We start from the raw sequence: 144,179 nt of genomic DNA, 5'->3' as shown, positions 1-144,179 counted from the left end.
GTGGGAATATCATGGGGGACGCTGGGGAAAATGGGGATCGATTGGAAGATCATGGGGACACTGGAGAATATGGGGAATGGTGGGAAGATCATGGGTGACACTGCTAAAAATGGGGAACGGTGGGAAGATCATGGGGGATGCTGGGGTAAATGGGAACTGTGGGAAAATCATGGGGGACGCTGGGAAAAATGGGGAATGATGGGAAGATCATGGGGGACGCTGGGAAAAATGGGGAATGATGGGAAGATCATGGGGGATGCTGGGGCAATGGGGAACAATGGGAAGATCATGGGGGACGCTGGAGAAAATGGGGAATGGTGGGAAGATCATGGGGGACGCTGGGGAAAATGAGGAACGGTGGGAAGATCTTGGGGGACGCTGGTAAAAATGGGGAACGGTGGGAAGATCATGGGGGACGCTGGGGAAAATGGGGAACGATGGGAAGATCATGGGGGATGCTGGGGAAAATGGGGAACGGTGGGATGATCTTGGGGGATGCTGGGGGAAATGGGGATCGATTGGAAGATCATGGGGGACGCTGGGGAAAATGGGGAACGATGGGAAGATCATGGGGTGTAGAGGGAGAGGGGGTGGAGCTTGGCCTTGCAAGAGTTTGAGTTTACCATTCAGCACAAAAAGGGTAGTGAAAACAGCAATGCTGATGGACTTTCACGTCAGGACTATCCCTCTGAGACTGAGTTCTTTAAGGGTGCCAGCAGTGCCCCACTCCCCGTTAGGGCCAGTGGGCCACAGGTCACCCATTAAGAAGGGGAGGTGTAGAGGGAGAGGGGTTTGGCCCGGTACTAAAGGGGTTGCACCCCATATGGCCACCCCCTGACCTGACCAGGGAGGCAACGGGTTAACTGAACTGCGGTCCAGGAATGTGGTTTACACCTTGTCATGTCATAAAACTGTATGTTCCCCTGTTCCCATGTTTCATTATAATCCTGTATTTTAAAGATGTTTTAAAGTGCATTTCTGTATCTCCAGTTCTGGAGGTCGCAGAGAGTTGATATTTGGCCAATGTGTGGAGTTACTGTAGGCATTAAGAACTGGCAAATTTCAACCCACTGAGCCCACCAGAATGGAACTTATTAATATGTGTAGATATTAAAGTATATATGTATGGTATTTTGGATCTGCTCTGAAAATGCAGACCATCTGCTATGCTAATAGGTCATGAAGGGCAGCCGGCTGATTGAGCCTAAGCACTGTGATCAAAAGTTAACTGCCCTGATTGTTTACACTAAGTACTAATCAACAGACCAAGTACTAATCAACAGACTCTGCCACTCTAATCGTTACCTGAGGGTGGAGAATCATCAAACTGGAGTGGTTTGTAAGTGTTATGTCTACACCTACAAACAATGCAGATACTTCATTTGGTAGACTGGTCGTCGCCCCTGATTTAATTATGGGGCTACCCATAGAGTCCCAGTGCACATGGACTAATTAGCTGGGGGGCATGGGTTAATCTGTGTCTCCACGTTAGGGATTGGATACAGATAATTGTTCACCAATAGTCTGTATTCAATGTTAAGAATAGGGTTACACAGGTATATGAACTGTGTCAACCCTACAGTTTTTAGTTGTTCTTCTGATTCCACCTGGAATGTCAGTGGATTGCTGGAGAATTGCCAGCTGATACTTCTCCATCCCCCAACCCTAAGTAAGTGTTACATTCTTGCCTGTTAATTGTACTATATTGCTGTGTTCACCTTTTATAAGGAATAAATATATTTTATTATATCTAAGCCTCGTTCAGTTCAACCCAGATATTTGGTGTTCATTATATCTCGTCATAAACTACCGTGACAGGGGAACGCTGGGGAAAATAGGGAATGATGGGAAAATCATGGGGACGCTGGGGAAAATGGGGATCGATTGGAAGATCATGGGGGATGCTGGGGAAAATGGGGAACGATGGGAAGATCATGGGGGACGCTGGGGAAAATGGGGAACGATGAGAAGATCATGGGGGACGCTGGGGAAAATGGGGAACGATGGGAAGATCATGGGGGACGCTGGGGAAAATGGGGAACGATGGGAAGATCATGGGGGACGCTTGGGAAAAAGGGGGACGATCGGAAGATAATGGGGATGCTGGAGAAAATGGGGAACGATGAGAAGATTATGGGGGACGCTGGGGAAAATGGGGAACGATGGGAAGATCATGGGAGACGCTGGGAAAAATGGGGAACGATGGGAAGATCATGGGGGATGCTGGGGAAAATGGGGAACGATGGGAAGATCAAGGGGAAGCTGGGGAAAATGGGGAATGCGGGGGAAGATCAAGGGGGACGCTGGAGAACGATGGGAAGATCATGGGGCATGCTGGGGAAAATAGGGAATGATGGGAAGATCATGGGGGATAATGGGAAAAATGGGGAATGGGGGAAGATCATTAGGGATGCTGGGAACAATGGAGAACGATGGGAAGATCATGGGGGACGCTAGGGACAATAGAGAACGATGGGAAGATCATGGGGGATGCTGGGGAAAATGGGGAACGATGGGAAGATCATGGGGATGCTGGGGGAAATGGGGAATAATGAGAAGATCATGGGGGATGTTGGGGAAAATGGGGAATGATGGGAAGATCATGGGGATGCTGGGGAAAATGGGGATCGATTGGAAGATCATGGGGGACGCTGTGGAAAATGAGGAACAATGAGAAGATCATGGGGGACGTTGGGGAAAATGGGGAATGATGGGAAGATCATGGGGACGCTGGGGAAAATGGGGAATGATGGGAAGATCATAGGGGACGCTAGGGAAAATGGGGAACGATGGGAAGATTATGGGGGACGCTTGGGAAAATGGGGAACGATGGGAAGATCATGGGGATGCTGGGGAAAATGGGGAACAATGGTAAGATTATGGGGGGATGCTGGGGAAAATGGGGAACAATGGGAAGATCATGGGAGACGCTGGGAAAATTAGGGAACGATGGGAAGATCAAGGGGGGCGCTGGAGAACGATGGGAAGATCATGGGGGACGGTGGGGAAAATGGGGAACGGTGGGAATATCATGGGGGATGCTGGGAAAAAGGGGAACAGTGGGAAGATCATGGGGGACGCTTGGGAAAATGGGGAACAATGGGAAGATCATGGGGATGCTGGGGGAAATGGGGAACGATGGGAAGATTATGGGGGACGCTGGGAAAATGGGGAATGATGGGAAGATCAAGGGAGACGCTGGGAAAATGGGGAATGATGGGAAGATCATGGGGGAAGCTGGGGAAAATGGGGAACGATGGGAAGATCAAGGGGAAGCTGGGGAAAATGGGGAATGCGGGGAAGATCAAGGGGGACGCTGGAGAACGATTGGGAAGATCATGGGGGATGCTGGGAAAAATAGGGAATGATGGGAAGATCATGGGGGATGCTGGGAAAAATGGGGAACAGGGGGAAGATCATGGGGATGCTGGGGAAAATGGGGAACGATGGGAAGATCAAGGGGAAGCTGGGGGAAATGGGGAATGCGGGGAAGATCAAGGGGGACGCTGGAGAATGATTGGGAAGATCATGGAGGATGCTGGGAAAAATAGGGAATGATGGGAAGATCATGGGGGATGCTGGGAAAAATGGGGAACAGGGGGAAGATCATGGGGATGCTGGGGAAAATGGGGAACGATGGGAAGATCAAGGGGAAGCTGGGGGAAATGGGGAATGCGGGGAAGATCAAGGGGGACGCTGGAGAATGATTGTGAAGATCATGGAGGATGCTGGGGAAAATAGGGATTGATGGGAAGATCATGGGGGGGTGCTGGTAAAAATGGGGAACGGGGGGAAGATCATTGGGGATGCTGGGGACAATGTAGAACGATGGGAAGATCATGAGGGACGCTAGAGACAATGGAGTACGATGGGAAGATCATGGGGGACGCTGGGGAAAATGGGGAACGATGGGAAGATCATGGGGGACGCTGGGGAAAATGGGGAACGATGGGAAGATCATGGGGATGCTGGGGAAAATGGGGAACGATGGGAAGATCATGGGGACGCTGGGGAAAATGGGGAACGATGGGAAGATCATGGTGGACGCTTGGGAAAATGGGGAACGATGGGAAGATCATGGGGATGCTGGGGGAAATGGGGAACGATGGCAAGATTATGGGGGGATGCTGGGGAAAATGGGGAACGATGGGAAGATCATGGGAGATGCTGGGAAAAATGGGGAACGATGGGAAGATCAAGGGGGGCGCTGGAGAACGATGGGAAGATCATGGGGGATGCTGGGGAAAATGGGAATGATGGGAAGATCATGGGGGATGCTGGGAAAATGGGGAACGGGGGGAAGATCATTAGGGATGCTGGGGACAATGGAGAACAATGGAAAGATCATGGGGGATGCTAGGGACAATGGAGAACGATGGGAAGATCATGGGGGACGGTGGGGAAAATGGGGAACGGTGGGAATATCATGGGGGATGCTGGGAAAAAGGGGAACGGTGGGAAGATCATGGGGGACGCTTGGGAAAATGGGGAACAATGGGAAGATCATGGGGATGCTGGGGGAAATGGGGAACGATGGGAAGATTATGGGGGACGCTGGGAAAATGGGGAATGATGGGAAGATCAAGGGAGACGCTGGGAAAAATGGGGAATGATGGGAAGATCATGGGGACGCTGGAGAAAATGGGGAACGATGGGAAGATCATGGTGGACGCTGGAGAAATGGGGAACGATGGGAAGATCATGGGAGACGCTGGGGTAAATGGGGAACAATGGGAAGATCATGGGGATGCTGGGGAAAATGGGGAACGATGGGAAGATCATGGGGATGCTGGGGAAAATGGGGAACGATGGGAAGATCATGGTGGACGCTGGAGAAAATGGAGAATGATGGGAAGATCATGGGGGACACTGGGGTAAATGGGAATAATGGGAAGATCATGGGGGACGCTGGGGAAAATGGGGAACGATGGAAAGATCATGGGTGATGCAGGGGAAAATGGGGAACGGTGGGAAGATCATGGGGGACGCAGGGGGAAATGGGGAACGGTGGGATGATCATGGGGGATGCTGGGGAAAATGGGGAATGATGGGAAGATCATGGGGGATGCTGGGAAAAATGGGGAACGGTGGGAAGATCATGGGGGATGCTGGGAAAAATGGGGAATGGTGGGAAGATCATGGGGGATGCTGGGAAAAATGGGGAAAGGTAGGAAGATAATGGGGGACACTGGGGAAAATGGGGATCAATTGGAAGATCATGAGGACGCTGGGGAAAATGGGAACGATGGGAAGATCATGGGGGACGCTGGGGAAAATGGGGAACGCTGGGAATGATGGGAAGATCATGGGGACTCTGGGGAAAATGGGGATCGATTGGAAGATCATAGGGGACGCTGGGGAAAATGGGGAACGATGGGAAGATCATGGGGGATGGTGGGTAAAATGGGGAATGTTGGGAATATCATGGGGGATGCTGGGAAAAAGGGGAATGGTGGGAAGATCATGGGGGATGCTGGGGAAAATGAGGAACGATGGGAATATCATGCGGACGCTGGGGAAAATGGGGAACGATGGGAAGATCATGGTGGACGCTGGGAAAATGGGGAACGATGGGAAGATCATGGTGGACGCTGGGGAAAATGGGGAATGATGGGAAGATCATGGGGGACGCTGGGGAAAATGGGAAACGATGGGAAGATCATGGGGATGCTGGGGAAAATGGGGAATGATGGGAAGATCATGGGGGACACTGGGGAAATGGGGAATGATGGGAAGATCATGGGGGACGGTGGGGAAAATGGGGAACGCTGGGAATATCATGGGGGATGCTGCGAAAAAGGGGAACGGTGGGAAGATCATGGGGACGCTGGGGAAAATGGGTAACGGTGGGAAGATCATGGGGGATGCTTGGGAAAATGGGGAACGATGGGAAGATCATGGGGATGCTTGGGAAAATGGGGAACGATGGGAAGATCATGGGGGACGCTGGGAAAAATGGAGAATGCGGGGAAGATCAAGGGGGACGCTGGAGAACGATGGGAAGATCATGGGGGATGCTGGGAAAAATGGGGAACGATGGGAAGATCATTAGGGATGCTGGGGACAATGGAGAACGATGGGAAGATCATGGGGAACGATGGGAAGATCATGGGGACGCTGGGGGAAATGGGGAACGATGGGAAGATCATGGTGGACGCTGGGGAAAATGGGGAACGGTGGTAAGATTATGTGGGACGCTGGTAAAAATGGGGAATGGTAGGAAGATCATGGGGGATGCTGGGGAAAATGGGGAACGATGGGAAGATCATGGGGATGCTGGGGAAAATGGGGTTAGATGGGAAGATCATGGGAGACGCTGGGAATGATGGGAAGATCATGGGGACACTGGGGAAAATGGGGATCGATTGGAAGATCATGGGGGACGCTGGGGAAAATGGGGAATGATGGGAAGAACATGGGGGACGGTGGGGAAAATGGGGAACGGTGGGAATATCATGGGGGATGCTGGGAAAAAGGGGATCGGTGGGAAGATCATGGGGACGCTGGGGAAAATGGGGAATGATGGGAAGATCATGGGATGCTGGGGTAAATGGGGAATGATGGGAAGATCATGGGGACGCTGGGGAAAATGGGGAACGATGGGAAGATCATGGGGGATGCTAGGGAAAATGGGGAACGATGGGAAGATCAAGGGGAAGCTGGGGAAAATGGGGAATGCGGGGAAGATCAAGGAGGATGCTGGAGAACGAGGGGAAGATCATGGAGGATGCTGGGGAAAATAGGGAATGATGGGAAGATGATGGGGACATTGGGGAAAATGGGGAACGATGGGAAGATCATGGTGGACGCTGGGGAAAATGGGGACTGATGGGAAGATTATGGGGGACGCTGGGAAAAATGAGGAACAATGGGAAGATCATGGGGATGCTGGGGAAAATGGGGAACGATGGGAAGATCATGGGGATGCTGGGGAAAATGGGGAACGATGGGAAGATCATTGGGGACGCTGGAGAAAATGGGGAACGATGGGAAGATCATGGGGGAACTGGGGTAAATGGGAATGATGGGAAGATCATGGGGGATGCAGGGGAAAATGGGGAACGATGGGAAGATCGTGTGGGACGCAAGGAAAAATGGGGAATGGTGGGATGATCATGGGGGACCCTGGTAAAAATGGGGAACGGTGGGAAGATCATGGGGGACGCTGGGGAAAATGGGGAACGGTGGGAAGATCATGGGGGACACTGGGAAAAATGGGGAACGGTGGGAAGGTCATGGGGGACGCTGGGAAAAATGGGGAATGGTGTGAAGATGATGGGGGATGCTGGGAAAAAGGGGAACGGTGGGAAGATCATGGGGACGCTGGGGAAAATGGGGAACGGTGGGAAGAACATGGGGGATGCTTGGGAAAATGGGGAACAATGGGAAGATCATGGGGGATGCTGGGGAAAATGGGGAACGATGGGAAGATCATGGGGATGCTGGGAAAAATGGGGAATGCGGGGAAGATCAAGGGGGAAGCTGGAGAAAGATGGGAAGATCATGGGGGATGCTGGGGAAAATAGGGAATGATGGGAAGATCATGGGGGACGCTGGGAAAAATGGGGAACGATGGGAAGATCATTAGGGATGCTGGGAAAAAGGGGAATGGTGGGAAGGTCATGGGGACGCTGGGGAAAATGGGGAGCGATGGGAAGATCATGGGGGACGCTTGGGAAAATGGGGAACGGTGGGAAGATCATGGGGGATGCTTGGGAAAATGGAGAACGGTGGGAAGATCATGGGGACGCTGGGGAAAATGGGGAATGGTGGGAAGATCATGGGGGATGCTTGGGAAAATGGAGAACGATGGTAAGATCATGGGGATGCTGGGGAAAATGGGGAACGATGGGAAGATCATGGGGGACGCTGGGAAAAATGGGGAATGCGAGGAAGATCAAGGGGACGCTGGAGAACGATGGGAAGATCATGGGGGATGCTGGGGAAAATAGGGAATGATGGGAAGATCATGGGGGACGCTGGGAAAAATGGGGAACGATGGGAAGATCATTAGGGATGCTGGGAAAAAGGGGAATGGTGGGAAGATCATGGGGACGCTGGTGAAAATGGGGAGCGATGGGAAGATCATGGGGGACGCTTGGGAAAATGGGGAACGGTGGGAAGATCATGGGGGATGCTGGGGAAAATGGAGAACGATGGGAAGATCATGGGGGACGCTGGGAAAAATGGGGAATGCGAGGAAGATCAAGGGGACACTGGAGAACGATGGGAAGATCATGGGGGATGCTGGGGAAAATGGGGAACGATGGGAATATCATGGGGGACGCTGGGAAAAATGGGGAACAATGGGAAGATCATGGGGGATGCTGGGAAAAAGGGGATCGGTTGGAAGATCAAGGGGACGCTGGGGAAAATGGGGAACGGTGGGAAGATCATGGGTGACGCTGGGGAAAATGGGGATCGATTGGAAGATCATGGGGACGCTGGGGAAAATGGGGAACGATGGGAAGATCATGGGGGACGCTGGGGAAAATGGGGAATGATGGGAAGATCATGGAAGACGCTGGGAACGATGGGAAGATCATGGTGGACAGTGGGGAAAATGGGGAATGGTGGGAATATCATGGGGGATGCTGGGAAAAAGGGGAACGGTGGGAAGATCATGGGGGACACTGGGGAAAATGGGGAACGATGGGAAGATCATGGGGGACGCTGGGGAAAATGGGGAATGCTGGGAAGATCATGGGGGATGCTGGGGAAAATGGGGAATGCTGGGAAGATCATGGGGGACACTGGGGAAAATGGGGACCGATGGGAAGATCATGGGGGATGCTGGGGAAAATGGGGAATGCTGGGAAGATCATGGGGGATGCTGGGGAAAATGGGGAACGATGGGAAGATCATGGGGGATGCTCTGGAAAATGGGGAACGAAGGGAAGATCATGGGGGACGCTGGGCAAATGGGGAACGATGGGAAAATCATGGGGGACACTGGAGAAAATGAGGAACGATGGGATGATCATGGGGACACTGGAGAATATGGGGAATGGTGGGAAGATCATGGGTTACACTGGTAAAAATGGGGAATGGTGGGAAGATCATGGGGGACGCTGGGGAAAATGGGGAACGGTGGGAAGTTCAATGGGGACGCTGGGGAAAATGGGGAACGATGGGAAGATCATGGGGGACGCTGGGAAAAATGGGGACCGGTGGGAAGGTCATGGGGGACGCTGGGAAAATGGGGAACGGTGGGAATCTCATGGGGGATGCTGGGGTAAATGGGAACTGTGGGAAAATCATGGGGGACGCTGGGGAAAATGGGGAACGATGGGAAGATCATGGGGGACGCTGGGGAAAATGGGGAATGATGGGAAGATCATGGGGGATGCTGGGGAAAATGGGGAACGATGGGAAGAACATGGGGGACGCTGGAGAAAATGGGGAATGGTGGGAAGATCATGGGGGAAGCTGGGGAAATGGGGATCGATTGGAAGATCATGGGGACGCTGGGGAAAATGGGGAACGATGGGAAGATCATGGGGGACGCTGGGGAAAATGGGGAATAATGGGAAGATCATGGGAGACGCTGGGAACGATGGGAAGATCATGGGGGAGGGTGGGGAAAATGGGGAACGGTGGGAATATCATGGGGGATGCTGGGAAAAAGGGGAACAGTGGGAAGATCATGGGGACGCTGGGGAAAATTGGGAACAATGGGAAGATCATGGGGGACGCTTGGGAAAATGGGGAACGGTGGGAAGATCATGGGGGACGCTTTGGAAAATTGGGAACGATGGGAAGATCATGGGGGATGCTGGGGAAAATGGGGAATGCAGGGAAGATCAAGGGGGATGCTGGGGAAAATGGGGAATGCAGGGAAGATCAAGGGGGATGCTGGGAAAAATGGGGAACGATGGGAAGATCAAGGGGAAGCTGGGGAAAATGGGGAATGCAGGGAAGATCAAGGGGGATGCTGGGAAAAATGGGGAACGATGGGAAGATCATTGGGAATGCTAGGGACAATGGAGAACGATGGGAAGATCATAGGGGACGCTAGGGACAATGGAGAACGATGGGAAGGTCATGGGGCCGCTGGGGAAAATGGGGAATGATGGGAAGATCATGGGGGATGCTTGGGAAAATGGGGAACGATGGGAAGATCATGGGGATGCTGGGGAAAATGGGGAACGATGGGAAGATCATGGGAGATGCTGGGAAAAATGGAGAACGATGGGAAGATCATGGGGGACGCTGGGAAAAATGGAGAACGATGGGAAGATCATGGGGGACGCTGGGGAAAATGGGGAAAGATCGGAAAATCATGGGGGATGTTGGGGAAAATGGGGAACGATGGGAATATCATGGAGGACCCTGGAGAAAATGGGGAATGCTGGGAATATCATGGGGGACGCTAGAGAAAATAGGGAACAATGGGAAGATCATGGGGGACGCTGGGGAAAATGGGGAACAATGGAAAGATCATGGGGGACGCTGGGGAAAATGGGGAATGCTGGGAAGATCATGGGGGACGCTGGGGAAAATGTTGAACGCTGGGAAGATCATGGGGACGCTGGGGAAAATGGGGAATGGTGGGAAGATCATGGGGGATGCTGGGGAAATTTGGGAACGATGGGAAGATCATGGGGGACGCTGGGGAAAATGGGGAAAGATGTGAAGATCATGGGGGATGCTGGGGAAAATGGGGAACGATGGGAAGATCATGGGGGATGCTGGAGAAAATGGGGAATGATGGGATGATCATGGGGACACTGGAGAATATGGGGAATGGTGGGAAGATCATGGGGGATGCTGGGGAAAATGGGGAACGATGGGAAGATCATGGGGGACGCTGGGGAAAATGGGGAACGATGGGAAGATCATGGGGGATGCTTGGGAAAATGGGGAACGATGGGAAGATCATGGGGATGCTGGGGAAAATGGGGAACGATGGGAAGATCATGGGAGACGCTGGGAAAAATGGGGAACGATGGGAAGATCATGGGGGATGCTGGGGAAAATGGGGAACGATGGGAAGATCAAGGGGAAGCTGGGGAAAATGGGGAATGCGGGGGAAGATCAAGGGGGACGCTGGAGAACGATGGGAAGATCATGGGGCATGCTGGGGAAAATAGGGAATGATGGGAAGATCATGGGGGATAATGGGAAAAATGGGGAATGGGGGAAGATCATTAGGGATGCTGGGAACAATGGAGAACGATGGGAAGATCATGGGGGACGCTAGGGACAATAGAGAACGATGGGAAGATCATGGGGGATGCTGGGGAAAATGGGGAACGATGGGAAGATCATGGGGATGCTGGGGAAAATGGGGAACGATGGGAAGATCATGGGGGACGCTGGGGAAAATGGGGAATGCTGGGAAGATCATGGGGGACGCTGGGGAAAATGTTGAACGCTGGGAAGATCATGGGGACGCTGGGGAAAATGGGGAATGGTGGGAAGATCATGGGGGATGCTGGGGAAAATGGGGAACGATGGGAAGATCATGGGGGACGCTGGGGAAAATGGGGAACGATGGGAAGATCATGGGGGACGCTGGGGAAAATGGGGAATGCTGGGAAGATCATGGGGGACGCTGGGGAAAATGTTGAACGCTGGGAAGATCATGGGGACGCTGGGGAAAATGGGGAATGCTGGGAAGATCATGGGGGACGCTGGGGAAAATGTTGAACGCTGGGAAGATCATGGGGACGCTGGGGAAAATGGGGAACGATGGGAAGATCATGGGGGACGCTGGGGAAAATGGGGAAAGATGTGAAGATCATGGGGGATGCTGGGGAAAATGGGGAACGATGGGAAGATCATGGGGGATGCTGGAGAAAATGGGGAACGATGGGATGATCATGGGGACACTGGAGAATATGGGGAATGGTGGGAAGATCATGGGGGATGCTGGGGAAAATGGGGAACGATGGGAAGATCATGGGGGACGCTGGGGAAAATGGGGAACGATGGGAAGATCATGGGGGATGCTTGGGAAAATGGGGAACGATGGGAAGATCATGGGGATGCTGGGGAAAATGGGGAACGATGGGAAGATCATGGGAGACGCTGGGAAAAATGGGGAACGATGGGAAGATCATGGGGGATGCTGGGGAAAATGGGGAACGATGGGAAGATCAAGGGGAAGCTGGGGAAAATGGGGAATGCGGGGGAAGATCAAGGGGGACGCTGGAGAACGATGGGAAGATCATGGGGCATGCTGGGGAAAATAGGGAATGATGGGAAGATCATGGGGGATAATGGGAAAAATGGGGAATGGGGGAAGATCATTAGGGATGCTGGGAACAATGGAGAACGATGGGAAGATCATGGGGGACGCTAGGGACAATAGAGAACGATGGGAAGATCATGGGGGATGCTGGGGAAAATGGGGAACGATGGGAAGATCATGGGGATGCTGGGGAAAATGGGGAACGATGGGAAGATCATGGGGGACGCTGGGGAAAATGGGGAATAATGAGAAGATCATGGGGGATGTTGGGGAAAATGGGGAATGATGGGAAGATCATGGGGATGCTGGGGAAAATGGGGATAGATTGGAAGATCATGGGGGACGCTGTGGAAAATGGGGAACAATGAGAAGATCATGGGGGACGTTGGGGAAAATGGGGAATGATGGGAAGATCATGGGGACGCTGGGGAAAATGGGGAATGATGGGAAGATCATAGGGGACGCTAGGGAAAATGGGGAACGATGGGAAGATTATGGGGGACGCTGGGGAAAATGGGGAACGATGGTAAGATTATGGGGGGATGCTGGGGAAAATGGGGAACAATGGGAAGATCATGGGAGACGCTGGGAAAATTGGGGAACGATGGGAAGATCAAGGGGGGCGCTGGAGAACGATGGGAAGATCATGGGGGATGGTGGGGAAAATGGGGAACGGTGGGAATATCATGGGGGATGCTGGGAAAAAGGGGAACAGTGGGAAGATCATGGGGGACGCTTGGGAAAATGGGGAACAATGGGAAGATCATGGGGATGCTGGGGGAAATGGGGAACGATGGGAAGATTATGGGGGACGCTGGGAAAATGGGGAATGATGGGAAGATCAAGGGAGACGCTGGGAAAATGGGAAATGATGGGAAGATCATGGGGGAAGCTGGGGAAAATGGGGAACGATGGGAAGATCAAGGGGAAGCTGGGGAAAATGGGGAATGCGGGGAAGATCAAGGGGGACGCTGGAGAACGATTGGGAAGATCATGGGGGATGCTGGGAAAAATAGGGAATGATGGGAAGATCATGGGGGATGCTGGGAAAAATGGGGAACAGGGGGAAGATCATGGGGATGCTGGGGAAAATGGGGAACGATGGGAAGATCAAGGGGAAGCTGGGGGAAATGGGGAATGCGGGGAAGATCAAGGGGGATGCTGGAGAATGATTGGGAAGATCATGGAGGATGCTGGGAAAAATAGGGAATGATGGGAAGATCATGGGGGATGCTGGGAAAAATGGGGAACAGGGGGAAGATCATGGGGATGCTGGGGAAAATGGGGAACGATGGGAAGATCAAGGGGAAGCTGGGGGAAATGGGGAATGCGGGGAAGATCAAGGGGGACGCTGGAGAATGATTGGGAAGATCATGGAGGATGCTGGGGAAAATAGGGATTGATGGGTAGATCATGGGGGGTGCTGGTAAAAATGGGGAACGGGGGGAAGATCATTGGGGATGCTGGGGACAATGTAGAACGATGGGAAGATCATGAGGGACGCTAGAGACAATGGAGTACGATGGGAAGATCATGGGGGACGCTGGGGAAAATGGGGAACGATGGGAAGATCATGGGGGACGCTGGGGAAAATGGGGAACGATGGGAAGATCATGGGGATGCTGGGGAAAATGGGGAACAATGGGAAGATCATGGGGACGCTGGGGAAAATGGGGAACGATGGGAAGATCATGGTGGACGCTTGGGAAAATGGGGAACGATGGGAAGATCATGGGGATGCTGGGGAAAATGGGGAACGATGGCAAGATTATGGGGGGATGCTGGGGAAAATGGGGAACGATGGGAAGATCATGGGAGACGCTGGGAAAAAAGGGGAACGATGGGAAGATCAAGGGGGGCGCTGGAGAACGATGGGAAGATCATGGGGGATGCTGGGGAAAATGGGAATGATGGGAAGATCATGGGGGATGCTGGGAAAATGGGGAACGGGGGGAAGATCATTAGGGATGCTAGGGACAATGGAGAACAATGGAAAGATCATGGGGGATGCTAGGGACAATGGAGAACGATGGGAAGATCATGGGGGACGGTGGGGAAAATGGGGAACGGTGGGAATATCATGGGGGATGCTGGGAAAAAGGGGAACGGTGGGAAGATCATGGGGGACGCTTGGGAAAATGGGGAACAATGGGAAGATCATGGGGATGCTGGGGGAAATGGGGAACGATGGGAAGATTATGGGGGACGCTGGGAAAATGGGGAATGATGGGAAGATCAAGGGAGACGCTGGGAAAAATGGGGAATGATGGGAAGATCATGGGGACGCTGGAGAAAATGGGGAACGATGGGAAGATCATGGTGGACGCTGGAGAAATGGAGAACGATGGGAAGATCATGGGAGACGCTGGGGTAAATGGGGAACAATGGGAAGATCATGGGGATGCTGGGGAAAATGGGGAACGATGGGAAGATCATGGGGACGCTGGGGAAAATGGGGAACGATGGGAAGATCATGGTGGACGCTGGAGAAAATGGAGAATGATGGGAAGATCATGGGGGACACTGGGGTAAATGGGAATAATGGTGAAGATCATGGGGGACGCTGGGGAAAATGGGGAACGATGGAAAGATCATGGGGGATGCAGGGGAAAATGGGGAACGGTGGGAAGATCATGGGGGACGCAGGGGGAAATGGGGAACGGTGGGATGATCATGGGGGATGCTGGGGAAAATGGGGAATGATGGGAAGATCATGGGGGATGCTGGGAAAAATGGGGAATGGTGGGAAGATCATGGGGGATGCTGGGAAAAATGGGGAACGGTGGGAATATAATGGGGGACACTGGGGAAAATGGGGATCAATTGGAAGATCATGAGGACGCTGGGGAAAATGGGAACGATGGGAAGATCATGGGGGACGCTGGGGAAAATGGGGAACGCTGGGAATGATGGGAAGATCATGGGGACTCTGGGGAAAATGGGGATCGATTGGAAGATCATAGGGGACGCTGGGGAAAATGGGGAACGATGGGAAGATCATGGGGGATGGTGGGTAAAATGGGGAATGTTGGGAATATCATGGGGGATGCTGGGAAAAAGGGGAATGGTGGGAAGATCATGGGGGATGCTGGGGAAAATGGGGAACGATGGGAATATCATGCGGACGCTGGGGAAATGGGGAACGATGGGAAGATCATGGTGGACGCTGGGAAAATGGGGAACGATGGGAAGATCATGGTGGACGCTGGGGAAAATGGGGAATGATGGGAAGATCATGGGGGACGCTGGGGAAAATGGGAAACGATGGGAAGATCATGGGGATGCTGGGGAAAATGGGGAATGATGGGAAGATCATGGGGGACACTGGGGAAATGGGGAATGATGGGAAGATCATGGGGGACGGTGGGGAAAATGGGGAACGCTGGGAATATCATGGGGGATGCTGCGAAAAAGGGGAACGGTGGGAAGATCATGGGGACGCTGGGGAAAATGGGTAACGGTGGGAAGATCATGGGGGATGCTTGGGAAAATGGGGAACGATGGGAAGATCATGGGGATGCTTGGGAAAATGGGGAACGATGGGAAGATCATGGGGGACGCTGGGAAAAATGGAGAATGCGGGGAAGATCAAGGGGGACGCTGGGGAAAATGTTGAACGCTGGGAAGATCATGGGGACGCTGGGGAAAATGGGGAATGGTGGGAAGATCATGGGGGATGCTGGGGGAAATGGGGAACGATGGGAAGATCATGGGGGACGCTGGGGAAAATGGGGAACGATGGGAAGATCATGGGGGACGCTGGGGAAAATGGGGAATGCTGGGAAGATCATGGGGGACGCTGGGGAAAATGTTGAACGCTGGGAAGATCATGGGGACGCTGGGGAAAATGGGGAATGCTGGGAAGATCATGGGGGACGCTGGGGAAAATGTTGAACGCTGGGAAGATCATGGGGACGCTGGGGAAAATGGGGAACGATGGGAAGATCATGGGGGACGCTGGGGAAAATGGGGAAAGATGTGAAGATCATGGGGGATGCTGGGGAAAATGGGGAACGATGGGAAGATCATGGGGGATGCTGGAGAAAATGGGGAACGATGGGATGATCATGGGGACACTGGAGAATATGGGGAATGGTGGGAAGATCATGGGGGATGCTGGGGAAAATGGGGAACGATGGGAAGATCATGGGGGACGCTGGGGAAAATGGGGAACGATGGGAAGATCATGGGGGATGCTTGGGAAAATGGGGAACGATGGGAAGATCATGGGGATGCTGGGGAAAATGGGGAACGATGGGAAGATCATGGGAGACGCTGGGAAAAATGGGGAACGATGGGAAGATCATGGGGGATGCTGGGGAAAATGGGGAACGATGGGAAGATCAAGGGGAAGCTGGGGAAAATGGGGAATGCGGGGGAAGATCAAGGGGGACGCTGGAGAACGATGGGAAGATCATGGGGCATGCTGGGGAAAATAGGGAATGATGGGAAGATCATGGGGGATAATGGGAAAAATGGGGAATGGGGGAAGATCATTAGGGATGCTGGGAACAATGGAGAACGATGGGAAGATCATGGGGGACGCTAGGGACAATAGAGAACGATGGGAAGATCATGGGGGATGCTGGGGAAAATGGGGAACGATGGGAAGATCATGGGGATGCTGGGGAAAATGGGGAACGATGGGAAGATCATGGGGGACGCTGGGGAAAATGGGGAATAATGAGAAGATCATGGGGGATGTTGGGGAAAATGGGGAATGATGGGAAGATCATGGGGATGCTGGGGAAAATGGGGATCGATTGGAAGATCATGGGGGACGCTGTGGAAAATGGGGAACAATGAGAAGATCATGGGGGACGTTGGGGAAAATGGGGAATGATGGGAAGATCATGGGGACGCTGGGGAAAATGGGGAATGATGGGAAGATCATAGGGGACGCTAGGGAAAATGGGGAATGATGGGAAGATTATGGGGGACGCTGGGGAAAATGGGGAACGATGGTAAGATTATGGGGGGATGCTGGGGAAAATGGGGAACAATGGGAAGATCATGGGAGACGCTGGGAAAATTGGGGAACGATGGGAAGATCAAGGGGGGCGCTGGAGAACGATGGGAAGATCATGGGGGATGGTGGGGAAAATGGGGAACGGTGGGAATATCATGGGGGATGCTGGGAAAAAGGGGAACAGTGGGAAGATCATGGGGGACGCTTGGGAAAATGGGGAACAATGGGAAGATCATGGGGATGCTGGGGGAAATGGGGAACGATGGGAAGATTATGGGGGACGCTGGGAAAATGGGGAATGATGGGAAGATCAAGGGAGACGCTGGGAAAATGGGAAATGATGGGAAGATCATGGGGGAAGCTGGGGAAAATGGGGAACGATGGGAAGATCAAGGGGAAGCTGGGGAAAATGGGGAATGCGGGGAAGATCAAGGGGGACGCTGGAGAACGATTGGGAAGATCATGGGGGATGCTGGGAAAAATAGGGAATGATGGGAAGATCATGGGGGATGCTGGGAAAAATGGGGAACAGGGGGAAGATCATGGGGATGCTGGGGAAAATGGGGAACGATGGGAAGATCAAGGGGAAGCTGGGGGAAATGGGGAATGCGGGGAAGATCAAGGGGGATGCTGGAGAATGATTGGGAAGATCATGGAGGATGCTGGGAAAAATAGGGAATGATGGGAAGATCATGGGGGATGCTGGGAAAAATGGGGAACAGGGGGAAGATCATGGGGATGCTGGGGAAAATGGGGAACGATGGGAAGATCAAGGGGAAGCTGGGGGAAATGGGGAATGCGGGGAAGATCAAGGGGGACGCTGGAGAATGATTGGGAAGATCATGGAGGATGCTGGGGAAAATAGGGATTGATGGGTAGATCATGGGGGGTGCTGGTAAAAATGGGGAACGGGGGGAAGATCATTGGGGATGCTGGGGACAATGTAGAACGATGGGAAGATCATGAGGGACGCTAGAGACAATGGAGTACGATGGGAAGATCATGGGGGACGCTGGGGAAAATGGGGAACGATGGGAAGATCATGGGGGACGCTGGGGAAAATGGGGAACGATGGGAAGATCATGGGGATGCTGGGGAAAATGGGGAACAATGGGAAGATCATGGGGACGCTGGGGAAAATGGGGAACGATGGGAAGATCATGGTGGGCGCTTGGGAAAATGGGGAACGATGGGAAGATCATGGGGATGCTGGGGAAAATGGGGAACGATGGCAAGATTATGGGGGGATGCTGGGGAAAATGGGGAACGATAGGAAGATCATGGGAGACGCTGGGAAAAATGGGGAACGATGGGAAGATCAAGGGGGGCGCTGGAGAACGATGGGAAGATCATGGGGGATGCTGGGGAAAATGGGAATGATGGGAAGATCATGGGGGATGCTGGGAAAATGGGGAACGGGGGGAAGATCATTAGGGATGCTAGGGACAATGGAGAACAATGGAAAGATCATGGGGGATGCTAGGGACAATGGAGAACGATGGGAAGATCATGGGGGACGGTGGGGAAAATGGGGAACGGTGGGAATATCATGGGGGATGCTGGGAAAAAGGGGAACGGTGGGAAGATCATGGGGGACGCTTGGGAAAATGGGGAACAATGGGAAGATCATGGGGATGCTGGGGGAAATGGGGAACGATGGGAAGATTATGGGGGACGCTGGGAAAATGGGGAATGATGGGAAGATCAAGGGAGACGCTGGGAAAAATGGGGAATGATGGGAAGATCATGGGGACGCTGGAGAAAATGGGGAACGATGGGAAGATCATGGTGGACGCTGGAGAAATGGAGAACGATGGGAAGATCATGGGAGACGCTGGGGTAAATGGGGAACAATGGGAAGATCATGGGGATGCTGGGGAAAATGGGGAACGATGGGAAGATCATGGGGACGCTGGGGAAAATGGGGAACGATGGGAAGATCATGGTGGACGCTGGAGAAAATGGAGAATGATGGGAAGATCATGGGGGACACTGGGGTAAATGGGAATAATGGTGAAGATCATGGGGGACGCTGGGGAAAATGGGGAACGATGGAAAGATCATGGGGGATGCAGGGGAAAATGGGGAACGGTGGGAAGATCATGGGGGACGCAGGGGGAAATGGGGAACGGTGGGATGATCATGGGGGATGCTGGGGAAAATGGGGAATGATGGGAAGATCATGGGGGATGCTGGGAAAAATGGGGAATGGTGGGAAGATCATGGGGGATGCTGGGAAAAATGGGGAACGGTGGGAATATAATGGGGGACACTGGGGAAAATGGGGATCAATTGGAAGATCATGAGGACGCTGGGGAAAATGGGAACGATGGGAAGATCATGGGGGACGCTGGGGAAAATGGGGAACGCTGGGAATGATGGGAAGATCATGGGGACTCTGGGGAAAATGGGGATCGATTGGAAGATCATAGGGGACGCTGGGGAAAATGGGGAACGATGGGAAGATCATGGGGGATGGTGGGTAAAATGGGGAATGTTGGGAATATCATGGGGGATGCTGGGAAAAAGGGGAATGGTGGGAAGATCATGGGGGATGCTGGGGAAAATGGGGAACGATGGGAATATCATGCGGACGCTGGGGAAATGGGGAACGATGGGAAGATCATGGTGGACGCTGGGAAAATGGGGAACGATGGGAAGATCATGGTGGACGCTGGGGAAAATGGGGAATGATGGGAAGATCATGGGGGACGCTGGGGAAAATGGGAAACGATGGGAAGATCATGGGGATGCTGGGGAAAATGGGGAATGATGGGAAGATCATGGGGGACACTGGGGAAATGGGGAATGATGGGAAGATCATGGGGGACGGTGGGGAAAATGGGAAACGCTGGGAATATCATGGGGGATGCTGCGAAAAAGGGGAACGGTGGGAAGATCATGGGGACGCTGGGGAAAATGGGTAACGGTGGGAAGATCATGGGGGATGCTTGGGAAAATGGGGAACGATGGGAAGATCATGGGGATGCTTGGGAAAATGGGGAACGATGGGAAGATCATGGGGGACGCTGGGAAAAATGGAGAATGCGGGGAAGATCAAGGGGGACGCTGGAGAACGATGGGAAGATCACGGGGGATGCTGGGGAAAATAGGGAATGATGGGAAGATCATGGGGGACGCTGGGAAAAATGGGGAATGCGGGGAAGATCAAGGGGGACGCTGGAGAACGATGGGAAGATCATTAGGGATGCTGGGGACAATGGAGAACGATGGGAAGATCATGGGGAACGATGGGAAGATCATGGGGACGCTGGGGGAAATGGGGAACGATGGGAAGATCATGGTGGACGCTGGGGAAAATGGGGAACGGTGGTAAGATTATGTGGGACGCTGGTAAAAATGGGGAATGGTAGGAAGATCATGGGGGATGCGGGGGAAAATGGGGAACGATGGGAAGATCATGGGGATGCTGGGGAAAATGGGGAATGATGGGAAGATCATGGGGACACTGGGGAAAATGGGGATCGATTGGAAGATCATGGGGGACGCTGGGGAAAATGGGGAATGATGGGAAGAACATGGGGGATGGTGGGGAAAATGGGGAACGGTGGGAATATCATGGGGGATGCTGGGAAAATGGGGAATGATGGGAAGATCATGGGGACGCTGGGGTAAATGGGGAATGATGGGAAGATCATGGGGACGCTGGGGAAAATGGGGAACGATGGGAAGATCATGGGGGATGCTAGGGAAAATGGGGAACGATGGGAAGATCAAGGGGAAGCTGGGGAAAATGGGGAATGCGGGGAAGATCAAGGAGGATGCTGGAGAACGAGGGGAAGATCATGGAGGATGCTGGGGAAAATAGGGAATGATGGGAAGATGATGGGGACATTGGGGAAAATGGGGAACGATGGGAAGATCATGGTGGACGCTGGGGAAAATGGGGACTGATGGGAAGATTATGGGGGACGCTGGGAAAAATGAGGAACAATGGGAAGATCATGGGGATGCTGGGGAAAATGGGGAACGATGGGAAGATCATGGGGATGCTGGGGAAAATGGGGAACGATGGGAAGATCATTGGGGACGCTGGAGAAAATGGGGAACGATGGGAAGATCATGGGGGAACTGGGGTAAATGTGAATGATGGGAAGATCATGGGGGATGCAGGGGAAAATGGGGAACGATGGGAAGATCGTGTGGGACGCAAGGGAAAATGGGGAATGGTGGGATGATCATGGGGGACCCTGGTAAAAATGGGGAACGGTGGGAAGATCATGGGGGACGCTGGGGAAAATGGGGAACGGTGGGAAGATCATGGGGGACACTGTTAAAAATGGGGAACGGTGGGAAGGTCATGGGGGACGCTGGGAAAAATGGGGAATGGTGTGAAGATGATGGGGGATGCTGGGAAAAAGGGGAACGGTGGGAAGATCATGGGGACGCTGGGGAAAATGGGGAACGGTGGGAAGAACATGGGGGATGCTTGGGAAAATGGGGAACAATGGGAAGATCATGGGGGATGCTGGGGAAAATGGGGAACGATGGGAAGATCATGGGGATGCTGGGAAAAATGGGGAATGCGGGGAAGATCAAGGGGGAAGCTGGAGAAAGATGGGAAGATCATGGGTGATGCTGGGGAAAATAGGGAATGATGGGAAGATCATGGGGGACGCTGGGAAAAATGGGGAACGATGGGAAGATCATTAGGGATGCTGGGAAAAAGGGGAATGGTGGGAAGATCATGGGGACGCTGGGGAAAATGGGGAGCGATGGGAAGATCATGGGGGACGCTTGGGAAAATGGGGAACGGTGGGAAGATCATGGGGGATGCTTGGGAAAATGGAGAACGATGGGAAGATCATGGGGATGCTGGGGAAAATGGGGAACGATGGGAAGATCATGGGGGACGCTGGGAAAAATGGGGAATGCGAGGAAGATCAAGGGGACGCTGGGGAAAATGGGGAATGGTGGGAAGATCATGGGGGATGCTTGGGAAAATGGAGAACGATGGGAAGATCATGGGGATGCTGGGGAAAATGGGGAACGATGGGAAGATCATGGGGGACGCTGGGAAAAATGGGGAATGCGAGGAAGATCAAGGGGACGCTGGAGAACGATGGGAAGATCATGGGGGATGCTGGGGAAAATGGGGAACGATGGGAATATCATGGGGGACGCTGGGAAAAATGGGGAACAATAGGAAGATCATGGGGACGCTGGGGAAAATGGGGCTAGATGGGAAGATCATGGGAGACGCTGGGAAAAATGGGGAATGATGGGAAGATCATGGGGGATGCTGGGAAAAAGGGGATCGGTTGGAAGATAAAGGGGACGCTGGGGAAAATGGGGAACGGTGGGAAGATCATGGGTGACGCTGGGGAAAATGGGGATCGATTGGAAGATCATGGGGACGCTGGGGAAAATGGGGAACGATGGGAAGATCATGGGGGACGCTGGGGAAAATGGGGAATGATGGGAAGATCATGGAAGATGCTGGGAACGATGGGAAGATCATGGTGGACAGTGGGGAAAATGGGGAATGGTGGGAATATCATGGGGGATGCTGGGAAAAAGGGGAACGGTGGGAAGATCATGGGGGACACTGGGGAAAATGGGGAACGATGGGAAGATCATGGGGGACGCTGGGGAAAATGGGGAATGCTGGGAAGATCATGGGGGACGCTGGGGAAAATGGGGAATGCTGGGAAGATCATGGGGGACACTGGGGAAAATGGGGACCGATGGGAAGATCATGGGGGATGCTGGGGAAAATGGGGAATGCTGGGAAGATCATGGGGGATGCTGGGGAAAATGGGGAACGATGGGAAGATCATGGGGGATGCTCTGGAAAATGGGGAACGATGGGAAGATCATGGGGGACGCTGGGCAAATGAGGAACGATGGGATGATCATGGGGACACTGGAGAATATGGGGAATGGTGGGAAGATCATGGGTTACACTGGTAAAAATGGGGAATGGTGGGAAGATCATGGGGGACGCTGGGGAAAATGGGGAACGGTGGGAAGTTCAATGGGGACGCTGGGGAAAATGGGGAACGATGGGAAGATCATGGGGGACGCTGGGAAAAATGGGGAACGGTGGGAAGGTCATGGGGGACGCTGGGAAAATGGGGAACGGTGGGAATCTCATGGGGGATGCTGGGGTAAATGGGAACTGTGGGAAAATCATGGGGGACGCTGGGGAAAATGGGGAACGATGGGAAGATCATGGGGGACGCTGGGGAAAATGGGGAATGATGGGAAGATCATGGGGGATGCTGGGGAAAATGGGGAACGATGGGAAGAACATGGGGGACGCTGGAGAAAATGGGGAATGGTGGGAAGATCATGGGGGAAGCTGGGGAAATGGGGATCGATTGGAAGATCATGGGGACGCTGGGGAAAATGGGGAACGATGGGAAGATCATGGGGGACGCTGGGGAAAATGGGGAATAATGGGAAGATCATGGGAGACGCTGGGAACGATGGGAAGATCATGGGGGAGGGTGGGGAAAATGGGGAACGGTGGGAATATCATGGGGGATGCTGGGAAAAAGGGGAACAGTGGGAAGATCATGGGGACGCTGGGGAAAATTGGGAACAATGGGAAGATCATGGGGGACGCTTGGGAAAATGGGGAACGGTGGGAAGATCATGGGGGACGCTTTGGAAAATTGGGAACGATGGGAAGATCATGGGGGATGCTGGGGAAAATGGGGAACGATGGGAAGATCATGGGGGATGCTGGAGAAAATGGGGAACGATGGGATGATCATGGGGACACTGGAGAATATGGGGAATGGTGGGAAGATCATGGGGGATGCTGGGGAAAATGGGGAACGATGGGAAGATCATGGGGGACGCTGGGGAAAATGGGGAACGATGGGAAGATCATGGGGGATGCTTGGGAAAATGGGGAACGATGGGAAGATCATGGGGATGCTGGGGAAAATGGGGAACGATGGGAAGATCATGGGAGACGCTGGGAAAAATGGAGAACGATGGGAAGATCATGGGGGACGCTGGGAAAAATGGAGAACGATGGGAAGATCATGGGGGACGCTGGGGAAAATGGGGAAAGATTGGAAAATCATGGGGGATGTTGGGGAAAATGGGGAACGATGGGAATATCATGGAGGACACTGGAGAAAATGGGGAATGCTGGGAATATCGTGGGGGATGCTAGAGAAAATAGGAAACAATGGGAAGATCATGGGGGACGCTGGGGAAAATGGGGAACAATGGAAAGATCATGGGGGACGCTGGGGAAAATGGGGAATGCTGGGAAGATCATGGGGGACGCTGGGGAAAATGTTGAACGCTGGGAAGATCATGGGGACGCTGGGGAAAATGGGGAATGGTGGGAAGATCATGGGGGATGCTGGGGAAAATGGGGAACGATGGGAAGATCATGGGGGACACTGGGGAAAATGGGGAAAGATGTGAAGATCATGGGGGATGCTGGGGAAAATGGGGAACGATGGGAAGATCATGGGGGATGCTGGAGAAAATGGGGAACGATGGGATGATCATGGGGACACTGGAGAATATGGGGAATGGTGGGAAGATCATGGGGGATGCTGGGGAAAATGGGGAACGATGGGAAGATCATGGGGGACGCTGGGGAAAATGGGGAACGATGGGAAGATCATGGGGGATGCTTGTGAAAATGGGGAACGATGGGAAGATCATGGGGATGCTGGGGAAAATGGGGAACGATGGGAAGATCATGGGAGACGCTGGGAAAAATGGAGAATGATGGGAAGATCATGGGGGACGCTGGGAAAAATGGAGAACGATGGGAAGATCATGGGGGACGCTGGGGAAAATGGGGAAAGATCGGAAAATCATGGGGGATGTTGGGGAAAATGGGGAACGATGGGAATATCATGGAGGACACTGGAGAAAATGGGGAATGCTGGGAATATCATGGGGGATGCTAGAGAAAATAGGGAACAATGGGAAGATCATGGGGGACGCTGGGGAAAATGGGGAACAATGGAAAGATCATGGGGGACGCTGGGGAAAATGGGGAATGCTGGGTAGATCATGGGGGACGCTGGGGAAAATGTTGAACGCTGGGAAGATCATGGGGACGCTGGGGAAAATGGGGAATGGTGGGAAGATCATGGGGGATGCTGGGGAAAATGGGGAACGATGGGAAGATCATGGGGGACGCTGGGGAAAATGGGGAAAGATGTGAAGATCATGGGGGATGCTGGGGAAAATGGGGAACGATGAGAAGATCATGGGGGATGCTGGAGAAAATGGGGAACGATGGGATGATCATGGGGACACTGGAGAATATGGGGAATGGTGGGAAGATCATGGGGGATGCTGGGGAAAATGGGGAACGATGGGAAGATCATGGGGGACGCTGGGGAAAATGGGGAACGATGGGAAGATCATGGGGGATGCTTGGGAAAATGGGGAACGATGGGAAGATCATGGGGATGCTGGGGAAAATGGGGAACGATGGGAAGATCATGGGAGATGCTGGGAAAAATGGAGAACGATGGGAAGATCATGGGGGACGCTGGGAAAAATGGAGAACGATGGGAAGATCATGGGGGACGCTGGGGAAAATGGGGAAAGATCGGAAAATCATGGGGGATGTTGGGGAAAATGGGGAACGATGGGAATATCATGGAGGACACTGGAGAAAATGGGGAATGCTGGGAAGATCATGGGGGACGCTAGAGAAAATAGGGAACAATGGGAAGATCATGGGGGACGCTGGGGAAAATGGGGAACAATGGAAAGATCATGGGGGACGCTGGGGAAAATGGGGAATGCTGGGAAGATCATGGGGGATGCTGGGGAAAATGTTGAACGCTGGGAAGATCATGGGGACGCTGGGGAAAATGGAGAATGGTGGGAAGATCATGGGGGATGCTGGGGAAAATGGGGAACGATGGGAAGATCATGGGGGACGCTGGGGAAAATGGGGAAAGTTGTGAAGATCATGGGGGATGCTGGGGAAAATGGGGAATGGTGGAAAGATCATGGGGTATGCTCTGGAAAATGGGGAACGATGGGAAGATCATGGGGGATGCTGGAGAAAATGGGGAACGATGGGATGATCATGGGGACACTGGAGAATATGGGGAATGGTGGGAAGATCATGGGGGACACTGGTAAAAATGGGGAATGGTGGGAAGATCATGGGGGACGCTGGGGAAAATGGGGAACGATGGGAAGATCATGGGGGACGCTTGGGAAAATGGGGAATGGTGGGAAGATCATGGGGGACGCTGGGGAAAATGGGGAACGATGGGAAGATCATGGGGACGCTGGGGAAAATGGGGAATGATGGGAAGGTCATGGGGGATGCTGGGGAAAATGGGGAACGATGGGAAGATCATGGGGGATGCTCTGGAAAATGGGGAACGATGGGAAGATCATGGGGGACACTGGAGAAAATGGGGAACGATGGGATGATCGTGGGGACACTGGAGAATATGGGGAATGGTGGGAAGATCATGGGGGACACTGGTAAAAATGGGGAACGGTGGGAAGATCATGGGGGACGCTGGGGAAAATGGGGAACGGTGGGAAGATCAATGGGGACGCTGGGAAAAATGGGGAACGGTGGGAAGGTCATGGGGGACGCTGGGAAAAATGGGGAATGGTGGGAATCTCATGGGGACGCTGGGGAAAATGGGGAAAGATCGGAAAATCATGGGGGATGTTGGGGAAAATGGGGAACGATGGGAATATCATGGAGGACACTGGAGAAAATGGGGAATGCTGGGAAGATCATGGGGGACGCTAGAGAAAATAGGGAACAATGGGAAGATCATGGGGGACGCTGGGGAAAATGGGGAACAATGGAAAGATCATGGGGGACGCTGGGGAAAATGGGGAATGGTGGGAAGATCATGGGGGATGCTGGGGAAAATGGGGAACGATGGGAAGATCATGGGGGACGCTGGGGAAAATGGGGAAAGATGTGAAGATCATGGGGGGATGCTGGGGAAAATGGGGAACGATGGAAAGATCATGGGGGATGCTCTGGAAAATGGGGAACGATGGGAAGATCATGGGGGATGCTGGAGAAAATGGGGAACGATGGGATGATCATGGGGACACTGGAGAATATGGGGAATGGTGGGAAGATCATGGGGACACTGGTAAAAATGGGGAATGGTGGGAAGAATATGGGGGACGCTGGGGAAAATGGGGAACGATGGGAAGATCATGGGGGACGCTTGGGAAAATGGGGAATGGTGGGAAGATCATGGGGGATGCTGGGGAAAATGGGAAACGATGGGAAGATCATGGGGGACGCTGGGGAAAATGGGGAACGGTGGGAAGATCATGGGGGATGCTGGGGAAAATGGGGAACGATGGGAAGATCATGGGGGACACTGGAGAAAATGGGGAACGATGGGATGATCGTGGGGACACTGGAGAATATGGGGAATGGTGGGAAGATCATGGGGGACACTGGTAAAAATGGGGAACGGTGGGAAGGTCATGGGGGACGCTGGGAAAAATGGGGAACGGTGGGAATCTCATGGGGGATGCTGGGGTAAATGGGAACTGTGGGAAAATCATGGGGGACGCTGGGGAAAATGGGGAACGATGGGAATATCATGGGGGACGCTGGGGAAAATGAGGAATGATGGGAAGATCATAGGGGATGCTGGTAAAAATGGGGAATGGTGGGAAGATCATGGGGGACGCTGGGGAAAATGGGGATCGATTGGAAGATCATGGGGATGCTGGGGAAAATGGGGAACGATGGGAAGATCATGGGGGACGCTGGGGAAAATAGGGAATGATGGGCAGATCATGGGAGACGCTGGGAACGATGGGAAGATCATGGTGGACGGTGGGGAAAATGGGGAATGGTGGGAATATCATGGGGGATGCTGGGAAAAAGGGGAACGGTGGGAAGATCATGGGGGACGCTGGGGAAAATGGGGAACGATGGGAAGATCATGGGGGACGCTGGGGAAAATGGGGAATGCTGGGAAGATCATGGGGGACGCTGGGGAAAATGGGGAATGCTGGGAAGATCATGGGGGACACTGGGGAAAATAGGGAACGCTGGGAACATCATGGGGACGCTGGGGAAAATGGGGAATGGTGGGAAGATCATAGGGGATGCTGGGGAAAATGGGGAATGATGGGAAGATCATGGGGGACGCTGTGGAAAATGGGGAATGATGGGAAGATCATGGGGGCTGCTGGGGAAAATGGGGAACGATGGGAAGATCATGGGGGATGCTCTGGAAAATGGGGAACGATGGGAAGATCATGGGGGAGGCTGGAGAAAATGGGAGCGATGGGATGATCATGGGGACACTGGAGAATATGGGGAATGGTGGGAAGATCATGGGGGACACTGGTAAAAATGGGGAACGGTGGGAAGATCATGGGGGACGCTGGGGAAAATGGGGAACGGTGGGAAGATCAATGGGGACGCTGGGAAAAATGGGGAACGGTGGGAAGGTCATGGGGGACGCTGGGAAAAATGGGGAACGGTGGGAATCTCATGGGGGATGCTGGGGTAAATGGAAACTGTGGGAAAATCATGGGGGACGCTGGGGAAAATGGGGAACGATGGGAAGATCATGGGGGACGCTGGGGAAAATGAGGAATGATGGGAAAATCATAGGGGATGCTGGGGAAAATGGGGAACGATGGGAAGATCATGGGGACGCTGGTAAAAATGGGGAATGGTGGGAAGATCATGGGGGACGCTGGGGAAAATGGGGATCGATTGGAAGATCATGGGGGACGCTGGGGAAAATAGGGAATGATGGGCAGATCATGGGAGACGCTGGGAACGATGGGAAGATCATGGTGGACGGTGGGGAAAATGGGGAATGGTGGGAATATCATGGGGGATGCTGGGAAAAAGGGGAACGGTGGGAAGATCATGGGGGACGCTGGGGAAAATGGGGAATGCTGGGAAGATCATGGGGGACGCTGGGGAAAATGGGGAATGCTGGGAAGATCATGGGGGACGCTGGGGAAAATGGGGAATGCTGGGAAGATCATGGGGGACACTGGGGAAAATGGGGAACGCTGGGAACATCATGGGGACGCTGGGGAAAATGGGGAATGGTGGGAAGATCATAGGGGATGCTGGGGAAAATGAGGAATGATGGGAAGATCATGGGGGACGCTGTGGAAAATGGGGAATGATGGGAAGATCATGGGGGCTGCTGGGGAAAATGGGGAACGATGGGAAGATCATGGGGGATGCTGGAGAAAATGGGAGCGATGGGATGATCATGGGGACACTGGAGAATATGGGGAATGGTGGGAAGATCATGGGGGCCACTGGGGAAAATGGGGAACGGTGGGAAGATCATGGGGACACTGGGGAAAATGGGGAATGGTGGGAAGATCATGGGGATGCTGGGGAAAATGGGCAACGATGGGAAGGTCATGGGGGACACTGGGAAAAATGGGGAATGCGAGGAAGATCAAGGGGACGCTGGAGAACGATGGGAAGATCATGGGGGATGCTGGGGAAAATGGGGAACAATGGGAAGATCATGGGGGACGCTGGGAAAAATGGGGAACAATGGGAAGATCATGGGGACGCTGGGGAAAATGGGGTTAGATGGGAAGATCATGGAAGACGCTGGGAAAAATGGGGAATGATGGGAAGATCATGGGGGATGCTGGGAAAAAGGGGATTGGTGGGAAGATCAAGGTGACGCTGGGGAAAATGGGGAACGGTGGGAAGATCATGGGTGACGCTGGGGAAAATGGGGATCGATTGGAAGATTATGGGGACGCTGGGGAAAATGGGGAACGATGGGAAGATCATGGGGGACGCTGGGAACGATGGGAAGATCATGGTGGACAGTGGGGAAAATGGGGAATGGTGGGAATATCATGGGGGATGCTGGGAAAAAGGGGAACGATGGGAAGATCATGGGGGACGCTGGGGAAAATGGGGAACCATGGGAAGATCATGGGGGACGCTGGGGAAAATGGGGAATGCTGGGAAGATCATGGGGGACGCTGGGGAAAATGGGGAACGCTGGGAAGATCATGGGGGACGCTGGGGAAAATGGGGACCGATGGGAAGATCATGGGGGATGCTGGGGAAAATGGGGAATGCTGGGAAGATCATGGGGGATGCTGGGGAAAATGGGGAATGATGGGAAGATCATGGGGGATGCTCTGGAAAATGGGGAACGATGGGAAGATCATGGGGGAAGCTGGGCAAATGGGGAACGATGGGAAAATCATGGGGGACACTGGAGAAAATGGGGAACGATGGGAATCTCATGGGGGATGCTGGGGTAAATGGGAACTGTGAGAAAATCATGGGGGACGCTGGGGAAAATGGGGAACGATGGGAAGATCATGGGGGACGCTGGGGAAAATGGGGAATCGATTGGAAGATCATGGGGACGCTGGGGAAAATGGGGAACGATGGGAAGATCATGGGGGACGCTGGGGAAAATGGGGAATAATGGGAAGATCATGGGAGACGCTGGGAACGATAGGAAGATCATGGGGGAGGGTGGGGAAAATGGGGAACGGTGGGAATATCATGGGGGATGCTGGGAAAAAGGGGAACGGTGGGAAGATCATGGGGACGCTGGGGAAAATTGGGAACAATGGGAAGATCATGGGGGACGCTTGGGAAAATGGGGAACGGTGGGAAGATCATGGGGGATGCTTGGGAAAATTGGGAACGATGGGAAGATCATGGGGGATGCTGGGGAAAATGAGGAACGATGGGAAGATCAAGGGGAAGCTGGGGAAAATGGGGAATGCAGGGAAGATCAAGGGGGATGCTGGGAAAAATTGGGAACGATGGGAAGATCATTGGGAATGCTAGGGACAATGGAGAACGATGGGAAGATCATGGGGGACGCTAGGGACAATGGAGAACGATGGGAAGGTCATGGGGACGCTGGGGAAAATGGGGAACGATGGGAAGATCATGGGGATGCTGGGGAAAATGGGGAACGATGGGAAGATCATGGGAGACGCTGGGAAAAATGGAGAACGATGGGAAGATCATGGGGGACGCTGGGAAAAATGGAGAACGATGGGAAGATCATGGGGGGCGCTGGAGAAAATGGGGAAAGATCGGAAAATCATGGGGGATGTTGGGGAAAATGGGGAATGATGGGATGATCATGGGGGACACTGGAGAAAATGGGGAATGCTGGGAAGATCATGGGGGACGCTGGAGAAAATGGGGAACAATGGGAAGATCATGGGTGACGCTGGGGAAAATGGGGAACGATGGAAAGATCATGGGGGACGCTGGGGAAAATGGGGAATGCTGGGAAGATCATGGGGGACGCTGGGGAAAATGGGGAATGCTGGGAAGATCATGGGGACGCTGGGGAAAATGGGGAATGGTGGGAAGATCATGGGGGACGCTGGGGGAAATGGGGAACGATGGGAAGATCATGGGGGATGCTGGGGAAAATGGAGAATGCTGGGAAGATCATGGGGGACGCTGGGGAAAATGGGGAACGATGGGAAGATCATGGGGGATGCTGGGGAAAATGGGGAACGATGGGAAGATCATGGGGGATTCTCTGGAAAATGAGGAATGATGGGAAGATCATGGGGGACGCTGGGCAAATGGGGAACGATGGGAAAATCATGGGGGACACTGGAGAAAATGGGGAACGATGGGATGATCATGGGAACCCTGGAGAATATGGGGAATGGTGGGAAGATCATGGGGGACGCTGGGGAAAATGGGGAACGGTGGGAAGATCATGGGGGACGCTGGGGAAAATGGGGAACGATGGGAAGATCATGGGGGACGCTGGGAAAAATGGGGAACGGTGGGAAGGTCATGGGGCACGCTGGGAAAAATGGGGAATGGTGGGAAGATCATGGGGAATGCTGGGGTAAATGGGAACTGTGGGAAGATCATGGGGGATGCTGGGGAAAATGGGGAATGATGGGAAGATCATGGGTGACGCTGGGGAAATGGGGAATGATGGGAAGATCATGGGGGACGCTGGGGAAAATGGGGAGCGATGGGAAGATCATGGGGGATGCTGGAGAAAATGGGGAACGGTGGGAAGATCATGGGGGACGCTGGTAAAAATGGGGAACGGTGGGAAGATCATGGGGGACGTTGGGGAAAATGGGGATTGATTGGAAGATCATGGGGATGCTGGGGAAAATGGGGAACGATGGGAAGATCATGGGAGACTCTGGGAACGATGGGAAGATCATGGGGGATGGTGGGGAAAATGGGGAACGGTGGGAATATCATGAGGGATGCTGGGAAAAAGGGGAACGGTGGGAAGATCATGGGGATACTGGGGTAAAATTGGGAACGATGGGAAGATCATGGGGGATGCTTGGGGAAATGGGGAACGGTGGGAAGATCATGGGGGACGCTTGGGAAAATTGGGAACGATGGGAAGATCATGGGGGATGCTGGGGAAAATGAGGAACGATGGGAAGATCAAGGGGAAGCTCGGGAAAATGGGGAATGCAGGGAAGATCAAGGGGGATGCCGGGAAAAATGGGGAATGATGGGAAGATCATGGGGGATGCTGGGAAAAATGGGGAACGATGGGAAGATCATTGGGAATGCTGGGGAAAATGGGGAACGATGGGAAGATCATGGGGGATGCTTGGGAAAATGGGGAACGATGGGAAGATCATGGGGGATGCTTGGGAAAATGGGGAACGATGGGAAGATCATGGGGATACTGGGGAAAATGGGGAACGATGGGAAGATCATGGGAGACGCTGGGAAAAATGGAGAACGGTGGGAAGATTATGGGGGATGCTGGGGACAATGGAGAACGATGGGAAGATCATGGGGACGCTGGGGAAAATGGGGAACGATGGGAAGATCATGGGGGACGCTGGGTAAAATGGAGAACGATGGGAAGATCATGGGGGACGCTGGGGAAAATGGGGTAAGATCATGGGGGATGTTGGGGAAAATGGGGTACGATGGGAATATCATGGGGGACACTGGAGAAAATGGGGAACGCTGGGAAGATCATGGGGGACGCTGGGAAAAATGGGGAACAGTGGGAAGATCATGGGGGACGCTGGGAAAAATGGGGAACAGTGGGAAGATCATGGGGGATGCTGGGGAAAATGGGGAATGATGGGAAGATCATGGGGGACGCTGGGGAAAATGGGGAAAGATCGGAAGATCATGGGGGATGTTGGGGAAAATGGGGAACGATGGGAATATCATGGGGGACACTGGAGAAAATGGGGAACGCTGGGAAGATCATGGGGGATGCTGGGGAAAATGGGGAATGGTGGGAAGATCATGGGGGACGCTGGGGAAAATGGGGGATGCTGGGGAAATGGGGAATGCTGGGAAGATCATGGGGGACGCTTGGGAAAATGGGGCACAATGGGAAGATCATGAGGGATGCTGGAGAAAATGGGGAACGATGGGAAGATCATGGGGGACACTGGAGAAAATGGGGAACGATGAGATGATCATGGGGGATGCTGGGGAAAATGGAGAACAATGGGAAGATCATGGGGGAAGCTGGGGAAAAGGGGGAATGCGGAGAAGATCAAGGGGGACGCTGGAGAATGATGGGAAGATCATGGGGGATGCTGGGGAAAATAGGGAATGATGGGAAGATCATTGGGGACGCTGGGAAAAATGGGGAACGATGGGAAGATCATGGGGGACGCTGGGGAAAATGGGGAACGATGGGAAGATCATGGGGGACGCTGGGGAAAATGGGGAACGATGGGAAGATCATGGGGGATGATGGGGAACGATGGGAAAATCATGGGGGATGCTGGGGAAAATTTCCATTTCCATACCTGACGGGCTGTGGGGGGCGTTCCTTGGGGCGTTTCTAGTGACGTCACAGAGCTATTTTACCCTCATTGGGTGAACCGCTCACGTTACCTGTCTGTCGCGTTGAGAAATCAGTTTAACTGATTTCTCACGCAACACACTCCAGCGCGCACACGCCCACATGCCGCATGGAAGCGAACACTGCCTTAAGGCAGTCTGTTCGTTCAGCGTGCTGACGCGTCCGCGCGGTCTGCCATACCATGTCCGAGGCCTTAGGAACTAAACCCAGAGGAGATATGCTCAGATGTATCTTCCACCAACCTCTCATGCTGGCACAGACTTTAAATTCCCTGCGAAATAAACCTCATGCTTACTGTATCTTCGAAGAGAGAAAACCCTCCCTAATGAAAGCATTCTTGCTTCCTGCTGCACAGCTTTAACCAAGGCTCCATCTTGCGTATGTAGCCATGCTGTAAAATGGCTAACAGTCATCTCTCCTACTGACAGTAAGGCCTGGTAAGTTGTGGGCATGCCAGTAGTAATCATGGATGTTTGCCCTCACACCCTGGTGAGGTGCCCTATGTATGGATGGGAGTGGTCACATGCTCTGAATCCATAATTAGTGATGTCAGAGTTGTGTCAGCCCCCAGAGGATACATAAGGCACAGCACTGATCAAAAGTTAGTTGTTGCTAAGCTGTTGGAAGGTTCGGGTTGCAATGTTATGCAAGGAGTAAAAGTAGTGGTGTAGTTAGACACTGAAAAGTGATGAGACTGTGACCAGGGACCTGGCACAGGAAGGACATCCCTGCGGGGATAGGGAATCCCCAAATCAAAGACAGAGATATACCTTTCAAAGGGAAGCAGCTGAATCATTATGTGTGGCTAGAAGATCACTGTGAGGGGCAGTTAGCCCACAACCGTCAATAAAGATGTTCCTGATTAAAGATACTCTCGTGTGTAAGTGTGGAGTCATTACACCGAGAGGGGCACCACGGAGGAGTTCCCACCAGGACCATCCCCAAGCAACAGAAGGGATCCTGATGAGGTGGAGGCGCTGAACTGGATATAGGTAGGTCTCAGCACACTACCTCAGCTGCCTGTCTGGGTTGGCAAATCCCCACACACCATCATGCGGGAGACTCAGGAGTCCTGTTGCCAACAGGTGCACCACCAGACATCACACTGTAATGGGGACTGGTTAGACCACAGGGGCCAATATGAGATTGGGTGGGTCAGGCCAGTCCAGAAAACCCGTTACACGTACATTCAGCGGCATCTTCACCTTTCCCATCCCTAGCTCTTCCTTTAGAACAACGCAACTTCCAGTGCGCTCCACCACGGTGCGAGCATTCATCTTTAAACTTGCATGTGCCGTCCCATGTGACTCGTTGAAGAGCCAACAAATGGTAACCCTTCTTCCCATCGGTACTCTGTTCAAAAATGGTACTCTGCCCTGAAAGGGCAATGGCCTTTGCGGTGTCAACAATGCAAATCACAGACCTATTTCTTTCACATTCCTTCCAATGTTCTTCATAACCGACATCTTCTGCCGAAACCACTCGTCATATTTCCACCAAGCAAAACCATCGTACACCTTATGCGCACCTAGATCATGTCCATATAATGAAAACGCACTGCTGGGGTCTCTCTCCCCAATCCCACGAACTAAAACCTAAAAACCCTACAACCAATTACCAAATGTATTTGACAACTGAAGTTATCCGTGGCTTCCACCCAAAAATCCCTCACCTATCCATCTTTTCCAACATCACCCTACCCAAAGGTACCAGCGACAATCTCCACATACGCTACAGAAGAGGAGGAGGAATCAGGAAACCCGACGGAGATGGCTGTGCGTGATGACATCATGCGTTCCTACTCCCTGGTAACGGTGAGACTAGAGTAGAGAAGGATGCGGGACAGCGCGAGAGACTGTCCGATCTGAAGTGTGACGATGTCAGAGATTTGCGTCTTCAGCACAACCAATGAGAGGGGAGAATGGAGCACTAAGGATGATTATTGATGACACAGCAATTCGATCGGAGGGATACGACGACGGTGAGGATTGAACGGCGCTGGATGATGACTACATGAATCGGGATCAATTGAGGGACAACTGGGGTTGGGTCTATTTATTGGGACTTTTGTGAATTATTGTATTATGTCATTTACTCTTGAAAAAGGACATGTAGCCTACCTCCAGATGGCCCTGCCTCGCGCTGCGACCAACGTCCTCCGCTCTACATGGTTGGCCCATCAAAGGCCTACCAACAATCTCTGGTGTGTCCCTGGTGGCTCTCCTATCTTGCCCAGTCCAACTCCCCGGAAGTGCCTGCAGAACATGAGCTGGCCTGTGGGGGCCTTCCACTCTCCTCACCATCCTCCTCGCTGCTCCTCACCCCCGGGCTGATGTCTGGGTTACCAGCCTCTCAGGGGGTCTCGATCTTCTAGCCCTCTTAAATCCCAACACTGGACCCTCCATCACCAAAACTGAGACCCCTGCTGCACTCACATTCCCAATACCTACCACCCTACCACTCATTCCCTTGGGGCCCATCTAAACCTGCAAACTGACCCCTTAACCCGGTCCCACCATCCTGAAGTCAGAAAGAAAAAGCTACCTTTAGCCAGGACATCTTATAAATGTCGGACTGTGGTGACCATACAGGCTCCCTGTGCTAATGGGGGGAGTTCCCCACTTCAGCGGTGATGTACAGTACCATCCTGAAGGGCCTGCTCCCTAACCCTACCTAACAACCTCCCGAACCCCCAGGTGAGATGTTCTCAGTATCACCTACCCCCCACATAGCGCTCCTAATGCTTACAGGAACTACCAGACTTAGGGCCTCATGCAGTAAGCGCCGAAAAGGCTTTTATCGCCATAGCTCGCCAAAATTGCCTTCCCGATTCAGTAAGCGCCGAAAAGTGGCCAAAATCGGCAATTTTTGTTCCCGATAAAAACTTATCGGCATGCGGGTGCCGATAAGCCACTTTTCGGCACTTTTTGAAATCGGCTGTATTTTAGTAGCCCCGATCAGCTTTTCGCTGCTGATCGGCACTCTAGAATCGAGATTTGAACGCCAATCCAGCCCGCCAACTAAAGTTGGCGGGCTGGTGGTGTATAAGCATCAGCAAGGTCAACACTTAGAAAAAAATCAGGCCTTTTTCCTGTCTGTGATTGATGCCGGGGTCTCCGGAACTGATACCCGCACTGGAGCCCCCCGGCATGCATCCGATGCAGGAAAACTGCATTTAAAGCCCACTTCATTAACTTAGCGGCTAACCGCTAAGGCAATGAAGGGGTTAACCAGCCGTGCCAAGTTTATTGTGGGTAGCGGGGGTGGGTGAAGGGGGTATTTGGCCCTTGTTGCTTGTTTAGGGCTTGCGGTGGGGTTGCGGGTGCACTTAACCCCTTCACGACCGTAGCGGTTAATACTGCTACGGTCATGAAGGGGTTAAGCCCTCCTGCTACCCACCCACAAGCCCTAAACAAACCACCGTTGGGGCCTAATACCCCCCTTCACCCACCCCCGCTACCCACAATAAAAAAAATACACACACAACAGCCCCACACTAAATAAATAAATAAAAAAAAATATATATATATATATATATATATATATATATTTATTTTTATTTATATATATATATATATATATATATTTATATATATATATATATATATATATATATATATATATATATATATATATATATATATATATATATGGAACAAACAGAAGGAAAAAAGCTGCGCCTTAAAGGAACATATATACTATGTATGTCTATGTAGAAATATCTAATGTATAACCTAAATAGTCTAAGCAATGTTGTAAAGGTACACTGGCGACACACTTTATTCGAGCTCGGCTAGTCCCACGAATTCGGGTATACCCGGGTGTATTGAGGTTTGTGACTGTTTTCTGCCCGAGTATATTGGGTTATTTTCTAGGCAGGGATTGAAGCATTTTATTCCCCCTGGCTGCAATACTGCACAGTATATATATATATATACTGCATTACAATTCATGAATTTATGCCATCTGGTAGACACGCGAAGCATTGCAGCCTATTAAATCCTAATCATTATCATTTAACAAATCAGCCGCCCATCAGCCAGGCATGAACCCAGGCTGGGAAGGCAAATGCAACGGGGCTTGTCAGAGGTGAGGAGCGGCGCATTCCAGGTATCTGCCAGGTACATACCGGGTATTTGCTCGAATAAAGTGTGTCGGTGCAGTATACAGACCTATAACCATAAGATAGGCCCATAACAAACATACAACAACAACACATGAAAAAAAGCAAATGAAAGGATAAACCAGTCCTCAAATAGTTCCAATGATGAATATGGGTGCTGGTATGTAGGGTCTCCGGCAGCTCTCAGTGTGGACCTACCACGTCCACAGGATATCTAAAAAGGAAAAAAGAGGAGAGAGCGCACGCCCATAGCGTATAAAAGTATATTTAATGAAGGGGAGGGGGGAGGGAGGGGTAAAAAACGCACTTACAAGAAGTACAATAAAATCAAGCATATGTGATAATAATCACCACCATCCGGTCTAACTGCAAGCTCTTGGGGCAGTCCCAGGCTCCGTTGGTGAAGGAGCAGCGTCTCAGCAGATTTCCAGGACTGATGTAAGTCATCCGGTCAAAATGCAGACTTTGGGGGCATTCCCAGGCTCCGTTGGCGAACGAGCAGCGTACCAGCAGTTTCCCAGGGCTGGTGTGCTGTGAATAGTCCCAGACAAAAAGTTCCGTATAGGTAGTGCCTGCAGCACTAGCGCTAGGATCAGTCCGTTCCTGCGCTGGATGTAGACTTCAATGTCAGTGCGTCTGACGTCACGACGCTCCCTGACGCGTTTCGTCAGTCTCGGCTAACTTTTTCAAAGGGATAACGTGAGGGGGGAGGTCCGGTATTATATACACACTCCAATGATGGTAATTGATGAAAAAACACCCCTACTCAGCTGCAATCATTATCCGTGCTACCAACACTATAGAAAACATAATTACATAAAATACAGATATTTACCCTGAAAGAATTGGAGGAGATGATAAAATAAAACTAAGATATACATTCAATATCCAATCATATTACTAAATATACATATACAGTTAACACACAGTTAAACATATATTAGATATAAAATAGTTATCAATAACCAATTATAAAACAACATTATAAAACAACATTATAAAACAACATTATAAAACAACATAATAAAACAACATAATTCTCTAGGGCTCAAACCCAAATTGAAAATACTAATCCTGTATGTGAATCAAACCCCATCAGTTGTAACCATGGGATACATTGCAATACATCAACATGGTGCAATGATAATACATATCTAGATCCCACCTGTAGATAGAGGGATGATCACACACAGGCCAGTGTGGAGTATATTACTTAAATATTGATGATGGAACAGGAGATCATATGACATTATATACATATACATATATGCAACCACAATCAATTAAATATTATATATTAAATATTGCACCCAGATGAGTGCATGAATCAAATACCAATTCCTATGTTCCCATTTGATTGGACTAAGGACAGAATGAAATTAGATATAAATTTATATATAAATTTAAATATAAATAAGGATGAAAAATTGAAATTTGAAATAAAAATGTGAATATAAATGTTCATACAAATGGAAGCCTAAACTCAAAAGGAGAATATATATATTTGTCAAAGGACTGTCTAAGTCCGAAACGCGTTGGTGTGTTTTGTATTACATATTCTTGATCCATTAAATAGCTTTATTTTATGGGAACGTACGCCTGTTGGTTTCATTGCTGTTTCAACAGCACTGGATATAGTGCTTCGTTTTTCTCTCCTTTTTTCTCTCTGAATAGTTATTTTGCACATTATTGTACTGTATGTGTTGGGGGGGGAGGGGTGATTGATGTATTTAATGTATAGGTCAGATTTATTTTTTTTACATACAGGGTTGGTTCCTTTTGTTCTGCGAGAGACCTCTGGAGACCACCTGCGGTATCCTCGGGCTTCTCACGGGTATCAGGCTGCGTGGTCCACGGGGGACACCTGCGGGGAAGAACCGGTGGCCACACATCTGTGGGGGCACCGCGGACCCGTAGGGACCACACGTGGGTCCCCAGACCCCCATAGGAACCACCCGAGGCCCCTCAGACACCTGTGGGTCTGACCCGGGGCCCCCAGACATCTGCGGCCTACCGTGGGGACCCAATTGTGGCCCACGGTGACCCGCGGAGACCACCTGTTGGGCCATGGTACCTGGCAGGACCCACCAACAGGCCTCCAGACCCTGTGTGAAACATGATGCTGGCAACCTGTAGGTCTGTGAGGTGACCCGTCAGGCCCACCGGGGACTCACATGGGCCTTGGGTATGAACCCTGTATGTAAAAGAATAAATCATGTATTTATGGGGGGGCACAGGGGGTGGGTTATGTATTTAATAAATAGAATGATGTTTATTGTGGGGCAGTGTATTGATTTTATTGTGGGTACTGGGGGTGGGGGGAGGGGGTGTTGGCCCGAAGGGTATGTGGGTAGGCCTCCCGGCTGGGTATTGGGTAAGGGTGGTTAGGCCTCACGGGGTGGGGGGTTAGTGGGGGAGGGTATGTAGGCCTCCCGAGTGGTGGGTGAGGGTGGGTTAACCCCTTAATGACTGTAGCGGTTAATAACCGCTATGGTGATTAAGGGGTTAGGGGACATTACATTTGATGTTTTTATTCTTGTTTCTGTTTTGCAGCATCGGAGGGGGCATGGACGGTGATGAAGATGAGGATGGCCTTCATCGTGGCAGCCAGACAAGGGTGAGTGCAATATGTATTTAATGTATTTATTGTTCTTTATGTATTTTAAATGGACCAATGCACTATTGTCCATTTGTGGATAATAGTAATTTTGCCCATTACTGTATTGTATGTGTTAGGGGGGGGTGTATTTATTGTAAAGTATTTGTGTTGTTGGATTTTTTTGGGGGGGGCACAGAATTGGTACTGCAGGCCTGCGGGGAACACCCGAGGGCCCCCACCGGCCTCTAGTATCATTTCTGTGCATCCCAAAAATGTGATATATGTGTAACGGGTATTCCCTGTGAATACAGACGCTTCCAATGCTGTGTAACCTGTGTGGCTCTCAGGAGCCTAAGCCTCCGCTCGGGGAGCCTGGGGTACATACATATAACACAATCTCGTGGTGCAACGCCTCCACCTGGGAGGGATCCCATCTGAGTGGGAGGAGGCCCTCACAGGAAACAATCACGGTAAGCAAATGGTTGTAAAACAGAACAGGCTTTACTGAATATCGTAGCATAATGTATACCAATCACATTCAAGGTTAGCACTGCATTAGGATATAACGTAATCCCCACACCCACCACCGTGTACCCCCACACCGTGTCCACAGTATAACCCCCCCTTGTCCCGTGGTCAGCGCTGCCACTATGGGAGAGTACTCGTGTGTGCACGTGCGTAACGTTACCTGCCCAGTGCGACGGCACCTGGGTGTTAAAGATTCTTCGCAAAGGATCAGATGACTTTAGGACGATGTCCGATTCCTCCGGTGAGAAGATCTGTGAGGGCGGTCCACCCTTGGTACGGTTCCGCTCTCTGTGCTGAGCAGGCTTGATCCCAAGCCTCTGGATTGAAGCGCAGCGTCCGCTGTGTCCCTAACTAGCACTTGATAGTAAGGGGCAGGGTCCCTAACCTGGGGCCTGACCCTGAAGCAACACAAACTACTAGATGGCTCAGGGCTAACTGGGGCCTAGGGGGCTGCTGGCCTAGTGCAGGGAGTCACTGACTCCTGCACCCTACCTCCTTCCCCTAGCCTCTCCTGGCACCGACTAACGTGCTTCTAAACCCCGTGAAATGTATCTATCCCTCTGCAGGGAGATTCTACAGCCCTATTGGCTCCCTGGCGTCACGTGGGGTCCCCTAAGGCTCATGGGACCTGTAGTCCCTGCTTAGAGCCCTCCTCTGATTGGCTCACGTTCGCGCGCTTGTCTTGCGCATGCGCCAACCTCCGTAGTGGCCACTATGTGCTGAAACCCATTGCGCATGCGCAACCACAATGAAGATGGCGGCGCCCTACCGCCCTGCTTCGGGAGCCGCCGGGCGTCCTCGCAACGCGACCGCGGCCCTAGCAACCGGCCGCACGCGTCCCCGGCAACCCCCACACATGATCCTATCCGCCCCCACTCCTGCGACCGGCCGACGGGTCCGCCATGGGGCTCGGCGGCACCCGCGATCGCCAGCAAGGTAGGGGGGGGGGGTGACAGGCAGAGGGGGACCTCGCTACATATGTAATGGGGGTATAGGGGTTGTTGGGGGCACAGGGGGTGTATGTTGTTTATTGCAATGTTTATTGGAGGCAATTGTCCCCAATAAACATGCTATTATGCCTTAACCCCTTCATTGCCTTAGCAGCTATCCGCTATGGTAATGAAGCAGCATTAATGTATTTTAATAATATTGTGCTGGAGCAGGGGGTCCCCTGAGCTGAACCGCATTGATTTGTGGGTCAAGGAGCCCCTGCTTCCCGAGTTACAGGCCCCGGTATGGGGCATTGGAGGCCAATGTCGCCGCCATCTTTATAGCGTCCAAGACGCGACGTGGGCTCTATAAAGATGGCGGCGACAGTGGCACCCGATGCCCCAAACCAGGGCCTGTAACTCGGGAAGCAGGGGGTCCCTGAGCCACAAATCAATGCGGTTCAGCTCAGGGGACCCCCTGCTCCCGCACACTATTATTAAATATTAGGCTGCTTAATTACCATAGCGGATAGCCGCTAAGGTAAGGAATGATTGTTTATTTATATGTAACAGGTATTCCCTGTGAATACAGACGCTACTACCTGCTGTGTATACCTGTGTGGCTCTCAGGAGCCTAAGCCTCCGCTCGGGGAGCCTGGGGTACATACATATAACAATCTCGTGGTGCAACGCCTCCACCTGCGATGGCTCCCGCCAGAGGGGGAGTGGTTCCTCGCAGGACAAATATATATCACTCCACACACCACATGTAAAATAACCAATGACTTTACTGATGCAATACTTATTCATATATCAACAGGTGTCCCTCTCTAGAGGAGACACTGACTACTGCGTCTTGCAGGACGCTCCCACCTACACCGGGTGATCCCACCCCTTGTCCAGTAACCCCACACACAATATGTCCCGCACTCTTAAAGGGAGAGGATATGTGTGACTGCGCAGCCACTAGTCCCGTATGAATATAATATATGTAGGATCGTTGGTGCACTTGGTGATGGTTACCTGCCGAGCACTCCAGTGCCCGGGCCTGCCAAGGAGCTTCACAAAGGATCCGAAGGCTGACGAATACAGGAACTACTGTCCGGGGCGATCCCACCCGGATGGCTGCTGCAGCGGCAGCGGAGGTCTGAGCCCAGACCTCTGGATGGACGCGCAGCGTCCGCTGTGTCCCTAACTGACTCTGTGTAGTAAGGGGCAGGGTCCCTAACCTGGGGCCTGTCCCTACAGCACTCAATACTACTGGTGACTCAGGAATATCTGGGGCCTAGGGGGCTGCTGGCCTAGTGCAGGGAGTCACTGACTCCTGCACCCTACCTCCTTACCCTAGGCTGCTCCTGACGCTGACTGGAGTGGTGCTCAGCGCGCGAAAAGTATCCAATCTCCCCTGCAGGGAGATCCTACAGCCCTATTGGCTACCTGTCGTCACCTGACTCTGCCCCTGTGCACCCTGGGGGCTGTATCTTCTTGGGAGCTATTCTCCCCTATGGCCGCTTCGCGCGCACTTCCTCTGCGCATGCACCAACCTCCGCAGTGGCCACCGGCTGCCGCGACCCATTGCGCATGCGCAACTACATGGACAATGGCGGCGCCCCTCGCGGGAGCCACCGGGGACCTCTAGAGCACCAAAGTGCTCCCCGCTCGGTCCCCACCCTCCAGGAACGCCGGCGGGGCTGCCGCTTGGCTCCGGCAGCCCCCACCATCAGCGGAGGTAACGGGGGTCGCGGAGCAAATGGGGGAACCTGGCTACATCTATGTGTGTTTTACTCATAGTGTAGATGTGCAGAGGGTCTCCGGAGCTGAACCGCTTTGGTTTTAGGTCCGGGGAACCCCTGCTTCCCAAGATACAGGCCCCTTTATGGGGTGCCGGTATCCCTCTGCTTTGTTTACATTCCGCGGTCACGTGATCGGGACATTTAAATGCAGAGGGATACCGGCACCTCATAAAGGGGTCTGTATCTCGGGAAGCAGGGGGTCCCCGGACCTGAAACCAATGCGGTTCAGCTCCGGAGACCCCCTGCACATGTACACTATGAGTAAAAGTTGTTTAGAAATATTTTTATTTTGCCGATGTTTGCGCAGAGAGAGCGGCGGATCTCTCTCTGCTGCAAACACATATCGGCAGAAACGGCCTATCGCCAGGTTATCGGGAGAAAGGCTCTTTTATCACCGGCTCATCTGCGTTTTGCTTTCGCAGAGATTCGGCAGGGATTCGACCCTTACTGAATACTGCGAGAACAAATCGCCAAAATCATGCCGATAGGGAACACTTGGCGAGAGCATTTTTTCGACGCTTACTGCATAGAGCCCTTACTCAGTAATGGGAAAACTGCCTGAAACCAGAAGGCTCATAACTGCTGGCTCCTAACCTCCAACTTCTAACACCGTGCTCTCTAAAATGGCTGACGTTGCAGCCATCTTTTAAACACCAAAAAAAAATCACCTAGCCAATCTCTGGGTGCCCCATTTAAGTTTGTAGAATAGGGGACGCTGAAATTCATTATATGGAGTTACTGACTAACCTTAATAAAATCTATCTCCCAACCCCCCATCCATCTCTCAGCCACCAATATATCTCTAAGCCTCCCCAATACATCTCTCCAACCCCCCCCCCCCCCCCCATCCACTGTATCCATCTCTCAGACCCCCAGACCTCAGACCCATCTCTCAGACCCCCTCCAATCTATCTCCCAGCCTCACTAATCGATCTCAAACTCCACCCCACCCCTTATTAATCTCTCTGTCCCACCAGCCACCCATCCATTTCAGCTACCCAACTCATCTGTTATTTCTGTACCCCTTGATCGCCTGTTATTTCTGCACCCCAAAAAAAGATGAATAATGCAAATAAATATTAAGTCTAAAAATAAATGACTGTTCCAGGGTCAGAATCAGTACTGAAGAATCATTAAACCATCTGCCTGCCAATACAACACACACACACACACACACACACACACACACACACACACACACACACACACACACACACACACACACACACTTTCCTGTGACACTGAGCTATTTCTTCTTTAGAACTTCAGAGAGAGAGAGAGTGTGAGGTGTGTGTGTGTGTGTGTGTGTGTGTGTGTGTGTGTGTGTGTGTGTGTGTGTGTGTGTGTGTGTGTGTGTGTGTGTGTGTGTGTGTGTGTGTGTGTGTGTGTGTGTGTGTGTGTGTGTGTGACGAATTCACGGAAGTATAATCACATTGAAGAAACGAAAGAGAAACTACATGCCATTGTTTATTGCAGCCTCACCCAGTGTGTCAAAGCTCAGAGACACCCTCACACTCAGCTCCCAGAGACACCCTCACACTCAGCTCCAAGAGACACCCTCACACTCTGCTCACAGAGACACCCTCACACTCAGCTCCCAGAGACACCCTCACACTCAGCTCCCAGAGACACCCTCACACTCTGCTCACAGAGACACCCTCACACTCAGCTCCCAGAGACACCCTCACACTCAGCTCCAAGAGACACCCTCACACTCTGCTCACAGAGACACCCTCACACTCAGCTCCCAGAGACACCCTCACACTCAGCTCCAAGAGACACCCTCACACTCAGCTCCCAGAGACACCCTCACACTCAGCTCCCAGAGACACCCTCACACTCAGCTCCCAGAGACACCCTCACACTCAGCTCCAAGAGACACCCTCACACTCAGCTCCAAGAGACACCCCACACCCAGCTCCAAGAGACACCCTCACACTCTGCTCACAGAGACACTCTCACACTCAGCTCCAAGAGACACCCTCACACTCAGCTCACAGAGACACCATCACACTCAGCTCCCAGAGACACCCTCACACTCAGCTCCCAGAGACACCTTCACATTCAGTTCCCACTCAGAGCCTCCCTGCACCTCACACTCGGCTCACACACACAGACTCCCTCTGTCTCACACTCACAGGTTCCCTCAGTCTCACACTCACAGGCTCCCTCTGACTCACACTCACAGGTTCCCTCAGTCTCACACTCACAGGTTCCCTCAGTCTCACACTCACAGGCTCCCTCTGACTTACACTCAAAGGCTACCTCTGACTCACACTCACATGCTCCCTCTGACTACACTCACAGGCTCCCCCTGACTCACACTCACAGGCTCCCCCTGACTCACACTCACAGGCTCCCCCTGACTCACACTCAGGCTGCCCTCAGTATGGGGGACAGCAGCACATACCAGTTCCCTGTGGCCCTGCAGTGGGATTTGGGGCCCGAGAGACTGAAACAGCTGAAGAACAAGCTGCTCCTGTACTTCCAGAGCAAGAACAAGTCTAATGGAGGGGAGTGTGTCATCAGAGACATGGACTGCAGCCTGGGGTCCATCCTCATACACTTCAACCAGGAGACAGGTACAGCGAGGGGAGGGGAGACTGGGGGGCACAGGGGAGGGGAGACTCGGGGGCACAGGGGAGGTGAGACTGGGGGGACAGGGGAGGGGAGTGTGTCATCAGAGACATGGACTGCAGCCTGGGGTCCATCCTCATACACTTCAACCAGGAGACAGGTACAGCGAGGGGGGCACAGGGGAGGGGAGACTGGGGGGCACAGGGGAGGGGAGACTGGGGGGCACAGGGGAGGGGAGTGTGTCATCAGAGACATGGACTGCAGCCTGGGGTCCATCCTCATACACTTCAACCAGGAGACAGGTACAGCGAGGGGGGCACAGGGGAGGGGAGACTGGGGGGCACAGGGGAGGGGAGACTGGGGGGCACAGGGGAGGGGAGTGTGTCATCAGAGACATGGACTGCAGCCTGGGGTCCATCCTCATACACTTCAACCAGGAGACAGGTACAGCGAGGGGGGCACAGGGGAGGGGAGACAGGGGGGCACAGGGGAGGGGAGTGTGTCATCAGAGACATGGACTGCAGCCTGGGATCCATCCTCATACACTTCAACCAGGAGACAGGTACAGCGAGGGGTGGGGGGGCACAGGGGAGAGGAGACTGGTGGGGGGGGGGGAGGGAGAGGAGACTGGGGGGCACAGGGGAGGGGAGACTGGGGGGCACAGGGAAGGGGAGACTGGGGGGGAGGGGAGTGTGTCATCAGAGACATGGACTGCAGCCTGGGATCCATCCTCATACACTTCAACCAGGAGACAGGTACAGCGAGGGGGGGGGGGGGCACAGGGGAGAGGAGACTGGGGGGCACAGGGGAGGGGAGACTGGGGGGCACAGGGGAGGGGAGTGTGTAATCAGAGACATGGACTGCAGCCTGGGATCCATCCTCATACACTTCAACCAGGAGACAGGTACAGCGAGGGGGGGGGGGCACAGGGGAGCGGAGACTGGGGGGGGCACAGGGGAGGGGAGACTGGGGGGCACAGGGGAGGGGAGACTGGGGGGCACAGGGGAGGGGAGTGTGTAATCAGAGACATGGACTGCAGCCTGGGATCCATCCTCATACACTTCAACCAGGAGACAGGTACAGCGAGGGGGGGGCACAGGGGAGCGGAGACTGGGGGGGGCACAGGGGAGGGGAGACTGGGGGGCACAGGGGAGGGGAGTGTGTCATCAGAGACATGGACTGCAGCCTGGGATCCATCCTCATACACTTCAACCAGGAGACAGGTACAGCGAGGGGGGGGCACAGGGGAGAGGAGACTGGGGGGGCACAGGTGAGGGTAGACTAGGGGGCACAGGGGAGGGGAGTGTGTAATCAGAGACATGGACTGCAGCCTGGGATCCATCCTCATACACTTCAACCAGGAGACAGGTACAGCGGGGGCGGGGGGGCACAGGGAGAGGAGACTGGGGGGCACAGGGGAGAGGAGACTGGGGGGCACAGGGGAGGGGAGACTGGGGGGCACAGGGGAGGGGAGACTGGGGGGGCACAGGGGAGGGGAGTGTGTAATCAGAGACATGGACTGCAGCCTGGGATCCATCCTCATACACTTCAACCAGGAGACAGGTACAGCGAGGGGGGGGGGCCACAGGGGAGAGGAGACTGGGGGGGGGGCACAGGGGAGGGGAGACTGGGGGGCACAGGGGAGGGGAGTGTGTCATCAGAGACATGGACTGCAGCCTGGGATCCATCCTCATACACTTCAACCAGGAGACAGGTACAGCGAGGGGGGGGGGGCACAGGGGAGAGGAGACTGGGGGGGGGGGCACAGGGGAGGGGAGACTGGGGGGCACAGGGGAGGGGAGTGTGTCATCAGAGACATGGACTGCAGCCTGGGATCCATCCTCATACACTTCAACCAGGAGACAGGTACAGCGAGGGGGGGGGGGGGCACAGGGGAGAGGAGACTGGGGGGGCACAGGGGAGGGGAGACTGGGGGGCACAGGGGAGGGGAGTGTGTAATCAGAGACATGGACTGCAGCCTGGGATCCATCCTCATACACTTCAACCAGGAGACAGGTACAGCGAGGGGGGGGGGCACACGGGAGGAGACTGGGGGGCACGGGGGAGGGGAGACTGGGGGGCACAGGGGAGGGGAGACTGGGGGGCACAGGGGAGGGGAGACTGGGGGGCACAGGGGAGGGGAGTGTGTAATCAGAGACATGGACTGCAGCCTGGGATCCATCCTCATACACTTCAACCAGGAGACAGGTACAGCGAGGGGGGGGGCACAGGGGAGGGGAGACTGGGGGGCACAGGGGAGGGGAGACTGGGGGGCACAGGGGAGGGGAGACTGGGGGCCACAGGGGAGGGGAGACTGGGGGGGGGGGGAGGGGAGTGTGTAATCAGAGACATGGACTGCAGCCTGGGATCCATCCTCATACACTTCAACCAGGAGACAGGTACAGCGAGGGGTGGGGGGGGGCACAGGGGAGGAGACTGGGGGGCACAGGGGAGGGGAGACTGGGGGGCACAGGGGAGGGGAGACTGGGGGGCACAGGGGAGGGGAGTGTGTAATCAGAGACATGGACTGCAGCCTGGGGTCCATCCTCATACACTTCAACCAGGAGACAGGTACAGCGAGGGGGGGGGGCACAGGGGAGAGGAGACTGGGGGGCACAGGGGAGGGGAGTCTGGGGGGCACAGGGGAGGGGAGTGTGTAATCAGAGACATGGACTGCAGCCTGGGATCCATCCTCATACACTTCAACCAGGAGACAGGTACAGCGAGGGGGAGGGGGTGGGGGGGGCACAGGGGAGAGGAGACTGGGGGGCACAGGGGAGGGGAGACTGGGGGGCACAGGGGAGGGGAGACTGGGGGCACAGGGGAGGGGAGTGTGTAATCAGAGACATGGACTGCAGCCTGGGATCCATCCTCATACACTTCAACCAGGAGACAGGTACAGCGAGGGGGGCACAGGGGAGGAGACTGGGGGGCACAGGGGAGGGGAGACTGAGGGGCACAGGGGAGGGGAGACTGGGGGGCACAGGGGAGGGGAGTGTGTCATCAGAGACATGGACTGCAGCCTGGGATCCATCCTCATACACTTCAACCAGGAGACAGGTACAGCGAGGGGGGGGGGGGCACAGGGGAGAGGAGACTGGAGGGCACAGGGGAGGGGAGACTGGGGGGCACAGGGGAGGGGAGACTGGGGGGCACAGGGGAGGGGAGTGTGTAATCAGAGACATGGACTGCAGCCTGGGATCCATCCTCATACACTTCAACCAAGAGACAGGTACAGCGGGGGCGGGGGGGGCACAGGGAGAGGAGACTGGGGGGCACAGGGGAGAGGAGACTGGGGGGCACAGGGGAGGGGAGACTGGGGGGCACAGGGGAGGGGAGTGTGTCATCAGAGACATGGACTGCAGCCTGGGATCCATCCTCATACACTTCAACCAGGAGACAGGTACAGCGAGGGGCTTGGGGGGAGGGGAGAGGAGACTGGTGGGGGGGAGGGGAGAGGAGACTGGTGGGGGGGGAGGGGAGAGGAGACTGGTGGGGGGGGAGAGGAGACTGGGGGGCACAGGGAAGGGGAGACTGGGGGGCACAGGGGAGGGGAGACTGGGGGGCACAGGGGAGGGGAGACTGGGGGGGCACAGGGGAGGGGAGACTGGGGGGGCACAGGGGAGGGGAGACTGGGGGGCACAGGTGAGGGGAGTGTGTAATCAGAGACATGGACTGCAGCCTGGGATCCATCCTCATACACTTCAACCAGGAGACAGGTACAGCGAGGGGGGCACAGGGGAGGGGAGACTGGGGGGCACGGGAGGGGAGACTGGGGGGGCACAGGGGAGGGGAGACTGGGGGGGCAAAGGGGAGGGGAGTGTGTAATCAGAGACATGGACTGCAGCCTGGGATCCATCCTCATACACTTCAACCAGGAGACAGGTACAGCGAGGGGGGCACAGGGGAGGGGAGACTGGGGGGCACAGGGGAGGGGAGACTGGGGGGCACAGGGGAGGGGAGTGTGTAATCAAAGACATGGACTGCAGCCTGGGATCCATCCTCATACACTTCAACCAGGAGACAGGTACAGCGAGGGGGGGGGGGGCACAGGGAGAGGAGACTGGGGGGCACAGGGGAGAGGAGACTGGGGGGCACAGGGGAGGGGAGACTGGGGGGCACAGGGGAGGGGAGTGTGTCATCAGAGACATGGACTGCAGCCTGGGATCCATCCTCATACACTTCAACCAGGAGACAGGTACAGCGAGGGGCTTGGGGGGAGGGGAGAGGAGACTGGTGGGGGGGAGGGGAGAGGAGACTGGTGGGGGGGGAGGGGAGAGGAGACTGGTGGGGGGGGAGAGGAGACTGGGGGGCACAGGGAAGGGGAGACTGGGGGGCACAGGGGAGGGGAGACTGGGGGGCACAGGGGAGGGGAGACTGGGGGGGCACAGGGGAGGGGAGACTGGGGGGGCACAGGGGAGGGGAGACTGGGGGGCACAGGTGAGGGGAGTGTGTAATCAGAGACATGGACTGCAGCCTGGGATCCATCCTCATACACTTCAACCAGGAGACAGGTACAGCGAGGGGGGCACAGGGGAGGGGAGACTGGGGGGGCACAGGGGAGGGGAGACTGGGGGGGCAAAGGGGAGGGGAGTGTGTAATCAGAGACATGGACTGCAGCCTGGGATCCATCCTCATACACTTCAACCAGGAGACAGGTACAGCGAGGGGGGCACAGGGGAGGGGAGACTGGGGGGCACAGGGGAGGGGAGACTGGGGGGCACAGGGGAGGGGAGTGTGTAATCAAAGACATGGACTGCAGCCTGGGATCCATCCTCATACACTTCAACCAGGAGACAGGTACAGCGGGGGCGGGGGGGCACAGGGGAGAGGAGACTGAGGTCACAGGAGGGATTGGGGGGGCACAGGGGAGAGGAGACTGGGGGGCACAGGGGAGAGGAGACTGGGGGGTCACAGAGGAGAGGAAACGGGGGGGCTTAGGGGAGAGAAGACGGGGGGGGGAGAAAGGGGATATAATATGAATAGGGGGCACGGAGTAAAGAAGTGTGCACAGAAACTAACACACACGTATTTCCTCCTCTTCTGCCTGGTTGGGATTTCCCCGGTCTCTCTGTATTGTGTCTGTATTCCCCGGGATTTCCCCGGTCTCCCTGTATTGTGTCTGTATTCCCCGGGATTTCCCCGGTCTCTCTGTATTGTGTCTGTATTCCCTGGGATTTCCTCGGTCTCCCTGTATTGTGTCTGTATTCCCCGGGATTTCCCCGGTCTCCCTGTATAGTGTCTGTATTCCCGGGGATTTCCTCGGTCTCCCTGTATTGTGTCTGTATTCCCCGGGATTTCCCCGGTCTCTCTGTATTGTGTCTGTATTCCCCGGGATTTCCCCGGTCTCCCTGTATTGTGTCTGTATTCCCCGGGATTTCCCCGGTCTCTCTGTATTGTGTCTGTATTCCCTGGGATTTCCTCGGTCTCCCTGTATTGTGTCTGTATTCCCCGGGATTTCCCCGGTCTCCCTGTATAGTGTCTGTATTCCCCGGGATTTCCTCGGTCTCCCTGTATTGTGTCTGTATTCCCCGGGATTTCCCCGGTGTCCCTGTATTGTGTCTGTATTCCCTGGGATTTCCCCGGTCTCCCTGTATAGTGTCTGTATTCCCCGGGATTTCCCCGGTCTCTCTGTATTGTGTCTGTATTCCCCGGGATTTCCCCGGTCTCCCTGTATTGTGTCTGTATTCCCCGGGATTTCCCCGGTCTCCCTGTATTGTGTCTGTATTCCCCGGGATTTCCTCGGTCTCCCTGTATTGTGTCTGTATTCCCCGGGATTTCCCCGGTCTCCCTGTATTGTGTCTGTATTCCCCGGGATTTCCTCGGTCTCCCTGTATTGTGTCTGTATTCCCCGGGATTTCCTCGGTCTCCCTGTATTGTGTCTGTATTCCCCGGGATTTCCCCGGTCTCTCTGTATTGTGTCTGTATTCCCTGGGATTTCCTCGGTCTCCCTGTATTGTGTCTGTATTCCCCGGGATTTCCCCGGTCTCCCTGTATTGTGTCTGTATTCCCCGGGATTTCCTCGGTCTCCCTGTATTGTGTCTGTATTCCCCGGGATTTCCCCGGTCTCTCTGTATTGTGTCTGTATTCCCCGGGATTTCCCCGGTCTCCCTGTATTGTGTCTGTATTCCCCGGGATTTCCCCGGTCTCCCTGTATTGTGTCTGTATTCCCCGGGATTTCCCCGGTCTCCCTGTATAGTGTCTGTATTCCCCGGGATTTCCCCGGTCTCTCTGTATTGTGCCTGTATTCCCCGGGATTTCCCCGGTCTCCCTGTATTGTGGCGGTATTCCCCGGGATTTCCCCGGTCTCTGTATTGTGTCTGTATTCCCCGGGATTTCCCTGGTCTCCCTGTATTGTGTCGGTATTCCCCGGGATTTCCCCGGTCTCTCTGTATAGTGTCTGTATTCCCGGGGATTTCCCCGGTCTCCCTGTATTGTGTCTGTATTCCCTGGGATTTCCCCGGTCTCCCTGTATTGTGTCTGTATTCCCTGGGATTTCCCCGGTCTCCCTGTATTGTGTCTGTATTCCCCGGGATTTCCCCGGTCTCCCTGTATAGTGTCTGTATTCCCCGGGATTTCCCCGGTCTCCCTGTATTGTGTCTGTATTCCCCGGGATTTCCCCGGTCTCTCTGTATAGTGTCTGTATTCCCCGGGATTTCCCCGGTCTCCCTGTATTGTGTCTGTATTCCCCGGGATTTCACTGGTCTCTCTGTATTGTGTCTGTATTCCCCGGGATTTCCCCGGTCTCTCTGTATTGTGTCTGTATTCCCCGGGATTTCCCCGGTCTCTCTGTATTGTGTCTGTATTCCCCGGGATTTCCCCGGTCTCCCTGTATTGTGTCTGTATTCCCCGGGATTTCCCCGGTCTCTCTGTATAGTGTCTGTATTCCCTGGGATTTCCCCGGTCTCCCTGTATAGTGTCTGTATTCCCCGGGATTTCCCCGGGATTTCCCCGGTCTCCGTATTGTGTCTGTATTCCCCGGGATTTCCCCGGTCTCCCTGTATTGTGTCTGTATTCCCCGGGATTTCCCCGGTCTCCCTGTATTGTGCCTGTATTCCCCGGGATTTCCCCGGTCTCCCTGTATTGTGGCGGTATTCCCCGGGATTTCCCCGGTCTCTGTATTGTGTCTGTATTCCCCGGGATTTCCCCGGTCTCCCTGTATTGTGTCGGTATTCCCCGGGATTTCCCCGGTCTCTCTGTATAGTGTCTGTATTCCCGGGGATTTCCCCGGTCTCCCTGTATTGTGTCTGTATTCCCCGGGATTTCCCCGGTCTCCCTGTATTGTGTCTGTATTCCCCGGGATTTCCTCGGTCTCCCTGTATTGTGTCTGTATTCCCCGGGATTTCCCCGGTCTCCCTGTATTGTGTCTGTATTCCCCGGGATTTCCCCGGTCTCCCTGTATTGTGTCTGTATTCCCCGGGATTTCCTCGGTCTCCCTGTATTGTGTCTGTATTCCCGGGGATTTCCCCGGTCTCCCTGTATTGTGTCTGTATTCCCTGGGATTTCCCCGGTCTCCCTGTATTGTGTCTGTATTCCCTGGGATTTCCCCGGTCTCCCTGTATTGTGTCTGTATTCCCCGGGATTTCCTCGGTCTCCCTGTATAGTGTCTGTATTCCCCGGGATTTCCCCGGTCTCTCTGTATTGTGTCTGTATTCCCCGGGATTTCCCCGGTCTCCGTATTGTGTCTGTATTCCCCGGGATTTCCCCGGTCTCCGTATTGTGTCTGTATTCCCCGGGATTTCCCCGGTCTCCGTATTGTGTCTGTAATCCCCGGGATTTCCCCGGTCTCTCTGTATTGTGTCTGTATTCCCGGGGATTTCCCCTCGGCTGCTCCTGAGCTGACACACGCAGGACACTTATTCTGTTATTATTCCCAGTAAGGGAGCGGGTTCTCCAGAAACAGACTCACCAGCTGAATGTATCACACGGAGAGATATTAAAGTTGGACGTCTCGATGCCAGGAGCAGAATATCCAGCGGGCAGCGCAGAGCCGAGTGACCAGAAGCCTCCAGCGGTACGTATAGAATAACACCGTATAATAATAATAATAATATAAGCGTGTTACAGTCGGGATTCTTCCTAACCTCGTGCTCGTGTTTTGTAGGACTCTCAGCTGACACAGAGCCTGCGGGATCCAGGTAACGATTCCTTTGTAAATGAAGGAGTAATGGAAACCTGTGCAGAACCAGGTCTGCCACCCGGCCATAGTAAAGGAATTAACTCTGTAAGGGGTTAAAATGTAACCGTTCCCAAAAAGAGGGGACCTGTGAGGGGAATGCAGGTGTGCGGGAGAGGGTGCGGAGGGGGGAACGCAGGTGTGCGGGAGAGGGTGCGGAGGGGGGAACGCAGGTGTGCGGGAGAGGGTGCGGAGGGGGGAGACACCTTGGGGAAGGAGTTTGGAAACTCCTCTGTCTTACAGCAGCTTCTTCTGCTTCCCTAACGCAGACCCTGCAGCCAGAGAGGGGACCTGTCCTGAAGGAGACCCTGTGACACAGGACGTCCCACCCTCAGTGCTGCTCATTGAGAATATACAGGACAGCTGCACCCCGGAGATGTTACATCTGCTGCTGGAGAACGTCAGTAACCTGTGTGAGGACCGAGACTTCCACGTGGAGATGATCACGGAGATCTGCTCGGCTGTGGTCACTTTCACACGTGACATTGGTGAGATACCGCGCTGCTAACTATCTATCCAGCCAATGCATTGATCCGACAGCGCTCTGCTACATGTAATAACGGCACATATACTCTGCTACGTGTAATACAGGCACATATACTCTGCTACGTGTAATACAGGCACGTATACTCTGCTACATGTCATAAAGGCACGTATACTCTGCTACGTGTAATAAAGGCACGTATACTCTGCTACGTGTAATAAAGGCACGTATACTCTGCTACATGTAATAAAGGCACGTATACTCTGCTACGTGTAACAAAGGCACGTATACTCTGCTACATGTAATAAAGGCACATATACTCTGCTACATGTTATACAGGCACGTATACTCTGCTACATGTAATAAAGGCACATATACTCTGCTACATGTTATACAGGCACGTATACTCTGCTACATGTAATAAAGGCACATATACTCTGCTACATGTCATAAAGGCACGTATACTCTGCTACATGTAATAAAGGCACATATACTCTGCTACATGTAATAAAGGCACATATACTCTGCTACATGTCATAAAGGCACGTATACTCTGCTACGTGTAATAAAGGCACGTATACTCTGCTACATGTAATAAAGGCACATATACTCTGCTACGTGTAATAAAGGCACATATACTCTGCTACGTGTAATACAGGCACATATACTCTGCTACATGTAATAAAGGCACATATACTCTGCTGCGTGTAATACAGGCACATATACTCTGCTATGTGTAATAAAGGCACGTATACTCTGCTACGTGTAATAAAGGCACATATACTCTGCTACGTGTAATACAGGCACATATACTCTGCTACGTGTAATAAAGGCACGTATACTCTGCTACGTGTAATAAAGGCACATATACTCTGCTACATGTAATAAAGGCACGTATACTCTGCTACGTGTAATAAAGGCACGTATACTCTGCTACATGTAACAAAGGCACGTATACTCTGCTACATGTAATAAAGGCACGTATACTCTGCTACATGTAACAAAGGCACGTATACTCTGCTACATGTAATAAAGGCACGTATACTCTGCTACATGTTATACAGGCACGTATACTCTGCTACATGTAATAAAGGCACGTATACTCTGCTACATGTTATACCGGCACGTATACTCTGCTACATGTAATAAAGGCACATATACTCTGCTACATGTAATAAAGGCATGTATACTCTGCTACATGTAATAAAGGCACGTATACTCTGCTACATGTCATAAAGGCACGTATACTCTGCTACATGTCATAAAGGCACGTATACTCTGCTACATGTCATAAAGGCACGTATACTCTGCTACATGTAATAAAGGCACGTATACTCTGCTACGTGTAATAAAGGCACGTATACTCTGCTACATGTAATAAAGGCACGTATACTCTGCTACGTGTAATAAAGGCACGTATACTCTGCTACGTGTAATAAAGGCACGTATACTCTGCTATGTGTAACAAAGGCACGTATACTCTGCTACATGTAATAAAGGCACATATGCTCTGCTACATGTAATAAAGGCACGTATACTCTGCTACATGTAATAAAGGCACATATACTCTGCTACATGTTATACAGGCACGTATACTCTGCTACATGTAATAAAGGCACGTATACTCTGCTACATGTAATAAAGGCACGTATACTCTGCTACATGTCATAAAGGCACGTATACTCTGCTACATGTAATAAAGGCACATATACTCTGCTACATGTAATAAAGGCACGTATACTCTGCTACATGTCATAAAGGCACGTATACTCTGCTACATGTAATAAAGGCACATATACTCTGCTACGTGTAATAAAGGCACGTATACTCTGCTACGTGTAATAAAGGCACGTATACTCTGCTACGTGTAATAAAGGCACGTATACTCTGCTACGTGTAATAAAGGCACGTATACTCTGCTACGTGTAATAAAGGCACGTATACTCTGCTACGTGTAATAAAGGCACGTATACTCTGCTACGTGTAATAAAGGCACGTATACTCTGCTACATGTCATAAAGGCACGTATACTCTGCTACATGTAATAAAGGCACATATACTCTGCTACGTGTAATAAAGGCACGTATACTATGCTACGTGTAATAAAGGCACATATACTCTGCTACATGTAATAAAGGCATGTATACTCTGCTACATGTAATAAAGGCACATATACTCTGCTACATGTAATAAAGGCATGTATACTCTGCTACATGTAATACAGGCACGTATACTCTGCTACATGTTATACAGGCACGTATACTCTGCTACATGTTATACAGGCACGTATACTCTGCTACATGTAATAAAGGCACGTATACTCTGCTACATGTAATAAAGGCACGTATACTCTGCTACGTGTAATAAAGGCACATATACTCTGCTACGTGTAATAAAGGCACGTATACTCTGCTACGTGTAATAAAGGCACATATACTCTGCTACATGTAATAAAGGCACGTATACTCTGCTACATGTAATAAAGGCACATATACTCTGCTACGTGTAATACAGGCACATATACTCTGCTACGTGTAATACAGGCACATATACTCTGCTACGTGTAATACAGGCACATATACTCTGCTACATGTAATAAAGGCACATATACTCTGCTACGTGTAATACAGGCACATATACTCTGCTACGTGTAATACAGGCACATATACTCTGCTACGTGTAATACAGGCACATATACTCTGCTACATGTAATAAAGGCACATATACTCTGCTACGTGTAATACAGGCACATATACTCTGCTACGTGTAATACAGGCACATATACTCTGCTACATGTAATAAAGGCACGTATACTCTGCTACATGTAATAAAGGCACATATACTCTGCTACGTGTAATAAAGGCACATATACTCTGCTACGTGTAATACAGGCACATATACTCTGCTACATGTAATAAAGGCACGTATACTCTGCTACATGTAATAAAGGCACATATACTCTGCTACGTGTAATAAAGGCACGTATACTCTGCTACATGTAATAAAGGCACGTATACTCTGCTACGTGTAACAAAGGCACATATACTCTGCTACATGTAATAATGGCACATATACTCTGCTACGTGTAATACAGGCACATATACTCTGCTACGTGTAATACAGGCACATATACTCTGCTACGTGTAATAAAGGCACGTATACTCTGCTACGTGTAATACAGGCACATATACTCTGCTACGTGTAATACAGGCACATATACTCTGCTACGTGTAATAAAGGCACATATACTCAGCTACATGTAATAAAGGCACGTATACTCTGCTACATGTAATAAAGGCACGTATACTCTGCTACGTGTAATAAAGGCACATATACTCTGCTACGTGTAATAAAGGCACGTATACTCTGCTACGTGTAATAAAGGCACATATACTCTGCTACGTGTAATAAAGGCACGTATACTCTGCTACGTGTAATAAAGGCACATATACTCTGCTACGTGTAATAAAGGCACGTATACGCTGCTACATGTAATAAAGGCACGTATACTCTGCTACATGTAATAAAGGCACGTATACTCTGCTACATGTAATAAAGGCACGTATACTCTGCTACATGTAATAAAGGCACGTATACTCTGCTACATGTAATAAAGGCACATATACTCTGCTACGTGTAATAAAGGCACGTATAATCTGCTACATGTATAAAGGCACGTATACTCTGCTACATGTAATAAAGGCACATATACTCTGCTACGTGTAATAAAGGCACGTATACTCTGCTACGTGTAATAAAGGCACGTATACTCTGCTACTTGTAATAAAGGCACGTATACTCTGCTACATGTAATAAAGGCACGTATACTCTGCTACGTGTAATAAAGGCACGTATACTCTGCTACATGTAATAAAGGCACGTATACTCTGCTACATGTAATAAAGGCACGTATACTCTGCTACATGTAATAAAGGCACATACACTCTGCTACATTTAATAAAGGCACGTATACTCTGCTACATGTAATAAAGGCACGTATACTCTGCTACATGTAATAAAGGCACATACACTCTGCTACATTTAATAAAGGCACGTATACTCTGCTACATGTAATAAAGGCACGTATACTCTGCTACATGTAATAAAAGCACGTATACTGTGCTACATGTAATAAAAGCACGTATACTGTGCTACATGTAATAAAGGCATGTATACTCTGCTACATGTAATAAAGGCACATATACTCTGCTACATGTAATAAAGGCACATATACTCTGCTACATGTAATAAAGGCACATATACTCTGCTACATGTAATAAAGGCACGTATACTCTGCTACATGTAATAAAGGCACGTATACTCTGCTACATGTAATAAAGGCACGTATACTCTGCTACATGTAATAAAGGCACATATACTCTGCTACATGTAATAATGGCACATATACTCTGCTACATGTAATAATGGCACATATACTCTGGTACATGTAATAAAGGCACGTATACTCTGCTACGTGTAATACAGGCACATATACTCTGCTACATGTAATAAAGGCACGTATACTCTGCTACATGTAATAAAGGCACGTATACTCTGCTACATGTAATAATGGCACGTATACTCTGCTACATGTAATAAAGGCACGTATACTCTGCTACATGTAATAATGGCACATATACTCTGCTACGTGTAATAAAGGCACGTATACTCTGCTACATGTAATAAAGGCACGTATACTCTGCTACGTGTAACAAAGGCACATATACTCTGCTACATGTAATAATGGCACATATACTCTGCTACGTGTAATACAGGCACATATACTCTGCTACGTGTAATACAGGCACATATACTCTGCTACGTGTAATAAAGGCACGTATACTCTGCTACGTGTAATACAGGCACATATACTCTGCTACGTGTAATACAGGCACATATACTCTGCTACGTGTAATAAAGGCACATATACTCTGCTACATGTAATAAAGGCACGTATACTCTGCTACATGTAATAAAGGCACGTATACTCTGCTACGTGTAATAAAGGCACATATACTCTGCTACGTGTAATAAAGGCACGTATACTCTGCTACGTGTAATAAAGGCACATATACTCTGCTACGTGTAATAAAGGCATGTCAAAGCTTAGAAATAAGATCAATGAGTCAAATACAGGGTTCAAAACGTAACACATGAGTTTATCTGTACCAAGGCACAATTTGGGAGACAAGAATTCAGAAAGAACTCAAGCCTCTGAAAACATATTGCTTAGTATCACATTTTTATACATTTCAAAATGAGTAATACACCCCTTAAGGGGGCTGGCTTACAGATAAGTGATGATATGATGACATGCAAAAATATATTAGTTGATACATATATATGCTTTACATTGCTATATTCTTATCGATAATTTACCATAATGTGGGCCTCTTAACCATGTGACATAAGGGAGTTACTCTGTTCAGCCCTGTATGTGTATTGTAGCTGTCAGATAAGAAAGAACTCAGATCAGCAGGAATGTCTAATCGCTTACGAATGCTATTTCAATTCTTGCCTGCCTTGTAGGAATTAAAAAGGGTTAGTTATATCTAGGAGCGATACTCTGCAGATTCAAACATTCACAGTTCATTCATTCACGAATGAGACAAATATACATTCATATAGTAAACACTCAGAAAATGGTGGTTTAGGCCAAAATGGAGGTGATGATAGCCACTCACATTATCTCAATCTTCACAGTCCTCTCTTTTTATTCTTGAAAACATAGTCTTTTAAGGATAATTCAGATAAAACTCAGAAGCGTTGCACTGGCCTGGAGGGCCCCAATTTGCATGGCTTTGATAGTTCTGGAAACTCACAGAGCTGCTGGCTATCATCTCAGCCAGGTTGGTCTTTCTGCCATCATCTTCATCTGTATTCCATTGAGGAGGACTGACTTTTCCTTCTGAGATTGCATCTTCCGTAGTGTCGTCTGTGATCAGTGGCATGGCCTGGGTAGAGGGTGTTACACACCTTTGCAGTATGGATTTACTGCACATGACACAGTCATACAAAACAATCAGAACTGCAAGCACACAGACAAATCCATCCATCAGTTTCGCTTCTAGAAAACCAACCAACATGGTAATTCCTAACAAAACACCTCTTATCTCCACCTTTCCTTAATCTCTCCTGTATCTCTGCGATCTTCTCTACCTCATGCTCAATCTTACCACTTTGATCTTTAAATAACATAACATTGCTCTTTAACTCGGGCACACACGCTAAAATATAGTCCAGTGCCATTCTATTCTGTAGGGCCATTAATCTAATCTGTACCTGTTCTTGATTAAGTAAATTAATGAATGTAGTTGTATGATTGAGAACATCATCCAGTACATCCGTAAGTACATTGAGCCTGTCATATAGCAACTCAACTCCTACATTTTAAATTCGGCATTAGTGTAAGGTATCCCTACTCAAGAGGTTAAATGTAATTCTCTCTTACGTCATTGGGGGCCACCAGAGTATGGCAGGGATTCATTGTATATATTCCCTTGTGACCCATTAACCTGTGTAGCATTGTGCGAGATTGTATGATTGTCTGCAAACTGATGTGACCATAAAACAATGAACATTACAAATATTTCAAAACTGATCATCCCTTATCATCATCTGGATGGTGTAGGCTGATCTTGCCTAGTGGGGCATACATCTTAAAAACACACTCTAAAGCATAAAAAAATAATAATATTGAGTCCTGTAAAAACAAATTGTTAATTTAAGTCCGGGCCTGCTACATGTAATAAAGGCACATACACTCTGCTACATTTAATAAAGGCACGTATACTCTGCTACATGTAATAAAGGCACGTATACTCTGCTACATGTAATAAAGGCACATACACTCTGCTACATTTAATAAAGGTACGTATACTCTGCTACATGTAATAAAGGCACGTATACTCTGCTACATGTAATAAAAGCACGTATACTGTGCTACATGTAATAAAGGCATGTATACTCTGCTACATGTAATAAAGGCACATATACTCTGCTACATGTAATAAAGGCACATATACTCTGCTACATGTAATAAAGGCACATATACTCTGCTACATGTAATAAAGGCACATATACTCTGCTACATGTAATAAAGGCACGTATACTCTGCTACATGTAATAAAGGCACGTATACTCTGCTACATGTAATAAAGGCACGTATACTCTGCTACATGTAATAAAGGCACATATACTCTGCTACATGTAATAATGGCACATATACTCTGCTACATGTAATAATGGCACATATACTCTGGTACATGTAATAAAGGCACGTATACTCTGCTACGTGTAATACAGGCACATATACTCTGCTACATGTAATAAAGGCACGTATACTCTGCTACATGTAATAAAGGCACGTATACTCTGCTACATGTAATAATGGCACGTATACTCTGCTACATGTAATAAAGGCACGTATACTCTGCTACATGTAATAATGGCACATATACTCTGGTACATGTAATAAAGGCACGTATACTCTGCTACGTGTAATACAGGCACATATACTCTGCTATGTGTAATAAAGGCACATATACTCTGCTACATGTAATAAAGGCACATATACTCTGTTACATGTAATAAAGGCACGTATACTCTGCTACATGTAATACAGACACACATACTCTGCTACATGTGCAATACAGACACATACTCTGCTACATGTGTAATACAGACACACATACTCTGCTACATGTGTAATACAGACACACATACTCTGCTACATGTGTAATACAGACACACATACTCTGCTACATGTGCAATACAGACACATACTCTGCTACATGTGTAATACAGACACACATACTCTGCTACATGTGTAATACAGACACACATACTCTGCTACATGTACAATACAGACACATACTCTGCTACATGTGTAATACAGACCCACATACTCTGCTACATGTGTAATACAGACACACATACTCTGCTACATGTGTAATACAGACACACATACTCTGCTACATGTGCAATACAGACACATACTCTGCTACATGTGTAATACAGACACACATACTCTGCTACATGTGCAATACAGACACACATACTCTGCTACATGTGCAATACAGACACACATACTCGGTGCTGGTATTAATGTGTTAGGAAGAGAGTAGGGGAACGCAAACCATAAGGAATAGAAAATGAAATATGCAAATCAATATGAGCATAAAATCCCTCGGGTTGTACAGCTGACGGAGAGAAGTACACAGGTGTACCCCGCAGTAAGTGAGACCTGTGTGTGTACTACGGGGTGCACTGAACTCAATACAATAGGAGAATAGTGATGGCTGAGGGTGGATTGATAGTAATAATAACTGACACGGCCATGTAATGCTCCGATGGCGTCTCTGTGGGAGCCGGTACTTCTCCCCCCTGGGCAGGCTCTAAACCCTGGCCCCTCGCGGTGGACGTTTTCCCCGTGGTATGGAGATAGGAGCCCCCCGTGACAAGGCGTCGATCGCTATGCAGCAGTGGTTTCCCTGCTCACCGTGTCCGGTATACAGGGCCGGCGTCCATACTTGAGGGGTCTGAGAGTGGCGCAGCTACAGGCTGCGTCTCCGTAAAGATTTCCTCCACTTCTATCCCATGTGCATCAGCCGGAGTAGCAATATGTGAGTGCTCTGGGCGGTGCCGCAGAGGGGTACAATGTAATATTAGGGCAGGCTAACCCCCCTTGTTCATTGGCGGAGAATAAAATCTTCATCTAATACAGGGTTTTTTACTTTTCAAATGAATCTCATAACGTGTTTCCTGATTTTGTCAACAAAGGATTTCGAAGCCGGGATGGGCAGTAAATTGAATAAATAAACAAATTTCTGCAATATCGCCATTTTAATTGCCGTCATTCTACCCTAGCAGGTTAGCATTAGCCCTTTCCATGAGTCTAACAGCGTACTGTACATTGTGTTGTATTTTATTGTATGTCTTTATTTCTATAGCGCCAAAAGTGTACTCAGCGCTTCACAAAGAATATAGTACAAGGAATTATAATTATACAATAAGTGCAGCAAAATCAGACAATAGGAAAGGAAATCCCTGCCCCGAAGAGCTTACAATCTAAGAGGTTTAATGGGAAACTTATATAGACAGCAGGTGAGGGAATAAGTGCTGTAGATGGCAGTGCTTGGTCACAATTGGTGGTAGGAGTGACTGAGTGTGGGACATTAGCCATAGATCGGCGAGTGCTTTACTATAATTCAACTCATACAATCTTTGTAAATTCCCCAGTCCCTATCTGCAAGACGGGGAGGAAAAGCCCCTTACCAGCCTATCACCCCAAAGTCTCAAGAGGTACCTCAAAGCAGGTGGCCCTTCAGGTCAGTCTCTGGTTCTGGATAGTCGTCTGGTCCCTTGGTGTCTTGCTGTCCTGTGTGCTCAAGACTCTCTGTGTTAGGTCAGACATGGAGGCTTTTCAAGCTGTCTGATTAGACAGGTGGAGACTGGTTAATTGAGTAGCTGCAATTAACCAGCTCCCTTCTGAATTCCTCAGACCATTAGAGGTAACTTTATTTAAAACAGAGATAAGTCCCTGTTACAGTGCCCATAGATACAATGTGGCAATTCCACGTGGTCAAATTTTCATCATCTAATAAAAGTAAAGATTTATCTGCACTCTGTGATAAGTGCATCATGTTGATTAGTTGCCTTACATTATCTGCTCCTTGTCTTCCCGACTGATCTGCGTGCACTAATCGGCACTTAAGGGGCTCCAGGCGCTTGACCTGAATTTTTGCAAACATTTTTATATCGGTATTTAGACGTGCAATCGATCTGTAGTTCATGCAATAACTACTATCATTTCCCTCCTTTGGTATTAATGTAATGTTTGCAGCCATCATTCAAAATGGTACAGAACCCCCCTCCCACACCCCATTAAATACCCGTCATAATAGAAAACATAATTCAGGAGATAAGAATTAGTCAAACACGCTTGGATCCCCACCTGGTCCCCCACCCCTACCATTTTTGAGAGATGCGATTGCACTCGCTATTTCGGTGATGGAGATGGATCCTCTAAAAGGTTTCTCCCCGCGACTGAAACCCTGGGCAAGCTAATATCTGTTATGGGCTTATTCTGTAAGCTCCGTTAGCGCTGCACCGTGTGATCTGCACGGAAAGCCCCATTGACTTGAATGGGGTTTTCCGTGCAGATAGCACGGCGCCGCGCTAACGGAGCTTGCAGAATACGCCCCTTAGTGTTGTAAAGGTCGGTGGGATACCAGGCTGCTCAAATGGAGTTGCGTATAACTCCGATTAACATTTCAGACATTCTTTTTCAATGTCTCCTTGGTGTGTATGTACCAAATCCTCAGATGTCTTCATTGTGGGGATGCGGTTTTTAGTTCTTTGTTGTTTAAATTGCCGGCCAATAGAGGTGAAGCTTTGCTCCCGGGTTCATAATACCTGTGTTTCGTCAGGAGTAGGGAGTGCTCGATTTGATCTAAATCTAATTCCAGGAGTTGTGTTTTAGTCCATACGTTCCCCACCATCCACTTTATGTTTGCGCTCCAGGTCCTTTGTTTTTCTAGATAATTTCTGTCTATATTTTTATGCCTCTTTATATTGTGTCTGGAGAGAGACCCTCGGTATCATTAAAGGAGATATATTCTTCCCACCAGTAACGTGTCTGAGTTTTATACTTAGGGGTTTTGGGAATAAAGCTATTCAGGGACCATGGAAACGGCGGCTTATCATGCACACCTATATGGAGTGATATAGATATCATAGCGTGGTCAGAGAGTAATCTTCCCAATATCACATGACTTAATATTCGCAATCTGGTTTGAGTCAACTATAAATTAGTCGATTCTTGAGTGTGTTATTTGATTAGGGGAATAATAAGTGTAATCCCCTATTATTATTATTATTATTATTAATCCGTGGATCTTGGAAACCTGTTAGCCCAGACATCGGCGAGCGCATTTTCGGAGGCAAGTTTAAGTAAGCTATGGTCCGCCCTTGTAAAACAGGCACCTGTCACGGTGACTTTATGGCAGGCTGTAATTTACACCAAAAATATATAAATATATATAACTGGGTTTGAACTGGGACGAGACTTAGATATGATAAAATATAATTTATTCCTTGATAAAGGTGAACACACGAGATATACAAATAACAGGCAAAATATAGACACTTACTTAAAGATGGAAATGATGAAACAGTCACATCTGGACTGGCAGTTCATACAGCAAATCTTCATCATCCCAAGACACGAAAAGACATGAAAAGACCTCTGGCATGAAGACATTGCATAGCGTTTCTCTCAGCAATCAAGATGGTATAGAAGAACATTTTAGTAAGGGGTGACTCTGACTTAAATACTATGTCAAACTCATCTCTTAACCCTAAATGCCGAAAAGGCTAGCAAAAGTCTTTGAAGTTGTTTGACTTCCATTGTTAAGTGTGAAGTTTCACACTTAAAAATTCAGTTCCTTTGGTCCCTTGGCCAAGCATAAAAAATTAGGCAATTTAGCCTTTGATCACCAGGCTATGTAAATTCTAGCAAGATGTCCTTCCTGCTCATTACCCTAACAGAGTGAGTTTGCAGTTTTCACAACAGACCAAAATTCCATATACCCTGTAAATAACTTCATAACTTCAGTTCAGTAGTACTTACTGGCCCGCGACACATATTAATACATTCCGTCACACCTGACGCTCCCAATGAGACTAAATATTACCATGTAGTACTAAAATTAAGAGAGATATTAATATCTGGCCCTTAGTATCTGTTAGATATCAAGTGTTTAGAACCATTAGTTGGGGCTTGGTCCCACGGATACACATATGTAACTCTTAGCATGTTCAGCCAAGGACATCTCATAATATTCTTATATTTAATAAGGTCACCCATTCTGATTTTCTCCTTGGGTAGCCGCACCCCTTGCCCCCATCAATAAATCCTTTGAAGCGGGGACCCCTGGGTAGGGGACATTTGTCACCTGGTTTTAGATTTCACACCTAATGCCCAGACCTCCTGAATCAGAGGCCTTTGTAAGTGTGAGTTATAATGCTCACAACCCACTCTAGCTTCCTGGAAACAGGACGCCTTTGATCAGGGCTGTTTCCTAGCAATATTCCCTTGGCCTGCAAATTAGGTATTAACATACTGTGCACCAAAACCCCCATGTGTATGTTTCACACCCAACTTCAATCAAGCCCTTTGAAGTCCAGAGTTTCTGAAAAGACACAATACAGTTGTGTTTTGTTAAACGGTAGCTTATTAACCCCTTAAGCCCCGGTGTGTGTGGTGTAGCCACTGGCCCAGAAACAATACATTATTTTTTTTTACAGGGGAATAAGCATTTGGATATTGACGCGAGGTAAAAACACATTACTGGACCTCAGCCCAGTTAACCCCTTGCTCCCCAGGTGAGAGTAGAGGGTGGCCAATTGGGGTGTAACCCCTTTAATCCCGGGCCAAATCCTCACGACCGTCACAGCACCATCGCCTGATTTTTGAGATAAGTGATTGCATTGAAGTCCCCTCCTAGGCTTAATAACCCCGGAGTTTTCTGCTTGATTCGTGAGGTGAGCTATTTAAAAATATTGGAGCTACCATTGGGTGCATAGATATTTATGAGGGTGATAGAATGGGATTCGATGGCGCCTCGGACGTTTACGTAGAGACCCGCTTTGTCAGTGAGTACTATTCTGTACTATTAAGTAACCAGATTAAAGATACATTTATAAGGATACCAACATGTATTGGTTGTGTACTCGGTCCCCAGCCAGACTCAGAACACACAGAATTCATGGCAGGGCTTCCATTTGTGTATATAATAATTACGTTGGTCAATAGACAGTAGCAGAGTTATTAAACGCTCTCTGAATAAACCCATCCAATGGGATGGATTAGTAACCAATAAACAATCCTAGAAACATTATGTACAACACGACCCCAAAACCCCCCAAAAAGAGACATATTGGTGACTGTTAGGCATTCAGAGCACTATAATTATCCACCCACATGGCGTGAGTATTATTCCTGAACTTGTCCATAGCAGCGTTGGCACAAAAGTCTTAGACAAAACCATTTACTATTGTCACCCTTCGGTTGGGACGTTCTTTCGCGAAGCTAGAAAATCCTTTACCTTCTTCTCGTAACACAGGAGTTTCTTTCCGTTGTGATGTACGTACGTTTTGGCGGATGCCATAGGGCCACCTTAACTCCTGCCTTCATCGGCAGTTCTTGCCATTTAAGCATCTCTCTTCTTTTCCGCGAGGTTTCAGCACTGAAGTCGGGAGATATCATAATCCTGTTTTGTTGGTAGGATACTGTAGTTGCGGTTTCTGCCGGGACACTGTCAGTGTGGCTCCTTTATCCTGGTAGCGCAGCAATTTAATCAGGAAATGTCTAGGTCTGTCATTGGCGTTTGGTCGGGGACCAGGTGATCTTTGATCTCTTACGAGTTGAAAACCTGAATTCTGGTGATCCTTTCCTAGAATCTCATTCAGCAGGACTGATTAACTCTTTTTTTTAGATCCTTCCGGCACCCCAATAATTCTTAGGTTTGACCTTTTATCCCGATTCTCATAATCCTCCAATTTATTTTGATCTTGGTCATCTCGCTTTCAGTAGAAAGGTATCTGTTATGTATTTCCTTCTGTTGCATTCCAGTTGCTGTGACTCTATTTCAGTTAGTTTTCCTTGCAGCCGGTCTAATTTAGCATCCACCGTGACCACTTACCGAGTGAGATCTTTGTGGTTGGTCCGCAGTTCCTCTTTCAGAATGGCTGAAAGTTGGAGCTTCCAATTGTGCGTGAGTTGTCTGACTCCTCTACTTCAGATTGGACCTGATTGGGGGTATCCCCTCAGCTGGCTTGTCCTTAATAGGTTTGGGTGTTTTGTCTATTTTAGTTTTACCCGTCTTGTCTTGCCAGGGGTGGTTATATGTAGGTTATATGAAGGTTGTATGAAAGGTCGGTAATATAAGGAGATGTAGCAGGGTGCTCCAGAAGGCTGTCACATATCAATCATTCCCCCCCTATGAGAAAAAGTCACTCAATTGCAGTCTTTTAGTTTATTGGTGTGTTGTCAGTACTGACCTCTGTCCCCCTTGTTCTGGGTCTCTGGGTGGCACTGAGACAAAATGGCCACCCGCTTCTCTCCCCGGCCGCCCCGCTACAGCCTCAAGTAGGTCTCTCGCCGCTCAAGCAAGGGGGGGTCCACGGGGATCTAAATAGTCCTTATTACGTTAGCTAATGTAACGATTGCTAGAGGTTGGTGTTCCTTTGTCAGGGAGCTTTAATTCCACACAGCCATCTTGGTTAGGCTCCAGACCACGAACTCCCATCCCCTTCCCCCCCCCCTGGTCATTTTGTGATGTGAATCTTATTTCTTTCCCCAGATATCTCGGGTCTCATTAGAACATTTAGCGGCAGCGTCAGGGTGAATCAGCTCAAACTGACCGCGCGGCCGCTGGGAGAAACGAAAAGTATCAGGGCCGAGAATCTACCCCCCAACACATGTGAGGATCACGTGATTATTTACTTTGAGAGCCCCAAGCACGGAGGTGGGGGAGTGCAGGAGGCAGCGCTGGTACCTGAAGAAGATGCAGCGATCGTTACTTTTACTGATCCAGGAGGTAACTATTACCCATGGGGGATAAAGCGGTAACATTGTTACACGTGTAAATGAAACGGTGCCTGATATATGTTTATTTGCTCTCGGGGTTCCAGGCCTCCACTCTGCATATTCTTTTTCCTACTTCATTTCTTGTTGACGCTACTTTTCTTGTTGGTAATGAAGGAGCCAGGTTATGAAGCGATAGGAGGAGTTATAGGAAGCGGTTATATGAAGTAATAGGAGGAATTATTGGGAGACGCTATATAGGTAATAGGAGGAGCTATAGGGAGCTGTTATGTGGGATAATAGGAGGAGTTATAGGGAGCGGGAGAGGTTATATAGGTAATAGGAGAAGTTATAGGGAGGGGTTATATGGGGTATTAGGAGGAGTTATTGGGAGCTGGGGTAATAGGAGGAGTTATAGGGAGGGGTTATATGAGGAAATAAGAGGAGTTATAGGGAGAGGTTATATGGAGTAACAGGAGGAGTTATAGGGAGCCGTTATATGGGGTTATAGGAAGCGGTTATTTGGGGTAATAGGAGGAGTTATAAGGAGAGGTTATATAGAGTAATAGGAGTAGTAATAGGGAGTCGTTATATGGGGTAATAGGAGGAGTTATTGGGAGCCATTATATGGGGTAATAGGAGGAGTTATTGGGAGCCATTATATGGGGTAACTGTAGGAGTTATAAGGAGGGATTATATGGGGTAATAGGAGGAGTTATAAGGAGGGATTATATTGTATTGTATGTCTTTATTTATATAGCGCCATTAATGTACATAGCGCTTCACAGCAGTAATACACGTGGTAATCGAATAAATAACAGATAATATAAATAACAGATCATGGGAATAAGTGCTTTAGACATAAACATAACATTAAGGAAGAGGCGTCCCTGCCCCGAGGAGCTTACAATCTAATTGTTAGGTAGGGAGAACGTACAGAGACAGTAGGAGGGCGTTCTGGTAAGTGAGTCTGCAGGGGGCCAAGCTTATGTATAATGTGTTCAGAATGTTCACAGTGTTTATATGGGGTAATAGGAGGAGTTATAGGGAGCGGGAGAGGTTATATAGGTAATAGGAGAAGTTATAGGGAGGGGTTATATGGGGTAATAGGAGGAGTTATTGTCACGGTAGACCAGGACTTTTAACACCATTTATATTTAAGGGATCTGTCACAGGGCAAAACACAGCAAGTGAAATAAAATGAGGTTTATTTTGGATAAATCCTCGGAAACACACAGAAATACAAAATACAAAAATATACACACTTACGGGGGTCTGGGGAATGTGATCTACCTTTCCTAGGTGCAGGGACCCACTTCAAATGGGTTTACTCTGTCCGCTTCTCTGCTCCAGGATATCAAATTGCTGCACACAGCAACCACAATGACGTACCTCCAGCAGGTCACAGTCCAACTCCACACTCCTTCCCAGAGGTGGACTTCTGGTGGCCCTCTTCCTCTGAGGGTAACTAATGCACTGTCCAGCAGCACCCCTTTATATACCCCTTGGTGGCTATTGAACAAAGGCAGCCAGCCAAGAGAAAACAGTGCCTGGGGTTCAGACCTGATAACTGATTAATTTAACTAACACCCCCACCTTTGTTCTGATCTATTTCTATGGAGAGCTTCAACTGAGTGAATGACTTAGTCGTTCTCCCTAGAAATAACAATAACAGTGGAATATCTCATTTACTTTCTTGCATGTTCATGCCATCACCACACAATACCAGGTATCTAATCTGGGAGGAACTGCTAACACAGGCATAAATACAGACATAAGGTAATTATGTAAAGACAGGACAGCTAGCCCAAATCACATCACACAACAATGTTGATTGGGGAAAGGATTGTTACAGGGAAGACAGAATACATGCTTTGAAATACATTCTTAGGCTAAGGCCCCGCTCCCAGAGTCAGCGCGCCCGCACTGCAGACAGGCGGTGCGCTGACATACACAGACCGCGATATGCGGTCTGTAGGGAGCGGGGGCCGGAGCGGGAGGTGGGCGGGAGTGGGAGGTTTGAGCGGGAGGGGGGGCGTGGCTTGAGCGGAGGGACCTGCTACACTCCCCCCCTCCCTCCACGGACTCGGGCTGGAGCTGCTGATTGAAGGTAAGCAACACACACACGCAGGCACACACACACGCAGGCACTCATACACACACACAGGCACTCATACACACACACAGACAGACAGAGGCAGGCACTCACGCACTCAGACACACACACAGACAGGCACTCAGACACACACACAGACAGGCACACAGACAGGCACGCACGCACTCAGACACACACACATACACAGACAGGCACGCACGCACTCAGACACACACACACACACAGGCACTCACGCTGCTGTCACTCCACACTCCTCCCCGCTCCCCGAAGCCTCTCCTCCTCCCGAAGCCTCCCCTCCCCATTGGCTCACAGCCACACCACGTGACGCGTCAACGCTAGGGAACACCATTTTCTTGTGTCCCATAGCGGCTGACGCGCCACAGCGTGTAGTGCGCTGTGCCGCCAGTGGGGACCGGGACCGGCTCGGGAGGATTCCCCTGCTGGTGGGGAACTCGCGTGTGGCCGCCCGCGCCAACGAGCGCAGCGGGACCGAAGCCTTACAGACATGGGTTACATGTACACATACCCTGTTCTTCCCCAGATATTCAAGACATTTGGCTGGATGAAATATTACTAGGACTGCCCAGTTACACGGTTTTATAGGGGTAAATAGCTGGGATTTCTCCCCACTAGGTCAGCCAGTGACCCCTACCGTCACAGTTATAGGGAGCTGTTATGTGGGATAATAGGAGGCGATATACAGTAGGGAGAGGTTATATGGGGTAATAGGAGGAGTTATTGGGAGCCATTATATGGGGTAATAGGAGGTGATATAGGGAGTCATTATATGGGGTTATAGGAAGCGGTTATATGGGGTAATAGGAGGAGTTATAAGAGGAGTTATGGGGAGCGGTTATATGGAGTAATAGGAGGAGTTATTGGGAGCCATTATATGGGGTAATAGGAGGAGTTATAGGGAGCGGGTATATGGAGTAATAGGAGGAGTTATTGGGAGCCATTATATGGGGTAGTAGGAGGAGTTATAAGGAGCAGTTATGTGGGATAATAGAAGGAGATATAGGGATAAGTTATATGGGGTTGTAGGGAGCAGTTATATGGGGTAATAGGAGAAGTTTTAGGGAGCGGTTATATGGGGCAAAAGGATGAATTATAGGGAGGAGTTATAGGGAATGGAGATATGTAGCAAATGGAGTTATTATATGGAGCAGTTAAATGGATCAGTAGGAGAAGGTACAGAGAGAGGTTATATGGATCAGTAGGAGAAGGTACAGAGAGAGGTTATATGGATCAGTAGGAGAAGTTACAGATAGAGGTTCTATGGATCAGTAGGAGAAGGTACAGAGAGAGGTTCTATGGATCAGTAGGATAAGGTACAGAGAAGTTATATGGATCAGTAGGAGAAGGTACAGAGAGAGGTTCTATGGATCAGTAGGAGAAGGTACAGAGAGAGGTTCTATGGATCAGTAGGAGAAGGTACGAGAGGCTATATGGATCAGTAGGAGAAGGTAGAGAGAGAGAGGTTCTATGGATCAGTAGGAGAAGGTACAGAGAGAGGTTCTATGGATCAGTAGGAGAAGGTACAGAGAGAGGTTATATGGATCAGTAGGAGAAGGTACAGAGAGAGGTTCTATGGATCAGTAGGAGAAGGTACAGAGAGAGGTTCTATGGATCAGTAGGAGAAGGTACAGAGAGAGGTTCTATGGATCAGTGTGAGTGCTTGTATGGTGCAATGGGAGTTAGGGAGTAGTTATATGGAATGATCAGTTACGTGTAAACTAACTATCTGCGTCTCTATTTCTTATAGTTATAAAGACTGTCTTGGAGAAGCAGCATGTGTTTGGGAAGAAGCCGATATCAGTCTATCCTTACTATGTCTCACTGGGTGTATCACTATATGGGAGGAGAGGACCTCGTATAACAATACCCAAACCGCTTGAGTTCCCTATGAGTCCGTACATATTGGAATTTATACTGAATGATGCACAGTTAAAACTCAACATAAACAAGAAGATGGCGGATTATAATTGTGAGATCACATGGCCAGAGCTAGACTGCCCAAACCCTGTTATTAAACTTTGCATTTCCAAGACCGTATCTAATCATCTCAGGACCATGGCAAGGATTGTCCGAACATGGAGCGATCAGGTTAGCACAGAGTTCTCATTTGTTATTTCAAAGTACAAAGCCACAGAGTACGATGTGAATAGATCGGTTTGGGAAGCCATCAAAGGAGAAGTCGGCAGCTCAACGTATGATGGAGTCTTGATTAAGCCAGATCTTGCTAAGGAGAAGGTTTTCCTTGCGGGATTTTCAAAGGATGTTAACAAGATAGAGCAGTCATTCAGGAAGCTGGTACAAGATATCACTAAGAAAATGGAAAGAGAAAATCAAAGCTCAACAACCCCTGTGCCTCTATCCCCCGCACTCTATGAAATATTGTGCAATAATGGTCTGGAGAAGAACGTCCTGATGGACTTCCCAGAACTGAAGATGTCCTATGATGTATCAGCAAAGAATGTTTTGCTCTGTGGGCTCAAAGAGGAAATGTACGGGGCCAAATGTGAGATACTAAATATGGAGCAAAAGCTGAATCACAAAACCATTCACCTTGATCATCACATCATCCAATTCCTGGGGTTTGCCGATAGCGAGGAGCTGTCATGTCTCCTCTTCATACGTCATAACATTAATGCAATGTTTCAGATTGAAGGTAACAGTGTTAGACTAACTGGTTACTCCGTGAAGGATCTGTCCGAGGCCGAAGAACAAATAAAATGTGAGATAGTTTGTAAGCGAATTAATGTTGAAGAAAAGAACATTATCCAAAAGACGGAGTGGATAAGCATCAAGACACATTTATGTGAAGTATTTAACCCAGAGAAGTGCACTGTTCTGATTGAGGAATTTCCCACAGGGGCTGAGAATCAGGTGGTTATAACTGGCCTTTCCTCTCCAGCACAAGATACCTACCAACAGCTTAATGACTTTCTGGAGAAGAACACTCCAATACAGAAGGACATTCCGGTGAAATCTGTGGCAGTCACAAAGTTTATTATGGAGGAAAGAAAAACACTTTGTGAGGAAATTAAAAATAACAGCGTCAAACTTGTAATTAAACAGAAAACCATTATTTCCCTGCAAGGTTCAAGACTGTACGTGCTGGAGGCCGCTGCCCGCATAGAAAGACTTTTATCCTCACTGCATTCTGATACTCTGCGCATTAATAAACCAGGAGCAAAAAAGTTCTGCATAAGCAATGAAGAAATGTATGTTAATACAGCAAAGAATAAATTCAACTGCTTGATATATTTGCAGAAAGACGGAGAAGATGTATTCACAGCTGGTGAAATGAGCTTGGGTGAACCTCGCTGCCAAATAAACCTTCCGGATGGAGTCGTCATTGCAGTTTATAAAGATGACCTGATCCGTCACTGTGTTGATGTCGTGGTTAATGCAGCCAATGAAGATTTGAAGCACATTGGGGGGCTTGCATTAGCTCTGTTACAGGCTGCAGGTCCCAGACTACAAACCGACTGTGATCGTATTGTTAGGGAACAAGGGACATTATCAGCTGGTGATTCAGTAATCACTCATGCTGGTAATCTGCCATGCAAGCAGGTTATACACACTGTTGGGCCCAGATGGGATTCCACTTCAAAGAGGAAGTGTGAGCGGCTGCTAGGGAAAGCGATAACTACAAGCTTGGAGCTCGCTGCAGAAAATGGTCACAGATCCATTGGAATTCCAGCGGTCAGTTCGGGAATTTTTGGATTCCCTGAGGACCTATGTGCGCTAATCATTGTAGAAACCATTAGGGAATATGTTGAAAACCAACATAACAGCAGCATTAAAGAAATCCATCTTGTGGGCACTGATGATAAAATAGTGAGTGCTTTCACTGAGGCTTTGAAAGATGAATTTGGAGATCAGATGTTTGAAGGATCCCCAAAAAGCAGCATGAAAGGAAGGGCTGACACAGAGAAGCCAGTGGGAATTGTAGAAACTAAAAGTAGAGCTGAAGGTCAGATGGTGACAACCAAGGAAGGTTTGATCATCAAATTAATCCAAGGAAATATTCAAGATGCTATAGTACGTATTATTCTATATCAAAACTATTCACGTGTTTTGTTGTATTGCCGCTTATTTGTCAAGTCTGTAAATCAGTCACTATGGCTAAAATTTCTACATGTTCCATTCATTGAGTGTGTATGAATTGACTTTTTTATGCTGCAGAAATTGTGTGACAAGGAGGTATCATCGTAACCAAAGGAGCAGTGCAGAAACCTTTACACGTTTCCCTGATCAGGCACTACTTAAAGAAGGAGATGGGAATCCATAGTAATATACCTCAAGTGTAAAAATAATGCATAGGCACCATGTCAATTCTACTCTGCTCAGAGAGGTGGGTGCAGGAAGCCGCCGCCCAGCTCATATGGTAGGGATGAATGCGAGACGATAATTAATGTAGGTAGAATGAAGGCAGGTGGCTCTTAAAACCAAGCCTGTGTATTCTGGCACATAAATGGCCACTTACAATATTACATAGATAAGGAAAGTAGTTCCTCGGGACTATCCCTTTGCTTCTGATCAGGGAGGTTATATCTATTTATCTCAACACATTCTCAATGTTTTTCATGCATTAAACGGGTGTAATATGTGAAATTAATCTAGGGGCCTCACTTCAAGAGCAGGGCCATGGGGAAAGAATTCTGAAGCATTTCCAAAGTTGCAGCAATCCGGGCTTAGATATTGTCTCATGAAAGTCCCGAGAGATCATAAGGTCGTTCAGTATTCATCCAAATGAGAGTATGATAAAGATGAAGAAATACAATGTTACTCTGATTTGTAAACAAAGACACATTTGTGAACCTCGGAGATGGGACTGAGCAGTAAAACAGACACTGGTGTAACACAATGTACTATAAATAAATATTTCTTTGTGCAGACGGATGTGATCGTGAACAGTGTGGGAAGAGACCTGCGCCTCGATAGCGGAGGAGCTTCTAAAGCGTTATCTGGGAAGGCCGGCCAGAAGCTACAGAAATGTCTGGATAAAGTGAGCCATAAAACCCAAGTGAAAGAAGGTTCTGTGTATGAAACGGAAGGCTGTGACCTCTCCTGCCGCAAGGTCATTCACGTTGTGACTCCACAGTGGGATAAAGGAAAAGGGTCTTCTGAAAAGGTAAGAAGCTGGGGGGGGGAGAAAACATAGTGACGGTTAAGTAATTTAACCGGCACATTCATCCCTGTTACAGACACACACTGAACCTCTCTAATCTCTTCATCCTGGTATTACTATTATTAAGTAATAATCCCCGAAGAACAGGGCGTTACTGGCCAGTAATGCCCTGGCTGGAAGAGTTGAAGGCCCGAGGCGAAGCAGAGGTAACCCAGCCCGGGCATTATTGGCCAATAATGCCCTGGCTGGAAGAGTTGGATTATTACTATTATAGGCTAAATGTAAGCTTTATTCATAAATAATAGACACTTCGTTTAGTTTTATAAGAAATGTTATTAAAATAAAATTGTAAATTCATTAAAGCACCTCTATATAAACTCACACTGCGGATATCTATATCTATAGAAATACAGGGAGGGAGGGGGAGGAGTCAGTGCCTGGCTGCAGGGAGGGAGGGGGAGGAGTCAGTGCCTGGCTGCAGGGAGGGGGAGGAGTCAGTGCCTGGCTGCAGGGAGGGAGGGGGAGGAGTCAGTGCCTGGCTGCAGGGAGGGAGGGGGAGGAGTCAGTGTCTGGCTGCAGGGAGGGAGGGGGAGGAGTCAGTGTCTGGCTGCAGGCAGGGGGAGGAGTCGGTGTCCGGCTGCAGGGAGGGGGAGGAGTCAGTGCCTGGCTGCAGGCAGGGTGGGGGAGGAGTCAGTGCCTGGCTGCAGGCAGGGAGGGGCAGGAGTCAGTGCCTGGCTGCAGGCAGGGAGGGGGAGGAGTCAGTGCCTGGCTGCAGGGAGGGGGAGGAGTCAGTGCCTGGCTGCAGGCAGGGTGGGGGAGGAGTCAGTACCTGGCTGCAGGCAGGGTGGGGGAGGAGTCAGTGCCTGGCTGCAGGCAGGGTGGGGGAGGAATCAGTGCCTGGCTGCAGGCAGGGTGGGGGAGGAGTCAGTGCCTTGCTGCTGCCTCCTATCCAATCAGCTCCTCTGTCTGAGAGCTGCTCTCACGCTGTGTGTATGAGAACTCAAAGCTGATTGGCTGAAAAACTTGGCAAGGTGCCAAAAATTCCGGCCCATTACTGAATGGTTAAAATTCCAGGCATTATTCAATCAGAGAGCGGAGATTTCAATAATGCCCGGAGTTTACCAGCTTTAGCCTATAATTAGGTATAATGTTAGTATACAATCCAAAGAAAAGGCTGTGCTATTTGAAAGTTGCTTAACAAGGACAAAGGTGGAAAAAATGGATGAAAAACAATAATATAGTTCAGTATGTAAAAATACAAAAAGGGGTCAAAAATGACAAATAAAATACTTGGAAATAGACTCACCTGTTAACGTGTCTCAGTGCCATGGTATTCCCTTTACTAATGTAGAGCTATATGCTATCTAAGGAGCCCAAACATCATCACATTTGTCTGTAGAATCCTCTGGAGAATATCTCTTGTGTCGTCTTCAGACAGTCCTCCATGGTGAGGGTCGGGGGCTGCTTCCAACACAATGGTACCCTGCATCTGGCAGCGACCATGCAGCGTAGGGTTAGGTACTTTTTCTATTCATACCCCGGATAATATTCCTGGTCAGCAAAGCTATCCAGGGGTCCCAGAGAATCCTATATGTCAGGGAATAAGTTAACCTTCCAGGCAGCTCCAGCAGATATGGGCCATGGAGTCCCGGAGGCGGCACCGTCTCCAACACCTAACTGAGGAGTCTGGGAAAATACAACCCAGCCGGACAGCACTCCTGTACCATCTAATTACTCTCTTGTACACATTTTCAAGGCATCTTATAGAGATCGAGCAGGGTGCAGTTATCTCACATCCTCCTCCCTTCTTCCACAGCAACAACCACACTCAGATCCCTGCCCCAAGCTTGAGCAAAATCTGAGATCTCCATCAACTAGAGTGTGTAAACGGCCGCCAGCATTGCCTAGGCAAAGCAGGGTTATCTCAACCTGGGCGGGTTGTCTCAGGAGGAGTTTTTCCAGTTTATGAGAATTGACATAATGTTTCACCTGAGCGAAACACTACGATGCCACATCAGGCTTATTATCAACTGACTAAACAAAGTCTCCCTATACCTGTGCACCAGTATCCCCGAGGCCAAGTGAAGTCACGATGATTGTGAAAATAAAGCATACTCTAGTTAAAGTGATTCATTAAAAGTGCTCAAATGACGATGTGTAGATCCAATAGAATAAAAATAGCAAATAATTATGAGGAAAAACTATACTGAGAGTGGATGCAATAGCGCGTTGGTCCCGCCTCCTTTTCACACGCTGCAAATGGTGACACAAAGGTGTCAGCTGCCGTTGGCGTGTTGTGTTCCCACCCCCATGACCCCCCCCCTGCTGGTTATCCAGACGGAGGATAGAAAACTATATCAGTTTATCCAGATGGAGGATAGAGAACTATATCAGGTTATCCAGAAGGAGGATAGAGAACTATATCAGGTTATCCAGACGGAGGATAGAGAACTATATCAGGTTATCCAGAAGGAGGATAGAGAACTATATCAGGTTATCCAGAAGGAGGATAGAGAACTATATCAGGTTATCCAGACGGAGGATAGAGAACTGTATCGGGTTATCCAGACGGAGGATAGAGAACTATATCAGGTTATCCAGACGGAGGATAGAGAACTATATCAGGTTAGCCAGACGGAGGATAGAGAACTATATCAGGTTAGCCAGAAGGAGGATTGAGAACAATATCAGGTTAGCCAGAAGGAGGATAGAGAACTATATCAGGTTATCCAGACAGAGGATAGAGAACTATATCAGGTTAGCCAGAAGGAGGATAGAGAACTATATCAGGTTATCCAGACGGAGGATAGAAAACTATATCAGGTTATCCAGACGGAGGATAGAGAACTATATCGGGTTATCCAGACGGAGGATAGAGAACTATATCAGGTTATCCAGAAGGAGGATAGAGAACTATATCAGGTTATCCAGAAGGAGGATTGAGAACTATATCAGGTTAGCCAGAAGGAGGATTGAGAACTAAATCAGGTTAGCCTGAAGGAGGATAGAGAACTATATCAGGTTATCCAGACGGAGGATAGAGAACTATATCAGGTTAGCCAGAAGGAGGATACAGAACTATATCAGGTTAGCCAGAAGGAGGATAGAGAACTATATCAGGTTATCCAGACGGAGGATAGAGAACTATATCAGGTTATCCAGACGGAGGATAGAGAACTATATCAGGTTAGCCAGAAGGAGGATAGAGAACTATGCCAGGTTATCCAGAAGGAGGATAGAGAACTATATCAGGTTAGCCAGAAGGAGGATAGAGAACTATGTCAGGTTATCCAGACGGAGGATAGAGAACTATATCAGGTTATCCAGAAGGAGAATAGAGAACTATATCGGGTTATCCAGAAGGAGGATAGAGAACTATATCGGGTTATCCAGACGGAGGATAGAGAACTATATCAGGTTATCCAGACGGAGGATAGAGAACTATATCAGGTTATCCAGACAGAGGATAGAGAACTATATCGGGTTATCCAGACGGAGGATAGAGAACTATATCAGGTTATCCAGAAGGAGAATAGAGAACTATATCGGGTTATCCATAAGGAGGATAGAGAATTATATCGGGTTATCCAGACGGAGGATAGAGAACTATATCAGGTTATCCAGAAGGAGGATAGAGAACTATATCAGGTTATCCAGACGGAGGATAGAGAACTATATCAGGTTATCCAGAAGGCGGCTAAGCAAATACTCAGACATCCAAAGGCCCAAGCAGGAGAGAAAATAGCTCACTCTGTAAAGAAGGAGACACAACCTTTATTTGGGTATTCAGTATAAGTAAAAGGAGGATTAGTGAGACTAAATACAGAAGGGAATACTCTTGTTGGGGGAGACAAAGGTATAGCAGACACCTAAATAATTATTGGTACTAAGTCTTCACAGTGAAGGTGAAAGAGAAGGACCACAGGTGGGTAACAGGAATATACATGTAAGCGGGATGGACACAAGTCCATTCCGCGGTGAGAAAGTCCTACTGAGAGTCTCAGAACTGAAAGTGGGCAAGTCGATGGGGTCAGGTGGGATACATCCATGGATATGAAGAGAGCTTATGGGCACCCTCTCTTCCATTTCCCCCTCCCTCTCTCCCATTTCCCCCTCCCTCTCTCCTCCCTCTCTCCCATTCCCCCCCTCCCTCTCTCTCCTCCTCCTTGTCTCCCCCCCCCCCAACCCCACTCTCTGTCCGCTCGCAATTCCCTGTGTGTGCGTGTGTCTGTGCGATGTGCCGTCAGAGTCTTTGGTCGTGCCGCATGTACGGATAATGGTTACTTCTGTGGTTGCTCTTTCATCCTGCCTCGTATATCCTTGAAACATTAACCCATTCCCTGCTGGTTCACACTGGCCAAGTATTCAAACAAAACACAGTCTCCCATCTTACCCAGAATCCTCTTCGAGTAAAGTCCAGGGAGTTCCGGTCCGACAGCGTATGACCACATATTGCGTAAAGACACACAGGGAGGACCCATCCCTTTTTCTCTGTAATTTTCAGATTTTAAGGGCGATTTTGCGAACGTGCCTGAAGATCACCGAGAAGGAACGTTTGCAATCGGTCACTTTCCCAGCAATCGGAACTGGAAATCTCGGTTTCCCCAAAGCCGTGGTCGCCGATTTCATGTTTGATGAGATTCTCCAATTTAGCAGCAAAAAGAAAGTACAGAATCTTCAAGAAGTTAACTTTGTTCTGCATCCCAGTGATACGGAGATTATTACGGTAACTCAACCATTGTATTCATTGTATCTTCACTGCATATGCTGAAATAAAGTCACAATACGAAGTGTTCTCTATGTCCTTAATTCAAGTGGTATAATGAGTCATCAGTTAAATATGGGATTTGTTTATCACCGAATCCCCGTATGAAAGATCACGCAGTTTACGTTTTTAGTTTCCCAAAACACAAAGTGATAAAATAATTTACCTGAGAAAGCTCTGAACTTCTAACTGCGATCGCTCGTCCCCACGAGTGTCTCAGGACTTTGCCAGTTTTAGGGTGAAACGAGGAGAAGGAGGAAAACTCGTAGCAATAAACCCCAAACACGGTGGGTGTTTTAGAAAACATCACCTGTTATTAAAATGTTTACTTCATGTGCTGAGATGCATTAAATAATGGGGGTTGTAACGAATAAGGGGAATCGTGGATACAGGACCCCAAAAATATTTCTGCAACAGCCCCAAAAGATTCTAGTCTGACACTGCCCATAATAACTATCTGATCACTCCCAATATTCCCCATTGTAGAGGAAAAATCAATAAAGGCAACATTAGCATGAAGCACTTTGATAAATCAATATTAAGCATGTTGTTGATGAAATTGTGATGTCAAATTGCTCCATTTGCATAATACAAGCTCTGCCCTGTAATCACAAAACTGCTTCTCTGCTGTGTAATCCCAAAGCAGCTTCTCTGCTGTGTAATCACAAGGTTGCTTCTCTCCTGTAATCACAAGGCAGCTTATTTGTCCTGTAATCACAAGACAGCTTCTCTGCTGTGTAATCACAAGGCTGCTTCTCTGCTGTGTAATCACAAAGCTGCTTCTCTGTCCTGTAATCACAAGGCTGCTTCTCTGCTGTGTAGTCCCAAGGCTGCTTCTCTGCTGTGTAGTCCCAAGGCTGCTTCTCTGCTGTGTAATCACAAGGTTGCTTCTCTGCCCTGTGATTACAAGGCTGCTTCTCTGCTGTGTAATCACAAGGCAGCTTCTCTGCTGTGTAATCACAACGCTGCTTCTTTGCTGTGTAATCACAACGCTGCTTCTCTGTCCTGTAATCCCAAGGCTGCTTCTCTACTGTGTAATCACAAGGCAGCTTCTCTGCTGTGTAATCACAAGGCTGCTTCTCTGCTGTGTAATCACAACGCTGCTTCTCTGTCCTGTAATCCCAAGGCTGCTTCTCTACTGTGTAATCACAAGACTGCTTCTCTGTCCTGTAATCACACGGCTGCTTCTCTGCCGTGTAATCACAAGTCTGCTTCTCTGCTGTGGAATCACAAGGCTGCTTCTCTGCTGTGTAATCACAAGGCTGATTCTCTGCCATGTAATCACAAGGCTGCTTCTCTGCCGTGTAATCACAAGGCTGCTTCTCTGCTGTGTAATTACAAGGCTGCTTCTCTGCTATGTAATCACAACGCTGCTTCTCTGTCCTGTAATCCCAAGGCTGCTTCTCTACTGTGTAATCACAAGACTGCTTCTCTGTCCTGTAATCACACGGCTGCTTCTCTGCCGTGTAATCACAAGTCTGCTTCTCTGCTGTGGAATCACAAGTCGGCTTCTCTGCTGTGGAATCACAAGGCTGCTTCTCTGCTGTGGAATCACAAGGCTGCTTCTCTGTCGTGTAATCACAAGTCTGCTTCTCTGCCGTTTAATCACAAGGCTGCTTCTCTGCCGTTTAATCACAAGTCTGCTTCTCTGTCCTGTAATCACACGGCTGCTTCTCTGCCGTGTAATCACAAGGCTGCTTCTCTGCCGTTTAATCACAAGGCTGCTTCTCTGCCGTGTAATCACAAGCCTGCTTCTCTGCCCTTTCTTCCTTTACTAATGGGAGCAATTTACAAACAGCGGAATTAAATGTCACATATGGGATTTTTTGTTGTAGGAATTTTCGAATGTTCTGTCAAAAAGAATTGGTGCAAATCCAGCAGAAATCAGCAGCAACAAAAAGTCAAGTTCAGCAGCAGGTCCCGGTAAGGAAGCAGTCACATAACATCATATAGATGAGCTTAGTAATGACATTTCCTGACTGCTGCTTATTGGGTTACAGCGTCTAACTCGGGGTTCTGAACCTGTTTGAGCGCGGCCTAAATCTCAGAGCACCTCTGCTCTTCAAACCTCACTGGGTTCCCCCTGCACCAGGGATGTGAAACACTGATCTAACGTGTTACTCACTCCCACATGTAACGTGTTACTCACTCCCACATGTAACGTGTTGCTCACTCCCACATGTAACGTATTACTCACGCCCACATGTAACGTGTTACTCACTCCCACATGTAACGTGTTACTCACTCCCACATCTAACGTGTTACTCACTCCCACATGTAACGTGTTACTCACTCCCACATGTAACATATTACTCACTCCCACATGTAACGTGTTACTCACTCCCACATGTAACGTATTACTCACGCCCACATGTAACGTATTACTCACGCCCACATGTAACGTGTTACTCACTCCCACATCTAACGTGTTACTCACTCCCACATGTAACGCGTTACTCACTCCCACATGTAACGTGTTACTCACTCCCACATGTAACTTATTACTTACTCCCACATGTAACGTGTTACTCACTCCCACATGTAACGTGTTACTCACTCCCACATGTAACGCGTTACTCACTCCCACATGTAACTTATTACTTACTCCCACATGTAACGTGTTACTCACTCCCACATGTAACGTGTTACTCACTCCCACATGTAACGCGTTACTCACTCCCACATGTAACTTATTACTTACTCCCACATGTAACGTGTTACTCACTCCCACATGTAACGTGTTACTCACTCCCACATGTAACGTGTTACTCACTCCCACATGTAATGTGTTACTCACTCCCACATGTAACGTGTTACTCACTCCCACATATAACGTATTACTCACGCCCACATGTAACGTGTTACTCACTCCCACATCTAACGTGTTACTCACTCCCACATCTAACGTATTACTCACTCCCACATGTAACGTGTTACTCACTCCCACATCTAACGTGTTACTCACTCCCACATGTAACGTGTTACTCACTCCCACATCTAACGTGTTACTCACTCCCACATGTAACGTATTACTCACTCCCACATGTAACGTGTTACTCACTCCCACATCTAACGTGTTACTCACTCCCACATGTAACGTATTACTCACTCCCACATGTAACGTATTACTCACTCCCACATGTAACGTATTACTTACTCCCACATGTAACGTGTTACTCACTCCCACATGTAACGTGTTACTCACTCCCACATGTAACGTATTACTCACTCCCACATGTAACGTATTACTCACTCCCACATGTAACGTATTACTTACTCCCACATGTAACGTATTACTCACTCCCACATGTAACGTGTTACTCACTCCCAAATCTAACGTGTTACTCACTCCCACATCTAACGTATTACTCACTCCCACATGTAACGTGTTACTCACTCCCACATCTAACGTGTTACTCACTCCCACATGTAACGTGTTACTCACTCCCACATGTAACGTGTTACTCACTCCCACATGTAACGTGTTACTCACTCCCACATGTAACGTGTTACTCACTCCCACATGTAACGTGTTACTCACTCCCACATCTAACGTGTTACTCACTCCCACATGTAACGTATTACTCACTCCCACATGTAACGTGTTACTCACTCCCACATGTAACGTGTTACTCACTCCCACATCTAACGTGTTACTCACTCCCACATGTAACGTGTTACTCACTCCCACATGTAACGTGTTACTCACTCCCACATGTAACGTGTTACTCACTCCCACATGTAACGTATTACTCACGCCCACATGTAACGTGTTACTCACTCCCACATCTAATGTGTTACTCACTCCCACATCTAACGTGTTACTCACTCCCACATGTAACGTGTTACTCCCACATGTAATGTATTACTCACTTCCACATGTTACGTATTACTCACTCCCACATGTAACGTGTTACTCACTCCCACATCTAACATGTTACTCACTCCCACATGTAACGTGTTACTCACTCCCACATGTAACGTGTTACTCACTCCCACATCTAACGTGTTACTCACTCCCACATGTAACGTGTTACTCACTCCCACATGTAACGTGTTACTCACTCCCACATGTAACGTGTTACTCACTCCCACATGTAACGTGTTACTCACTCCCACATCTAACGTGTTACTCACTCCCACACCTAACGTGTTACTCACTCCCACATCTAACGTGTTACTCACTCCCACATGTAACGTGTTACTCCCACATGTAACGTATTACTCACTCCCACATGTAACGTATTACTCACTCCCACATGTAACGTGTTACTCACTCCCACATCTAACGTGTTACTCACTCCCACATGTAACGTATTACTCACTCCCACATGTAACGTGTTACTCACTCCCACATCTAACGTGTTACTCACTCCCACATGTAACGTATTACTCACTCCCACATGTAACGTATTACTCACTCCCACATGTAACGTATTACTCACTCCCACATGTAACGTGTTACTCACTCCCACATGTAACGTGTTACTCACTCCCACATGTAACGTATTACTCACTCCCACATGTAACGTATTACTCACTCCCACATGTAACGTATTACTTACTCCCACATGTAACGTATTACTCACTCCCACATGTAACGTATTACTCACTCCCACATGTAACGTGTTACTCACTCCCAAATCTAACGTGTTACTCACTCCCACATCTAACGTATTACTCACTCCCACATGTAACGTGTTACTCACTCCCACATCTAACGTGTTACTCACTCCCACATGTAACGTGTTACTCACTCCCACATGTAACGTGTTACTCACTCCCACATGTAACGTGTTACTCACTCCCACATGTAACGTGTTACTCACTCCCACATGTAACGTGTTACTCACTCCCACATCTAACGTGTTACTCACTCCCACATGTAACGTATTACTCACTCCCACATGTAACGTGTTACTCACTCCCACATGTAACGTGTTACTCACTCCCACATCTAACGTGTTGCTCACTCCCACATGTAACGTGTTACTCACTCCCACATGTAACGTGTTACTCACTCCCACATGTAACGTGTTACTCACTCCCACATGTAACGTGTTACTCACGCCCACATGTAACGTGTTACTCACTCCCACATCTAATGTGTTACTCACTCCCACATCTAACGTGTTACTCACTCCCACATGTAACGTGTTACTCCCACATGTAATGTATTACTCACTTCCACATGTTACGTATTACTCACTCCCACATGTAACGTGTTACTCACTCCCACATCTAACATGTTACTCACTCCCACATGTAACGTATTACTCACTCCCACATGTAACGTGTTACTCACTCCCACATCTAACGTGTTACTCACTCCCACATGTAACGTGTTACTCACTCCCACATGTAACGTGTTACTCACTCCCACATGTAACGTATTACTCACTCCCACATGTAACGTATTACTCACTCCCACATGTAACGTGTTACTCACTCCCACATGTAACGTGTTACTCACTCCCACATCTAACGTGTTACTCACTCCCACATGTAACATATTACTCACTCCCACATGTAACGTGTTACTCACTCCCACATGTAACGTGTTACTCACTCCCACATCTAACGTGTTACTCACTCCCACACCTAACGTGTTACTCACTCCCACATCTAACGTGTTACTCACTCCCACATGTAACGTGTTACTCCCACATGTAACGTATTACTCACTCCCACATGTAACGTATTACTCACTCCCACATGTAACGTGTTACTCACTCCCACATCTAACGTGTTACTCACTCCCACATGTAACGTGTTACTCACTCCCACATGTAACGTGTTACTCACTCCCACATCTAACGTGTTACTCACTCCCACATGTAACGTGTTACTCACTCCCACATGTAACGTGTTACTCACTCCCACATCTAACGTGTTACTCGCTCCCACATGTAACGTATTACTCGCTCCCACATGTAACGTATTACTCGCTCCCACATCTAACGTATTACTCACTCCCACATGTAACGTGTTATTTACTCCCACATTTAACGTGTTACTCACTCCCACATGTAACGTGTCACTCGCTCCCACATGTAACGTGTCACTCGCTCCCACATGTAACGTGTCACTCGCTCCCACATGTAACGTGTCACTCGCTCCCACATGTAACGTGTCACTGGCTCCCACATGTAAAGTGTTACTCGCTCCCACATGTAACGTATTACTTACTCCCACATGTAACGTGTTACTCACCCCCACATGTAACGTATTACTCACTCTCACATGTAACATGTTACTCACTCCCACATGTAACGTGTTGCTCACCCCCACATGTAACGTATTACTCACTCCCACATGTAACGTGTTACTCACCCCCACATGTAACGTGTTCCTCACTCCCACATGTAATGTGTCACTCACTCCCACATGTAACATGTTACTCACTCCCACATGTAACGTGTTACTCACCCCACATGTAATGTGTTACTCACTCCCACATGTAACGTATTACTCTCTCACATCTAACGTGTTACTCATTCCCACATGTAACGTATTACTCACTCTCACATGTAACGTGTTACTCACTCCCACATGTAACGTGTTGCTCACCCCCACATGTAACGTGTTCCTCACTCCCACATGTAATGTGTCAATCACTCCCACATGTAACATGTTACTCACTCCCACATGTAACGTGTTGCTCACCCCCACATGTAACGTGTTACTCACTCCCACATGTAACGTGTTACTCACCCCACATGTAATGTGTTACTCACCCCACATGTAATGTGTTACTCACTCCCACATGTAACGTATTACTCTCTCACATGTAACATGTTACTCACTCCCACATGTAACGTGTTGCTCACCCCCACATGTAACGTGTTGCTCACCCCCACATGTAACGTGTTACTCACTCCCACATGTAACGTGTTACTCACCCCACATGTAATGTGTTACTCACCCCACATGTAATGTGTTCCTCACTCCCACATGTAACGTATTGCTCACTCCTACATGTAACGTGTTCCTCACTCCCACATGTAACGTGTTACTCACCCCCACATTAGTTGGGGATCAGGAGAGATTTGCACATTCTCACAGTCTCTCTTTCTTGCAGTTTTCTTCGGGGCCGTCACAACCCCGGCGCTGGGGGTTCATGAAATGAAAGTTGGATCAGTTACTTACCAAGTAAAATCAGGAGATATAACTAAGGAAAACACGGACGTTATTGTCAACTCGTCAAATGGTCATTTTAATCTCAAGACAGGTATATCTTTTAGCAAAATGAAGGGCACATATTGTAAATGTCCATACATACATACTGCACATGTGCATACATACATACTGTGCATGCTCATACATACTGTACATATACATACCATACATACATACTGCACATGTGCATACATACATACTGTGCATGCACATACATACTGTACATATACATACCATACATACATACATACTGCACATGTGCATACATACATACTGTGCATGCACATACATACTGTACATATACATACCATACATACATACTGCACATGTGCATACATACATACTGTGCATGCACATACATACTGTACATATACATACCATACATACATAATGCACATGTGCATACATTTATACTGTGCATGCACATACATAATGTGCATATACATACATACTGCACATGTGCATACATTTATACTGTGCATGCACATACATACTGTACATAGAGTACATGTGTACATACATGCACTGTACATATACATACATATTGTACATGTACATATTGTGATGCCTCAGTCACGTTGCAGGGTCTTTTATCCCATATTCAAGGCAGGAATCTTTAGGCTGCGTTTATAGTCCTGGCGACAGCGTGCAGCCACAAAGCAAGTTAATGTAGTCCGTAGCGACAGGCCATAGTGGGCGCGATGGCGCCGTGTGACATCACAGCGACCAACATCGCTGTAGTCTAAAGGATTTGAGATTTCCAGAGATAGCTGCACCATGTGACTGGCCGCAGCCAATCACAGAGCCCCTGGCCGCAGCCAGTCACAGAGCCCCTGGCCGCAGCCAATCACAGAGCCCCTGGCCGCAGCCAATCACAGAGCCCCTGGCCGCAGCCAATCACAGAGCCCCTGGCCGCAGCCAATCACAGAGCCCCTGGCCGCAGCCAATCACAGAGCCCCTGGCCGCCAACGACATCGCCCACCAGTGTGCAGCTTTTGCTACGGCGACGTGCGTTACGGGCAGCGTCGCTGTAGCCAGAACTATAAACGCAGCCTCTGAGTTCGTTGAATAGGGTTTATTTACAGCAAAACAAACAAATTATAGCCACACTGTCCCTTTAAGAAAACGAAACCATAGAAGTAAAACCTACTCCCCTCGGGAGACTGACTACACATCAGTGACTGACTAGCACACTGGCTGGCTAAGCCCTGTTCCCAGCTTTAACAATACCTTCAAGTATATAAATATATATATCAAGTCCTTATCAGTTTGTTGTGGGAATTCAGTCCCAAGAAAGTCCAGGAAATCCCTCTGGACACAGAAACCTGGACAGGATAGCTCTGCTCCCTCAGCAGTCTATGGAACGCCAGCTCCGTGAAGTCAGGACCACGTCCTGCGGTTTATTCACGCCCTCGTGGCTCACCCTGTTCACGGCCGCAGAGTCCTGTTGGTCCCAGGCACACCCTTCTGGGCAGGCCCCACAGCCTCTTGACCAGTCTCTGTAGGTTCCGGGACAGGTAGCCTCTGTGACAATCCAGCAGTCTCTCAGGCCATTTCCTGAGCCGCGTGACCCTGCTTCTTGCAGGATCTGGAAGCGAGAACGATCAGTCTCCTCTTGGTTGGGGAAAATCTCTCTCATTGCAAGCAGCGGCCTGCCGGTTTCTTAAAAAGCCCTGTTCCTTCAGGAGTTCTGTCTTAATTAGCTACAGGTGCAGCTAGCCTCTCCAGGAGTAATTTAACTGTCTGCCTGCTGGAAAGCACACAACTGCACTACTCCAGCATAAGGTGGCTCACAATACATACTGTACATGCATACATACATACATACATACATACTATACACACATACATAGTATCCTTTCTCATTATTCTGTCCATTCTCTCCTGGAGGTATTTCATTGGATACTATTTGTTAGTTCTAACATAAAAGTCTAATTAGATTGTAAGCTCTTCGGGGCAGGGACGCCTTTTCCTAATGTTACTTCTATGTCTGAAGCGCTTATTCCCACTATGTGACGTGCGTTACTGCGGTAAAGCGCTGTGTATACTGTCACGATCAGGGTTAACCGGATTACCAGGGAACGTAGAATCCCCAGAATACACGGGTTTATTAAAGCGGAGATTATTTAGCCGGAGCGAACAGTAACTCCCACTGTACCTAACACAGAAACACGTTACTAGCACACGGGGTAAGGGGGATCTCCTGGCTGGCGAGGAGGAAGCTGTGTCCCCTATCTGTGCAACATGGTGCACACGCTAACACGGCTTCACAGGCCATGCCAAGACAGGTAACCCACAGGTAATACACAGGTAACAAGGACACACAGGTAATACACAGGTATTACACATATAACAAGAACACACTGGGAACAAAGACACACAGGTAACACACATATAACAAGGACACACGAGTAATACACAGGTAACACACAGCCTTTACAAAGCCAATCAGGTGACACACACAGGTAACGCACAGGTAACGCACAGCCTTTACAAAGCCAATTAGGTGACGCACAGGTAATGCACAGGTAACGCACAGCCTTTACAAAGCCAATTACGTGACACACACAGGTAACGCACAGGTAATGCACAGGTAACGCACAGGTAATGCACAGGTAACACACAGGTAATGCACAGGTAACACACAGCCTTTACAAAGACACTCAGGTACCAGGAAGCCGGGGAGAAGGCAGTATCTATACCCCTGTCCCAATCAGGGAGACACTGATCAGTCTGGGGGAGAACAATAGTCCCGGTCTCAACACACAGTCCCGGCCCAGGTAATGAGGTTACTGGGGGCGAAGGTCGGCCTGGAAGCCCAGGGGACATCCCAAATATGGTCACCCCCTGTCCTTAGCATAGTCCCCAGGGTTTCGGCAGGTGCAGGACGATGCCCATATACGTGGATTTCCGTCTCCCCAGGCATATAATGCCTGATACAGCCCCAGTGCGCTCAGCTCTCTCAGCGCGTCCAGAGTTAACCCATAGCATCCTGAGAGGCCAGTGGAGAAGAACAGTACCACTGCTTGCACAAACTATAAAACACCATAAAAGGTCAAAACGGGCAGCACCAGGGAGCCCAACTCTCACCCCATGGTGACTCTGGTCAGCATAGCATGGTGACCCTGGTCAGCATAGCATGGTGACCCTGGTCAGCATAGACAACAGGGCAGAGCTGCCTATTTCATCACATACATAATCGGACATTAGGGGGGGTAATGTATTCAGGGCCGCTCTCCGGGGCGGCACTTGACATGGTTTATCCCCTGCAGGTGTGTCCAAGGCTATCCTGGACGCGGCCGGAGCTGCGGTTGAAGATGAATGCGCCCAGCTGGGTAAGAATCATTCTTTGCAGATCTCCCGGCTGCATTTCCTGCAAACCTTTTCTCATTTCTAATGGAGTGAGTCTCATTTCCCCAGCAGCCGAGACGCAGAAGTGGGGGGGCGTCTGCAATCCCCCAAAATCATATTATGTGAAGTTGCCATTTCATCAGATAAACAGTTACAGTATATACGGGATATACGGGATATACGGCTGCAGCGAATCTTTTGCTCCGTTTTGCAAACGAGGGCTGCTGTGCTGGGCGATAATGATATAAATGAGACTTTTGGATGAATATGTGTATAATTATGTTGCATAGTTGTTCCTGCATGTCTGTGATAAGGGGGATGTGAGATATTGCATCTGTTTCTTTCTTCCTTAATCGCACCAAACGTTAATATTTTGCTTATAGTTTTATTCTGAAGGTAAATTCTTTCTCTCAGCGTCCCAGCCTCACGACGGATATATCGTCACCCAGAAGGGAAACCTGCTCTGCAAACATATACTGCATGTTGTTGGAGTACAAACCCCGGAGCGAATCACAGAGTGCGTTTCAGGCGCTCTGCTGGCGTGTGAGAATTTACAGGCAACATCTGTAACCTTCCCAGCCATCGGGACAGGTACTGTGTTACTGTGTTACTGTGTTACTGTGTTACTGTGTTACTGTGTTACAGTGTTACTGTGTTACTGTGTTACTGTGTTACTGTGTTACTGTGTTACTGTGTTACAGTGTTACAGTGTTACTGTGTTACAGTGTTACAGTGTTACTGTGTTACTGTGTTACTGTGTTACTGTGTTACTGTGTTACTGTGTTACTGTGTTACTGTGTTACTGTGTTACTGTGTTACTGTGTTACTGTGTCACTGTGTCACTGTGTCACTGTGTCACTGTGTTACTGTGTTACTGTGTTACTGTGTTACTGTGTTACAGTGTTACTGTGTTACTGTGTTACTGTGTTACTGTGTTACTGTGTTACAGTGTTACAGTGTTACTGTGTTACAGTGTTACTGTGTTACTGTGTTACTGTGTTACTGTGTTACTGTGTTACTGTGTTACTGTGTTACTGTGTTACTGTGTTACTGTGTTACTGTGTTACTGTGTCACTGTGTCACTGTGTCACTGTGTCACTGTGTCACTGTGTTACAGTGTTACAGTGTTACAGTGTTACTGTGTTACTGTGTTACTGTGTTACTGTGTTACTGTGTTACTGTGTTACTGTGTTACAGTGTTACAGTGTTACTGTGTTACAGTGTTACTGTGTTACTGTGTTACTGTGTTACTGTGTTACTGTGTTACTGTGTTACTGTGTTACTGTGTTACTGTGTTACTGTGTTACTGTGTTACTGTGTTACTGTGTTACTGTGTTACTGTGTTACTGTGTTACTGTGTTACTGTGTTACTGTGTCACTGTGCTTCTGTGCTACTGTGTTACAGTGTTACAGTGTTACTGTGTTACTGTGTTACTGTGTTACTGTGTTACTGTGTTACTGTGTTACTGTGTTACTGTGTTACTGTGTTACTGTGTTACTGTGTTACTGTGTTACTGTGTTACAGTGTTACAGTGTTACTGTGTTACTGTGTTACTGAGTTATAGTGTTACTGTGTTATAGTGTTACTGTGTTACTGTGTTACAGTGTTACTGTGTTACTGTGTTACAGTGTTACTGTGTGACAGTGTTACAGTGTTACATCCCCATCTCATCATTTCTAGTGACGTCGCTTTTCTATTTATGCTTCAAATACCCAGAGATATCGCACTGTACATGTCAAACCCTTTACAGCTTTTCCCCCCGCTCCTCCCTGTTCCCCCGCTCCCCTTCCACCCACCCTCTGCCTCTCCAAATGCCCTTATGCCCCCCCACACACACCCTCTACCCCTCCCTACCCACACACACACCCTCTCTCCCCCCCACACAAACACACACCCTCTCCTCCTTTCCCTCTCTCCCCCCCCATACACACCCTCCCACAACACACACCCTCTCTCACAATCACACACACCCTCACCCCCCCACGCACACATTCTCCCACCCCCCATACACACACCCTCTCCTCCCCATTTACACACACCCTTTCCCCTCACACATACACACACTACACTTCCCACACTCCCCACACATACCCTCTCCCCCCACACACACACTCTCCCCTCCTCTCCACCCACACACACACCCTCTCCTCACCCCACACACAAACCTCTCCCCACCCCCACACTCAAACACACCCTCTCCCCCCCCCCCCCACTCACACACCCTCTCCCCCTCCTTTCCCACACACAAACACCCTCCCCGACACACACCCTGTCCCCTCCAACACATACCCTCACACACTCTGTTCCCCCTTTACACACACCCTCACCCCCCACACACACACACACCCCACACACACACACCCTCTCCTCACCCCAAACACACCCTCTCCCCCCCACACACATACCCTCTCCCCCCCCCACACACTCTCACCCCCCCCCCCCACACACACACTCTCCACCCCCACACACACACACACACCCTTTCCTCCACCACACACACATCCTACCCTCACCCCACACACCCTCTCCCGCTCCCACACACACACTCTCCTCATCCCCCACACACACACATTCTCCCCCAACACACGCACTCTCCCTCTGCCCTCCTCTCCCCCCCACAAACACACCCTCTCCTCACCCCCCACACACACACACCCTCAACTCACCCCACACACACCCTCTCTCGTGTCCCACACACACCCTCTCCCCCTCCCCCCACACCCTCCCCTCACCCCACACCCTCTACCTCCACACACACACACACCCTTTCCTCCACCACACACACACCCTACCCTCACCCCACACACACTCTCCCACCCCACACACACTCACTCTCCCCCCCCCACACACACCCTCTCCCGCTCCCGCCCACACACTCTCCTCACCCCCCACACACACACCCTCTCCCCCAACACACACACTCTCCCTCTGCCCTCCTCTCCCCCCCACAAACACACCCTCTCCTCACCCCCCACACACACACACCCTCACCCCACACACACCCTCTCCCGTGTCCCACACACACCCTCTCCCCCCGCCACACACACCCTCCTCGCCACACACACACACTCTCCTCACCCCACACACACACACCGTCTCCTCACCCCACACACACCGTATCCTCACCCCACACACACACACCCTCTCCTCACCCCACACACACACCCTCTCCTCATCCCACACACACCCTCTCCCCCCCACACACAAACCCTCTCCCACCTAAAAAAAAAAACACCCTCTCCCTCCCACACACACCCTCTCCTCCACCACACACCCTCTCCCCCACCCCCCACACATACACCCTTTCCTCCCCCCACACACACCCTTCCCCCCCCACACACACCCTTCCCCCCACAGCCTCTCACCCCCCCCCCCGCGCACACACCCTCTCCCCCCACACCCCCTCCTGCACTACACACCCTCTGCCACCCCACATAGCCTCTCCCCCCCCCACACACCCTCTTCCCCCCACATAGCCTCTTCCCCCCCCCCCCCCCACACACACACGCAGGCACCCTTTCCCCTCCACACACCCTCTTTCCCCCCCCCCTTACACACACACGCAGGCACCCTTTCCCCTCCACACACCCTCTTCCCCCCCCCCCCCTTACACACACGCGCAGGCACCCTTTCCCCTCCACACACCCTCTTTCCCCCCCCCCTTACACACACACGCAGGCACCCTTTCCCCTCCACAAACCCTCTTTTCCCCCTCCCTTACACACACACGCAGGCACCCTTTCCCCTCCACAAACCCTCTTTCCCCCCCCCCCCTTACACACACACACGCAGGCACCCTTTCCCCTCCACACACCCTCTTCCCCTCCCCCCTTACACACACACGCAGGCACCCTTTCCCCTCCACACACCCTCTTTCCCCCCCCCCCCTTACACACACACGCAGGCACCCTTTCCCCTCCACAAACCCTCTTTTCCCCCCCCCTTACACACACGCGCAGGCACCCTTTCCCCTCCACACACCCTCTTTCCCCCCCCCTTACACACACACGCAGGCACCCTTTCCCCTCCGCACACCCTCTTTCCCCCCCCCCCCTTACACACACACGCAGGCACCCTTTCCCCTCCACACACCCTCTTCCCCCCCCCCCCCTTACACACACGCGCAGGCACCCTTTCCCCTCCACACACCCTCTTTCCCCCCCCCCTTACACACACACGCAGGCACCCTTTCCCCTCCACAAACCCTCTTTTCCCCCTCCCTTACACACACACGCAGGCACCCTTTCCCCTCCACAAACCCTCTTTCCCCCCCCCCCCTTACACACACACACGCAGGCACCCTTTCCCCTCCACACACCCTCTTCCCCTCCCCCCTTACACACACACGCAGGCACCCTTTCCCCTCCACACACCCTCTTTCCCCCCCCCCCTTACACACACACGCAGGCACCCTTTCCCCTCCACAAACCCTCTTTTCCCCCCCCTTACACACACGCGCAGGCACCCTTTCCCCTCCACACACCCTCTTTCCCCCCCCTTACACACACACGCAGGCACCCTTTCCCCTCCGCACACCCTCTTTCCCCCCCCCCCCTTACACACACACGCAGGCACCCTTTCCCCTCCACACACCCTCTTTCCCCCCCCCCCCCTTACACACACACGCAGGCACCCTTTCCCCTCCACACACCCTCTTTTCCCCCCCCCTTACACACACGCAGGCACCCTTTCCCCTCCACACACCCTCTTTCCCTCCCCCCTTACACACACACGCAGGCACCCTTTCCCCTCCACACACCCTCTTTCCCCCCCCCCTTACACACACACGCAGGCACCCTTTCCCCTCCACACACCCTCTTCCCTCCCCCCCCTTACACACACACGCAGGCACCCTTTCCCCTCCACACACCCTCTTCCCCCCCCACCCCCCCACACCCGGAGTGAACAGTTCTAATGTTATGAGGTGATAGTAATATATATTTCCGTGTTATGATCTCTGCATTCCCTCTTTCTGTACCAGGTGCGGGTAACGCGTCCCCCCCTGCAGTGGCTGACGCCATTTTAGACGCGGTGGAGGATTTTGCCAGTTCCAAATCTGCCCAGTGTGTGCAGACGGTGAAAGTCGTTATTTTCCAGCAGGCGATGCTGAACGACTTTTATCTGAGTATGAAGAAGAAGGAGGGAAGCTCGCTGCCTGTACCAGCATCGTTCTTTAGCAAACTCACCTGTAAGTGCTCATTGTAACAACGCTTCTAACGCACGGGCTTCAGCGTGGTGTGTAGGGTGCGGGGAAGTACTGAACCCACCAGCTTATTCACACACAATAGCTGAACCACTACACCACTCATCCTCCTCAATCAGAATTATTCTTCCATGTATGTAGATCTATAAATCCATGTCTGTACTAGTAACTTTGTATGTGTGTATATCTTCATTTATCTAGCGTCACCCAGGTACCTCCAGCAGTAACACACGGGTAATAATAATATAACACATATGGGGAATAAGCACTTCAGACATAAAAGTAACATTAGGAAAAGGAGTCCCTGCTCCGCAGAGCTTACAATCTAAGTGGTAAGTAGGGAGAATTTAGAGACAGTGGGAGGGAATTCTGGTAAGGGCGTCTGCAGGGGCCAAGGTCAGTGCATCCGAGATGTACAGTATCAGCCACGGAGCTACTCGTATGCTTCGTTAAAGAGATTAATTTTTAGATTGGTCTTAAAGGTGGATGGAGAGGGTGTTAGTCGGGTAATGAGGGGAAGGGCATTCCAGAGGTGCGGGGCAGTCAGTGAGAAAGGTTTTATGCAGGAGAGGGCTTTATATACAAAGGGGGAAGAGAGAAGACATCCTTGAGCAGAACGCAAGAGTCGGGCAGGTGTATAGCGGGAAATTAGGGCTGAGATGTAAGGACGAGCAGAAGAGGGTACAGCCTTAAAAGAAAGGAGAATTTTATAAGTAATACAAGATTTGATCGGAAGCCAGGAGAGGGATTTCATGAGGGGAGATGCTGAGACAGATCTAGGAAAGAGTAGAGTGATTCTGGCAGCAGCGTTTAGGATAGATTGTAGGGGAGACAGGTGAGAGGCAGGAAGGCCGGACAGCAGGAGGTTACAGTAATCGAGACGGGAGAGAATGAGGGTCTGTGTCAGAGTTTTAGCAGTAGAGCAACAGAAGAAAGGGCGACAACATTTGTATGACATCAGTAAAGGAAAGGCTACGCCCCGGCCCCTCTGGGGCTTCTCACTCACTTGCTCTGTATTAAGTTATAAAAAGGTTACAGAAGTACAAACTGGGAAAGGGGAGGGTCGCAGTCAGATTTCACAGGACATACAGTGCAGAAAAATGTATTATCAAAGCATTTAGCCAAAATGTGAGCGTGGGACTTTGGAGTGTAATTATTCGGCCCTGGGCCACACTGGACCCAACATTCCTAAGTACTGATTCCCATACACCGGGTCCTGGAATACGCAGATGCCCAGGAAGAAGGATGGTACCTACTAACTCTTGCACAGCAAATCAATGGAAGGATTATTATATCGCTAATCAATGTCTTCGCCCTTTTTTTCACAGCCTCGATAATCAATATGTTCAGCACAAATACTGAAGAATCCACAGAACCCACATTTTTCGAATTGAAAGACAACATTGAGCCGGCTATTTTCCACGTGTGCGGCCACAGCGGTGGAAGCGTGGCTAGTACTTTATCGTGGCTTAGAGATCTCATCCTGAAGGAGCAGGATGAGAACGTGATCTCGGACGAATGGATCGCGGATTGTGAAGAGCAGGAGCACCAGATGCTCTCCGAGCTTCAGAGGAGGCTCCAGGTCACCATCTCTTATGAATCTCTCGGTCCCACTATCAAAGTGTCCGGTCTGACCAGGGACGTCATGAAGGCGTCCAATGAAATCCTGGACATGGTAAAGAAAATCCGGGATAAGAAAACCGAGGAGCGCGAGGCCGAGCTCTGCAGCAACATAGTGCAGTGGCGATACCGGGACGGCACCGAGGCTGTTCCCTTCGACCGGATACCAAACATGGAGCTGGAGAAGGCCAAGAATGGGAACAAGTCAACCATTTCTGTGGCTATTAAAGGGAAACAATACACGGTTAATATGGAATTGAAATCTGCTATGGACAACAAGGGGAACAAAGTGGAGCTTGAACGAGTCCCCAAGCAGGGTAATTTAACTCTTTCTATTCCGCTATTATTTTTATCTAGGTTTGTCTGGCTCTTCCCTTCTGCGTGTTCCTGGGCTCTCCGCGTGTTGCTGGGCTCTCTCCACGTGTTGCTGGGCTCTCTCCGCGTGTTGCTGGTCTCTCTCCGCGTGTTGCTGGGCTCTCTCCGCGTGTTGCTGGGCGTGTTGCTGGGCTCTCTCCGCGTGTTGCTGGGCTCTCTCCGCGTGTTGCTGGGCTCTCTCCGCGTGTTGCTGGGCTCTCTCCGCGTGTTGCTGTGCACTCTCCGCGTGTTGCTGTGCGCTCTCCGCGTGTTGCTGGGCTCTCTCCGCGTGTTGCTGGTCTCTCTCCGCGTGTTGCTGGGCTCTCTCCGCGTGTTCCTGGGCTCTCAGCGTGTTCCTGGGCTCTCCACGTGTTCCTGGGCGTGTTGCTGGGCTCTCTCCGCGTGTTGCTGGGCTCTCTCCGCGTGTTGCTGGGCTCTCTCCGCGTGTTGCTGGGCTCTCTCCGCGTGTTCCTGGGCTCACAGCGTGTTCCTGGGCTCTCCACGTGTTCCTGGGCGTGTTGCTGGGCTCTCTCCGCGTGTTGCTGGGCTCTCTCCGCGTGTTGCTGGGCTCTCTCCGCGTGTTGCTGGGCTCTCTCCGTGTGTTGCTGGGCTCTCTCCGCGTGTTGCTGGGCTCTCTCCCCGTGTTGCTGGGCTCTCTCCGCGTGTTGCTGGGCTCTCTCCCCGTGTTGCTGGGCTCTCTCCGCGTGTTGCTGGGCTCTCTCCGCGTGTTGCTGGGCTCTCTCCGCGTGTTGCTGGGCTCTCTCCGCGTGTTGCTGGGCTCTCTCCGCGTGTTGCTGGGCTCTCTCCACGTGTTGCTGGGCTCTCTATACTATACAAGACACAGGCCTGGGGGATCTGTATGTAACAGGGATATGTACAGCAAGTAAACATGGACATTGAGACAAATGAATCCCTCCCCAGAAGAGCTTACAATCTATGTTGTATGTTGGGACTGGCAGAGATATGCTTGTAGTGTATCAGGAGAGGGTGGGTTATGTTAAGAAGCAGGATGGTTCAGTGAGGTGAAGCCTGACAGAGGAAAATGTCAGCCCACCCCCCAAATATAGGGGGGCTCAACTCCAGTCTTCAAGCCACCCCAACAGGTCAGGTTTTCAGGATATCCAAGCTTCAGCACAAGTGGCTCAATCAGAGGCTCAGTCGAAGACTTAGCGTCTGATTGAGCCACATGTGCTGAAGCAGGAACTGATTGAACCACCTGTGCTGAAGCAGGAATATCCTGAATACCTGACCTGTTTGGGTTGGCTTGAGGACTGGAGTTGAGCTCCCTGATCTAGTTAATGTGGAACCTACAGATTTAAGCAGAGAACAAGAGGCAAGCCGGGATATAAAGAGACCAGATCTGAGATATAAGTAGGTGCAGAAGTGCAGAGCGATGAGTAAGAGCAGGAACGTCCTGCAATGTTCCCCCCTGTGTTACCCTTACAATATCTGGGAGTCGGACGGGTTACTATCTGACTTCCGGCTGACGGGGAACGTGCTTCTAAACTCCATGCTGGGGAAGTGTCAGTGACTGAGCTTTTACTTCGCAGAAGGACAGGCGTTACCTGCACATTGGGACCAGATGACCGATCAGGTGAAGGTGGTTCCCCTGAATCCTGGGACACCGGAGTACACCGAAGTACAGGCGGAGTTTTTAAAAACGTGCGCTATGAAAATAATCCAGGTAATGACTTACTTTATACAAACACCTTTCATGAGACGATGCTATGCAGCGAATCCCCAGCAGAAGAGCATACGGATAAGGCGTTTACTACCTAACTAGCTGAAAGTACCCCGCGTTACTCGGGAAGTGTAACAAACCCAAAATACTGAGATTTATAAATGGATCATTTAATTTCGTAATGAAAGAAATCTATGTATTTTTATTCTATTGCTTTTGGGTAAACTATATTTTTGCTTTTTCCATCAGGCGCAAACAAATATAATTTAGTTTCTAGTTCCCGCTCTGGAGCATCCAACACAAAATTACCAATGTGCAGAACATGGATTTTCTAAATTCAGTCCAGCTATTTAAAAACCTGCAGAATTTGGTTACAATCAATGCAGTTTTGAAAGGTTTGGTCCGCCATCTTGATTCAAAATGGCATCCAATTGTTTCCAAACATAGACACAAACCTTCTCCTTGATCTCAGGAACCATCCTGCAAAATGTGGTTACGATATCTTAAGAGGCGTCCAAATGCATAGCGAACAGACAGACAACTTTCCAAAATATATTTATTTATAAAATGTTTTACCAGGGAGTAACGCAGTGAGAGTCACCTCTCGCTCTCACGCATGTCCTGGAGATATAATGACAAATAATACATGGTTTATTATATAGTAGGAGAGAAAAACGAAAGAAACAATTAGGCGCTATATTGAAGAGTTAATTATTAGATTACACAAAGAATTTCGTGTGCAATTACTAATTCAAATGAAGTGGATAGTGCTTTAAATATATAGGCAACGCCAGTGAAACACAATTTGTGAAAAAAACACAGTAATTAGTGCTCAGTGAAGTTGTGGTAGGAGAGGAGACGCCGGATCACGGACGGCGGTCGTGTGCAGCTATTCTGGGCATATTCGGTACAGTTCAGGCCATGGACTGTTTCTATCTATTTTTCGAGACTACCGCGATCTGAACCGATCGAGCTTTACAGCACAGACTCTCCGGGCTAAACACCTATTCCCCCCCAAAACCAAACAAAGGTTTGGAAAAGGCTGATTTTATTCGAAAAATGTGAGTCCCCATCTCATAGATACTGAAAGTTGTAACACTTCACAGTTACTTGTCATGTGATGACCATTGTGTTATTATATAGTAGATCTGTAATAAATACATCTATTTGTGATTTGATTCATCTGTATAATCTGATACAGGTGACATAGTTAGTGAATTCTGGACATCTGAAATGGGCAAAAAAGATTTGAAAAATGGCAAATCTAGGCATGCATCTCTGTGTATATACGGTATATATACTGTATATATATATATATATATATTTATATAGTGACATGACTTCCAGCTGTGTTCTGGTTTCATAGATTGAGAGGATACAAAACAAGCATCTCTGGCTGAACTACCAGATTAAGAAGCAGAGCATCGACTCCAAGAACCCAAGCAACGAGAAGCAGCTTTTCCACGGCACAGATCCTAACGCTATCAGCAACGTCAATCGCAACGGATTCAACCGCGGCTACGCTGGGAAGAACGGTGAGAGATGATCATTACTGAGAATTATCCAGGGATGGGCGAAAGTCAAAATTTGGTCCCCAAAATTCCGCTGATTATTTTGCCGAAATCCGTTCCACACGTTCATGCGTAACGATCCGAGCGGATCCGTTAGAACTCGCCGATGACTGCAATCTGGACGGAATTTTTTAGAATCTGCAGACCAGAGAAAGAGGAGTTATACGGAGCGGTTATATGGGGCAGTAGGAGGAGTTATAGGGAGCGGTTATATGGGGCAGTAGGAGGAGTTATACGGAGAGGTTATATGGGGTAATAGGAGGAAGTATAGGGAGCGGTTATATGGGGCAGTAGGAGGAGGTATAGGGAGCAGTTATATGGGGCAGTAGGAGGAAGTATAGGGAGAGGTTATATGGGTTAGTTGGAGGAGGTATACGGTGAAGTTATATGGAGCAGTAGGAGGAGGTATAGGGAGCAGTTATATGGTGTAGGAGGAGGTGTAGGGAGCGGTTATATTGTGTAGGAGGAGGTATAGGGAGCGGTTATATGGTGTAGGAGGAGGTATAGGGAGCAGTTATATGGTGTAGGAGGAGGTATAGGGAGCGGTTATATGGTGTAGGGGGAGGTATAGGGAGCGGTTATATGGTGTAGGAGGAGGTGTAGGGAGAGGATATATATTATAAATGTATCTAACTGTGCATGCAATGTCTTGTATATAATGTATTATACCCTGCTCACTTATGTAACTGTATTTGTAACCATGTATTATTTGTCATCATAACTCTGTGCCCAGGACACACATGAAAACGAGAGGTAACTCTCAGTGCATTACTTCCTGGTAACACATTTGATAAATAAATAAATAAATAATGTACGTGCAAAAAAAATGTGTTTAATACATGGTCAAAAGCGATCCAACGTTTCGGAGCCAACTCAGGGCCCCTTCTTCAGGGAGTGCACCTCCAGCGCTGTCTGCGCCTCCCTCCCTGATCCTTGGCTTTCGGTGATGTATTTTTTATACATTACTTTTGACCCGCACACTTGCCCATTGTGAGCTAATTAGTTTGTATATGGTGTGCTTTCTCCCCCTTTCTTGCACTCGCTCTCTATCCCCCCTCTGTGTCTCTCTCTCTCTCCCTCTCCCCCTCTCTCCCTCTCTCCCAGGAAGTAATACATTGAGAGTTACCTCTCGTTTTCAAGTATGTCCTGGGCACAGAGTTAAGACAAATAATACATGTTTACAGTTACATAAATGAGCAGGGTATACATTATATGCAAGACATTGCGTGCACAGTTAAAGATAATATATATTATAGGCGTACGAAACAGTTACAGACCAGATTAAAATGTGAGACAGCCTTAGATTTTAAATAACTTAGACTGGTGGCGGCTGTGAGAGTCTCCGGTAGATTGTTCCAGTTGTGGGGTGCACGGTAAGAGAAGGAGGAGCGGCCGGATACTTTGTTGAGCCTTGAGACCATGAACAGTCTTTTGGAGTCTAATCTCAGGTGATAGGTGCTGAATGTGGTAGGGGTGAGGAGCTTGTTGAGATAGCTGGGTAGCTTGCCCATAAATAATTTAAAGGTAAGACAGGAAAGGTGAACTTTGCGCCTAGACTCTAGTGATGACCAATCTAGTTCTTTGAGCATTTCGCAGTGATGTGTGCTGTATTTGCATTGGAGAACAAAACGACAAATTGAATTGTAGAGGGTGTCAAGTTTGCTAAGGTGGGTTTGAGGTGCCGAGCCATATACTATGTCTCCATAGTCAATAATTGGCATTAGCATCTGCTGTGCGATACGTTTTCTGACCAGGAGATTTAGGGAGGATTTGTTCCTGTAAAGTACCCCTAGTTTGGCATAGGTCTTGGTTGTCAGGGTATTAATGTGCATCCCGAATGTTAAGTGGGAGTCAAACCATATGCCCAGGTATTTAAAACTAGTGACAGGGGTTATGGTGGTGTTAGCGTTGGTTCTAATCTGCAGCTCAGTCACTGGAAACTTTAAAAATTTAGTCTTTGTCCCAAATACCATTGTTACAGTTTTGTCAGTGTTTAAAAACAGTTTGTTTTGGGAAATCCAGTTTTCGAGTCTGGAAAAAAAATTAAAAAAAAAATATATATATATATATATATATATATATATATATATATATATATATATATATATATACCGTACATATGCTTTTCAATACGCTGCCCCTCAGGCAGGAAAGGAATGAAACGTTTTCCAATTAAATAAGATTGTTCTTCTCTTTCTCTGACCCGTAGCTGCAATGTATGGAAACGGGACATACTTTGCCATTAGTGCCAATTACTCGGCGCACGACACATACTCCAGACCTGATGGGAAGGGACACAAGTTCATGTACCTGACACGGGTACTCACAGGCGCCTCTTGTGACGGGAAGCAAGGAATGATCGCACCTCCACCCAAAAATGCAACCGATCCCACGGACCTGTGTGACAGTGTGACTGATAACACAGCACAACCTTCAATGTATGTGATATTCAATGACATCCAGGCCTATCCCGAATATCTCATCACCTTCACAAAGTGACCGGGAGAAACGTGGTGTATCATGGGAGGGGGCACGTTATTACCCCCCCCTAGCACTGCTCTGGGAACGGTGCAAGGAGATCTGCCTAATGTTATTTATGCAGTATGTACTCGGATGTGTGTAAGCCTGATAGGCTGCGCTGGTGCTGGTAGCGGTAGCGCTGGTGCCGGTAGCGGTAGCGCTGTGCCACACTATAGAACTCTTCAAGCAGTACGTTTGGTGGATAATGCTCCTGCAGGGAATATTAATATGTGATTGCACGTTGTGACGAAGATTGGAAGATGTTTAAAATGCCACTTTCAGGAATGCTCACTTTGCCTCTACTTGTTATAAAAGATATAATCACCTTTTCTACTGTCCGATGAAGATGCTTTGTGTGCACAAATAAAGAACTTTACAATAAAGTCTATTATTTACCTTTGGATTTCATTGAATAATTTCGTCAACGAAGCTGACACAGTGACATCACTATGCGTGAGGCTGACACAGTGACATCACTATGCGCGAGGCTGACACAGTGACATCACTATGCGTGAGGCTGACACAGTGACATCACTATGCGTGAGGCTGACACAGTGACATCATTATGAGCGAGGCTTACACAGTGACATCACTATGCGTGAGACTGACACAGTGACATCATTATGAGCGAGGCTGACACAGTGACATCACTATGCGTGAGGCTGACACAGTGACATTGAAGATAGGATGATTTCAAGCCTAAATATTAATTATGCTATATTCTCTAGATACATGTATTCAGCATGTAACTGGTTAAAATAAGTAATTTAGTATTAAGTTAGAAATTATATTGGAAAATAATAAGTTGCCTCTGCAAAGATAAGAAGTTAAATAAACTCAAGACAGCCAGGTGTAGAAATGTTTGCAGAGTTGTAACAGTTTGGATTCAAAGGTTAGTTAAATACTTAGAAAGACAATACAATAGAGATAGGTCTTAAAAGCTTAGGAACATATAATTAACAATAGTTACTTAGTGACACAACAGAGAGGTTCTTTTAAATCAAAGTCAATTAAGAAACTGTTCTAATGTTAATTATTGACTAAGAACATTTTGGCTGACACTGAGAAACCCGGGATTGCTATGTTTAGACTGGCTAAGGAAATGAATAAAGATTGCATTTGGAATTATAGAATTCAGAATCATTTAACATCCAAACTAAGAACAACCAAGCAAATAATTCTCCCTCTATAACTACATGCTATGCCAAGCTAAGGATTCCTTCCCACCCACGGTGCGGGGATTCCTTCCCACCCACGGTGCAGGGGTTCCTTCCCACCCACGGTGCGGGGGTTCCTTCCCACCCACGGTGCGGGGATTCCTTCCCACCCACGGTGCGGGGATTCCTTCCCACCCACGGTGCGGGGGTTCCTTCCCACCCACGGTGCGGGGGTTCCTTCCCACCCACGGTGCGGGGGTTCCTTCCCACCCACGGTGCGGGGGTTCCTTCCCACCCACGGTGCGGGGTTCCTTCCCACCCACGGTGCGGGGGTTCCTTCCCACCCACGGTGCGGGGATTCCTTCCCACCCACGGTGCGGGGATTCCTTCCCACCCACGGTGCGGGGCTTCCTTCCCATCCCGGTGCGGGGGTTCCTTCCCACCCACCCACGGTGCGGGGATACCTTCCCACCCACCCACGGTGCGGGTATTCCTTCCCACCCACGGTGCGGGTATTCCTTCCCACCCACGGTGCGGGGGTTCCTTCCCACCCCCGGTGCGGGGGTTCCTTCCCACCCACGGTGCGGGGGTTCCTTCCCACCCACCCACGGTGCGGGGCTTCCTTCCCATCCCGGTGCGGGGGTTCCTTCCCACCCACCCACGGTGCGGGGATACCTTCCCACCCACCCACGGTGCGGGTATTCCTTCCCACCCACGGTGCGGGGGTTCCTTCCCACCCACAATGCGGGGGTTCCTTCCCACCCACGGTGCGGGGATTCCTTCCCACCCACGGTGCGGGGATTCCTTCCCACCCACGGTGCGGGGATTCCTTCCCACCCACCCACGGTGCGGGGGTTCCTTCCCTCCCACGGTGCGGGGGTTCCTTCCCACCCACGGTGCGGGGGTTCCTTCCCACCCACCCACGGTGCGCGGGTTCCTTCCCTCCCACGGTGCGGGGGTTCCTTCCCACCCACGGTGCGGGGATTCCTTCCCACCCACCCACGGTGCGGGGGTTCCTTCCCACCCACGGTGCGGGGGTTCCTTCCCACCCACGGTGCGGGGATTCCTTCCCACCCACGGTGCGGGGGTTCCTTCCCACCCACGGTGCGGGGATTCCTTCCCACCCACCCACGGTGCGGGGATTCCTTCCCACCCACGGTGCGGGGATTCCTTCCCACCCACGGTGCGGGGATTCCTTCCCACCCACGGTGCGGGGAATCCTTCCCACCCACCCACGGTGCGGGGGTTCCTTCCCACCCACGGTGCGGGGGTTCCTTCCCACCCACGGTGCGGGGATTCCTTCCCACCCACGGTGCGGGGGTTCCTTCCCACCCACCCACGGTGCGGGGGTTCCTTCCCTCCCACGGTGCGGGGGTTCCTTCCCACCCACGGTGCGGGGATTCCTTCCCACCCACGGTGCGGGGATTCCTTCCCACCCACGGTGCGGGGGTTCCTTCCCACCCACCCACGGTGCGGGGGTTCCATCCCACCCACGGTGCGGGGGTTCCTTCCCTCCCACGGTGCGGGGGTTCCTTCCCACCCACGGTGCGGGGATTCCTTCCCACCCACGGTGCGGGGATTCCTTCCCACCCACGGTGTGGGGATTCCTTCCCACCCACGGTGCGGGGATTCCTTCCCACCCACCCACGGTGCGGGGGTTCCTTCCCACCCACGGTGCGGGGATTCCTTCCCACCCACGGTGCGGGGGTTCCTTCCCACCCACGGTGCGGGGGTTCCTTCCCACCCACGGTGCGGGGATTCCTTCCCACCCACGGTGCGGGGGTTCCTTCCCACCCACGGTGCGGGGATTCCTTCCCACCCACGGTGCGGGGATTCCTTCCCACCCACGGTGCGGGGGTTCCTTCCCACCCACGGTGCGGGGGTTCCTTCCCACCCACGGTGCGGGGGTTCCTTCCCACCCACGGTGCGGGGGTTCCTTCCCACCCACGATGCGGGGGTTCCTTCCCACCCACGGTGCGGGGATTCCTTCCCACCCACGGTGCGGGGGTTCCTTCCCACCCACGGTGCGGGGATTCCTTCCCACCCACGGTGCGGGGGTTCCTTCCCTCCCGCGGTGCGAGGATTCCTTCCCACCCACCCACGGTGCGGGGATTCCTTCCCACCCACGGTGCGGGGGTTCCTTCCCACCCACGGTGCGGGGATTCCTTCCCACCCACGGTGCGGGGGTTCCTTCCCTCCCGCGGTGCGAGGATTCCTTCCCACCCACTCACGGTGCGGGGGTTCCTTCCCACCCACGGTGCGGGGATTCCTTCCCACCCACGGTGCGGGGATTCCTTCCCACCCCCGGTGCGGGGGTTCCTTCCCACCCACGGTGCGGGGGTTCCTTCCCACCCACGGTGCGGGGGTTCCTTCCCACCCACGGTGCGGGGATTCCTTCCCACCCACGGTGCGGGGGTTCCTTCACACCCACCCACGGTGCGGGGATTCCTTCCCACCCACGGTGCGGGGGTTCCTTCCCACCCACGGTGCGGGGGTTCCTTCCCACCCACGGTGCGGGGGTTCCTTCCCACCCACGGTGCGGGGGTTCCTTCCCACCCACGGTGCGGGGGTTCCTTCCCACCCACCCACGGTGCGGGGGTTCCTTCCCACCCACGGTGCGGGGGTTCCATCCCACCCACGGTGCGGGGGTTCCTTCCCTCCCACGGTGCGGGGGTTCCTTCCCACCCACGGTGCGGGGGTTCCTTCCCACCCACGTTGCGGGGGTTCCTTCCCTCCCACGGTGCGGGGGTTCCTTCCCACCCACGGTGCGGGGGTTCCTTCCCACCCACGGTGCGGGGGTTCCTTCCCTCCCACGGTGCGGGGGTTCCTTCCCACCCACGGAGCGGGGATTCCTTCCCACCCACGCTGCGAGGATTCCTTCCCACCCACCCACGGTGCGGGGGTTCCTTCCCACCCACGGTGCCGGGATTCCTTACCACCCACGGTGCGGGGATTCCTTCCCACCCCCGGTGCGGGGGTTCCTTCCCACCCACGGTGCGGGGATTCCTTCCCACCCACGGTGAGGGGGTTCCTTCCCACCCACGGTGCGGGGATTCCTTCCCACCCACGGTGCGGGGATTCCTTCCCACCCACGTTGCGGGGGTTCCTTCCCTCCCACGGTGCGGGGGTTCCTTCCCACCCACGGTGCGGGGGTTCCTTCCCACCCACGGTGCGGGGGTTCCTTCCCACCCACGGTGCGGGGGTTCCTTCCCACCCACGGTGCGGGGGTTCCTTCCCACCCACGGTGCGGGGATTCCTTCCCACCCACGGTGCGGGGATTCCTTCCCACCCACCCACGGTGCGGGGGTTCCTTCCCACCCACCCACGGTGCGGGGATTCCTTCCCACCCACGGTGCGGGGATTCCTTCCCACCCACGGTGCGGGGGTTCCTTCCCACCCACGGTGCGGGGGTTCCATCCCACCCACGGTGCGGGGGTTCCTTCCCACCCAGGGTTCCTTCCCTCCCACGGTGCGGGGGTTCCTTCCCACCCACGGTGCGGGGGTTCCTTCCCACCCACGGTGCGGGGGTTCCTTCCCTCCCACGGTGCGGGGGTTCCTTCCCACCCACGGTGCGGGGGTTCCTTCCCACCCACGGTGCGGGGGTTCCTTCCCACCCACGGTGCGGGGATTCCTTCCCACCCACCCACGGTGCGAAGATTCCTTCCCACCCACCCACGGTGCGGGGGTTCCTTCCCTCCCACGGTGCGGGGATTCCTTCCCTCCCACGGTGCGGGGGTTCCTCCCCACCCACGGTGCGGGGGTTCCTTCCCACCCACGGAGCGGGGATTCCTTCCCACCCACGGTGCGGGGGTTCCTTCCCACCCACGGTGCGGGGATTCCTTCCCACCCACGGTGCGGGGGTTCCTTCCCACCCACGGTGCGGGGGTTCCTTCCCACCCACGGTGCGGGGGTTCCTTCCACGCTGACATTGTTCTATGTGTAATGTGCGTGTTTACAGATGTGTTCTATGTGATGACGTGTTTATAATGGGTACTGACTCCGGCGTTCTTCTTGCGCTCCCTTTCCATGGGTATGAATCCGGCCTCAGTACCCGGAGCTGCTGTCCCGCATCGCCAAGATGCGCCTTGTACCTTATACAGGGTGAGGCTCAAATAGCCAGAGCTCTCTGAGAGAACAGCCTCTCCCATTGGTCAGCACACGGCGGCCACTCCCATTGGTCAGCACACGGCGGCCTCTCCCATTGGTCAGCACACGGCAGCCTCTCTCTCTCATTGGTCAGCACACAGCAGCCTCTCTCATTGGTCAGCACACAACAGCCTCTCATAGGTCAGAACACGGCGGCCTCTCTCATTGGTCAGCACACAGCAGCCTCTCATTGGTCAGCACACGGCGGCCTCTCTCATTGGTCAGCACACGGCAGCCTCTCTCATTGGTCAGCACACGGCAGCCTTTCTCATTGGTCAAAACACGGCAGCTTCTCTCATTGGTCAGCACACGGCGGCCTGTCTCATTGGTCAGCACACGGCAGCCTCTCATTGGTCAGCACACGACTGCCTCTCTCATTGGTCAGCACACGGCTGCCTCTCTCTCATTGGTCAGCACACGGCGGCCTCTCTCATTGGTCAGCACACGGCTGCCTCTCTCATTGGTCAGCACACGGCTGCCTCTCTCTCATTGGTCAGCACACGGCGGCCTCTCTCTCATTGGCGCCTCCGCTTTTCGTGACGTCACGTTACCCTGGTAACTGCAGATCCTCCCCGGTGACGTCGCCCTGGTAACCCCGGGCTGGGGGAAGATGGCGGCCGGGGAGAGCCGCGGTGGGGCCCGGGCCTCCACCCCCCCGGCCTGTGTCATTGCGCTCGGGGCCCTGGTCATCCTGTCCTGCCGCCCGGCTGCCTGTGCTACCTGCAAGCACCGAGCGCCGGGGCCCGAGGAGGTGACAGGGGGAGGCCAGTGAGAGAAAGGGGGAGAGGGGCCAGTGAGAGAAGGAGGGAGAGGGGCCAGTGAGAGAAGGAGGGAGAGGGGCCAGTGAGAGGGAGAGGGGCCAGGGGGAGAGGGGCCAGTGAGAGAAAGGGGGAGAGGGGCCAGTGAGAGAAAGGGGGAGAGGGGCCAGTGAGAGAAAGCGGGAGAGGGGCAGTGAGAGAAGGGGGGGGGTTTGGAAGAGGGGGGTGGTGGAAGAGGGGCCGGGGGGTGCTGGAAGAGGGGCCGGGGGGGGTGGTGGAAGAGGGGCCGGCGGGGGTGGTGGAAGAGGGGCCGGGGGGGGGGGGGTGGAAGAGGGGCCGGGGGGGGGGGGGTGGAAGAGGGGCCGGGGGGGGGGGGGGGGTGGAAGAGGGGCCGGGGGGGGGGGGGGGGTGGTGGAAGAGGGGCCGGGGGGGGGGGTGGTGGAAGAGGGGCCGGGGGGGGGGGGTGGTGGAAGAGGGGCCGGGGGGGGGGGGGGGGTGGTGGAAGAGGGGCCGGGGGGGGGGGGGGGGTGGTGGAAGAGGGGCCGGGGGGGGGGGGGTGGTGGAAGAGGGGCCGGGGGGGGGGGGGGGTGGTGGAAGAGGGGCCGGGGGGGGGGGGGGTGGTGGAAGAGGGGCCGGGGGGGGGGGGGGGTGGAAGAGGGGCCGGGGGGGGGGGGGTGGAAGAGGGGCCGGGGGGGGGGGGGGTGGAAGAGGGGCCGGGGGGGGGGGGGGGTGGAAGAGGGGCCGGGGGGGGGGGGGGGTGGAAGAGGGGCCGGGGGGGGGGTGGAAGAGGGGCCAGGGGGGGGGGGGTGGAAGAGGGGCCAGTGAGAGGGGAGAGAGAGGGGCCAGTGAGAGAGGGGGCGAATAGTGGCCAGAGAGTGAGAGGGGGGGAGAGCGGCCAGAGAGAGAGAGAGAGAGGGGGGGGGAGAGCGGCCAGAGAGAGAGAGAGGGAGCGGCCAGTGAGAGAGAGGGGGGGGGGGAGAGCGGCCAGTGAGAGAGAGATGGGGGGGAAATAGCGGCCAGTGAGAGCGAAGGGGGGGGGGAGCGGCCAGTGAGAGCGAAGGGGGGGGGAGCGGCCAGTGAGAGCGAAGGGGGGGGGAGCGGCCAGTGAGAGCGAAGGGGGGGGGAGAGCGGCCAGTGAGAGCGGCCAGTGAGAGCGAAGGGGGGGGGGGAGAGCGGCCAGTGAGAGGGGGGGGGGAGAGCGGCCAGTGAGAGGGGGGGGGAGAGCGGCCAGTGAGAGGGGGGGGGAGAGCGGCCAGTGAGAGAGGAGTTGGGGGGAGAGCGGCCAGTGAGAGAGGGGGGTGGAATAGCGGCCAGTGAGAGAGGGGGGTGGAATAGCGGCCAGTGAGAGAGAGGGGGGGAGAGCGGCCAGTGAGAGAATGGGGGGGTGGGGAGAGAGAGAGAGAGAGCAGAAAGGCCAGTGAGAGAGAGGGCAGGAAGAGCGGCCAGTGAGAGAGAGGGGGGTGGAATAGCGGCCAGTGAGAGAAGGGGAAGGGGGGAGAGGGGCCAGTGAGAGAATGGGGGGGGGGGAGAGAGGGGGCAGAAAGGCCAGTGAGAGAGAGAGGGGAGGGCGGCCAGTGAGAGAGAGGGGAGAGCGGCCAGTGAGAGAGAGGGGGGGGGGAGAGCGGCCAGTGAGAGAGAGGGGGGGGGGGGAGAGCGGCCAGTGAGAGCGAAGGGGGGGGGGAGCGGCCAGTGAGAGCGAAGGGGGGGGAGCGGCCAGTGAGAGCGAAGGGGGGGGGAGAGCGGCCAGTGAGAGCGAAGGGGGGGGGGGGGAGAGCGGCCAGTGAGAGGGGGGGGGAGAGCGGCCAGAGAGAGAGAGAGAGAAGGGGGAGAGAGAGTGGCCAGTGAGAGAGAGAGGGGTGGGAGAGAGAGAGGGGGGAGAGCGGCCAGTGAAAGGGGGGGGGGCGACCAGTGAGAGCGAGGGGGGGGAGAGGGGCCAGTGAGAGAGAGGGGGGAACAAGGAGATGAGAGCGGCCAGTGATGGAGGGATGGGAGGGGGGAAGAGAGGGGGTCAGAGGGGAGGGACAGGGGTCCATTAGAGGAAGTCGGGTGGGGGGGAGGTGTCCATGAGGAGAGTGGGTCGGAGGGGGGTTGGGATGAGGAGAGGGGCTATGTGGGGAGGGGGGTTGGGATGGGAGGTAAGGGGGCTTGGGGGGAGGGAGAGGAGTCCATGAGGAGAGGGGGGGGGGTGTCTGAGGGGGAGAGATATCCATGAGGAGAGGGGGGAGGGGTGTTGGGAGGAGTGGGGTGCAGGGGGAGGAGAGAGAGATATCCTTGAGGAGAGGGGAGACAGGGGAGGTGTCTGTGGGGGGGAGAGATGTAATTTTAATTATTTCATTATTCTTCGCAGGTTGTGTACAAAGTTCACCTGAAGTCGAACCGTATTGTGAAAAGACACGCTGAGCAGCAGCTGAGAGTGCAGATTGTTTATGATAAAAGTATTGACGAGTAAGTACTGGAAAAGCATCATATTGGTGACTCAAAAAAAACTTGCGTTTTAACAAACCATATATTTATGTATTTTATGTGTATTTTTCCCCCAGCCTTCATCCAGCGAAGCGGAAGCTTGTCACGGTGAGTAAATCTTCCGTCCCGTGTCGCACACAGCGACTGAGTGTGCGCGTTGTGTGGTCAAAAGGAAAAGGCGACTAGTAATCTTCTTTGTACTGTGATATGCCTACATCATGGAAACAAATCAATGTGCAGATCTAGAGACGTCATTATCAGTCTCCTGGCGTTTCGCAGCATGGACAATGATAAAAGCTCCCATAATGAATGAAAACATTATTACTGACTGCAGCAGGATTCGAACCCACAATTGCAACAACTCCTCTCCGCTCCTCGCCCACCTCCTCCCCGCTCACCTCCTCCCCGCTCACCTCCTCCCCGCTCACCTCCTCCCCGCTCACCTCCTCCCCGCTCACCTCTGCTCACCTCCTCCCCGCTCACCTCTGCTCACCTCCTCCCCGCTCACCTCCGCTCACCTCCTCCCCGCTCACCTCCTCCCCGCTCACCTCCTCCCTGCTCACCTCCGCTCTCCTCCTCCCCGCTCACCTCCGCTCTCCTCCTCCCCGCTCACCTCCGCTCTCCTCCTCCCCGCTCACCTCTGCTCACCTGCGCTCACCTCCCCCCTGCTCACCTCCCCCCTGCTCACCTCCCCCCCGCTCACCTCCCCCCTGCTCACCTCCCCCCCGCTCACCTCCCCGCTCACCTGCTCTCACCACCTCCCCTCTCACCTCCCCGCTCACCTCCCCGCTCACCTCTGCTCACCTCCTCCCCGCTCACCTCCTCCCCACTCACCTCCCCGCTCACCTCTGCTCTCCTCCTCCCCGCTCACCTCTGCTCACCTCCTCCCCGCTCACCTCCTCCCCACTCACCTCCCCGCTCACCTCTGCTCTCCTCCTCCCCGCTCACCTCTGCTCACCTCCTCCCCGCTCACCTCCTCCCCGCTCACCTCCTCCCCCCCGCTCACCTCCCCGCTCACCTCTGCTCTCCTCCTCCCCGCTCACCTCCTCCCCGCTCACCTCTGCTCACCTCCCCGCACACCTCTGCTCACCTCCTCCCCGCTCACTTCCTCCCCGCTCACCTGCGCTCACCTCCTCCCCGCTCACCTCTGCTCTCCTCCCCGCTCTCCTCCATGCTCACCTCTGCTCACCTCCTCCCCGCTCACCTCCCCCCGCTCACCTCCCCGCTCACCTCTGCTCTCCTCCTCCCCGCTCACCTCTGCTCACCTCCTCCCCGCTCACCTCCTCCCCGCTCACCTCCTTCCCCCCGCTCACCTCCCGCTCACCTCTGCTCTCCTCCTCCCCGCTCACCTCCTCCCCGATCACCTCCTCCCCGCTCACCTCCTCCCCGCTCACCTCCTCCCCGATCACCTCCTCCCCGATCATCACCTCCGCTCACCTCCTCCCCGCTCACCTCCTCCCCGCTCACCTCCTCCCCGCTCACCTCCTCCCCGCTCACCTCCTCCCCGCTCACCTCTGCTCACCTCCTCCCCGCTCACCTCTGCTCACCTCCTCCCCACTCACCTCTGCTCACCTCCTCCCCGCTCACCTCTGCTCACCTCCTCCCCGCTCCTCCCCGCTCACCATCTTCCCCGCTCACCATCTTCCCCGCTCACCATCTTCCCCGCTCACCATCTTCCCCGCTCACCTCCTCCCCGCTCACCTCCTCCCCGCTCACCTCCTCCCGCTCACCTCTGCTCTCCTCCTCCCCGCTCACCATCTTCCCCGCTCACCATCTTCCCCGCTCACCATCTTCCCCGCTCACCTCCTCCCGCTCACCTCCTCCCCGCTCACCTCCTCCCCGCTCACCTCTGCTCACCTCCCCCCGCTCACCATCTTCCCCGCTCACCATCTCCCCGCTCACCACCTCCCCGCTCACCTCCTCCCCGCTCACCTCTGCTCACCTCCTCCCCGCTCACCTCTGCTCACCTCCTCCCCGCTCACCTCTGCTCACCTCCTCCCCGCTCACCTCTGCTCACCTCCTCCCCGCTCACCTCTGCTCACCTCCTCCCCGCTCACCTCCTCCCTCTCTATACTGGACTATCTGTGTGAATGAGTTTCTCCGTCCCACAGAACAAGCTTTTCCCACAAGCTATTTCTTTTTTGGAAAAGACATTTCAAGTTCGGAAACCCACTGGTTCTATTTTGCTAAGCAGGTAGGTGCAGATATATTTCCGTATACACAGACGTTTCCATTCACAATGCCCTCGCAATGCTCCTAGAAAACATCTCTACATAAACATGAGCCGTGCTTGTAACTTTAGGCTCCTCGAGCGCAGGCGAAGTTTAATAGTTTGTTGCTAGCTCTGCTGTAAGTCGCTAACATTGTAAGCGCTTTGGGGCCGGGACTTCTTTTCCTACTGTTTGTTTGAAGCCTTTATTCCCATTATGTATTAATTATATCATTATTTGTTTGCGTTTGTGAAGCGTTGTGTACATGGATAGCGATATAAAAATATACACGTTTTTAATTGCTGAATATAGTCTTTCCCTCACAATGCAATGTGAACAATTCCTGCATTCATTCTATGTTTACAAATCGCTGGAAGTCCTTTGATTAATAAGGGCGCTTGATATCTCAGACAACAATTCCCAACCCTTTAATTAATCAAAAGCGGTGAGTTTTAAGCCAGTGTTTTCTGTCATTTAAATGGCCTTTTGTTGATATAAACTACTGGCGTCTCCATCACTGAAACGTTTATTTTTCCTTCTGAAGACAATGTGTGACCAATCAGTACCTGAAAAAGAAGGACGACCCCCACAGATACTGTCACAGAGCGTGCGCACAGCACACCCGATGCGGCCCCATTATCGTGCCGGAGGCACACCTGCAGGTACCGGGCTCACTGCTCCTCATACATCACCTTCAGGTACCGGGCTCGCTGCTTCTCATACATCGCCTGCAGGTACCGGGCTCACTGCTCCTCATACATCACCTGCAGGTACCGGGCTCACTGCTTCTCATACATCACCTGCAGGTACCGGGCCCACTGCTTCTCATACATCACCTGCAGGTACCGGGCTCACTGCTTCTCATACATCGCCTGCAGGTACCGGGCTCACTGCTCCTCATACATCACCTGCAGGTACCGGGCCCACTGCTTCTCATACATCACCTGCAGGTACCGGGCTCACTGCTTCTCATACATCACCTGCGGGTACCGGGCTCACTGCTCCTCATACATCACCTGCAGGTACCGGGCTCACTGCTCTTCATACATCACCTGCAGGTACCGGGCTCACTGCTCCTCATACATCGCCTGCAGGTACCGGGCTCACTGCTTCTCATACATCGCCTGCAGGTACCGGGCTCACTGCTTCTCATACATCACCTGCAGGTACCGGGCTCACTGCTCCTCATACATCGCCTGCAGGTACCGGGCTCACTGCTTCTCATACATCGCCTGCAGGTACCGGGCTCACTGCTTCTCATACATCGCCTGCAGGTACCGGGCTCACTGCTTCTCATACATCACCTGCAGGTACCGGGCTCACTGCTCCTCATACATCGCCTGCAGGTACCGGGCTCACTGCTTCTCATACATCGCCTGCAGGTACCGGGCTCACTGCTCCTCATACATCACCTGCAGGTACCGGGCTCACTGCTCCTCATACATCGCCTGTATGTTCCGGGCTCACTGCTCCTCGTACATCACCTGCAGGTACCGGGCTCACTGCTCCTCATACATCACCTGCAGGTTCCGGGCTCACTGCTCCTCATACATCACCTGCAGGTTCCGGGCTCACTGCTCCTCGTACATCGCATTTAGTTCCAGACTGCACACCATCTCTAAAGTCTAATTCTGTGCTTTGTTTACAAAGAGCGCTTCCTAGCTGCACTGTACGTGATGTGCCCCCTTCCACATTCCTTTTAGATCGTAAGCTCCATGAAGCGAGTCTCCTCACCTGCTGTACCAGTAAATGGTAATGTCATTGTAGTTGAATCATATACTGCGCCACGGTATATGTTGTTGCATTGTTAGTAAGGGAAAAGGTGCTGGAACCCCAAACAACAACCCAAGTTACAGCAGCCCCTATTACAGCCCCGTTCCTGATCACTTCCTAATCACCAAATCAGGTTTCTTGTTGCTCTCTAACATAGAAATGCCAGATCACCATTCCTTTGTGTTACCGCACGCGCCTGATTATAACACGCGTTTCTTACTGTCCTGGCACCGTGTCCCCCCGCTGCCCTGTAGCAATGCATGGTGTGCGGGGACAGGGAGTGGCATTGCGGGCCCTCGGGGGCCCCGGACAGCGGAGGTGTTCCCGATGCAGACTTTGTGCTTTATGTCAGTGCAATGACCACAGAGAGATGCAGCCAGGAGAACATCGTGGCGTACGCCGCTTACTGCCAGCTGGAAGCAGAAATGGACAGGTACATGCGTCCTCGACATAAAGGCTGAGACAATGTGCTTTAGAATAAAGTATTCTAATGAAACATGCAAGAAGTGTGACCTGTGTATTAAGCTCCCAAACAGTATACCGTTACCTATACAACATTGCTTATCTGCCTAATGTGAGACTGGCCCCATAGTGTAAGTCACAGGAGCTTCTCGCCTCCCATCTGAGGTTTGTGACACTAAAAAAATTGATTAAAAAAACAGATGGAGAAAGACACAGAATTTCCTACATGTAATTAGTGTGTGTGTGTGTGTGTGTGTGACCTCTCCCAGGTCACGGGGTAATTATATTCTGTGTGTGTGTAACCTCTGCCAGGTCACGGGGTAATTATATTCTGTGTGTGTGTGTGTGTGTGACACCTCTCCAAGGTCACGGGGTAATTATATTCTGTGTGTGTGTGTGTGTGACACCTCTCCAAGGTCACGGGGTAATTATATTCTGTGTGTGTGTGACACCTCTCCCAGGTCACAGGCAGACACTTGCTGAGATAAAACCGTTAAAACCAACGGCCTTGAAACATTGACATGTCCAAAAATGTCTCTTCTAGGCGTCGGTTCAATGGAAAGGGTTAAACTAAACGTTATATGTGGGTAACTTTTCTGCGTTGTGTGATTATAATCGCCCTTCACCTACATCTTTCTTTGTTAGGCCAATAGCGGGTTACGCTAACCTGTGCCCAAACATGATATCCACCCAGCCGCATGAATTTGTCGGCATGTTATCCACGGTGAAACACGAAATTATCCATGCGTTGGTGAGTGATTGATCCCCCTTCTCTGAAAGTGCGCTTTCACCGTAAGTGTACAACTACATAACTCGGTGTTTCTAAACTAGGGGGCAGGGGGGGCCCTGATGTACCGCGACCCCAGGGGAAAAGCTCAGCGGGCATATCCCGTGCTGTGATCCGGCTGTCTTGGGTACCGCCGGGCCCCGGAGCTGAAATAATGCTGGTTCCAAATATGTAAAAAAAATAACACACACAGAGCCGCTGGTGCGGCAGGTTTTGGCGGTGCGGCAGGTTTTGGCGGTGCGGCGGGGTTTGGCGGTGCGGCGGGTTTTGGCGGTGCGGCGGGTTTTGGCGGTGCGGCGGGTTTTGGCGGTGCGGCAGGTTTTGGCGGGTTTTAGCGGTACGGCGGGTTTTAGCGGTGTGGTGGGTTTTAGCGGTGCGGCTGGTTTTGGCGGTGCGGCAGGTTTTGGCGGGTTTTAGCGGTACGGCGGGTTTTGGCGGTGCGGCGTGTTTTGGCGGTGCGGCAGGGTTTTGGCGGGTTTTAGCGGTACGGCGGGTTTTAGCGGTGTGGTGGGTTTTAGTGGTGCGGCTGGTTTTGGCGGTGCGGCAGGTTTTGGCGGGTTTTAGCGGTACGGCGGGTTTTGGCGGTGCGGCGGGTTTTGGCGGTGCGGCAGGGTTTTGGCGGTGCGGCAGGTTTTGGCGGTGCGGCGGGGTTTGGCGGTGCGGCAGGTTTTGGCGGTGCGGCGGGGTTTTAGCGGTGCGGCGGGGTTTGGCGGTGCGGCGGGGTTTGGCGGTGCGGCGGGGTTTGGCGGTGCGGCGGGGTTTGGCGGTGCGGCGGGTTTTGGCGGTGCGGCGGGTTTTGGCGGTGCGGCGGGTTTTGGCGGTGCGGCGGGTTTTGGCGGTGCGGCGGGGTTTGGCGGTGCGGCGGGTTTTGGCGGTGCGGCGGGTTTTGGCGGTGCGGCGGGTTTTGGCGGTGCGGTTATATTAAAATCGAGAGAATCCTGATAAACAGCCCATATTCTTTTTGAAGATGAAGAATACCACAGCGCTCCTTTCACATGTTCTGAGGGTAACTCCCTGTCCTGACTATTTAGTACAATCACCGTATTACACAAGCAAAACAATAAAAATAAATGAAAGTAGTGATACTGGCCCTTCGTGAATTTTGCAGCTCAGCCTGGAGAGGATCATCCCTTGATCCTCAAATGTTGGTAGAATGGAGGAGGAGGTGGTGAGCGCACATATGGAATAGATATATAAAGATATGACACAATGTCAGTCGGACAATGTGCAATACATAAAACGCTGTTCCAGACGGTAACAGCCCTGCAGTGAGCAGAACCTCCCTCAGGGATCAGGGGATGGGTATATAAGTTTATAAACATATACTCACACGGCCATGTGTGGCCCCTTCCTGGGAAATGGTATCTTTTCAGGGATCTTCAGTTCCCAAAGTGTTAGCCCCCGATCACAGATCTGGTTCCTTGTCCCATGTGCCGTCCCAGCGAGGGTAATATAGACGGCAAGTTAAAATAATATACGCTTTATTACATAGAAAAGTAACATGGACTCACATAATGGATAAAACACTCCCGCTCCTAGCAGCGGTCTGGGCCTGGTCTGACGTGGCGTTCTCCTGCGTCCAGTAGCCGGGCCGCGACAGGCCGACACCGCCTGCCACAGCCGGTCAGGAATAACGCGTTTCGGAAATGATTCCTCCTTCAGATTCCTGTCACGTTCTTTTTGAAACCGCTGGAAGAAACCCGTTCATTTTCTGTAGTGTCCGTTTTTCTGTTTGCGTTAATTCGGGGTGATCAGTATCGGCAGCTTCTCCTAATGAGATATAATTACTTCGCATTCGGGGGAAATCCTCCCAGATCCCTTTCTAAGGGATCGCTCCTCGTTATTTTCAGAATAATGTACTTCTTGCTATTTCCTTAACCCCGCTCCTTGTTGCAGGGATTATGGGGTTTTAATCCTGCTCCTTGTTGAAGAGATTATGGGTTTTTTATCCTGCTCCTTGTGGAAGAGATTATGGTCTTTTTATCCCGCTCCTTGTTGAAGAGATTATGGGTTTTTTATCCTGCTCCTTGTTGCAGGGATTATGGGGTTTGTACCCCGCTCCTTGTTGCAGGGATTATGGGTTTTTTATCCTGCTCCTTGTTGCAGGGATTATGGGGTTTGTACCCCGCTCCTTGTTGCAGGGATTATGGGGCTTTTTATTCCGCTCCCTGTTGAAGAGATTATGGGGTTTTTATCCCGCTCTTTGTTGCAGGGATTATGGGGTTTGTACCCCGCTCCTTGTTGCAGGGATTATGGGGTTTGTACCCCGCTCCTTGTTGCAGGGATTATGGGGTTTGTACCCCGCTCCTTGTTGCAGGGATTATGGGGTTTGTACCCCGCTCCTTGTTGCAGGGATTATGGGGTTTGTACCCCGCTCCTTGTTGCAGGGATTATGGGGTTTGTACCCCGCTCCTTGTTGCATGGATTATGGGGTTTGTACCCCGCTCCTTGTTGCAGGGATTATGGGGCTCTGTGTTGCTTGACATGTATTTATGACAGACCTGTTTGTTTCCCAGGGGTTTTCAGCCGGTCTCTTTGCGTTCTATTATGATGACGATGGGAAACCCATGACCCAGAGATACGCCAACGGCCTCCCCGAGTTCAACGAGAGGTAAGACGCATCAATGTCCGTTTTCCATACATTGCTGCGGCGTCCCGAGGAGTAACCGGTGATTAGTATGGCCGGCGGCAGCACGGGGGGTCTCACAAAGTCGGGAAACGGGGAGTTATTTAGGACTCTGACTTCTCTTGCAGAAGTGCCGTGGGAAAATTGAGTTCTCTTGTCACTTTTAGGGTAAACAATTTGGTTGAGAACTGTTCTTGCAAACAGCTGTATGCACGAGCGCACTTAATACGGATCAAACATTGTGTCTGACTAACACACAGTCACTGCTGAGAGGCCCCAGCAATCCCATGTACACCCCAAAAACGGGGCGGGCACGCACACTTTCATATGTGCGTATATTTCTTTCATTTGGCGTCTCATTTCTTATTCTATATGATGTCATTATTGGTTATACATTTGCTATATATTTTAGCCGACTAAACACAAAAATACTTATGGTGCCCGGCGTCTCATCTTCCCCCTTCACGGCTAACAGCGGTTTATCTCTTGCCTAACTCGACAACGAGACAATTAACAGATAAGAACGCGAGGGGCCCACCTCAGGAACATAAGCTCAGTGTCCGCTATTATACGGGGACCGAAAGTTCAGAGAAGAAAAAAACCTTATGTCATATATGTTACCCTGCTTCCCATAATGCACTGTAATACAAAGCATTGCTTTCCTTATAGCTATACAATTATATTATACTGCCACAAGAGGTATCAATATCCCTCCAGACCAGGAGTGGCCAACTCCAGTCCAAGGGCCACTAACAGGTCAGGTTTTAAGGATATCCCTGCTTCAGCACAGGTGGTGCAGTCATGAACTGAGCAACTGATTGGGCCACCTGTGCTGAAGCAGAGATCCTAAAAACCTGACCTGTTAGTGGCCCTTGGACTGGAATTGACCACTCCTGTTCAAGACCAAAGCAGTAAGTGTCTCTGGCCCGGGGCAGACTGCTCTTCCTGTTTGTATTGCTCCAGTTTGTGAATACGGAGGTGGCGGGAGGCTGACTCCTAGCGCCCGCCTGCGGCATTGCCGCGATAACGCACGCTTTCTGTTGCAGCCTCGGTTTATACCAGTGGAGTGACAGAGTTGTCCGCAGTGTATCGAGGTTATGGGACGTGCGTGGCCCTAAGATGCTTCAGCACAACGTGTTCCTCCTGGTCACACCCAGAGTCACTGTAAGTGCTGCCTTTCTTTTAACCCATCATAATGCTGAACCCCTGAATTACTGGTGCCCCCGCTGTATGCCGGACGCTCTGCCCCGCGCTCTGCCCCATGCTCTGCCCCGGCTTGTTTCTGCAGATTGCTGGTTACAGCACCTCCCGGCTGTATCACACGTGTGTGTATGTGTTGGATATCACGTGTTGTGTTTGTGTGGTCAGGAGGAGGTGCGGAAGCATTTTAACTGCCCGATTCTGGATGGGATGGAGCTTGAAAACCAGGGTGGACTGGGCACGGAGCTGAACCACTGGGAGAAAAGGTTACTGGAGGTCAGTCCGCATCGCGCCGTAAAATAAACCGATGCAACCAGCTGGGATTAATCTCGCCCCTCCCCCACTGCATGGGGTTCATCTCGCCCCTCCCCCACTGCATGGGGTTCATCTCGCCCCTCCCCCACTGCATGGGGTTCATCTCGCCCCTCCCCCACTGCATGGGGTTCATCTCGCCCCTCCCCCACTGCATGGGATTCATCTCGCCCCTCCCCCACTGCATGGGGTTCATCTCGCCCCTCCCCCACTGCATGGGGTTCATCTCGCCCCTCCCCCACTGCATGGGGTTCATCTCGCCCCTCCCCCACTGCATGGGGTTCATCTCGCCCCTCCCCCACTGCATGGGATTCATCTCGCCCCTCCCCCACTGCATGGGGTTCATCTCGCCCCTCCCCCACTGCATGGGATTCATCTCGCCCCTCCCCCACTGCATGGGGTTCATTTCGCCCCTCCCCCACTGAATGGGATTCATCTCGCCCCTCCCCCACTGCATGGGATTCATCTCGCCCCTCCCCCACTGCATGGGATTCATCTCGCCCCTCCCCCACTGCATGGGGTTCATTTCGCCCCTCCCCCACTGCATGGGGTTCATTTCGCCCCTCCCCCACTGAATGGGATTCATCTCGCCCCTCCCCCACTGCATGGGGTTCATCTCGCCCCTCCCCCACTGCATGGGGTTCATTTCGCCCCTCCCCCACTGAATGGGATTCATCTCGCCCCTCCCCCACTGCATGGGGTTCATTTCGCCCCTCCCCCACTGAATGGGATTCATCTCGCCCCTCCCCCACTGCATGGGGTTCATCTCGCCCCTCCCCCACTGAATGGGATTCATCTCGCCCCTCCCCCACTGCATGGGATTCATCTCGCCCCTCCCCCACTGCATGGGATTCATCTCGCCCCTCCCCCACTGCATGGGGTTCATTTCGCCCCTCCCCCACTGAATGGGATTCATCTCGCCCCTCCCCCACTGCATGGGGTTCATCTCGCCCCTCCCCCACTGAATGGGATTCATTTCGCCCCTCCCCCACTGAATGGGATTCATCTCGCCCCTCCCCCACTGCATGGGATTCATCTCGCCCCTCCCCCACTGCATGGGGTTCATCTCGCCCCTCCCCCACTGAATGGGATTCATCTCGCCCCTCCCCCACTGCATGGGATTCATCTCGCCCCTCCCCCACTGCATGGGATTCATCTCGCCCCTCCCCCACTGCATGGGGTTCATATCTTCTCTCCCCCCTCCCCCATATGCAGCCAGCTGGGATTCATCTCGCCCCTCCCCCACTGCATGGGATTCATCTTCTCCCCCCGTCTCAGCGGTGCACCTCCATGTTACCGTGGAATCTTCACCAGAACCATTTCCACGTGCCCAGCTGATTCCTGACCCAGTCCTTGTAATACCGCCTGTTTGGCGTGTGAAGTCTGCGCACGTGTTCCCCGCGTCCCATTGTTTCTCTCGCCCCCACAGAATGAAGCCATGACTGGATCCCACACACAGAACCGGGTGTTCTCGCGGATTACCTTGGCACTGATGGAGGATACTGGGTGAGACGGAGAACCGCTATGCCATGCTATTACAGGGGAGCGCTATTGCAGGAAAGTGGCCATATTGGCTGCAGTAGGATGGTTTGTAGCTTGCCGTTTATTGCAGGGATTTGGGTGTTTATGTATTCGCTTTGAATTTCGCCCTGATGAAGACCCGTTGTGTGGCCAAAACACCGCACCTATAGAATAAAGTTGCTTATACTGGATCTGGAAGCCAAGCCTGATCCTCCTCCTTCAGAGCTTCTGGTTATACAGATGTTCCCTGCATCAGGAAGCGATGCCACTTAACTAGCTTTCGCCCATGTGAATGGCGTGCCACCATGTTTTTGTCTGAAAGAGAAATGTGGTGATTGAGCCCCGTTCTCACTGCCTGAAGGATCGATGTCATTTGTCCATTGTTTGGAAGTCCCAGCATCACTGCATTGTGTTATTGTGTTGTTGTGTGCAGCGGACATTCTGCCAGTGAGAGAGATTGTGTTGTTGTGTGCAGCGGACATTCTGCCAGTGAGAGAGATTGTGTTGTTGTGTGCAGCGGACATTCTGCCAGTGAGAGAGATTGTGTGGTTGTGTGCAGCGGACATTCTGCCAGTGAGAGAGATTGTGTGGTTGTGTGCAGCGCACATTCAGCCAGTGAGAGAGATTGTGTTGTTGTGTGCAGCGCACATTCTGCCAGTGAGAGAGATTGTGTTGTTGTGTGCAGCGCACATTCTGCCAGTGAGAGAGATTGTGTTGTTGTGTGCAGCGGACATTCTGCCAGTGAGAGAGATTGTGTTGTTGTGTGCAGCGCACATTCTGCCAGTGAGAGAGATTTTGTTGTTGTGTGCAGCGCACATTCTGCCAGTGAGAGAGATTGTGTGGTTGTGTGCAGCGGACATTCTGCCAGTGAGAGAGATTGTGTTGTTGTGTGCAGCGGACATTCTGCCAGTGAGAGAGATGGTGTTGTTGTGTGCAGCGGACATTCTGCCAGTGAGAGAGATTGTGTTGTTGTGTGCAGCGGACATTCTGCACAGTGAGAGAGATTGTGTTGTTGTGTGCAGCGGACATTCAGCCAGTGAGAGAGATTGTGTTGTTGTGTGCAGCGGACATTCTGCCAGTGAGAGAGATTGTGTGGTTGTGTGCAGCGGACATTCTGCCAGTGAGAGAGATTGTGTTGTTGTGTGCAGCGGACATTCTGCCAGTGAGAGAGATTGTGTGGTTGTGTGCAGCGGACATTCTGCCAGTGAGAGAAATTGTGTTGTTGTGTGCAGCGGACATTCTGCCAGTGAGAGAGATTGTGTTGTTGTGTGCAGCGGACATTCTGCCAGTGAGAGAAATTGTGTTGTTGTGTGCAGCGGACATTCTGCCAGTGAGAGAGATTGTGTTGTTGTGTGCAGCGGACATTCTGCCAGTGAGAGAGATTGTTTGGTTGTGTGCAGCGGACATTCTGCCAGTGAGAGAGATTGTGTTGTTGTGTGCAGCGGACATTCTGCCAGTGAGAGAGGTTGTGTTGTTGTGTGCAGCGGACATTCAGCCAGTGAGAGAGATTGTGTTGTTGTGTGCAGCGGACATTCTGCCAGTGAGATGGTTTTGTGTTGTTGTGTGCAGCGGACATTCTGCCAGGGAGAGAGATTGTGTGGTTGTGTGCAGCGGACATTCTGCCAGTGAGAGAGATTGTGTTGTTGTGTGCAGCGGACATTCTGCCAGTGAGAGAGATTGTGTGGTTGTGTGCAGCGGACATTCTGCCAGTGAGAGAGATTGTGTTGTTGTGTGCAGCGGACATTCTGCCAGTGAGAGAGATTGTGTTGTTGTGTGCAGCGGACATTCAGCCAGTGAGAGAGATTGTGTTGTTGTGTGCAGCGGACATTCTGCCAGTGAGATGGTTTTGTGTTGTTGTGTGCAGCGGACATTCTGCCAGTGAGAGAGATTGTGTGGTTGTGTGCAGCGGACATTCTGCCAGTGAGAGAGATTGTGTTGTTGTGTGCAGCGGACATTCTGCCAGTGAGAGAGATTGTGTGGTTGTGTGCAGCGGACATTCTGCCAGTGAGAGAAATTGTGTTGTTGTGTGCAGCGGACATTCTTCCAGTGAGAGAGATTGTGTTGTTGTGTGCAGCGGACATTCTGCCAGTGAGAGAGGTTGTGTTGTTGTGTGCAGCGGACATTCTGCCAGTGAGAGAGATTGTGTTGTTGTGTGCAGCGGACATTCTGCCAGTGAGAGAGATTGTGTTGTTGTGTGCAGCGGACATTCTGCCAGTGAGAGAGATTGTGTTGTTGTGTGCAGCGGACATTCTGCCAGTGAGAGAGATTGTGTTATTGTGTTAGTGTGCATCGGACATTCTGCCAGTGAGAGAGATTGTGTTATTGTGTTAGTGTGCAGCGGACATTCTGCCAGTGAGAGAGAGTGTGTTGTTGTGTGCAGCGGACATTCTGCCAGTGAGAGAGAGTGTGTTGTTGTGTGCAGCGGACATTCTGCCAGTGAGAGAGAGTGTGTTGTTGTGTGCAGCGGACATTCTGCCAGTGAGAGAGATTGTGTTGTTGTGTGCAGCGGACATTCTGCCAGTGAGAGAGAGTGTGTTGTTGTGTGCAGCGGACATTCTGCCAGTGAGAGAGATTGTGTTGTTGTGTGCAGCGGACATTCTGCCAGTGAGAGAGATTGTGTGTTCTTCATTCTTCTCAGGCTATGTTCCTTAATTAGCAGCAGCTTTGTTCGAGTTACAGACCTCACATCACAGTACTTCTATTCACAATGTTCATTTTCTAAGCTGCTTTACCAAACACTGTTTCCATAGTTATGTAATCACTGCCACGAGGCAACCCACAGTGCCTGACTGCTACACACATAGTGTAACAGGCTGCAACATCTGCCCAAACTGGCTACAGACCCCCGCCCCCCCCCCCCCCACCCTCCCCCCAGCCTGGTGCATTAAACTTCTCACGTCACTAGTCGGATGTTACATTAACTAACCCTGAATAACGATGACCTGCTCAGGACTCCAGATACATTGTTTAATATTCGGGTGGGATTCATTAATGATATAACCGTAATCTGGCACTGGGTGACATTTCAGACGGTTGTTTTCAGCTGGTACAGAGCCAATTACAGCATGGCACAGAGACTGGACTGGGGCCGCGGGAAAGGCTGCGACTTTGTGATGAAGAGCTGCAAATTGTGGCTTGACCAGCAGAGGAGGAAGTAAGGATGTGTGACTCTCCAACACAGACACAAACTGTGCTTTTATTGTCCATCTGGCTGTGCAAACTAACGTGTGTTTGTGTGTGTGCAGAATGCAGAGCGGGAGCCCCTTCTGTGACACGCTCAGGAGCAACCCGCTGAAACTAACCTGCAGACAGGACCAGAAGGCAGTGGCCATATGCAACCTGCAGAGATTCCCCCAGCACTTACCCCGGGAATATCAGGTACAGCGCATTATTCATGCAACCTGCAGGTTCCCCCAGCACTTACCCCGGGAATATCAGGTACAGCGCATTATACATGCAACCTGCAGGTTCCCCCAGCACTTACCCCGGGAATATCAGGTACAGCGCATTATTCATGCAACCTGCAGGTTCCCCCAGCACTTACCCCGGGAATATCAGGTACAGCGCATTATTCATGCAACCTGCAGGTTCCCCAGCACTTACCCCGGGAATATCAGGTACAGCGCATTATTCATGCAACCTGCAGGTTCCCCAGCACTTACCCCGGGAATATCAGGTACAGCGCATTATTCATGCAACCTGCAGGTTCCCCAGCACTTACCCCGGGAATATCAGGTACAGCGCATTATTCATGCAACCTGCAGGTTCCCCCAGCACTTACCCCGGGAATATCAGGTACAGCGCATTATTCATGCAACCTGCAGGTTCCCCAGCACTTACCCCGGGAATATCAGGTACAGCGCATTATTCATGCAACCTGCAGGTTCCCCAGCACTTACCCCGGGAATATCAGGTACAGCGCATTATTCATGCAACCTGCAGGTTCCCCAGCACTTACCCCGGGAATATCAGGTACAGCGCATTATTCATGCAACCTGCAGGTTCCCCAGCACTTACCCCGGGAATATCAGGTACAGCGCATTATTCATGCAACCTGCAGGTTCCCCAGCACTTACCCCGGGAATATCAGGTACAGCGCATTATTCATGCAACCTGCAGGTTCCCCAGCACTTACCCCGGGAATATCAGGTACAGCGCATTATTCATGCAACCTGCAGGTTCCCCCAGCACTTACCCCGGGAATATCAGGTACAGCGCATTATACATGCAACCTGCAGGTTCCCCCAGCACTTACCCCGGGAATATCAGGTACAGCGCATTATTCATGCAACCTGCAGGTTCCCCCAGCACTTACCCCGGGAATATCAGGTACAGCGCATTATTCATGCAACCTGCAGGTTCCCCCAGCACTTACCCCGGGAATATCAGGTACAGCGCATTATACATGCAACCTGCAGCCCATTCCCCCAGCACTTACCCGGGGAATATCAGGTACAGCGCATTATACATGCAACCTGCAGGTCCCCCAGCACTTACCCGGGGAATATCAGGTACAGCGCATTATACATGCAACCTGCAGGTTCCCCAGCACTTACCCCGGGAATATCAGGTACAGCGCATTATTCATGCAACCTGCAGGTTCCCCAGCACTTACCCCGGGAATATCAGGTACAGCGCATTATTCATGCAACCTGCAGGTTCCCCAGCACTTACCCCGGGAATATCAGGTACAGCGCATTATTCATGCAACCTGCAGAGGTCCCCAGCACTTACCCCGGGAATATCAGGTACAGCGCATTATTCATGCAACCTGCAGGTTCCCCAGCACTTACCCCGGGAATATCAGGTACAGCGCATTATACATGCAACCTGCAGCCCATTCCCCCAGCACTTACCCGGGGAATATCAGGTACAGCGCATTATACATGCAACCTGCAGGTCCCCCAGCACTTACCCGGGGAATATCAGGTACAGCGCATTATACATGCAACCTGCAGGTTCCCCCAGCACTTACCCCGGGAATATCAGGTACAGCGCATTATTCATGCAACCTGCAGAGGTCCCCAGCACTTACCCCGGGAATATCAGGTACAGCGCATTATTCATGCAACCTGCAGGTCCCCCAGCACTTACCCCGGGAATATCAGGTACAGCGCATTATTCATGCAACCTGCAGAGATTCCCCCAGCACTTACCCCGGGAATATCAGGTACAGCGCATTATTCATGCAACCTGCAGAGGTTCCCCCAGCACTTACCCCGGGAATATCAGGTACAGCGCATTATTCATCCAACCTACAGAGGTTCCCCCAGCACTTACCCCGGGAATATCAGGTACCGCGCATTATACATGCAACCTGCAGGTTCCCCCAGCACTTACCCCGGGAATATCAGGTACAGCGCATTATTCATGCAACCTGCAGCCATTCCCCCAGCACTTACCCCGGGAATATCAGGTACAGCGCATTATACATGCAACCTGCAGTACGTGTAATACCTGTGCGCTGACCCCGTGTCACGCATTGCAGTACGTGTAATACCTGTGCGCTGACCCCACGTCCTTGTATTGACCCCGTGTCACGCATTGCAGTACGTGTAATACCTGTGCGCTGACCCCGTGTCACGCATTGCAGTACGTGTAATACCTGTGCGCTGACCCCGTGTCACGCATTGCAGTACGTGTAATACCTGTGTGCTGACCCCGTGTCACGCATTGCAGTACGTGTAATACCTGTGCGCTGACCCCGTGTCACGCATTGCAGTACGTGTAATACCTGTGCGCTGACCCCGTGTCACGCATTGCAGTATGTGTAATACCTGTGCGCTGACCCCGTGTCACGCATTGCAGTACGTGTAATACCTGTGCGCTGACCTCGTGTCACGCATTGCAGTACGTGTAATACCTGTGCGCTGACCCCGTGTCACGCATTGCAGTACGTGTAATACCTGTGCGCTGACCTCGTGTCACGCATTGCAGTACGTGTAATACCTGTGCGCTGACCCCGTGTCACGCATTGCAGTACGTGTAATACCTGTGCGCTGACCCTGTGTCACGCATTGCAGTACGTGTAATACCTGTGAGCTGACCCCGTGTCACGCATTGCAGTACGTGTAATACCTGTGCGCTGACCCTGTGTCACGCATTGCAGTACGTGTAATACCTGTGCGCTGACCCCGTGTCACGCATTGCAGTACGTGTAATACCTGTGCGCTGACCCCGTGTCACGCATTGCAGTATGTGTAATACCTGTGCGCTGACTCCGTGTCACGCATTGCAGTACGTGTAATACCTGTGCGCTGACCCCGTGTCACGCATTGCAGTACGTGTAATACCTGTGCGCTGACCCCGTGTCACGCATTGCAGTACGTGTAATACCTGTGCGCTGACCCCGTGTCACGCATTGCAGTACGTGTAATACCTGTGTGCTGACCCCACGTCCTTGTATTGACCCCGTGTCACGCATTGCAGTATGTGTAATACCTGTGCGCTGACCCCGTGTCACGCATTGCAGTACGTGTAATACCTGTGCGCTGACCCCGTGTCACGCATTGCAGTACGTGTAATACCTGTGCGCTGACCCCGTGTCACGCATTGCAGTACGTGTAATACCTGTGCGCTGACCCCGTGTCACGCATTGTAGTACGTGTAATACCTGTGCGCTGACCCCGTGTCACGCATTGCAGTACGTGTAATACTTGTGCGCTGACCCTGTGTCACGCATTGCAGTATGTGTAATACCTGTGCGCTGACCCCGTGTCACGCATTGCAGTACGTGTAATACCTGTGCGCTGACCCCGTGTCACGCATTGCAGTACGTGTAATACCTGTGCGCTGACCCCGTGTCACGCATTGCAGTACGTGTAATACCTGTGCGCTGACCCCGTGTCACGCATTGCAGTACGTGTAATACCTGTGTGCTGACCCCGTGTCACGCATTGCAGTATGTGTAATACCTGTGTGCTGACCCTGTGTCACGCATTGCAGTACGTGTAATACCTGTGCGCTGACCCTGTGTCACGCATTGCAGTACGTGTAATACCTGTGTGCTGACCCCGTGTCACGCATTGCAGTATGTGTAATACCTGTGTGCTGACCCCGTGTCACGCATTGCAGTACGTGTAATACCTGTGCGCTGACCCCACGTCCTTGTATTGACCCCGTGTCACGCATTGCAGTACGTGTAATACCTGTGCGCTGACCCTGTGTCACGCATTGCAGTACGTGTAATACCTGTGCGCTGACCCCGTGTCACGCATTGCAGTATGTGTAATACCTGTGTGCTGACCCCGTGTCACGCATTGCAGTACGTGTAATACCTGTGCGCTGACCCCACGTCCTTGTATTGACCCCGTGTCACGCATTGCAGTATGTGTAATACCTGTGCGCTGACCCCGTGTCACGCATTGCAGTACGTGTAATACCTGTGTGCTGACCCCGTGTCACGCATTGCAGTACGTGTAATACCTGTGCGCTGACCCCGTGTCACGCATTGCAGTACGTGTAATACCTGTGCGCTGACCCCGTGTCACGCATTGCAGTACGTGTAATACCTGTGCGCTGACCCCGTGTCACGCATTGCAGTACGTGTAATACTTGTGCGCTGACCCTGTGTCACGCATTGCAGTATGTGTAATACCTGTGCGCTGACCCCGTGTCACGCATTGCAGTACGTGTAATACCTGTGTGCTGACCCCGTGTCACGCATTGCAGTACGTGTAATACCTGTGCGCTGACCCTGTGTCACGCATTGCAGTACGTGTAATACCTGTGCGCTGACCCCGTGTCACGCATTGCAGTACGTGTAATACCTGTGCGCTGACCCCGTGTCACGCATTGCAGTACGTGTAATACCTGTGCGCTGACCCCGTGTCACGCATTGCAGTACGTGTAATACTTGTGCGCTGACCCTGTGTCACGCATTGCAGTATGTGTAATACCTGTGCGCTGACCCCGTGTCACGCATTGCAGTACGTGTAATACCTGTGTGCTGACCCCGTGTCACGCATTGCAGTACGTGTAATACCTGTGCGCTGACCCTGTGTCACGCATTGCAGTACGTGTAATACCTGTGCGCTGACCCCGTGTCACGCATTGCAGTATGTGTAATACCTGTGTGCTGACCCCGTGTCACGCATTGCAGTACGTGTAATACCTGTGCGCTGACCCCACGTCCTTGTATTGACCCCGTGTCACACGCTGCAGTACTTTGATCACATTCCGGGGGTGCCCGCAGAAGATTTACCCTACTACGGAGGGGCTGTGGAAATCGCAGACTTCTGCCCTTTCACCCAGGAGTTCAGCTGGCACCTGAGCGGAGAATTCCAGCGCAGCTCGGACTGCAGGGTCCCCGAGAACCAGCCAGGTACGTCCGAGGCTTCTGGGCAGCCCCCCGAAAACTAACTGCAAACACAGCAAAGAATTGTTAATGCTCAAAAGATTGGTTTTCTTTTTTTGTAAACATCATTATTACTTGCAGATCTAACACCATAAAGTGTGTGTGTGTGTGTGTGTGTGTGTGTGTGTGTGTGTGTGTGTGTGTGTGTGTATACACACACACGCGGGTATCGCACAAATGAGGAAGGTTAAACCCTATGTACCGAGCGAAAATAAGGGTTAGACAGTCCGGTCCCCCTCCCACATATTGTTATAAGAGCCTTTAAATGTGTAGCAAAATCATAGGGCAGGAGAGGCCAACACCAGTCCTCAAGGGCCAACAACAGGTCAGGTTTTCAGGATATCCCTGCTGCAGTCCAAGTGGTGACTGTGCCACCTGTGCTGAAGCAGGGATGTCTTGAAAACCTGACCTGTTGGTGGCCCTGAGGACTGGTGTTGCTTACCCCTGTCATAGGGTGTTGTAAAAATCGATGTTCCTCACTGCCACTGAACACCGTGGTATGGGGGAGGCGTACGTGGCCGCAGCTTTGGCGTTATGATGGCAGGAGCAGTCGCATGTGGTTCGCACAAAGGAGGTGATCTGCAAACCCAGCTGTAACGTTGCTGACTGCAAGACAGGATATGGACCCGCAGGGCAGAGGTAGGGAGGGCCAGAGAGAGGCTGACTTCCTGTCAGGAAGTGAGGAGCAGGAATTGTCAGGAAGCAAGAGAGCAAAGGTTGCTTCAGTGAGGGTGAGATGTCTCTTCCTGTCGGCAGCCATCTGGGGTATCCGGACAGATCCCTTATACCAGCATAGTGAATGTGGTATTCTGACTGTTACATTGTTGCGAAGTCCCACCAGAAACGGAAAACACAATCTCATTGTGTAATGCCTCAATCGGACGCTTCAGGGTCATAACCGCAATTGCACGTTTCTGAAACATTAGTTAACCAGTAAAGGTGTCCCTACCTTAGCATTGTACTGCTTCCTGTACAGGCGAGCACGGTAACATCCTCCCGCTTCCTGTACAGGCGAGCACGGTAACATCCTCCCGCTTCCTGTACAGGCGAGCACGGTAACCTCCTCATGCTTCCTGTACAGGCGAGCACGGTAACATCCTCCCGCTTCCTGTACAGGCGAGCACGGTAACATCCTCCCGCTTCCTGTACAGGCGAGCACGGTAACCTCCTCATGCTTCCTGTACAGGCGAGCACGGTAACATCCTCCCGCTTCCTGTACAGGCGAGCACGGTAACATCCTCACGCTTCCTGTACAGGCGAGCACGGTAACATCCTCACGCTTCCTGTACAGACGAGCACGGTAACATCCTCACGCTTCCTGTACAGACGAGCACGGTAACATCCTCCCGCTTCCTGTACAGGCGAGCACGGTAACATCCTCCCGCTTCCTGTACAGACGAGCACGGTAACATCCTCCCGCTTCCTGTACAGGCGAGCACGGTAACCTCCTCATGCTTCCTGTACAGGCGAGCACGGTAACATCCTCACGCTTCCTGTACAGGCGAGCACGGTAACATCCTCACGCTTCCTGTACAGGCGAGCACGGTAACCTCCTCACGCTTCCTGTACAGGAGAACACGGTAACATCCTCACGCTTCCTGTACAGGCGAGCACGGTAACATCCTCCCGCTTCCTGTACAGACGAGCACGGTAACATCCTCACGCTTCCTGTACAGACGAGCACGGTAACATCCTCCCGCTTCCTGTACAGGCGAGCACGGTAACATCCTCACGCTTCCCGTACAGGCGAGCACGGTAACATCCTCACGCTTCCCGTACAGGCGAGCACGGTAACATCCTCACGCTTCCTGTACAGGCGAGCACGGTAACCTCCTCATGCTTCCTGTACAGGCGAGCACGGTAACATCCTCACGCTTCCTGTACAGGCGAGCACGGTAACATCCTCACGCTTCCTGTACAGGCGAGCACGGTAACCTCCTCACGCTTCCTGTACAGGAGAACACGGTAACATCCTCCCGCTTCCTGTACAGGCGAACACGGTAACCTCCTCACGCTTCCTGTACAGGCGAGCACGGTAACCTCCTCATGCTTCCTGTACAGACGAGCACGGTAACATCCTCCCGCTTCCTGTACAGGCGAGCACGGTAACATCCTCACGCTTCCTGTACAGGCGAGCACGGTAACCTCCTCACGCTTCCTGTACAGGCGAGCACGGTAACCTCCTCACGCTTCCTGTACAGGAGAACACGGTAACATCCTCCCGCTTCCTGTACAGGCGAACACGGTAACCTCCTCACGCTTCCTGTACAGGCGAGCACGGTAACCTCCTCATGCTTCCTGTACAGACGAGCACGGTAACATCCTCCCGCTTCCTGTACAGGCGAGCACGGTAACATCCTCACGCTTCCTGTACAGGCGAGCACGGTAACCTCCTCACGCTTCCTGTACAGGCGAGCACGGTAACATCCTCACGCTTCCCGTACAGGCGAGCACGGTAACATCCTCACGCTTCCTGTACAGGCGAGCACGGTCACCTCCTCACGCTTCCCGTACAGGCGAGCACGGTCACCTCCTCACGCTTCCCGTACAGGCGAGCACGGTAACATCCTCACGCTTCCTGTACAGACGAGCACGGTAACATCCTCACGCTTCCTGTACAGGCGAGCACGGTAACATCCTCACGCTTCCCGTACAGGCGAGCACGGTAACATCCTCACGCTTCCTGTACAGGCGAGCACGGTAACCTCCTCACGCTTCCCGTACAGGCGAGCACGGTAACATCCTCACGCTTCCTGTGCAGGCGAGCACGGTAACATCCTCACGCTTCCCGTACAGGCGAGCACGGTAACATCCTCACGCTTCCTGTGCAGGCGAGCACGGTAACATCCTCACGCTTCCTGTACAGGCGAGCACGGTAACATCCTCACGCTTCCTGTACAGGCGAGCACGGTAACATCCTCACGCTTCCTGTACAGGCGAGCACGGTAACATCCTCACGCTTCCTGTACAGGCGAGCACGGTAACATCCTCACGCTTCCTGTACAGGCGAGCACGGTAACCTCCTCATGCTTCCTGTACAGGCGAGCACGGTAACATCCTCACGCTTCCTGTACAGGCGAGCACGGTAACATCCTCACGCTTCCTGTACAGGCGAGCACGGTAACCTCCTCATGCTTCCTGTACAGGCGAGCACGGTAACATCCTCACGCTTCCTGTACAGACGAGCACGGTCACCTCCTCACGCTTCCTGTACAGGCGAGCACGGTAACATCCTCACGCTTCCCGTACAGGCGAGCACGGTAACATCCTCACGCTTCCTGTACAGGCGAGCACGGTAACATCCTCACGCTTCCTGTACAGGCGAACACGGTAACATCCTCACGCTTCCTGCAATTAGAGGACATCACAAACTCGTACAGGGTCTAATTTCCGTATTTCCGGTTTAAACGCTACGTGAAGATTCAGAGAGTGCAGCAGGCGTGGAAAGCCGTGTGTGATGTGGGTACTGTGGCTTGTTTAAGCAGTGTGTGACGTGGATTCTGTGGCTTGTTTAAGCAGTGTGTGTGACGTGTGGATACGGTGGCTTTTTACACAGTGTGTGTGACGTGTGGATACGGTGGCTTGTTTAAGCAGTGTGTGTGACGTGGATTCTGTGGCTTGTTTAAGCAGTGTGTGTCGTGGATACTGTGGCTTGTTTAAGCAGTGTGTGACGTGGATACTGTGGCTTGTTTAAGCAGTGTGTGTGACGTGGATTCTGTGGCTTGTTTAAGCAGTGTGTGACGTGGATACTGTGGCTTGTTTAAGCAGTGTGTGACGTGGATACTGTGGACTGTTTTGGCTTTGTACATGTATTGCGGCTTCATTCTTCTTTCTTTTTCTTTAAGTCTCTTCTAGAAACTACGGCGCTGAGAGATACGGGCCGGAGTCGGCGTGCCTGGAGCAGAGGTCCGCGTTTGTCATGGAGCAGTGTTCAAAAAGGCTGAGCTACCCAGACTGGGGCAGTGGCTGCTACCGGGTATTTATCTGTTCAGTGTAGTGTGCCACGCAACACCTTGTACACCTGTCTCTGTCTGTCTAGGTCTCTCTCTTTGTCTGTCTCTCTCTCTCTCTCTCTGTCTGTCTAGGTCTCTCTCTGTCTGTCTAGATCTCTCTCTGTCTGTCTAGGTCTCTCTCTGTCTGTCTAGGTCTCTCTCTGTCTGTCTAGATCTCTCTCTGTCTGTCTTGGTCTCTGTCTGTGTAGGGTCTCTCTCTGTCTGTCTAGGTCTCTCTCTGTCTGTCTAGGTCTCTCTTTGTCTGTCTAGGTCTCTCTCTGTCTGTCTAGGTCTCTCTCTGTCTCTCTCTGTCTCTCTCTGTCTCTCTCTGTCTCTCTCTGTCTCTCTCTGTCTCTCTCTGTCTCTCTCTGTCTGTCTCGCCCTCTCTCCCCTGTGCCAGATTACACCTGCAGGATCTAGCAGGCAAATGTCAGATCTTCCGTTTGCGTCTCCGCTGGGATTGAGTTTTTTACGTGGCGGTTGTTTGAACGCCTGGAAGTTTATTTCTGCGTTTCTTCCCACAGATTTACCTGCTGCTGGAATGTATCCTCCCTGCAACGTCCTTTAATCAGCTGCTTATTTATGTTTTAGCTGTTGTTTTAATGATCACTTGAATACTGGAACTGGTGTTTTACAAAGACTGGTTGAGACGCCCTTGTGTTATTACCGCGTTACCCCACAGGCTGGGACTCCTTACTTATACTGCTGTATGTAACGCCCCCTGCAGGTGAGCTGCTCTCCAGGCGGCCTGCAGGTCTGGGTGCAGGACTCCCCCTACCTGTGCAGCCGAGCAGGGCAGGTCCTCTCCGTCAGCACCCAGGTGAACGGCTGGCTGTATGGGGGAAGCCTGGTGTGCCCGTCCTGCTGGGACTTCTGTGAATCGTGCCCACCCGAGCGAGACCCTCCTCCGGGGAACAGGACCAAAGCGGCACCACTCGGTGAGTTCATGTGAACACTGTACCCAAAGACGGGTGTATATCCAGGGGTACAGGTGATGGGGGGGGGGCCCCGTTATGACAGGCACTGCATTTAGAGACTGACCGCTCTGTTACCGTGTAGGTGCACAGACCATTTAAAGTACGTACAAATACATAAAGTAGCCAGCACATACAGGCACGACCCACAGCTGCAATCTGAATGTACCTGGTGTTAGATTGCCAGCTCTGTAGGTCAGACTCTTTATAAAACAGCAAGCAGTACGGGACGAGACAAAATGAAGTGTTTGTGTTTCCCTGCAGATCTCTGCTCTCGGTCGTCAAACCTGGTCGTTACCCTGTGGCTTCTGATGCTTAACCTGCTCCCCCTTCTGGCCGGGTTCTTCCTCTGCGCCTACAAATAGATGCTGAAATTTGTGCTGTTCAGCACGCTCTGAAGTAGAGTTCCCGAGGGGCTGAGGGTGTGTGTGTGTGTGTGTGTGTGTGTGTGTGTGTGTGTGTGTGTGTGTGTGTGTGTGTGTGTGTGTGTGTGTGTGTGTGTGTGTGTGTGTGTGTGTGTGTGTGTGTGTGTGTGTGTGTGTGTGTGTGTGTGTGCTGAGGATGCAGATCTGTGTGTGTGTGTGAGGTGAGGATGCAGATCTGTGTGTGTGTGAGCAGAGAGTGTGTGTGTGCACGCTGAGGATGCAGATCTGTGTGTGTGTGTGTGCTGAGGGTGCATATCTGTGTGTGTGTGTGTGTTTGTGTGAGCAGAGGGTGCAGAACTGTGTGTGTGTGTGAGCAGAGAGTGTGTGTGTGTGGGTGTGTGTGCTGAGGGTGCAGGTCTGCACCCTCTAACTCACACACACACACAGATCTGCACCCTCAGCTCACACCCACGGATCTGCACCCTCTGCTCACACACACACACGGATCTGCACCCTCTGCTCACACACACACACACAGATCTGCACCCTCAGCTCACACACACACACACACACACACACACACACACAGAGAGATCTGCACCCTCAGCTCACACCCACGGATCTGCACCCTCTGCTCACACACACACACACAGATCTGCACCCTCTGCTCACACACACACACAGATCTGCACCCTCCGCTCACACACACACACACACACATCTGCACCCTCTGCTCACACACACACACACATCTGCACCCTCCGCTCACACACACACATCTGCACCCTCCGCTCACACACACACATCTGCACCCTCCGCTCTCACACACACACACAGATCTGCACCACACCCGGCTGCCCCAGGACTGCACCACACCCGGCTGCCCCAGGACTGCACCACACCCGGCTGCCCCAGGACTGCACCACACCCGGCTGCCCCAGGACTGCACCACACCCGGCTGCCCCAGGACTGCACCACACCCGGCTGCCCCAGGACTGCACCACACCCGGCTGCCCCAGGACTGCACCACACCCGGCTGCCCCAGGACTGCACCACACCCGGCTGCCCCAGGACTGCACCACACCCGGCTGCCCCAGGACTGCACCACACCCGGCTGCCCCAGGACTGCACCACACCCGGCTGCCCCAGGACTGCACCACACCCGGCTGCCCCAGGCTGCCAGGCTCGGTCAGGAGGTGGGTGACTGTGGGTAACTTGCTCTGGAAATAAATGTTGGACGATGTGCAGCGATGGGACCCGTGTGCAGCGATGGGACCCGTGTGCGACCGTGGGACCCGTGTGCGACCGTGGGACCCGTGTGCGACACTAACGTTCTGTTCTCACTTTGCTCTGATCGTCTCGGGAACGTTTATCTCCACTTTTTTATACTTGAATCTGAAAGACTGAGCGGTCGGCGTGGGGCCGGCGTGGGGCTGGCGTCCGGCGTGGGGCTGGCGGCCGGCGTGGGGCTGGCGGCCGGCGTGGGGCTGGCGGCCGGCGTGGGACTGGCAGCCACGGCACATTTACTGTAACCTTTAGTGAGATGATCATGTTTCCCGGATCTCTTTAGAGCAGCTGGTTAATCTGACGGGAGCCGCCCCTTCTCCGGAGCCCAGGAGGGTTTGGTGATGGGATTGGGAGTATGTGATATGAGCCTGTGGGAGTTGTTACACTCCCCCCCCCCCCCCACAAACACCCCCCCCCCCCCCCCCCCAGATTACTTGGTCCACAGACGCTGCAAAGCGTAGAACTGAGAGGGCGGTATTTGCACCTCCCCGGTTACAGGAAGAGACGTATCTCATTGCTCTTCCGTTCTCTCCAGCACTGAACGGGTTAATTTTGATGCTTGTTTTACGGCTTTTAATTTATTTCCCCTTCTTGCGGTTCTCGCGCCTTTTTTATTGCTGTATATAAATGGTATGTTTATCTAAGCGGTATCATTCTGCCCTGCCCGGGAGGAACCGCAGTACTCGGGTCTGCTGACATAGAAGGACCCATTGCATTAACCCCTAACCTGCCAGCAGGCCTGAGACGCGGCGCTGCTTAATGCTGAAATGAGACACCCTGACGGAACTGCTTAATGCTGAAATGAGACACCCTGACGGGCGCTGCTTAATGCTGAAATGAGACACCCTGACGGGCACTGCTTAATGCTGAAATGAGAAACCCTGACGGACGCTGCTTAATGCTGAAATGAGACATCCTGACGGGCGCTGCTTAATGCTGAAATGAGACACCCTGACGGGCGCTGCTTAATGCTGAAATGAGACATTTTGACGGGCGCTGCTTAATGCTGAAATGAGACACCCTGACGGGCGCTGCTTAATGCTGAAATGAGACACCCTGACAGCGCGCTGCTTAATGCTGAAATGAGACACCCTGACAGGACGCTGCTTAATGCTGAAATGAGACACCCTGACGGGACTGCTTAATGCTGAAATGAGACATCCTGACGGGCGCTGCTTAATGCTGAAATGAGACACCCTGACGGGCGCTGCTTAATGCTGAAATGAGACACCCTGACGGGCACTGCTTAATGCTGAAATGAGACACCCTGACGGACGCTGCTTAATGCTGAAATGAGACATCCTGACGGGCGCTGCTTAATGCTGAAATGAGACACCCTGACGGGCGCTGCTTAATGCTGAAATGAGACATTTTGACGGGCGCTGCTTAATGCTGAAATGAGACACCCTGACGGGCGCTGCTTAATGCTGAAATGAGACACCCTGACAGCGCGCTGCTTAATGCTGAAATGAGACACCCTGACAGGACGCTGCTTAATGCTGAAATGAGACATCCTGACGGGCGCTGCTTAATGCTGAAATGAGACATCCTGACAGGACGCTGCTTAATGCTGAAATGAGACATCCTGACGGGCGCTGCTTAATGCTGAAATGAGACACCCTGACGGGCGCTGCTTAATGCTGAAATGAGACACCCTGACAGGACGCTGCTTAATGCTGAAATGAGACACCCTAACAGGGCGCTGCTTAATGCTGAAATGAGACACCCTGACAGGCGCTGCGTAATGCTGAAATGAGACATCCTGACAGGCGCTGCTTAATGCTGAAATGAGACACCCTGACAGGACGCTGCTTAATGCTGAAATGAGACATCCTGACGGGCGCTGCTTAATGCTGAAATGAGACACCCTGACAGGTGCTGTGTAATGCTGAAATGAGACACCCTGACGGGACTGCTTAATGCTGAAATGAGACACCCTGACAGGGCGCTGCTTAATGCTGAAATGAGACACCCTGACGGGCGCTGCTTAATGCTGAAATGAGACACCCTGACGGGCGCTGCTTAATGCTGAAATGAGACATCCTGACCCGGCGCTGCTTAATGCTGAAATGAGACACCCTGACGGGCGCTGCTAAAGGCTGAAATGAGACATCCTGACGGCGCTGCTTAATGCTGAAATGAGACACCCTGACGGGCGCTGCTTAAGGCTGAAATGAGACACCCTGACGGGACTGCTTAATGCTGAAATGAGACACCCTGACAGGGCGCTGCTTAATGCTGAAATGAGACACCCTGACGGGCGCTGCTTAATGCTGAAATGAGACACCCTGACGGGCGCTGCTTAATGCTGAAATGAGACATCCTGACAGGCGCTGCGTAATGCTGAAATGAGACATCCTGACAGGCGCTGCGTAATGCTGAAATGAGACATCCTGACAGGACTGCTTAATGCTGAAATGAGACACCCTGACAGGCGCTGCTTAATGCTGAAATGAGACACCCTGACAGGGCGCTGCTTAATGCTGAAATGAGACATCCTGACGGCGCTGCTTAATGTTGAAATGAGACACCCTGACAGGCGCTGCTTAATGCTGAAATGAGACACCCTGACGGGCGCTGCGTAATGCTGAAATGAGACACCCTGACGGCCGCTGCTTAATGGTGAAATGAGACACCCTGACAGGACGCTGCTTAATGCTGAAATGAGACACCCTGACTGGCGCTGCTTAATACTGAAATGAGACACCCTGATGGGCGCTGCTTAATGCTGAAATGAGACACCCTGATGGGCGCTGCTTAATGCTGAAATGAGACACCCTGACGGGCGCTGCTTAATGCTGAAATGAGACACCCTGACAGGACGCTGCTTAATGCTGAAATGAGACATCCTGACAGGGCGCTGCTTAATGCTGAAATGAGACATCCTGACAGGACTGCTTAATGCTGAAATGAGACACCCTGACGGGCGCTGCTTAATGCTGAAATGAGAAATCCTGACGGGCGCTGCTTAATGCTGAAATGAGACACCCTGACGGGCACTGCTTAATGCTGAAATGAGACACCCTGACAGGCGCTGCTTAATGCTGAAATGAGACACCCTGACGGGCGCTGCTTAATGCTGAAATGAGACACCCTGACAGGACGCTGCTTAATGCTGAAATGAGACACCCTGACAGGACGCTGCTTAATGCTGAAATGAGACACCCTGACGGGCGCTGCTTAATGCTGAAATGAGACACCCTGACGGACGCTGCTTAATGCTGAAATGAGACATCCTGATGGGCGCTGCTTAATGCTGAAATGAGACACCCTGACGGGCGCTGCTTAATGCTGAAATGAGACATCCTGACGGGCGCTGCTTAATGCTGAAATGAGACATCCTGACGGGACTGCTTAATGCTGAAATGAGACACCCTGACGGGCGCTGCTTAATGCTGAAATGAGACACCCTGACGGGCGCTGCTTAATGCTGAAATGAGACACCCTGACGGGCGCTGCTTAATGCTGAAATGAGACACCCTGACAGGACGCTGCTTAATGCTGAAATGAGACATCCTGACAGGGCGCTGCTTAATGCTGAAATGAGACATCCTGACAGGACTGCTTAATGCTGAAATGAGACACCCTGACGGGCGCTGCTTAATGCTGAAATGAGAAATCCTGACGGGCGCTGCTTAATGCTGAAATGAGACACCCTGACGGGCGCTGCTTAATGCTGAAATGAGACACCCTGACAGGACGCTGCTTAATGCTGAAATGAGACACCCTGACAGGCGCTGCTTAATGCTGAAATGAGACACCCTGACGGCCGCTGCTTAATGCTGAAATGAGACACCCTGACGGACGCTGCTTAATGCTGAAATGAGACATCCTGATGGGCGCTGCTTAATGCTGAAATGAGACACCCTGACGGGCGCTGCTTAATGCTGAATTGAGACACCCTGACAGGACTGCTTAATGCTGAAATGAGACATCCTGACAGGACTGCTTAATGCTGAAATGAGACACCCTGACGGGCGCTGCTTAATGCTGAAATGAGACACCCTGACGGGCGCTGCGTAATGCTGAAATGAGACATCCTGACGGCCGCTGCTTAATGCTGAAATGAGACACCCTGACAGGGCGCTGCTTAATGCTGAAATGAGACATCCTGACGGGCGCTGCGTAATGCTGAAATGAGACACCCTGACAGGACGCTGCTTAATGCTGAAATGAGACATCCTGACGGGCGCTGCTTAATGCTGAAATGAGACATCCTGACGGGCGCTGCTTAATGCTGAAATGAGACACCCTGACGGGCGCTGCTTAATGCTGAAATGAGACACCCTGACGGGTGCTGCTTGATGCTGAAATGAGACACCCTGACAGGACGCTGCTTAATGCTGAAATGAGACATCCTGATGGGCGCTGCTTAATGCTGAAATGAGACACCCTGACGGGCGCTGCTTAATGCTGAATTGAGACACCCTGACAGGACGCTGCTTAATGCTCAAATGAGACACCCTGATGGGCGCTGCTTAATGCTGAAATGAGAAATCCTGACGGGCGCTGTTTAATGCTGAAATGAGACA

General features: G+C 51.4%; 2 protein-coding genes and 1 long non-coding RNA gene across 6 annotated transcripts; 2 read left to right on the top strand and 1 right to left on the bottom strand.

The window, feature by feature from the left end:
• Window positions 1-45,377: 45,377 nt before the first annotated feature.
• On the top strand, window positions 45,378-105,659 carry LOC142499884 (protein mono-ADP-ribosyltransferase PARP14-like). 3 transcript variants are annotated; one of them, XM_075609913.1, is made up of 17 exons: window positions 45,378-46,512; window positions 54,385-54,521; window positions 54,612-54,645; window positions 54,953-55,171; window positions 69,534-69,770; window positions 73,639-75,923; window positions 76,780-77,016; window positions 81,518-81,739; window positions 83,614-83,701; window positions 88,860-89,009; window positions 92,230-92,292; window positions 92,723-92,899; window positions 97,291-97,497; window positions 98,841-99,449; window positions 101,037-101,170; window positions 102,534-102,702; window positions 104,948-105,659. In XM_075609913.1, exons 1-17 carry the CDS (start codon window positions 46,320-46,322, stop codon window positions 105,235-105,237), a joined length of 5,451 nt encoding a protein of 1,816 aa, XP_075466028.1. In that variant the 5' UTR covers window positions 45,378-46,319; the 3' UTR covers window positions 105,238-105,659. The 3 variants fall into 3 exon arrangements, with proteins under 3 accessions (XP_075466028.1, XP_075466030.1, XP_075466029.1); XM_075609915.1 differs by lacking the exon at window positions 45,378-46,512 and adding an exon at window positions 49,029-49,078; XM_075609914.1 differs by lacking the exon at window positions 45,378-46,512 and adding an exon at window positions 51,241-51,307.
• LOC142499888 (uncharacterized) lies at window positions 101,707-110,960 on the bottom strand. Its single transcript, XR_012802773.1, has 2 exons — window positions 110,414-110,960; window positions 101,707-102,876 (listed from the first exon to the last, which is right to left on the bottom strand). It is a non-coding gene; the product is annotated as an uncharacterized LOC142499888 (long non-coding RNA).
• Window positions 110,961-111,117: 157 nt separating this feature from the next.
• LMLN (leishmanolysin like peptidase) lies at window positions 111,118-139,707 on the top strand. 2 transcript variants are annotated; one of them, XM_075609919.1, is made up of 17 exons: window positions 111,118-111,312; window positions 113,667-113,764; window positions 113,860-113,890; window positions 115,894-115,976; window positions 116,537-116,654; window positions 118,020-118,198; window positions 118,873-118,978; window positions 121,531-121,625; window positions 122,687-122,804; window positions 123,009-123,116; window positions 124,582-124,658; window positions 127,717-127,827; window positions 127,919-128,051; window positions 132,837-132,996; window positions 136,875-137,005; window positions 137,749-137,959; window positions 138,260-139,707. In XM_075609919.1, exons 1-17 carry the CDS (start codon window positions 111,172-111,174, stop codon window positions 138,358-138,360), a joined length of 2,001 nt encoding a protein of 666 aa, XP_075466034.1. In that variant the 5' UTR covers window positions 111,118-111,171; the 3' UTR covers window positions 138,361-139,707. The 2 variants fall into 2 exon arrangements, with proteins under 2 accessions (XP_075466034.1, XP_075466035.1); XM_075609920.1 differs by lacking the exon at window positions 115,894-115,976 and having other exon boundaries at window positions 111,175-111,312.
• Window positions 139,708-144,179: the final 4,472 nt, after the last annotated feature.

The sequence above is a fragment of the Ascaphus truei genome, chromosome 7, assembly GCF_040206685.1.
Source record: "Ascaphus truei isolate aAscTru1 chromosome 7, aAscTru1.hap1, whole genome shotgun sequence".
In the NCBI taxonomy this organism is placed as follows: Eukaryota; Metazoa; Chordata; class Amphibia; order Anura; family Ascaphidae; genus Ascaphus; species Ascaphus truei.
The sequence above is the reverse complement of the archived record's forward strand: the minus strand, read 5'-3'. Positions and strand labels throughout refer to the sequence as shown.

Coding starts and splice junctions, on each gene's coding strand:
- LOC142499884 (XM_075609913.1), top strand. CDS start 46,320: ATGGGGGACAGCAGCACATACCAGTTCCCTGTGGCCCTGCAGTGGGAT. Junction 92,293..92,722: donor AGATGAATGCGCCCAGCTGG/GTAAGAATCATT, acceptor TCTTTCTCTCAG/CGTCCCAGCCTCACGACGGA. Junction 102,703..104,947: donor CGGCTACGCTGGGAAGAACG/GTGAGAGATGAT, acceptor TCTGACCCGTAG/CTGCAATGTATGGAAACGGG.
- LMLN (XM_075609919.1), top strand. CDS start 111,172: ATGGCGGCCGGGGAGAGCCGCGGTGGGGCCCGGGCCTCCACCCCCCCG. Junction 121,626..122,686: donor CTCCCCGAGTTCAACGAGAG/GTAAGACGCATC, acceptor TTTCTGTTGCAG/CCTCGGTTTATACCAGTGGA. Junction 124,659..127,716: donor GCACTGATGGAGGATACTGG/GTGAGACGGAGA, acceptor GGTTGTTTTCAG/CTGGTACAGAGCCAATTACA.